At 39.2% G+C, this 144,179-nt stretch overlaps 1 protein-coding gene and 1 long non-coding RNA gene across 3 annotated transcripts; both read left to right on the forward strand.

Moving 5' to 3' along the window:
* The first annotated feature begins 28,575 nt into the window (after window positions 1-28,575).
* On the forward strand, window positions 28,576-53,111 carry LOC127117923 (uncharacterized). Of its 2 annotated transcripts, XR_007802061.1 has the most exons (3): window positions 28,576-28,791; window positions 52,658-52,816; window positions 52,910-53,111. It is a non-coding gene; the product is annotated as an uncharacterized LOC127117923 (long non-coding RNA). The 2 variants fall into 2 exon arrangements; XR_007802060.1 differs by having other exon boundaries at window positions 52,658-53,111.
* A 25,920-nt stretch (window positions 53,112-79,031) lies between these two features.
* LOC127121815 (54S ribosomal protein L22, mitochondrial) lies at window positions 79,032-83,094 on the forward strand. Its single transcript, XM_051052249.1, has 8 exons — window positions 79,032-79,046; window positions 79,180-79,294; window positions 79,456-79,512; window positions 80,040-80,104; window positions 81,472-81,639; window positions 82,321-82,431; window positions 82,729-82,795; window positions 82,889-83,094. The coding sequence occupies exons 1-8, from the start codon at window positions 79,032-79,034 to the stop codon at window positions 83,092-83,094; spliced, it is 804 nt and encodes a 267-aa protein (XP_050908206.1).
* The last annotated feature ends 61,085 nt before the right edge of the window (window positions 83,095-144,179 follow it).

Raw genomic sequence — 144,179 nt, forward strand, 5'->3', positions numbered from 1 at the left:
TCTCATACCGGGTCAATCCGGTATAAATATTACTCTTAATATTCATACCTATGTTTAAGACTTGATAACTCTTTATCCATGATCCATGAGATGTGATCATCAGTCTACAAACATAATAGTCTTAATGCTTTAATCTTATCCCACTTCACAATAAAGCTCGACTACAGATACTTTAAGAATAATGTCCTTATGTTTAATGTGATCTCATGATTAAGTCATACTTGATACATTAAACGGACTAGCTATTCTAGGGACTTTATTAATCAAACATAATAAAGAAAAAGCCTTTTATTAATTAATAAATAATTCGATACAAGTACCAAAAGTATTGGCCTCTAGGGCTTACACCAACACTTTTCATCTCCACCTCCTTCTTATTTAATTTCAAAATCTCCTTCTCATTTTCAAAACTTCTTTACTTGTTGTTTTTCAACTTAGACTTGTTTTAATGAGTAGAAACCTTGGCCTTATGTCATTGATTTTCTAACTATATTCTTAATCAAACTTGTAAGAAGACTTAATCATATTGACTTTATTTTCAAAAAGACCAACTGAACTAATAACCTCATCTTATCATTTTGGCCACTTGGTGCCTTTTTCCTTTTAAGCTTTTAAAAAAGAAAGCATTTAGATTTGTGTTATCCTTGGTTGGGTTGTAATTCTCCCATTCCATGATATGTTGAGTGTAAGACTTTCCATTTACTAGGGGTTAGAGACATACTTGTTGATTTAATCCAGGTTGGAACCCTCCCTCTTAAATGTTGTAAATCCCTCATTATCGGTGGATGTTTGATTGAGTATTTTTCCATTGATAACAAAAGATCATTAAGCTTTTGTTAAAATTAATCCACCCATATTTGAAATTTTTACCACGAACTACGAGTTTTTGATCCCTCATTTATGTTGGTATGTAGGCATAAGACCAAAAGTCTAATCAAACACAAAATGTAAATAATGAATTCTTTTCTCATACCCTCATTCTATTTTTAAAACAAATATCTTTTCAACCAAAACAAGTACACACAAAAAGGGCTCCCTAGGAGTACCTAGGACACTTTGGGTGTTAATACCTTCCCTTTGTGTAACCAACCCCCTTACCTGTAATCTTTGACATTTTATTAGTTTTGATTTGAAAACTTCTTATCTTTGGGTTTTGTTCGTACTTTCTCCCTTTTACTTTGGAAATGATAAAAGTGCGGCAGCGACTCTGGCTTTATTGACGTTGAGTTAACCAATAGCTCAGTGGTCATGAATTTACCGCTACAGAAAAAAAATGGTGACTCTACTGGGGAGTAGTCCTCAATGGGTTTAGCCTAATTTTTGTGTGTATTATATTTGTTGATTATTGATGTTTTTATGTTTGTATATATGGTATGTATGATATTTTCTGTCTATTGTGCTTGTGATCTCTGTGTGGTGAGATAAGTCCTAACCCAGACTTGAGAGAAATTATGATTACGATGGTGGGTATAGTCAATGTTGGTTTTGATGAAGTCATTCTTGAAAAAGTTAACTTGAGATCCCCCGCTCAGTGGAGCCCCCTTTGATCGTAGTATTTGTCCAATGAGCCAATCGTGAAGACATTACTACTTTTGACCTCGTTGTCAAATAAGCTGAGGACATTTAGAAACCCATTTCCCCACTTGGCCTTATTAGGATGTAATGTGGTGGCTAACTAGGAGCTATCCTAATTTAGTTGATACGCGATACTACAATTAGATAAGATTCTCTTGAGAATATTATTAGCCCCCGAGCAAGTCATAAGGCCGACAATATCCGAAAGATAGATTGCTGACTCTTGGAACTTTTGTAGAACCCAGTTCTTGTTCAGGTGTTGGAAACCTTAGTACTCACCTTTGGGATGGTTCTTAACCCGACTCCATGCTCGTGACTCGCGACAAACCCATTCATTCTTGGTTTATCCGATAAGTTACCATCAATATCAATGGATTTTGGGTGTTGACGGGGTGAAAATCCTAATCCACCAAAATGGATGATTGATCTTGACGATGACTTGATCCATCCCTTGACCTTTATTTATGTTTGCCTTGTGTGAGATCCCTTGTGTGTGATTGTTGCATTCATGCATCCATGCATTCATGAATATGCTTTTTGACCAAGTTTTCAAGGACCTTAAGAATTATTTTTGAAAACATTACAGATACTTCGACCATGGATTTTGGAGGAGAAGCACTCAGAAGTACACTTTCAGGACTCCTAAGTTAGAGGACTTGAGAAAGTTAGCATCTTTAGTTACTAGTACTGAGAACTACCAAGAACGTTATGGAAAGCTTTTGTCTATTCTGGGCACTAAGATGGAAGATGGGATCCTCAACACTTTGATCCAGTCTTATGATTCTATGTATCATTTCTTCACTTTCCCGAATTATCAGCTTTTGCCCACTTTGGAGGAGTATTCTTATTTGGCTGATTTGTTTATTTCTAATCAGGTTCCATTTTCTGGTTTAGAAGAAGATCCAAATCCTCTTGATATTGCCAAAGCTCTTCATTTGAAGAAATCCGAGATTGAAGCTCATATGACTTCTAAGAGTGGTATTCAAGGGATCCCTGCCAGGTTCTTGATAGGAAGAGCTCACTATTTTGCTGGTATGAGGAGTGTGGACGCATTTGAGGCTATCTTCGCTATGCTCATTTATGGATTGGTTTTGATCCCCAATGTTGATAACTTCGTTGACATTAATGCCATAAAGATATTCTTGATTGGAAATCCAGTTCTAACCCTTCTTTGATACACTTATTATTCTATTCACCATAGGACTTCGAAGAGTGGGGGAATGATTGTTTGTTGCATGCTGTTTACTGTGGAAATTGGTAAACAACCGCTGGTCCTCCCTGGTCTTAAAACGAAGGGTTACTTTCAGGATCGACCAGTTGATCCTAGGACATGTGCTAGTGCAAGTGAGACTTGTTCAAACTTCGACGCAATGACTCTGTGAGGAACGGCTCCCAACAAAGTGTCGAACAAGCGTAGGGTTTTTCCACACAAACGGTTTTAGACAATGTTATCGCCTATAGGTGACTTGTGACCGACATCACTATAACATTCAAAAGATGTATACTACGAACACACTTTTGGTAAACTCTATGATCGTGATAGAGTCAGTGTCAACAGCGTAAACGACAACGTAAAATGATAACTCAAAAGCAAAAGAAATTAAAATAAAATGTTCAACGGAAACAATTGAAAAGTAGGGAAGTTGCATTGAAATAAATGTGGTGATTCACGTACATAGCACTCTCATAGAAACTCTTGCTTCCTCGCACTGGGAATGGGAAGTTTTCTTACAAGTGATTTCGTAGTACAAAGTGAACACCTCTTATCCCCTTGTGGGATACTCCTATTTATACTAAACTAGAGGAAACTACTCCTAAGCTAACTTCTTAGAAACTATCAGATGTTATGACCCACGATCTGTATAACCGCCGCACCCATGTCTTGCTAACTGCTCCATGTTATGGCGCTCTTATTTCTTTTGGAACTGCTATTTTGTTTTAAATTTCACATTTCTCCCGCCCAGACGTTAGGGCGAAGCTATCTTCTGCACATTTGATTCGAATTCTTTAAGTCCCAAACCTCGTGTTGGCCGACATAATGGCCTGTCGACGGCGCCAGCTTTCCCTGTCGGCCTCGTCCTTTGGTTTGTTTTTCTTTCTTGCTTGCTTTCAACATCTTTTTACCCTTTTGGTAGGGTATGGTCCCCATATTCACATGACTCTTTCATTACTTGTGCTTTCAACCTGCCTTAGGAATATTTCATGGTCACAAAATGCCCCCCAAAGATGCCATTTTCGACTGTCGATGTTGATGAGATGATGGCATCTCTGAAACTGTCGGCTTACCCTTTACTGTTCCCGCTTCTACTTAGTGGGACCTCTGTGTACCCCACGTGGGTGACGTCAGACAATCATGGCGAGCGTTTCTTCTTCTCCTCGAGACGCATAAAATCACGTCTACGTCACTTCACGTCTCCAACACTGAACGTGTTTGCCTTTTCGTTTGCCTTCTCTCCTCCACGTGTCTGTAGGCGTGGGAACGTGAGTATACGTGTCGGCAATGGAAGTGTAATCGTTCCCTTTTCTTTGCTCAGGGTTTAAGGGCTATAAAATCCTCATTCTTCTTTCTTCTTCTCTTTTTTTGGCTTTCTTGCTTTAGCATTCACTTGTCTTCTGCTTTTTCTGTGAAAAAATCTTCTACTCCACAACGAAGAAACCATATGTTCTTTCCATGGCCACCTCTAACAAACCTTCAGCTGCTGAACTCACGCGCCCCATCAACATTGATGGCAGGGAGTATGTCCCTAAGCCTCCATTGGTAGAAGAAAAGGAGAAAATCTGGCGTTCTCAGGTATTGATTCCTTTCTCTCTGGCTAATGAACCCTTAGCGTTTCTAGGTCCTCTCCCAGAAAACCGACACCCAGAGATTACCAAAAATGACTCTTCCCTTTTTCCCGCCAGTCACATTTCTGAACCTGTGATATCTGCTCAACAACCCTTCTCCCTTCGATACGTCGATAGGAACTTCAGAACCGCTCCTCCCAGGAATTATCCTAAGTTTTGTGCTTGGATGGACCGGTTGGAAACGGAGAAAATCGACCACTGGAGAAGGACAGGCATCTATACCCTTTTACAGATTGCCCGCTGTGGCCCTCCCCAGTCTTGTGGCATGTTATTAGCTGCCCTTCAATTCTGGGAGAGTTCGACCAACTCTTTCCATACTAGATGTGACATGATCACGCCGACACTCCTAGACATTGCTGCGATCACTGGATTGAGACCGACTGGCGAAGTTTTTGACTGTGAAGCCGTAGCACCAGTCTCCTTGAGGTTCGACGTTGGTGATTCTCGCAAACCAACATACAACAATTTTATTGATCATCACGCCACTTCTGCAGGCCCCGTGATCGACGAGGAACATGTGGCGTTCTTGACCCTTTGGTTGTCCCGCTTTGTTTTCTGCTCAAGGTCTATGCAGGTAGCCAAACACTTTGCTCTCTTGGCAACCCAATTGCACCAAGAGCATGACGTTGCCTTGGGCCAGCTGATACTAGCCTCTCTCTATGAGTCTCTATCTGAGGTTGTCTGCTAGATTAGACTCTTCGACCCTGAGAACTCCAGGAAGAAGAATGTATTGGTTCATGGCCCTTTCTGGTTTCTGCAATTGTGGCTCAATGCCACCTTCTCCAAAGATGTAGCCCCCTATGGGATGAGGAGGGTTGTGTGTCCCCCAAAGGAACGACATGTTGTCTGGAAACGGCTGATCCCCTTGACACCCATCGACAAGAACTTTCCAGACCTTCGAGTGTTCCGCCTCATCTTCGACATCATGTTGACTTGTGTCGATTTCCTACCCTCTATGGCCCCTTTTTACCGTCGAACTGAGGGTCCTGAGTGGCTTACCAGACCTTTCCCTCCGGCTGACGGGGAACTAAGGGCTGAATCCTTCCTTATTTGGAGGCGGTTTTTGGTCCCTCGCTTCTTGTCGGCGGAGACTGCCAGCAGCAATCCTGGTCTAGTAGCTTATCAACCTAACCTTGTGGCCAGGCAATTTGGTCTTTGCCAATTTATCCCCAAACCTCTATTTTCTTCTCAAGAGTTACTTGTCAATATCCTTTGCGGCCAACCTTGGAGCGAGGTCGAAGAGGAACTCGAAAACATTTGGAAAAACCGACCGCGTCTTCCCTCTCTCTCTTTCCGACCAGCCCACTACTGTACCAAGGAATCCCATGATTGGTGGTAGTCCTATTTTACCCTTTATGTTGGAGATCCTGATGCAAAACTTTCTGAATTAACTGAGGCTTTTGTTTGTTTGCAGGCGAAGTCAACTAAATGTAAGGCTCTTCATGTCAAACAAATTCGCGCTTTCCAGAATTATTTCCAAGTTGTGTATCGACCAGATAATCTTCGTGGGACCGTCTGGGAAGCTGCGGTCGAACTAAAAGCGAAAGTAACCAACCAACTTTCGAAACTCAAAATCCCTGCTTACGTGAAAGACAAATATCTTTACGCTCTTCACTCCGGAAAACTCAAATTCCCTCCTCTGCCATCTAGTCCACTGGCTTTGGCCTTTGGTCATTTGGTTCCAGTATGGTTCTATTGTCCCATTTCATACATACAGAATGCCTCTAAAAAGAGAAAAGCCGGCAGAGTGGTCCCAACGAAGTATTATCTGCCTGAGTACTCAGGACCGCTTCATATTGATCCTCAATATGTTAGCGTGTTTGAAACCATGCAACTTGGTAACATTTCTCTGGAAATTTTAGCACTCCCGTTTAGCTGAATCTTGCCACTTACTTGCGTTTCCTTTATTTATTTGCAGCGCTCCCACTAAATCCTGCAGGTTCTGTATCTGCTGACCAGACTGCTCCCTCGACACAAAAGGCTCAGGTTCGACTCTGGCTGCCTCACTATCTCCTTTGATTTTTTTTCTTTTATTCTTAGCCATCCTTTCCTTTCCTGCAGGTTGCTGTTGAGCAATCTTCTGACGATGATAGGCGCCCCATATCTCAAGTCTTAAAGAAACCCAGCTCTTTCGTATGCTCCTCTTTGAAGCATCTCCATTCTCTTTTATTTTCTAAAGGGGAACATTATGTGGTTGCTAATGTTTCCCTTATGTGCAGGGTCAACCACGTTCGACAGAACCTACTGGCTCTTCCGTCTCCAAAAAATCCAAAAAACACAAACACTCTGCTCTCACGGGCACTGAGGTATTTCTTGTCGGCTCGTCTGCTCTTTTGGCTAGACTAATTGCTTATAACTTCTCTTCGTGTCTCCAACACACCTCCCACCATAAATCTAAAAGCCATCATGGCCACAAAAGGAAGAAGCATGACTCTCCTTCCAAGAGTGGTGACAATAAAAGGAAGAGGCATCATACAACGCCTTCTTCAGAGGTTCATGTCACAGATGCCGACACTCATACAGTCGATGCTCCCACCCTTGGTGCGGTCCCTGCTCCAGTCGTGGGAGTTTCGCCGTCGATTGGTCCCTCCCCCGCTATTGCTTTGGGGGACACACATCAGGATGCGGTTTCCCCTGCATCTACACAGGTATTTACCCGTATTCCTATTTATTTCTTTGGATTTTTTGTTGCACCTCTCTTACACAATTTTCTTTTTGCAGGCTGATGCTTCTACTGAGCCGACTCAACCTGTTGCTGACTATACTCCTGCGTCGCCGGTTTCTTCCCTAGCTCGCCCCTTTCAATCTGTCGACACCGCTGGTGAGTCCATTGAATTTCCACTCCAGATCAGTGACAGTGACTCTGATTCGGTCACTAGTCCTGCGACGTATCTGGACTCCATTTCGACTAGTTCTGACTCGAGTCTCTCTTCAGCTTCCTTGTAGGATCCACAGGAGCCATTCGTGTCGACACCAACAAACAACAATCCTCCCAGGCTACTCCATTGTCGACTGCTTCTCCTCAGGTCAATTCTCCGTCGGCAGCTTCTCCTTCGACCTTCCCGGGGCTGGCGATTAAGCCTTCTGCTTTAGAGGCAATTTCCAGACTCCGCAATCTGGTGAAATCGCATGATGTTTCGTCCAACTCTGAGCAACTCCATTCTAGCAAAATGGGCCCTGAGGCGACGAAAACTAAGGCTCTCATGTGCAAAATCCGCGTGCACGCCTTGAACTCTGACCTTCCTTTCGTGCTCATGCATGAACCTGCTGTCGGTCCAGAGCTTCTGGGCGCAATTGCCCAGCTGAAGGATCTCCAACTCTCTGATTACGCCAAACGTGCGATGGCGGCTTTAGAACAACTCCTAGTGCCTATGTTGCGTCATATTGACAGCGTTCGGGACACTGAGTGTCAAATTGCTGATACTGAGGCCTATGTGAAAGAGAAATGGGAGTTGGTGACGCATGCAGACGCGAAAGTCGCCAGTATGTTGAAGGTTATAGAGGAGCGGAAGACAGAGTTGACCTCCAAACAAACACGGGCCGCTGAGATACGTCAATAAATTGACGCCCTTCGGCGTCAAATTGCCATTTTGGACGGTGAATTGGAGTCCATTACCCAGGAGGAGTCACGTTTCGTCGATGAAGTGTTAAAACCTGCCCAGGCTACCATGGAGCAGACCACCAGTGATGCTTTGGAGGTTGCTGACGAGCTTTTGAACGTCGAAGGAACGCTTGAAAAACTCAAAGCCCATGCCGACACTTTGGAGCCTATGTCTTTGCACTATAATTTTGAACTTAAATCTTTCCAATCCAAATTTGGCCAGCTTTGACCGCTTCTATCGATTGTACTAGTTCATTTTTTTGTAATATTTAAACAATGGCTTCTTGCCACATTAATGTTATCTTGACTTTAGCATTGTATACTTACTTTCTGTGCCTTTGCCGTTGGTATCTAACATAATTATCTCCAACTTTATTTTTTGACATTTTATTTTAGTCTGCCAAAATTTTGACCACTTGAAGGAGAGGCCTATATTTTTTCAAGTACTTTCCATTCACTCTTAAAATTCGCCTGTTTGGTGCCAACTCTTCGACCTTGTAGGCATTATTAGAAAAGGCCTGCAAAACCTTAAACGGTCCTTCCCAATTTGGGGACCATTTGCCCAACATTTTATCATTTCTGTCCATAGGCAGGATCACCCTCCAAACCAAATCGTCGACAACGAACACTTTCCCTTTTACCCTTTTGTTGTAGGCTCGGGCGACTTTCTCTTTTTATCTTTGTAGAGAGTCTAATGCTAGCATTCTTTCTTCGTCTACGTCGACTAATTCGTTTGTCATCATGCTCCAATAATCTTTAGAAGGTATTTCATACTGCCTTTGGGTCCTGACAGCCTGGACCTGAATTTCTACTGGCAATACTGCGTCATGCCCATAAGTCAGTCGAAATGGGGTTGTTCCAATCGCTTCTTTTGGTGACGTTCGACATGCCCACAAGGCTTGGTCTAACGTCTTGTGCAAATTCCTTGGCTTCTTTCCTATGTGTTTCTTTATTAGGCTGATAATCACCTTATTAGTAGCTTCGACTTGGCCATTCGCCTGTGCCTAATAGGGGGTAGATGTCAGTAACTTGATTCCCATTTCTTTTGCAAACTCTTGCACTTTTCGCCCAGTGAAGACTAACCCCTGGTCGGTTGTAATAGTTTCTAGGATGCCAAATCTGCAAATGATGTAACTCTGGACAAAGTCTATCACAGTTTCTTGGTTTACATTTGGTAATGCTATGGCTTCGACCCATTTTGTGAAATAGTCGATCCCGACTAACACATACTTTTGTTGTTTCGACGAGGCTGGCTTTATTTCTCCTATAACATCCAACGCCCATCCTCGAAATGGCCAGGGTTTCACAATTGTGTGTAGCTCGCTTGCAGGCACATGCTGTATGCCCCCATGCAATTGGCATTCCTGACAACCTTTGGCAAATTCAATGCAATCTTTCAACATTGAAGGCCAATAAACTCCTGAACGCATCTAGAGCCACTTCATCTTCAAACCTGCTTGATGTGCCCCACACGCCCCGCTATGTATGCTCGATACATCCACGTATGCTTCACTTTCCCCCAGGCATTTTAATAACACTCTTTCGACTGTCTTTTTGAATAATTCATCATTCACCAAGACGTAGCTAAGGGCCCTATATTTTATCTTTAGATCTGTCGACCCCAAGAGGTTACGTAAGTAATCGACTAGCGGTTTACGCCAATCACTCCCTCCCTCGTCATTGACAGCCAAAATCTCAAAATGATTTTTATCTACTGCCCCCAACTTCATGATCGCCAGATCTGACGGTGACAACACTGTCGCCCGTACTTTCTCTCTTACTTGGATCTCTTCGGTCTTTCGCCGTTTTATACCCTGAAGCTTCCTGTGCCAAATCATTTGCTCTTTGGTTTTCTTGCCGTGGTATGTGTTGGAGATTAACTTGCTCAAACCTCTTGAGCAGTCTGATGGTAACCACGAAGTACATGATTAGATTTTGTTTAGCACACCTATACTCTTTTGATACTTGTTTAATCACTAACTCCGAATCTCCCATAATTTCGACATTCCTTGCCCTCAATTCCAGCAGTAGTTCAAGTCTGGTGATCAATGACTCGTATTCTGCTTCATTATTGGTGCATATCCCTTCGATTTTGTATTTGAACTCTGCTGGAATTCCATCTGGAGAAATTACGACTCCTCATATCCCAGCTCCATGCTTATGTCTTGATCCGCCGAAGCATAGCCTCCATGGTGCTAAATCTACGTAATTCTGTGCCATTTCGACCATTGAATGGTCGACCAGAAAGTCTGCTACTACCTGCCCTTTCATCGCTTTCAAGGGTACGTATGTCAGGGAGTATTCTGTTAACGCTAAAGCCCATTTCCCAATTCGACTATGCAAAATTGGTTTAGATAGCATATGTTTAATAATATCAAAATGAGAAGATACATAAACATCAACAAGCTTGATATATTGCTTTAATTTCGTACAAGAGAAATACAGGCATAGACAGAGTTTTTCAATGTCACTATACCTAGTTTCAGGATCATTAAGCATTCGACTAAGGTAATACACAGGTCTTTCGACACAATTTTCATCCTCTTGGACTAACATACTTCCTATAGTCGATTCTGAGGCTGCAATATACAATCTCATTGTCCTATGCCTAACATGAGGGGCCAATACTGGAGGCTTAGTCAAGTATTCTTTGATTTTGTCGAAAGCCTCTTGGTGTGCATCCAGCCATTTGAACTCTTCGTTCTTCAGTCGAAGTAGTGGGGAGAACGCTTTTGTTTTGCCACTTAGATTTGATATGAATCTTCTAAGGAAATTTATTTTTCCCAAAAAAGATTGCAGCTCCTTTTTGGTCGACGGAGGCTTGACGTCCATAATGGCTTTTGTTTTGCTTTGGTTTACTTCAATGCCTTTTTTGTGCACCACACCAAGGAAGTCGCCTGCCTGCACATAAAAAGCGCATTTTAATGGATTCATTTTTAATCCACATTTCCTCATCCTCAGGAAGGCTTTTCGGAGATGGTCGACGTGAGTATGTTGTCCATTTGATTTTATCACGATGTCATTAATATAGACTTGCATGAAATCTTCAATGAAGTCATGGAACATTGAGTTCATTACCCTCTGGTATGTTGCTCCGGCATTTTTCAGGCTGAATGGCATGACCACCCACTCATATGTCCCTAAGGCTCCTGGACATCGAAACGCCGTCTTCGGCACGTCTTCTTCTGCAATAAAAATTTGGTTATATCCAGCATAACCATTCAACATGCTTAAATATTCAAAACCAGCGGCCGAATCGACCAGCATCTCAGCCACGTGCATGGCATATTCATCTTTTGGGGTGGCAGCATTTAGATCTCTAAAATCAATGCACACTCTTAAAGACCCATTTTTCTTTATGACTGGCACAATATTTTCCAACCATTCGACATACCTTGCAGTTTGGATAAACTTGCTTTTCAGGAGTCTTTCTACTTCCGTTTTTATCTTTGCCATGATCTCTGGAGCGAAACGCCTAGGTGTTTGTTTCACTGGCTTTCTTCCAGCTTTTATAGGCAGCTTTAACTCGACCATGTCTCTACTTAAACCAGACCTTTCATTATAATCCCAAGCAAAATAATCTCTGAATTCTTTAAGTATGGATATTACCTCAGATTTTAGTTTGTTGTCGATGTTGGCGCTTATATATGTTGGCCTTCTCTCGCCATTCTCGCCAAGGTCGACTTCTTCCAAGGGGTCTTTCGGTCGTATTCTCTTCGGTGCCTTTGGGTCCTTTTCGAACCCTAAAGGTTCACTATCGTAAATGCAATCCAGATGCTGCATGTCGAAATCCCCTTTGGCCAAAGTTGGTTTGTCTGGGGTTTTTGGCCCAAAAGCCAGATGCCCTCCTTTATTCAATGCATAGGCCTCAACAACCATGTTATCCTCAGTTTCTATGGCCGACTTTATTTTGTTCTCGGCAACGTATGCCGAAATCTTTCTTAAAGCTTCAAACTTAGACATCATCACTGGCGTCCCTCCAGCCTATCGGCCGGATACCTGTATATGGTGGATCATCCAGGCGTTCCACATCCCAAATAAAGCCGCGAGTCTCATGTAGAGTTAGAGAGACAAAAGCTTCAGTTAGATTGGCGTATACATCCTCAGTTGGGAAGCAAGGAGAGATGTTGGCCAGCTTTCTTTCAAACTCCTTCTTGCCGACATTATTCACATCGGCCATAAAGTATCCTTGGTCGGCCTCGATATTTTCGGCCACCCCATCATCTCTCCAAATCACTAGTCTTTGGTGTGCTGAAGAGGGTACACCTCAGATGCCATGTAGTCACTCTCTGCTAAGTAGCAAGTTGTAACTTGGCCTTGCGTCTATCACGATGAATAGTGTCGGTCTGGTGACGGAACCTACTGTAACATTCACCATAATTACTCCCATGGTGCTTTTCGTCTTTCCTCCATAATCTGATAAAACCACCTTATTAGACCTGATGTCGGTGTCGTACTTGCCAATCTTCCTCAGAATATGTGTGGCATAATGTTGACCGTGGCACCACAGTCGACCAAAATTTTGTTGACGGTTACGCCCTCCACCTTTGCCCTGATCAGCAGTGGTTTCAAATGGTTTTTCATGTTCATCGTTGGTCTTTTGAACACTGCCTCTTGGCTTTTAGCCGCACCATCATTCAGCACAAAATAGCATCTTGGTTGGTGCAAAGCCATTTCTTCAGCATCATCATTGTCCACCGACTCGTTGAATTCAGTCACACACTTGTATTCTTGTGGTAGGATTGATACCATGTTGACCAGGATGTCGAGGCTTGCTTCAGATTCTGAGTTGAAGTCATCAGTCACTTCATCAGAACATTTTTCAGCTTGTCGATGGACGTACTTTCTTATCCGTTCTTTTGCCACCGTGTCGACCTTCATAACAATTTTCTTCCCAGTACTCGCCTCGCTGGTCATGCCTCTGGCAGCGTCTCTTTCGGCCTGTTTACGCCTTTGAAATCGTCTCCATTGAGTCCTTGTCATGGGGTTCTTTCCCAAATAGTTTTCAGAGATATGAGTCCTCTTTTCAGACTTGAACTCACGCTTGTAGTTTACTGCTAGACCTCCTATAGTATCAGCAACAACCCCTTGTGGGGTGTCTTGTCTTTGCTGAGGCTTGATCCAAGTACCTTTAGGAGCATTAGCCGACGACACGTAGCTTTTGGGCCTTGTTGGGTTATTTCCCACAGCCCTTTTTGAGCCTCTCTCATTCTGGTAACCCCTGGTTGGCACATTCCTTTTGCTCTTACCCAACTGCAGCTTCTGGAAGTTCTCTGCTGCTATTTTGTCGGTGGCAACACCAAACCTTGGGCACAGGAACACCTGTGAACCCTTGTTTTTGCAGCGATACAGAAAATCCACCAAGTCTTCATCAGCCCTTGGGTAAACTTCAGCTATATCGACATCTGGGCTTTCCCTAGTTTGTTCTAGCATGTTGGACTCATAGGCGGATCCTGGCTTTAGTTCAGCCACGTCGATTTCTAATTCGGTCGATGAAGCATAATCAGCCTCACGTATTGGGTCGGTCGCGTCGTATTCGACAAACGCTACCTTTTCTTTCTTAGACTTATTGTGCCTAATTTTTTCTAACCTCAATCGTTCTAGATGTCGGACTCTGTCAGCCAGTTGTGACATATTTTTCACAAAAGTTGGATCTATCTTCTTCCTAATGGAATAATCTAAACCTCCTGCGGCCATTTGAACTAGTTCATGTTCTGGAACTTGTGTGAAGCACCTAGCCTTTAAAGACCTAAAACGATTCAGATAATCATCTATGCTCTCAGCGAACCTTCTCTTAATACTAGACATATCCGCCAAACTAATTTTGGAGTGTCCTTCATAAAACTGTTCATGGAACTTCTTTTCTAGTTTGGCCCATGAGTCGATGGAACTTGGGGCCAACGAAGTAAACCATGTGAAGGCAACCTTGGTCAGAGAGGAAGGGAAGTTTTTTACTCTTAAGCATTCATTATGAGCTAGATCCCCTGACTCTGTTAAGTATCTGGCGACGTGCTCTATTGTCGATTCGCCATACTCTCCCCTAAATTTAGTGTACTTAGGCACTTTCATCCCCCTGGGCGCCTCGGCTTGGAGAATAAACTCAGCTAACGGGGAAATGTACAATGGCCTTTGTAATGTGGCACCAATGCCAATTCTAGCCATAATCCTTTCGACAATAGTTGTCAAATTATTTTCCATCGCCAAGTCTTCTTGTCGGTGTTGGTCGACGATTTGATCAGCATCCTGCTGTCGGTTGACCATTACCGTCTGGTTACGTCCCACGACTCCTGATTCGACGCCTTGATGTTGGAGGGGTCTAACGATTTGTCCTTCATGGACTATCTCCTCCTCTGCTGCCCCTATCTCTATCTGCACAGGAACAATCGGTCTAATCGTTGGCGTTATCTGTCGGGTCGGTGCCCCCAGAAAATTGCATAAACGCGTCAATTGGTTCGCCACCTGCCTGTTTGTTTCAGCAGATTCTTGTATTAGTGGATTGAAGACTGTGCCCATCTGGTTGGTCAACATGTTAACCAATTCATGGTTACTATCGTCCATTTGCTGTCTTTACACCGCTACTGACGTGTTTGACAACGACATTGCTCTGTTCTGAGTAGTGTTCCTTATGTTGCCCCCTTGCGCTGATCCTTGCAAGGGAGGGTTTGTTTCTGAAAACAGTGCTGAAAACGGTTTTAGACAATGTTATCGCCTATAGGTGACTCGTGACCGACAACGCTATAACATTCAAAAGATGTATACTACGAACACGCTTTTGGTAAACTCTATGATCATGATAGAGTCAGTGTCGACAGCGTAAACGACAACGTAAAATGATAACTCAAAAGCAAAAGAAATTAAAATAAAATGTTCAACGGGAACAATTGAAAAGTAGGGAAGTTGCATTGAAATGAATGTGGTGATTCACGTACATAGCACTCTCAGAGAAACTCTTGCTTCCTCGCGCTGGGAATGGGAAGTTTTCTTACAAGTAATTTCGTAGTACAAAGTGAACACCTCTTATCCCCTTGTGGGACACTCCTATTTATACTAAACTAGAGGAAACTACTCCTAAGCTAACTTCTTAGAAACTATCAGATGTTATGACCCACGATCTGTATAAGCGCCGCACCCATGTCTTGCTAACTGCTCCACGTTATGGCGCTCTTATTTCTTTCTGAACTGCTATTTTGTTTTAAATTTCACATTTCTCCCGCCCAGACGTTAGGGCGAAGCTGTCTTCTGCATATTTGATTCGAATTCTTTAAGTCCCAAACCTCGCGTTGGCCGACATAATGGCCTGTCGGTGGAGCCAGCTTTCCCTGTCGTCCTCGTCCTTTGGTTTGTTTTTATTTCTTGATTGCTTTCAACATCTTTTTTCCCTTTTGGTAGGGTATGATCCCCACATTCACATGACTCTTTCATTACTTGTGCTTTCAACCTGCCTTAGGAATATTTCATGGTAACACATGCCTTTGTTGTACAATTGGTTTATTTCTCACTTGCCGCAATCTGTTTCCTTTTGGGATCTCTATAATGGATTAAGGTGGTCACATAAAATCATGTTTTGGCGCTTAGTCAGTTTTGGCGCCTTCTTGGTACAAAGGGAGGCATTAACTACAACCAAGTTTTGGCGCGCCGTCAGGTTGGGTATGCTATGAGGGGTAAACCAAACAACATTTGGTTGAGTAGTTTCTATCTCAAGGAAAATGAGGATAATAGAGATTTCAAGGAGAAGATTGTTAGTGTTTGGTATAATATCCATAGGAAGGGAAGGGAAGAACTAGGAAAGAAAGATTGTGTCTCCTTGGAACCCTATCTTCAATGGGTCCAAGCTAGAGCTCTTGATCTTAAGATGTCATATCCTCACCAAGAGTCTTTTCCTATGATTGATAGATGTCCTACTCTTGTTTTTTTGGCTGATGCTGAGAAACTTCAGATTGCTTTGACCCATATGCAACAAGAGAGAGATGTTTGGAAGAACAAGTATCAAATTGTTGAGTTCGAGAATTCAGAGAATCAAAAGCTGCTGAAGCAAAGGGATGAAGAAGACTTTGCCAACAAGAAGAGGAAGATGCAAGTGGATTTATTTTCCTCTAGCCCTATTCTACCTGCTGATTATTCTAATGTTCCTATTACCTCTAGTGTTTGGAAGAGTGTTGTAGACAACATAGTGTTGGAAAAAAGGAAGATGAAGGAAGAGTATGAAGAAATGATCGGAAAGTTAGAAAATATGTTACAATCTACTTTTGGTTCCTCCTATGATGCAGTTGCTAGGGATCCTTAGGATACTATTTTCCTTTTCTCTTGTATTTGTATTTTAGTTTATGAAATTGTACTCAATGTAATCCTTCAAAATATTATGAATAAAAATGAGATTTTATGGCCAATTCAAATTGTTATTATTAGTTATTATTGTTGAAATATTTGCAAATAAGACTTTGTATGTTCATTGAAAATAATAAAATGAAAAAAATTGCATTCATGCATCATTTGCATCGCAAGTTTCTTGCATTCTAGCCCTTCGGCCAGGTATATCATGATTTTCATCTTTGTATCAGTCAAGCTGACGTATCAGTACAATACTCGTGCTAATCATCCATACAAGATTGATCAATTGAAGCAATAAAATTATGAACTCAAAGAGGAGGTTGCTATACTTAAGACTCTTATGAAGTCTCTCATCATAGCTCAGAGTCAGGCGGCTCAAGCTCCTGTAACTCCACAACAACAGGCAGTTATTGTAGGTGCTTGATTGTCTGCATTATATGGTAAAACACTAGTTGGATTCTAATGTCTTGACTGATGTCATGACATGGTGTGTATGTGTGACTGCATTGTAGGTTAGAATATCTAACTGTACTCTGATGTCTTGACCGATGTCATGACACACTTGAGTAGCTACTGCAGGATTAGCTAATACAAGATTTATTGAATGTCAAACTGGATGCTGTGACATTTATACCTGTCAGCAGATACTAAGGAATAGAACAGTTGGTGTTCTGTTAGAACTTAGTATTTATTTCCAGTCTGGTTATCAAGGAAAGACCAGACCTGGCATAAGGCCTACTGACTGAATGTCAAACTGGATGTTATGACATTCATCATATACTGAACAGTAGACAGAGTGGTGTTCTGCTATACTTCAGCATGTTACTTAGTCTGTTCTTCAAGAGGATAACAGAACTGACTTAAGGCCAGATGTGTAAATGTCAAATTGGATACTTTGACATCTATTAATGTAAGTTGTTACTGTAGTATGGTCATTTTGGTCATATACAGGTCAGCAAAATTGTACAGTCTGTTTTCTGGAAAAACAGACTCATCATATGATCCTTGATGTCAAGCTGAATGTCGTGACATTCATTCCTGACAGCATATGCTATATTGTAGGTTGTTCAGTTTTCTGTTTCAGCTTTTTCTCAGGCTATTCTTCAGGGATTCAATAGCTTAGAGAAAATCCAGGAAATCAACAACCAAGCTACATTTAATGAACCTAACAAATAGCCTATATGTTAGTAACCTAGATGTTGAATTTATGGGAACTCGCGTGACCTTAAATTCAGGAGAATACAAGTGCAAAGGCCCAAGTGCTGCAATATAAAAGGAAGTCGTTCCTTCATTCAGAACTGGGGATTTTGAGGCGTGAAGATTTAGTGTGTCCATCATACTTCACTGCTGTAATTTTTGTGAGTCTTGTATTAGACATATCTTGTAAGCCAAGCCTTTATCACGTTGATGATTGCTTTGGCATAGGGTGTTCATTGAGTTGTAAGTGTTGTGTCGCTCAAAGCTTTTAAGCGTGAGTGTTGTGTATCTTGATTAAAGTTGTTAAGCACAATCAAGAGTTGTTTGAAGTGTGACTTCAAAGTTGTCTTTAATATTGATTAAAGGTAGTAATCACTGAGGTGATTGAGGGGGAGTGAGTAGGAACTCTGATCTTAGAGTAAGATTGAAATTGCATTGGGTAGGGATTAAGTGACAAGTTGTAAACGGGTGAGTTTAGCTTTGAATTAATACTACTGATAGTGGATTTCCTCCCTGGCTTGGTAGCCCCCAGATGTAGGTCATGTTGGACTGAACTGGGTAAACAATTACTTGTGTTATTTACTGCACTTACTTTTAAGTTCTGCATAATTCTTGTCTGTGCAGAATTGGATGTCATAACAACCCGTGTGACATCTAAAGTCTGATAACTAGAATTTCAATTGGCATCAGAGCAGGCACCCTGCCTGTGAATTTCTGGGTGAGATCTAGGGAAGTTACTTTCTAGTACCATGGACAAGGATATAGGACACTCAAATAGACCACCCATGTTGGATGGATCTAATTATGATGACTGGAAGCCTCGTATGATAGCCTTCTTAAGGTCTCTAGATAGCAAAGTCTGAAGAGCTGTCAACAAAGGATGGGAACATCCAACGAAGACATGTGAAGATGGAGTCAGTGTGCAGATTCCTGAAGAAGAGTGGGACAAGGAGCAAGAGGCATTAGCTCTTGGAAATTCCAAGGCCTTGAATGCATTGTTCAATGGAATCAGTAAGAACATCTTCAGGCTGGTGCACCACTGTGAACTAGCTAAGGAAGTTTGGGATACCCTCAAGGTAACTCATGAAGGTACTTCCAAGGTAAAGATGTCCAAACTTCAGATGCTGACCACCAAGTTCGAAAATCTGAGGATGAAGGAGGATGAGACTATTCATGACTTTCACATGAATATTCTTGAAATTGCAAACACCTCTGGTGGACTAGGTGAGAAAATGGCTGAAGAGAAACTTGTAAGAAGGATTCTCAGGTCCTTGCCTAAGAGATTTGCTATGAAGGTCACAACCATAGAGGAGGCGCAGGACATCTGCAATATGAAGGTGGATGAGCTCATTGGTTCTCTCCAAACCTTTGAAATGGGCTTGTGTGAGAATGCTGAAAAGAAGAACAAAAGCGTAGCTTTTGTATCTAATGCTGAAGAAGAGTCAGAAGCAGGATATATTGAAGGTGATGAAAGTATATCAGAAGCCTTAGCTATGCTTGGGAGGCAGTTCAACAAGTTCGTGAAGAAGATTGATCAAAGAGCGAGACCTAATGTCAAGAACATCCCGTCTGACATCAGGAAAAGATCAACTTCTGAAGAAAAGTTCAACCAAGGCAAGGGAATCTAGTGTCATGGTTGTGAAGGGTATGGACACGTCAGAGCTGAATGTCCTACTTATCTCAAGATGCAAAAGAAGGGGCTAACTATCACATGGTTTGAAGGGGATTCTGAAAGTGAATCTGAATGAGAATCTGCCAAACATGTCACTGCACTAACCAGTGTTTGTGTCTCTGATGATGACTCAAGTGCAGATGAACTGACCTTTGATGAACTTGCTGTAGCCTATAAGAAGTTGTGTACCACCAGTGCAGAAGTCCGTGCACAAGGAGAAAAGCAGAAGAAACTCATCAACGAACTGGAAGATGAGAGACAGAAGCATCTGACAGCCATAGAGGGTCTAAATGGTGAGATAGCCTTGCTGACCTCCAAGCTGAATCAGATGACTAAATCCATCAAAATGATGAACAAGGGAACTGACACCTTGGAAGAGATTCTAAAGGTGGGACAAAAGTCTGGAACCAAATCTGGCCTAGGATTTGGGAAAAGATCCTCAACTGAACACAAACTCCCAAAGGCTAAAGTTCAGAAGTTCAAGCGGAAGTCAAAGCCAATGTCTCAACATCGGGGAACTAAGATGAATAATCATCAGAAGAGGAAATACCAGGAGTGGAGATGTCACCACTGTGGTAGGCTTGGACATATAAAAGCCTTCTGCTACTGGCTTCATGGTTTCCCTAACCAAGCCTCGCATGTCAGGCCTAAGCATAAGACATATAAGCGCTATGCCCCCATCAAGAAGCAACAATGGTATGCTAGGTTAGCGCACACAGCTCTAAGGGCTTCTACCAGAGAAGACTGGTACTTTGACAGTGGATGCTCAAGACATATGACTGGTATGGAAAATCTACTGGTGGATATTCAACCTCACACTACCAGCTATGTGACCTTTGGTGATGGTGCCAAAGGAAAAATAAAAGGTGTGGGTAAGCTGGACTGCTCTGGAGTTCCAAAACTGAATAATGTGCTGTTAGTAAGAGGACTGACTGCAAACCTCATCAGCATAAGCCAGCTGTGTGATCAAGGATTCTATGTTCAGTTCACTAAGGAGCTATGCATTGTGACAGATGATGACAATCGGGAAGTTATGAGAGGAACCAGGTCTAAAGATAACTGTTATCTGTGGGAACCTAAAGTCTCTAACTTTTCCACAATATGCTCCTCAGCCAAGGAAGAACAGGAGGTGAAGCTGTGGCATAGACGTCTTGGACATCTCCACTTACGGGGAATGAAGAAGATTATATCCAAGGAAGCAGTCAGAGGAATTCCAAAGCTGCTTATTGATGAAGGAAGAGTCTGTGGAGAATGCCAGGTGGGCAAGCAAACCAAGATGTCACATCCGAAGCTGGGACATCCTACAACTTCCAGAGTTCTGGAACTATTGCACATGGACTTAATGGGACCTATGCAGGTTGAAAGTCTTGGTGGGAAGAGATATGCTTACGTGGTGGTTGATGACCATTCCAGATACACGTGGATAAGCTTCATCAGAGAGAAGTCAGATACATTTGATGTCTTCAAAGACCTGTGCATCAGACTTCAAAGGGAAAAGGACAGTTGTGTGGTCCGGATTAGGAGTGATCATGGTACGGAGTTCAAGAATTCCAAGTTTGATGAGTTTTGCTCGTCTGAAGGAATAAGTCATGAGTTCTCCTCCCCTATAACTCCCCAGCAGAATGGGATAGTTGAAAGAAAAAATAGAACTATTCAAGAATCTGCCAGAGCAATGATTCATGCAAAGAAGCTCCCCATGCACTTTTGGGCTGAAGCGATGAATACCGCGTGCTACGTTCACAACAGAGTCACCTTGAGAAAAGGAACCTCCTCCACTCTATATGAAATATGGAAAGGCAGAAAACCCACAGTGAAGTACTTTCATATCTTTGGAAGTAAATGCTACATTCTCACAGATTGTGAACAGAGAAGGAAGTTGGATCCCAAAAGTGATGAGGGTATATTTCTAGGATACTCCACTAACAGCAGAGCCTACAGAGTGTTCAACTACAGGACCAATGTCCTGATGGAATCCATAAATGTTATTGTGGATGATAAAGAGGAAGGGATCGATGTCATAGAGGATGTTGAAACATTCCTTGACAGTTCAGCTGACTTTCCAGTCAAGTCTGAAGAAGTACAGGAACCTCCTCCTGAATGTGAAGTAGATGCAACCGCCAAAGTGCCATCTATCAGAATTCAGAAAGACCACCCGAAGGATCTTATCATAGGGGATCCTAATAGTGGTGTGACCACCAGGTCATGGGGAATAAGCTCAAATTCCTGTTTTGTATCCAAGGTTGAACCAAAGAATGTGAAAGAAGCCCTGACTGACGAATACTGGATCAATGCCATGCAAGAGGAACTTGAGCAGTTCAAAAGGAATGAAGTATGGGAGCTAGTTCCAAGACCTGAAGGGACCAACATCATTGGTACCAAGTGGATCTACAAAAACAAATCTGATGAGAAAGGAGTAATTACTAGGAATAAAGCAAGACTAGTAGCTCAAGGATACACTCAAGTTGAAGGGGTTGATTTTGATGAGACATTTGCTCCTGTGGCTAGGCTTGAGTCCATCAGATTGTTGTTAGGGGTAGCATGCATTTTGAAGTTTAAACTATTCCAAATGGATGTGAAGAGTGCATTCTTGAATGGCTACTTGAATGAAGAAGTCTATGTGGAACAACCTAAAGGGTTTTGTGATCCTAACCAACCTAAGCATGTATACAAGTTGAGGAAAGCCTTGTATGGGTTGAAACAAGCACCTAGAGCATGGTATGACAGGTTGACCGAATTTCTGACCTCAAATGGATACAGAAAAGGTGGAATAGATAAAACCTTGTTTGTGAAGGATGAGGACGGCAAAATCATGATTGCTCAAATCTATGTGGATGATATAGTCTTTGGTGGTATGTCAGAACAAATGGTAACACATTTTGTTCAACAAATGCAATCTGAGTTTGAAATGAGTCTGGTTGGGGAACTAACCTACTTTCTTGGAATGCAAGTCAACCAAATGGAGGACTCTATGTTTCTCTCCCAAAGCAAGTATGCCCAAAACATCGTTAAGAAGTTTGGTATGGATAATGCTAGGCACAAAAGGACTCCTGCTCCTACTCATCTGAAGTTAACCAAAGATGATGGAGGGCCTAGTGTTGATCAATGCTTGTATAGAAGCATGATAGGCAGTCTACTATATCTAACAGCAAGTAGACCTGACATTTCTTATGCAGTTGGAGTGTGTGCGAGATATCAAGCAGAGCCTAAGGTGAGCCACTTAAATCAAGTCAAAAGGATTCTCAAGTACATCAATGGGACTTGTGACTATGGGATGCTGTACTCACATGGGTCTGAGCCTGTCCTATCTGGGTACTGTGATGCTGACTGGGCTGGAAGTGCTGATGACAGAAAAAGCACATCAGGAGGATGTTTCTTCTTGGGAGACAATCTCATATCTTGGTTCAGCAAGAAGCAAAACTGTGTATCCCTGTCCACTGCAGAGGCTGAATACATAACTACTGGAAGTAGTTGTTCCCAACTGGTGTGGATGAAACAGATGCTCACTGAGTACAATGTCACTCAAAATGTCATGACATTATTCTGTGATAATCTCAGTGCCATCAATATTTCCAAGAATCCCATCCAACACAGCAGGACCAAACATATTGACATTAGACATCACTTCATCAGAGATCTGGTGGAAGACAAGGTGATTACTTTGGAACATATAGCCACTGAACTGCAACTGGCTGACATATTTACAAAGGCTCTGGATGCTACTCAGTTTGAAAATTTAAGGGGGAAACTGGGAATATGTCTCTCTGAGACCTTATAGCAACCAATGATGTTTGGAATGTATTTATTGGAACTATGTTCTGATTGGTCAACAGATCATAGCTATTCCACGTGCAACAAGTGTGGCAACAAGAGGGTAAGGAGACACCCTAACGTGAGAAGGCCTATGCACCTGCAGGAATTCAAGGACGCTGTTCACGCAGGAGTGGTTCTGGATGTCAGAAACAAAGTCATGGCATCTGATATGGTTGTACCTACTGTGAAGCATGATCAAGTGGGTGCTAACTTGGTTGAAACTGTGAAGTAAAACCAAGTTGGTTATTCTGTCACTTTTTTTGTTGATATTGTTGACTTTGGCAACATTTTTGACAAAAAGGGGGAGTAACAGTAACAGGATCCCAGACAACAGATTGGTCTGTTACAACAGTCTCGTGAAAGATTCGAAGATTTTCCTTCCCCTGCAGCTGATGTGTGATGAAGTTTGTAATTAACTTCTGTCTGTGTGCTGTTTTGTGAAGTTTTTATTTAACTTCCATGTGTGTGAGTGTGCTGCCACTCTGAGTGTATTAGCTAGGTTTATTTCCTGCTAGATGTGTGATTCCGCTGCTATGAACTCTGTTATGGGGATCAAAGTGTTTTAGCCAAAAATTTGCCAGAGGGGGAGTTTGTAGTTGCTTTATTGGCTGCATTATATGGTAAAACACTAGCTGGATTCTAATATCTTGACTGATGTCATGACATGGTGTGTATGTGTGACTGCATTGTAGGTTAGAATATCTAACTGTACTCTGATGTCCTGACCGATGTCATGACACACTTGAGTAGCTACTGCAGGATTAGCTAATACAGGATTTATTGAATGTCAAACTGGATGCTGTGACATTTATACCTGTCAGCAGATACTAAGGAATAGAACAGCTGGTGTTCTGTTAGAACTTAGTATTTATTTCCAGTCTGGTTATCAAGGAAAGACCAGACCTGGCATAAGGCCTACTGACTGAATGTCAAACTGGATGTTATGACATTCATCATATACTGAACAGTAGACAGAGTGGTGTTCTGCTATACTTCAGCATGTTACTTAGTCTGTTCTTCAAGAGGATAACAGAACTGACTTAAGGCCAGATGTGTAAATGTCAAATTGGATACTTTGACATCTATTAATGTAAGTTGTTACTGTAGTATGGTCATTTTGGTCATATACAGGTCAGCAAAATTGTACAGTCTGTTTTCTGGAAAAACAGACTCAGCATATGATCCTTGATGTCAAGCTGAATGTCGTGACATTCATTCCTGACAGCATATGCTATATTGTAGGTTGTTCAGTTTTCTGTTTCAGCTTTTTCTCAGGCTATTCTTCAGGGATTCAACAACTTAGAGAAAATCCAGGAAATCAACAACCAAGCTACATTTAATGAACCTAACAAATAGCCTATTTGTTAGTAACCTAGATGTTGAATTTATGGGAACTCGCGTGACCTTAAATTCAGGAGAATACAAGTGCAAAGGCCCAAGTGCTGCAATATAAAAGGAAGTCGTTCCTTCATTCAGAACTGGGGATTTTGAGGCGTGAAGATTTAGTGTGTCCATCATACTTCACTACTATAATTTTTGTGAGTCTTGTATTAGACATATCTTGTAAGCCAAGCCTTTATCATGTTGATGATTGCTTTGGCATAGGGTGTTCATTGAGTTGTAAGTGTTGTGTCGCTCAAAGCTTTTAAGCGTGAGTGCTGTGTATCTTGATTAAAGCTGTTAAGCACAATCAAGAGTTGTTTGAAGTGTGACTTCAAAGTTGTCTTTAATATTGATTAAAGGTAGTAATCACTGAGGTGATTGAAGGGGAGTGAGTAGGAACTCTGATCTTAGAGTAAGATTGAAATTGCATTGGGTAGGGATTAAGTGACAAGTTGTAAACGGGTGAGTTTAGCTTTGAATTAATACTACTGATAGTGGATTTCCTCACTGGCTTGGTAGCCCCCAGATGTAGGTCATGTTGGACTGAACTGGGTAAACAATTACTTGTGTTATTTACTGCACTTACTTTTAAGTTCTGCATAATTCTTGTCTGTGCAGAATTGGATGTCATAATAACCCGTGTGACATATAAAGTCTGATAACTAGAATTTCAGTTATCTCCGAGATTACCTCAATGCCCGTGTCTGTGGCTCCAGTCAACCAGCCAACACACTTTATACCCTCCGGATTCCCTTGGGGAATGCCTTAAAACTATGTGCCTGAGGGTTATGTTCCTACCATTGCTCCTATGCTGGCATCTCGCCCGATCATGTCTACTCCTTCTCCTGTTATGCATGTCATGCCTCGTGTTGAAGAGACTATTTACCATTTAGAGTCATCTGAAGGCCCAGATATGTATGAAAAGATGGATGAAATGAAGGACCAGTTTCAAGAACTGAGGAAGGAAATGAAGACCCTGAGGGGAGAAGATGTGTTTGGGAAGAGCGCTTCTGAGCTCTGCTTGGTGCCCAATGTGAAGATCCCTGTTAAGTTCAAGGTCCCTGACTTTGAGAAATACAAGGGGAACACTTTACCTATAAGCTATCTTGTGATGTATGCCCGCAAGATGTCAACCCTAGCAGACAACCACCATTTGTTCATTCATTATTTCTAGGATAGCTTGACCGGTGCCTCTCTTCGTTGATACATGGGTCTGAACAGTGGTAGCATTCGTACTTTCAATGACTTAGGCGAGGCCTTTGTCAAGAAGTACAAGTACAATATGGATATGGAACCTAATCATGACCAACTTTGGTCTATGTCTCAGAGACACAAAGAGACATTTAAAGAATGTGCGCAAAGATGGACTTATCTAGCCGCTCAGATAAGTCCTCCATTGGAAAGAAAAAGAAATGACAAAGATATTTCTCAAGACTTTGAGTTCATTTTACTATAAGCGTATGATTGCTAGTGCTCCCAATGATTTCACCGAGATGGTGAACATGGGGATGCGTCTAGAGGAAGGTGTCTATGAGGGCAGATTGTCTAGAGAAGAAGCGTAAACCAGTAAAAAGTATGGGAGTGGTTCCTCAAAAAAGAAGGATGGGGAAACTAATTCAGTTACTATGGAGAGGCGAAGGAAGCCTTATGTGAAGAAGAGTTCCATATCTCATCAACAATATCATCAAGTCTCTTATGTTATTCCAATGTTTGCCAACAACTCTGCCGTTCAATCAGCAACATACCAACCTTAACAATAATAACAACATCGTACTCATAGCAACAGTCATCATAATAATAATCATCATAACAAAAATCACAACAATAATCAACACAACAACTATGAGACGAAGAAGGTCACTTTTGGCCCTACTTCGATGTCCTATGCCAAATTATATCCGTCTCTTATTGTCAAAAATCTGGTTCAGCCAAGAAGTCCTCTGCCTATGCCTGAACCTCTGTCATGGTGGTATAATCCTGATCAACATTGTGCCTATCATCAAGGGGCACCAGACCATGATATTGAGAACTGTTATCCGTTGAAATACGAGGTTCAACGGTTGGTAAGAAGTGGGATAGTGTCTGTCGCTACGCGAAAAATACAGAGTCACCATCGGTTTTTATTTATTCCAAAGGAAAGGGAAAATATCGAGAAAACCCCAAAGTATGGTCGTCGCAACCATGAACAGGTTCGGAAGTCGGTTATACAAGGGGAAGGTATTAGCACCCCTCACATCCATGGTATTCCATGGGAACCATCTAGGATGTTTGCGCTTACGTGTGTATTGTTTATCGAATGTTTTCTTGCCATGGTTTGTGGAATGGAGGTAGATTTTAAATTAGTGTGCTCGCCAAGGAATGGATCCTCGTGCCTACGTATGCCCACTTGTTGAAGTGAAAAATCAGAGCTTTCGTAGTTCGTGGTTTTGAAATTGTTTAGTTTGTTTTGTTGATTTTATTTACTTTGAAGAAGGATTTTCGATGGTGTCGCCCTAAGGCTCAAACAAAAGGTTTGACTGAGTTGAATTGTTTTCAGGTTTTGAGAAAGTGTTATTGATTTCGGATTGCACTAAAGACTATGGATAAAGGTGAGTACCTCAAACGGTCAAGCCAAACGTCTTGTGTTCGAAGCATTCAGAATGAGTGTAGGAAAGCTCCAGTCTCATCCCTTCTTTATCTCTTAAGGCTTGTGACGTACAATCCTAATCGCCATTTATGGTATTTTTGAATTTGATTTGGAAATTGACCGCTTGACGTTGGATCAATGGTTTGTTTATGTTTTTGATTTGAAAAGGAGACCGCTTGACGTTGGATCAAGGGTTTGATTATTGATTTTGAATGATGCACGTTCCTAATGCCTAAGGAGTATCTAATCAAGCAATAAAAGAAAGCGAGTAAATGCGTACATGAGAAAGGGGAGGGGGTACATGTAAAGTACAACGGATTGCAGGAAGTAAAAGGTCTCATTGTCAGGTAGCCCAAGAGAAAGCCATGTGTGTGCAATTGTGTTCTAAATTAAAAAGCATGCAAAATTATCCTATTTCTAACACTAGGGGTACAATCGTCATTTCACCATTTATGGATTAATATTGAACTAAATTTCTACTTATGCAAAATCCTAATTAAAATCAATTAAATCCTAAACTCATTTTAATATTTTTAAAATTCCTAATATATCCTAAAATTCATCTAATTAACCTAAATCTAAAAACTTAATAAACCTAATTAAACTCTAGAGTTCTAAAATTATTTAATTCTAATAGTTTTTTAATATTTTCCAATTAACTCCTAATCCTAAAATTAAGCTAATTAATCTAACTAATAACCTTCAAGTGTTTCTAATTACTAATTAAAATTCTAAAATTATTTCTAATTGTTCTAAATAAACTCTAATCCTAATTTTCCTAATTGATCCTAATCATAACTAATTTAATCTAATTAATACCTAATCGTCTAATTAAGCTAATTAACCTACATTAACTAAACTTAATCAACTAGTAACCAAAAATAAAGAAATAAGCCCAAAGAAATTGAGAATGGGCTCAACAAAGGATAGCAGAGCCCAATCGGATGGGGTGCAGTAGCATTGAGGGAGTGTGAACGGGGAAATCCGCTTGGGTCTAGGGCCCAAACCGGATCTTCAACAAGCTGAAACAGGGGACGCACATACTGAAAGAAAAGAGGATACAATAAAACGCAAATGGACCAAAAGCCAAACTCATCGTCCCACATCACCGTCGTGTTCTCCATCATATCCCCGTGCTCGCATCTCCGTCGTGGCCCTAGGAAGAAGAAGATGACTTCGATGATGCACACGTCTTTCAGTTTCCGCGTTCATCAGCCGCGACGGTTCAAAGATCTGACGGTTCATGACGTTATGCAATCGAATGTGGTTCGTGTTTTTTCGATCATCAGATCAAGGATTCAAAGGTTCGTATTGCCACATTCAATGTGTTATGTTATTGTATGCGCGAACGGAAGGAAAAACGGTATCTAAGACAAATCCGAGGACTTACCAGATCGAACACGTATCGAATTTCCTAACTGATTTCCAATTTCCTCTCCTTACTCTCCCTCTGTTTGAGTTTAGTTTGTGAATTCTTGCATGCACTACGTCTGCAAATTCACTGTGATTTGATCTTCTGTTGAGCTCGTCTGTTTATCCTCTGAGCATCGTTGAGACGAAGGCGAGTATTGCAAGCGATTGAGGCGGTTGAATTGGATGCGGTGGTGAATAACCGGAATCGTGGCAGTGTGTTGAACTGTGAGATTATGGTGTACCGGTGAGGGTGAGGGTTCGGTGAAGGGATACGAAGGGAGATTGAAGGTAAGGTTGAAGGTTCGGTGAAGGGATTCTTGGATGGATTCGCAATGGTTGAAGGTTTGGCGAAGGTGGAGATTACGGTTTTGGAGGTTGTAAGAAAATGTAGATTGGAAAAGTTTGTTAGAGTTTGGAGGGAGGGAAGTGTGGAGACATGACTTCTCAGATATTTTGATGACCACAAACCTTGCTACATAGCTAAAGTCAGATTAACAAAAAGATTGATCAAGGTTTAAAGCTCGTGTATGAAGTTTCCAACAAATGATCAAGTCTTGGTGAATCACATGAAGATTCGGCTTTCACATGGATTAAGGTAACACTTGAACTCTAGATAGTTATACAAGTGTTCACAACATGTTGCATTCATATCATAATCATTGAAAATAGTTTTATGCATCAACAAACCACCACACTTCATTTTTTAAGTTATTTTTCAAAACTGTGTCAGAGTAACCGGTTATCAGTTTTAGAGTAACCGATTACTCTGAGTAATTTTCAAACATTTTTGTAACGTTGGAACCATGTAACCGGTTATCCATTTTAAGGTAACCGATTACCTCAAACAAATTTCAAATTATTTTGTAACGTTGAATGCATGTAATCGGTTACCCTATTTAAGGTAACTGATTACTACTGATCCAGAATGAAAAATATTTGCATATTTTCATGAAAACTCTTATGGTCTCTTCATCATGAAACATGGCAACCTTTGGATTATTGCATTCATCTGAGGAGGTGTTTTAGACATTATATAAACATCATTTTTCAGATTTCAAAATACCTCCTTGCAAAATTTTTAAATCATTTACACACATTTTCTCAATCTTTCTAAGTGTTCATCCGTATTTTCTTAAGAGTGAAACTTTGCATAAACCTTCATTTTTCAGCATCATAGTTTCATTCCAATTCAAGAACACTTGTATAATTATTGTGAGATTTGAGTGTTACAAAGGAGAAGATCAATTATTTAATTGATATACTTCAATTTTCATCTATCTCATCTTATAAAAATTATTCAGAATTATATTCTTTGATTACAACTTATTCTTAGGATTGTTAATGATAGGTTTGTAAGGTATTATCCTTGTTATCCGGTGTGTGGATACAAGAGGTCCATTTGTGAGAAATTGAGTCTCGATTGGACTTTAAACATTGTAAATCCAAGAGGATTGTTCTTGGTGTGTTAGAATAGATAGAAAGACCTTAAGGTGTCTTGTCTAGGAATCTAACATTATAATGAAATTCTCTTTTGTGTTGAAAGGGGAGTGGAGTACTCTCAATCTGTGAGGGGAACCACTATACATCGCTGTGTCATTTACTTTCCGCACTTTACCGCTTTTCATCACTTAAGCATTTCAGAAAGTAAAAGTCATAAACCGTCAAAAATCCGGAAAATACTCTAAGTGCCTCATTCACCCCCCTCTAAAGCACTCCTTAAACTTACAGGAAGAAGAAGAAGAATTTGGAAAAAACGAGAGAGAGCCAAGATGACTGTGAAGCTATGTATTTATACTTTGAAGCTAGGTGAGTCTTTAATTTTTGTTTTGGTTATGTATCAATTTTCTGCGTTTTGACGCTTGGCTTTGCCGTTTTCCTCTTCTGTTGTTCATGGCTTAGCCTGGAATGCGTTTGTTTTGCACGGCTTCGCGTTTGGGACTGTGTTGAGTTGGTTTTGGTAGCTTTAGTAGCTTGCCAATGCGGTTTTCCGACTTGGAAGCATTATTAGCTTGTGTTAGCCGCTGGTTTGGCGTTTCGCTTTGTATTTGCCGTGTACAGGTTTGTAGCTTTGGCTCATGCACCTTGGATGCGTTTTTGCATCGACGTTGTTTTCCCGTTTGGCTTAACAGCGTTAGCTAGCTTGCTTTGCACTTGGACCTACGTTTCGATTTCCAACTGCATCACCTTTTGACCTGCTGCGTTGCGCGCTTGGACCTGCGTTTTTCCAACTACATTTGGTGCTTCCTCATGCTGATATGGATTGTGACTTAGACATGGATTATTGGATTAAAGTGGACCTGAATTGGATATTTGGTTTGATAACATTGGTTAATGAGAAAAAGTTGGATATTGGATTCATATGGATATGGTTAATTGGATATGAAGTGGTTAGTGGTGGGTATTTGGATAATGGGCTTTTTAGAATGGATTGGTTGGTTTTTGTTGGGTTTAATAAAATGTAATGGGCTTTAGCAAAAAAGATGGTGAATGGGCCAAATTGCAAATGAACAAGCCTAACCCAATTTGATATGAAATGAAAATGAATTTCTAAAATCAAGTTGAAACTCCTAAAATTAATTCGAAATAAAATGATGAAATGATTTCTACAATCGAATTTAAATTCCACCAATTAAAATCTGACCTAAAAAAATCAATTTAAACTTCAAAATTGAATTTGAACCAAAAATCAAATTGAAGCTAAAATCGATTTGAAAAAATAAATTGACACAATGCTGACTGTAATGATAACATGCAATAGACTGATGAATCCAACCGACACGACTTGTAAATCGAATTGAATCATAATCAAATGAATGAAAAATCAAACCATTCATGCACCAGAACCATATGAATCCAAGTCATGTGTCAAACCATGCTTATTCAGATGGAATGGATGGATGGAGATGATATATGAATGCTTGGGGTTAGTGATCTATATGATTATGTGAAGGGTATGGCGAATTTTGGGGTATGACAGCTGCCCCTATTTAATCTTCTCGGACCTGGATGTATGGATAACAACGACTTCCAAACAATCAAGGTAGGAGATGATTAAATACTTGAATAACGGGAAATTTTCCCGCATGAACAAATGGAAAGCAATGTGAAGATAGGTCACAAGGAGGTCTTCTTCACTGGGATATATGGGAGAACAAACATGTCTTTGTGCAGGGCAGCTTCCGGGAATAGGAATGTCATTTGGTAAATGGATATGTGAGGGGTTAGATATGCATGACGTATGCAGTATGCTAATGCAATATGATTGATTATTTTTTATTTTATCTCTATTAACAAGTTTTTTTTGAAGGAACCGAGAAAGAATTTTCCGCTGGGGGATATCTTCTTGGTAATTGTTCTTTTTTTGGATGGTTTGCTAGGCAAATCCTAGGATTCGGGATGGCGGATGACCTCACTGAGACGACAGTTGGCGAATTAGGAGGAAGGTAGTGGGTTGACAACTTTGAGGTTGGGGACAGTACCAAGAACAACACTGATTGTTGGGGATCGAAACATCCTGACCTCAATACTGCGACTAGGGTAAAGTTGGACCTTCTCAACTCTGTGGTTGGAAACAAATTGTGATTAGCATCAGTTTTGAGACTGGAGAAAGGGTAGGTGTCAACTCTATGGTTGGGTGTAGTAGGATATCGACCCTAAGGTCGGGAACAAAGGTAGTAGGCGTCATTTCGGAGGTTGGGTTTGCAGTTGAACATCGACTCTAAGGTCGGGAACAAAGGTAGGCGTCAACTCGGAGGTTGGGTTTGCAGTTGAACATCGACTCTAAGGTCAGGAACAAAGGTAGGCGTCAACTATGAGTTTGGGTTTGCAATTATCAACTATGAGGTTGGAGAATAAGAAAATTATACACCAACTCGAAAGTTGGGAAAAAGGTAGCCATTCCGCTCTGAGGCTGGGGATAAAAGGTAGTCGTCAACTCTAAGGTTGGAAAAAGGAAGTCGTTCAACTCTGAGGCTGAAGAAAGATAACTATTCAGCTCTAAGATCGGGGAATAAGGAGACACACAACTCTAAGGTTGGGGGTAACACGGTACTTTCACTCTGAAGTCTAAAAGGGTAGGTGTAACACCCCAAAATTTGCCCTCCTTATTCACGCATTCATTTTTAGGTCATTTAACATTAGATACATTGCATTTCATCATGTCAATCGGGATTAGCTCCAAGAAGCTTGAACATCATCCAGGACACTTTGTGGGTTCTATTTAGACGATCAGTCAACACAAGGGAAAGACTTGAGTTACTTCCAACAAGGGTCTATTCGTCAGTCAAAACGTTAATCTTGAAGGAGTAAAGGTTTGTTCATGAGCTGTCATTCTCGCTAGGCGAAGCCCACGTGTTTTGAAAAAAAAAGAAAAAAAAAAGAAAAAAAAATATTAATTAATTAATTAATTAAATAAATAAATAAATAGAAGAAAAAATATCAGACTTGGACCTCTCTCAAAAGCCCACTAAGCTACCAATATCAGGTTATAAATTCAGAGTTTCAGTGAAACAAAAGGTCATTCTATTCCTATTACCCTGGGGGAAAAAGATACTGAGAGAAGAGCTAACAAAGTTCAAACCCTGGACAAAACCTGGAGAGAAACCTAGACAGAGAAAGTGAGAATTAATCTGCAGCAACCTCCAGGGAACTCTGAAAGGTTCATTCTGACTCACACACTTTTAGCTCAAGCAAACCCTAACATTGGTTCGCAAAACCAGCCGTGCCATTTGATTTCAACCGATCTCTCCAATCAGGTTTTCCCTATATCCATCATCTTTATGCCTTTAATTTGAATGCTCTAAATGTATGAGGTATTATGGGTGAATTTGATACCCTTTTGATGCATGTGTTTGACAAGAGGTTTAGGTCTCCTACCCTTGGTTGCTTTTTGTGAGCTTTTTGTGAATTTTAATGGCATGATTCATGTGGTTACATTTTGATTTGGGGGCAACTCTTGGTTACCCTATTTTGTTTCTCTAACCTGTTTGTTGAGTTTTGTTTTGTGAGGGCTCACATACTCTTGCAGGGATAGCTTGCCTGGTGTTCCACTTTATTTGTGGGATACCACCTGGAGGTTTATTCCGATTACCTGTACTGACTCACTTTCTTTGATGGTGTTTAGCTTGGGAGGATCTCAGGGTTTCCTTGTTCCGTTAATTACTGTTACTTCGGATCTTTATCCGTGTGGTACTTTTACATTTTCCCGTATTTTTACCGTTTTCTTAGCTGGAAGACCTCGATAGGAGGCAATGTTTTGTGTGTTTACTTTATGCAGGTTCCTTCGTCTAGGATTTCCCTTTTGCCTGAGCGTTCCTAAAACGCAAAAGAATTCATTGATTTTTCTTCTCCTAAGAACACGTTAACTCCTTCTACTACAGGCGAGTAAGTCTCCAAAGGTCGAGCATCCGGTAGATTGCGTAGTAACGTCGTTCGTCCAAAACCCAATCCATAACCCCGTAGTTAGCCGAACTACGGCTTGCTCTGATTCTCATTCCAGATGAGATACATAGGCATTATACGCGATGTCTTAGCGAGCACAATTACCCTTAACCCCTAGGTAGCCGAGCTACGAAGACTCTGATTCTCAGATTCAGATGAGATACGTATGCAGTGGATGCGACATCCGTGCGAGTCATTTCCTTTTGACCCTTTTTTTAGTAAATAACACATTAGATAAACCCACACCCTTTAGATAAGAACTACAAGAGTGGATCCCGTAGAGTACTACGGATGCGTAGGAGTGCTAATACCTTCCCTTCGCATAACCGACTCCCGAACCCAAGATTTGGTTGCGAGACCCTGTCTTGTCCTTTCCTTTTTCCAGGTTTACTTCGAGCGTTTCCTTTCCCTCCTTTGGGATAAATAACGCATGGTGGCGACTCTCCTGTCTTTCTTCGCCGGTTGTTGTTTTTCGCATTCCATTTTTCAGGTTGCGACAGCTGGCGACTCTGCTGGGGACCCGGTTTCCCTAAGCGAGTCCCTCCTAGCTTTTGTAGGTTGTTTGTTTATTGGGTGTTTATTCTTTTGTACAGTTATTTATCTTTCAGCATTTACCTGCTTTATTGCATTGTGTACATATGACTGCCGTATCTGCTGGTTCTGTCTGTGAGATGAGTTCTATACCCGGACTCGAGTGCAATTAAGATAGGAGAATGGCATAGTCTTGTTGACTTGTGTGGAGTTATTCCTTAGCAAGTTGACTTGCAACTTGGTGGAGGTCATGTTGAGATCAATAATGTCACACAAGTAAGTTGTGGTTAGACATTACTTTTTCCAATATAGACCTTAGAAGCCAAGGACCTTAGTTTACGAAACCCATCTTGGCCTATTTGTAGGATGTAGTGCAAAAGTCGTTCAAGTGTAAGATTTGATACGATTGTTACGCGATACTACACTCATAAGAGTCTCTCTTGAGAATATTTTTGGAATACGAGTAGTCGTTCCTCCGATGATATCCGAAAGATGGGATTATGACTATGGGAATCTTTTTGTAGAACATGTTTGACAAGTTTAAACCTTAGTACACTCCCTTTGGGAGGTTCTTAACCTAAACTCCATGCTCGTGACTTACAACAAACCCTTGATTCATGGTCGATCTGTTCAGGTATCCTTAATATGAATGAAACTTGGGTGTTGATAAGGTGTAAACCATAATCCACCAAAATGGATGGTTGATCCATCCCATGACCTTTGTTTGGTGTGCTTTGCTTGATCCTCTTAATTTCTCTCCAGGCAGTGCAACATGACAGATGTTCAAGCGGATCTAGCCATCCTGATTGACATGCCATTGCACTGCATAACATCATTCGCATATTTGCATCCAACATCTCATGCTTATTCATTTGCAGGGTATTCCCTTTTTAAGGGGGGGCCTTAAAATTTAATAAGCAGTGCATCACATACCATGCATACTAACCCTTGTTTATTTTGCAGGTGTCACCGCAGTGTCTAATGTTTGTTCCCTGTTTCAAGCAGTTATTGGTCCCAAGCGAGTTCACAGGTACCCGACAAAGGAAAACCGTCCACGACTAGCAATGGACCAGATACAGAAAGAACTGGCTGATATGCGTGAAAGGATGGATCAGTTCATGACATTGATGACTGGTATGGCAGAAGGCCTGGCGAAGCTGAAGGAATTGGTTGAGCAACCGAGGCCCGATCCAGATTTGGAGATACCAAGTGCTGAGGGGAACCCTGGTAACCGTGGGAACCCTGGTAATCGTGGGAACGCTGATAACCCTGTGAACACTGGAAACGCGGGTAACGCAAATGCTGATGGAAACCCGGGTGATGTTGGCAACACGGGGAATGTTGGGAATGGTATTGGCGGAAGATACAATGTGAATCAAGGAATTCGGATTAACGGGCGCCCCGTTACTGAAGATTGTCAGTATGATCAATTTTCTTTGCACGACGAGGCCCTCGAGACCACTCGCCGTATGGATGAGCTTGCTGAGAAGCTCAAATCTTTGGAGTCTCAAAATTCCTTAGGTTTTGATGTCACCAATCTTGGTCTGGTTCAGGGAGTAAGGATCCCTCACAAGTTCAAACCCCCTACTTTTGAGAAATACAACTGGGCTTCTTGCCCATGCACTCATCTCCAATCTTATTTGGGAAGGTTGGGAGCTCACACGGAAGATGAAAAGCTGTGGATGTATTATTTTGAAGACAGTCTAACTAGAGCTTCTCGTGAATGGTATTCTCATTTGTCTCGCACTACCATCAAGAGGTGGAAAGACTTGGCAGAGGATTTTATCAAGCAAAATCAATACAACTTGGACATGGCTCCAAATCGGACCTTGTTGCAAGGAATGTCTCAGACTGCCAAGGAAACCTTTAGAGAATATGCTCAGCGTTGGAGACAGATTGCTGCATCCGTCCAACCCCCTATGTCTGAAAGGGAGATGGCGGACATGTTCATGAACACTCTTCAAGGCAATTATGTCGAGAGATTAGCTGCTTTCCCGTCAATCAGCTTTGCAGAGATAGTGATTGCTGGAGAAAGGATCAAGAGTCCGTTGAAGATGGGCCGAATTCAAGACAACAGTGCTTCCAACTCATTAGGTCCCAAGAAACCGTTTGCTGGTAACGGTCAGCGAAGAAGAGAATGTGAGACGAGCGTTGTATATGCCGGCAGAGGCAGGGGCAGAGGACTCCCTAGTTATTATCAAGATCAAGTGGCCGCAGTCACTATCCCAACACCTGTTCCTCAACCGCAGTATCATCCGCAACAGCAACCCAGGTACAACAATCAACAACAAGGAGGTAATCTGGGTTAGCAAAGACACTATCAACAACGTCCAAGGCAGGCGGACCGAGTCATTGAGCCAATCCCAATGCCTTATTCTGTATTACTTCCTAAGCTGATTGACATGAATCTGGTTACGTTGAGAACTCTGGCCCCACCGGTCGATCCCAACGCCAGATGTGCTTTTCACTCCAACGCACCTGGCCATACTACAGATAATTGCAAGGCTCTCCAGCTAAAGGTACAAGATTTGAGAGATGCCCAGGCCATCAATTTTTCTCCGGTGCCTAATGTTATCCAAAACCCGATGCCAGCTCACGGCGGGCAGAGGATTAATGTGGTTGATAGAGGGGAAACTTTGAATTTGGTTTCTGATGTGACTAAAGTGAAGACTTCGCTATCGGTGGTCAAAGACCGACTCTTGAAAGGACGGATTTTCCCGGGCTGTGGGGAAGAGTGCAGAAATTGTCAAGACACCGAGAACGGATGTGATAGTTTGAGAAGGGGTATTCAGCAACTGATAGATGAAGGTTGTCTTCAGTTTGATCAGACTTGTCCAGTGAAGAATGATGTGTCGACAATAACGTTTTATTTCACTCCTGAAGAAATATATGTTCCCGACAGACCCGCTCCGATGAAAATATATTTCCCAGAAAGTCCAGCACCAATTTACTCTGACAACCCTCAACCGACTTTGAGTTGCCAGTTAAGATTGGACCGCAGGTGTTCAAGAGCACCTTTTATGTGATGGATATCCAGCCTGCCTATAGCTGTTTGCTAGGTCGGCCCTGGATTCACGCTGTCGGTGCTGTTACTTCTACTCTCCACCAGAAGCTCAAATATGGACTAGAAGGTCAGATCGTCACTGTCTATGGTGAAGAAGATATTTTTGTTAGCCACCTGTCTACATTTAAGTATGTGGAGATGGATGGCGAGATGCATGAGATGCTGTGTCAGGGCTTCGAAACTATAAACATCAGTGAGGTCGTGCCCGAAACTGTCTTTTCACCTGAGTCTGAGAAGGTCGGGACTTCTATCTCTTTATACAAGCAAGCTGTTGAAGTGGTTAAGGCTGGTAATGCCCAAGGCTGGGGCAAACTTGTGGAGCCAATCATAAAAGAAGACAAGTTTGGATTGGGGTATACTCCGGGGTCTCAGAAGAATGAAGCCGATACTTTCTCCAGCGGGGGTTTGGTTTCTCCCCACAATGTCAATGCTGCAGATGAAGACAAGGCTGACAATGACTGTGACTTAGATAGCTGGATTCGCCCGTGTGTCCCAGGAGAAAAGCTCAACAATTGGTCGTTTGAAAAAGTCGTCCGGTTTACTCTACTGAAGGAGTAATTTTTATTGTTTTCCTTTTATCACATGCATAATAAAGTCTTACACTTTGACCAAGGTGTAATGACTCATCTGTAGGGTCATCCATTTAGTTACATTTCGCAATTATTTTCATCATCAATAAAGGACAACTTTTGCAAACAATTTTGTGTTCTCTTTCTTTCAATTATTTTTACTTTTACAAAAACGACAATGTTTCTTTTTCATGTTTCTTTTTCGTTTTTCTTTCCAAAAAACACCTCGTAAAACTGATCACCCGGATCTAACTGCTAACGACACTGCTATGGCCAAGTATGACTTCGACAATCCTATCTATCAAGCCGAAGAAGGGGCTGAGGAAGATTGTGAATTGCCTGAGGAGTTAGTCAGGTTGTTGAAACAGGAGGACCGAGCTATTACACCTTATCAGGAAGTGATTGAGACCGTCAACATTGGTACCGAGGACGACGAGAAAGAGATCAAGATCGGGGCCAGTCTACAGGCCGAGAGGAAAAGACCGTTGATCATGTACTTGATTGTGTTAGAAAGGTCAATGGGTTGTGTGCTCGGTCAGCATGACGAGTCAGGTCGAAAAGAGCATGCAATATACTACCTTAGCAAAAAGTTTATCGACTGTGAACAAAGATACTCACTGCTCGAGAAAACTTGCCGCACTTTGGCATGGGTTGCTCGCCGACTAAGACAGTATATGTTGACTCACACGACTCTATTGATATCAAAGATGGATCAAGTCAAGTATATTTTTGAAAAGCCAGCAGGGTTGCTAGGTGGCAAATGATGCTGACAGAGTATGACATCCAATATACTTCACAAAAAGCCATCAAAGGAAGTGTCTTGTCAGACTATCTTGCCGCGCAACCGATTGATGATTACCAGCCTATGAGGTTCGACTTTCCTAATGAGGACATCATGTTTCTCAAATCGAAAGATTGCGAGGAACCACTCCCGGAGGAGGGTCCTGACCCTGAATCCAAATGGATTATGATGTTTGATGGGGCGGTCAACGTCAATGGTCGCGGAGTTGGTGCAGTGTTGATCACACCGGAGGGGGTTCATATGCCATTTTGTGCCAGAATAACTTTTCCTTGCACCAACAATGAAGCCAGACGAAGCAGAATGGGTCCGTTCTCGATACAATCAGCTGAGCCTAGTTGAGGAAAAGAGACTAGCAGCTATATGCCATGGCCAACTATATCGGAGACGGATGAAGAGAGCATTTGATCAGAAAGTGCGCCCTCGGGAGTATCAAGTCGGTGAATTGGTACTCAAAAGAATTCTTCCTCCCAACACAGATCATAGGGGCAAATAGACACCGAACTATGAGGGTCCATACATGGTTAAAAGGGTTTCTCTGGCAGAGCTCTGATGCTAACAACCATGGATGGCTAAGACTTCCCATCCCCTATCAACTCAGACGCAGTTAAAAAATACTTCGCATAAAATAGACCCGCTGGACATTAAAAAGAAGAGTCCAGGCAAAAAAGGGCATCCCGACGAACCAAAAAAAAGGAGAACAAAGAGGTTCGGGCAAAAATTAGGGATATAAAAAATAAAAAAAATGTACACCCGGTGAGTTGAAAACCCGAAAGGGCGGCTCAGGCAAAAAAGGGTATCCCGGTGGATTGAAAACCCAAAAGGGCGATCCACCTAAAAGTTAGGGAATAAGCAAATGACTGCAGTCTGAGTTCATCCGTGTTATATCACCGTTTCATTCAATCCGGAAATCTTCGAAGGTAAAAGATCGACTAATCATCCACTTCAGAAAGCAAGATGAGCAGAGCGTCTTGAGGACATACGAGCCATAGCAGAGTTGAAACTCAGTGGGACCCCGTTTCCACATTGCCATTAGGATAGTTTCTCTTGTTCAATTTATAGCGATCGCCTCTTTCCAGGGATCAGCTTCCTGATGTACTCGCCTATTCCTGGCACAAATTTTTCAACCAACAAAAGTCGAATAATTCAGTTAAAAAGCCTCTTTATTTTTCATTTATCAGTTTATTTGCAAAAGATGTCTGAATTCTTGAGGAAACATATTGCATCTGAATATAATGGTGGCTTTTGCAGATGATTTGCACAGGAAAACATTTAAAATTGCTTTGAATGTGATTAATCCCGGACGGTGAATTCAAATCGAGTAATCCCCCGGGGCATACGTGTATTTTTTGGTTACAGGTCACAGGAACCGGATGCCAAGCCGTGAATCCCCATCCCCAAGCGGTTGACAAAGTCTCTCCTCAGCAGAGCAGGTTCCCCAGTAGAGTTGACAGTATCCAGACTGTATATCCCCAGTAGAGTTGACAGTATCCAGACTGTATATCCCCAGCGGAGTCGACAGTGTCAGACTGTATCTTCCCAGCAACAGCGGAGTAGTCGCATACCCAACAGACAAGAGGGTGGTGTTCCCAGTGTTCATCTCGTCCCCAGCAGATTATTTCTAACAGATTTGTTTTAATCCCCAGCCTGAGGACGATTAGCAAGTTCATATCCCCAACAAAGGTCGATTCCTATGACATTTCCCCAGGAAGTGCTTTCCTCACAGACTCTCCTCGCAGAGCCTCGCCAAGCAAAGTTTCCATAGTTGATACTCCCCCAGCAAGGTCAACTTTTCAAAAAAGGCCGATTTATTTTCGGTGGCTCCCCGGTCCCGACAGACGGATCGTTCCCCACAGAGCATTCAAGGATTGATACAGCGATCCGCTCCCTACCAGAGTTGCTTCCCCAAGCAGATTTCTTTTTTCTTTTGCACCATGCATAATATTTGCATTTGCATTTGCATGCATATCAAACATACACATAAGCTGATAAACAGGTCCTTCAAAGCAGACTGAAGAATTGCTTTACAACCAGAGTCATGAGATCCAGCCAGAGGATCAAGTGTGAGTGATCCAGCCTGAGGGTCATTTTGAAGATTCAGCCTGAGAATCGTTTTCCAGTGATCCAGCCTGAGGGTCATTTTTGAAGATTCAGCCTGAGAATCGTGTTCCAGTGATCCAGCCTGAGGGTCATTTTTGAAGATTCAGCCTGAGAATCGTTTTCCAGTGATTCAGCCTGAGGGTCATTTTGAAGATTCAGCCTGAGATCGTTTTCCAGTGATCCAGCCTGAGGGTCATTTTTGAAGATTCAGCCTGAGAATCGTTGTTCCAGTGATCCAGCCTGAGGGTCATTTTTGAAGATTCAGCCTGAGAATCGTTTTCCCAAGAGTCAGCCTAAGGTTCGTTTTGAGGATTCAGCCAGAGAGTCGACTACGAGCGTTATTTCCCCAGCAAGCCAGCTGGAGGAATACACTGACAGCTCAACAGAAAATCAACTTACAAGAGGATCCAGCCCACGGATCGCATTTTAAAAACAAAGTCTAATCGAAGAGTCGTTACAACATGTTCTAGCCTGAAGAATATGTACGAAGCCCAAAAAGTGGAATATTCTCGAAGCTGCATATCTAACATGAAGATTGGGCGCAGATTTCGAAATGCCTCAGATGCGAGATCCTGATGATGGGAATTTATCATCAAAACAATCCAGATCTAGCCAGAAGATCAAAGTCAGGTCTAGCCCGAAGACCGAAAAATAGATAGATTCAGCCAGAGAATCAAAGAAAATAGATTCAGCCAGAGAATCGAAACAATTCAGATCTAGCCAGAAGATCAAAGAAGATCTATCCAGAAGATCGAAGTCAGGTCTAGCCCGAAGACCGGAAATAGATTCAGCCAGAGAATCGAAACAATTCAGATCTAGCCAGAAGATCGAAGTAGATTCAACCAGAGAATCAAAGAAAATAGATTCAGCCAGAGAATCGAAACAAAGGAGATCTAGTCAGAAGATCGAAGAAGATTCAGCCAGAGAATCAAAGAAAACAGATTCAGCCAGAGAATCGAAACGATTCAGATCTAGCCAGAAGATCGAAGTAGATTCAGCCAGAGAATCAAAGGAAATAGATTCAACCAGAGAATTGAAACAAAGGAGATCTAGCCAGAAGATCGAAGAAGATCTAGCCAGAAGATCGAAGAAGACCTATCCAGAAGATCGAAGAAGATCTAGCCAGAAGATTGAAACCGTATCCAGTCCGAGGATCAAAATTAACATCCAACCAGAGGACTAAATTGAGTATAGATTCAGCCAGAGGATCGAAACTCCAGATTAAGTCAGAAGACTGATTCAGATTCAGCCAGAGGATCAGAAGAGAAATAAATAGCGCGGTGTATTTCAGCATTTTTGTGGTGTTCTCGGAGCGCAAATTTTCGGTCTGTCTTTGGTATTCAATCACAGCTCACCCTGTTTGTCTGATAAGCTGTTTGCTTTCATCCTGCTCGGGTTAGCTGATGACTGAATAGGGGCAGCTGTAACACCCTAAAATTTGCCCTCCTTATTCACACATTCATTTTAGGTCATTTAACATTAGATACATTGCATTTCATTATGTCAATCGGGATTAGCTCAAAGAAGCTTGAACATCATCAATGACACTTTGTGGGTTCTATTTAGATGATCAGTCAACACAAGGGAAAGACTTGAGTTACTTCCAACAGGGGTCTATTCGTCAGTCAAAACGTTAATCTTGAAGGAGCAAAGGTTTGTTCATGAGCTGTCATTCTCGCTAGGCGAAGCCCACGTGTTTTGAAAAAAAAAACGAAAAAACGATTTTTTTTTAATTAAATAAATAAATAAATAAATAAAAGAAAAAATCTCAGACTTGGACCTCTCTCAAAAGCCCACTAAGCTACCAATATCAGGTTATAAATTCAGAGTTTCAGTGAAACAAAAGGTCATTCTATTCCTATTACCCTGGGGGAAAAAGATAGTGAGAGAAGAGCTAACAGAGTTCAAACCCTGGACAAAACCTGGAGAGAAACCTAGACAGAGAAAGTGAGAATTAATCTGTAGCAACCTCCAGGCAACTCTGAAAGGTTCATTCTGACTCACACACTTTCAGCTCAAGCAAACCCTAACATTGGTTCGCAAATCCAGCCGTGCCATTTGATTTCAACCGATCTCTCCAATCAGGTTACCCTATTTTGTTTCTCTAACCTGTTTGTTGAGTTTTGTTTTGTGAGGGCTCACATACTCTTGCAGGGATAGCTTGCCTGGTGTTCCACTTTATTTGTGGGATACCACCTGGAGGTTTATTCCGATTACCTGTACTGACTCACTTTCTTTGATGGTGTTTAGCTTGGGAGGATCTCAGGGTTTCCTTGTTCCGTTAATTACTGTTACTTCGGATCTTTATCCGTGTGGTACTTTTACATTTTCCCGTATTTTTACCGCTTTCTTAGCTGGAAGACCTCGATAGGAGGCAATGTTTTGTGTGTTTACTTTATGCAGGTTCCTTCGTCTAGGATTTCCCTTTTTCCTGAGCGTTCCTAAAACGCAAACAAATTCATTGATTTTTCTTCTCCTAAGAACACGTTAACTCCTTCTACTACATGCGAGTAAGTCTCCAAAGGTCGAGCATCCGGTAGATTGCGTAGTAACGTCGTTCGTCCAAAACCCAATCCATAACCCCGTAGTTATCCGAACTATGGCTTGCTCTGATTCTCATTCCAGATGAGATACGTAGGAATAAGACGCGATGTCTTAGCGAGCTAAATTTCTCTTAACCCCTAGGTAGCCGAGCTACGAAGACTCTGATTCTCAGATTCAGATGAGATACGTATGCAGTGGATGCGACATCCGTGCGAGTCATTTCCTTTTGACCCTTTTTTTAGTAAATAACACATTAGATATACCCACACCCTTTAGATAAGAACTACAAGAGTGGATCCCGTAGAGTACTACGGATGCGTAGGAGTGCTAATACCTTCCCTTCGCATAACCGACTCCCGAACCCAAGATTTGGTTGCGAAACCCTGTCTTGTCCTTTCCTTTTTCCAGGTTTACTTCGAGCGTTTCCTTTCACTCCTTTGGGATAAATAACGCACGGTGGCGACTCTCTTGTCTTTCTTCGTCGGTTGTTGTTTTTCGCATTCCATTTTTCAGGTTGCGATAGTAGGTACTCAACTCTGAGGTCGAAAAAAGGTGATCGTTAACCCTAAGGTTGGAAAAAAAAAGTAGGTCCTAAGCTCTGAGGCTTGAAAGAGATACACCATCTTTGAAGTTGAAAAAATGTAACTGCTCAACTCTGAGGCCGGGAGCGAAAAATGGTAAATGTCAACTTCGAGGTTGGAAACAAGCAGATACTCAACTCTGAGATTGGGAGAATAACCGGTAAACAACAATTTTGATAACAACTCTGAGGCTGAAAAGGAATGACAACTCTGAGGTCGGGATAAGAAAAGGCAACATAAACTCTGAGGTTGGGGTAATACGATAAGCGACGACAACTCTGAGGTTGAAAAGGGCGACAACACTGAGGTTGGAAAAGGGACGACAACACCGTGGTTGGCAACACTGCGGTTGGAAAAAAGGGACGACAACACTGTGGTTGGAAAAGGGGCTACAACACTGCAGTTGGAAAATGGGATGACAACACTGCGGTTGGAAAGAGGGGCGACAACAATGCGGTAGGAAAAAGGGCGACAACATTGTGGTTGGAAAAGGGACGACAACACTGCGGTTGGAAAAAGGGACGACAACACTGTGGTTGAAAAAGGGGCTACAACATTGCGGTTGGAAAAAAGGACGACAACACTGTGGCTGGAAAAAGGGACTGCAACACTGGGGTTGGAAAAAGGAAATATACAACTCTGAGGTCGGATATGAAAGGGATAGACAACAACCCTGAGGTTGGGAATAAGAGAAATAGACAACAACTTTGAGGCTGGAAAGAAGGAAGAAGTAACAACTCTGAGGTTGGAGTGGGAACTGACATCGACTCTGATATTGGGTATAGGATAGTCTCTCAACTCTTGGGTTAGAGGTAATGGCATCTAAAACTGAGTAAAGGGTGATTATCTGCAACTCTGCGGTTGGGGAAAATATATCAACACCGACGAGTATCGAAAAAAGTGATAGACACTGACGAGCGAAGGGAGATCAATACTGACGGGTATTGAAAAAAGTGATAGACACTGACGATTACTGCTTGATCGCTCTTTAGAATTTGAGAGGTAGGGGCTTTGCCAATGAGAATTGGACTTTGCAAGATGTTTTCCAAACAAGGTCTGGGCTTTGGCAGGCTATGTCAATTGGGCACTTTGCTGTAGATACGAAAACCTCAGGGGGTCCCATAGGCACAACGACGGGGATGAAGTTTTTGACATATGGCTACCCTTCCCGGGACTCACCAAACCTACATTGGGTATTTTGAAACAAATCAAAAGGCAAAGTCTTGACAGAGACAACCCTTCTCGTGCGAAAGGCGACGAGGGGGGACGTGATTTCGTGCACCAAGCAACGAAATAAACTCACGAAAGGAGAGTTATCTCAATGAAATCATCTCCATGAAGGAGGCAATAGGCTTACGAAAGGTAAGCGAAAAAGGAATGACTTCGAACAATCCTGTCGGGGTTGTCGACTGGGTGCTTTACAAGAGTAAAAAAGGTCATTTATTCGCTATTGTGTAATGCCAACGGGGTGGATTATGGAAAGATGCCAACGAAAATGGGCCGTTGAATAGTGCCAAGAGAGCTTTGGGCTTGTTTTCTCCCTTGTTAGAGAGATTTGTGATCTGCTGGATGATATGTATGAATGAAATGATATGAATTATGCATGACGGATTGATGCAATGATATGAGGATCTACGGATGCCCCAATCTTGGGTACGATACAATGAATGCTGAGGGAAATTTGCTTGGGTTGCAAGGCTTCTGATTTATGGAGGGTGGGTTCCGTCTCGCATGACTTTCCGACATCTAACTTCTTGATGTTGCTGGAGGATGGGTCTGATGTAGACCTGCAGATGCCCCAGGCTGGATCTGGAAATGCCTTCCCAGGTAGGGAGAGAACCTTCATTTCTTGGACATCTTGCCCCAAGTTATTGGGTATCTGCAAGGATTGCCCTAATCGCAGGTTAAGAAGCAACTTCATCGTGGATTATCTCAATCGGATCTGCCCCAGTGTCTCAGAATTGCATTCCTTTGATTAACCATTTCAAGGAGATTGACTTCTTGTGCTCTTGGGGTGGTCTGCCCCTAGTACGAGCCTTGAAGTAACTTTGCCTCTGGTCGGACGATTCACTGATCTTCGGAGAGATTGATTGAATCTCGCCTTAACTACCTCAGATTGAAAGAATCTTGTAGAGATTTCTCGACGTGACCTCTTCTGATCGACGGGATCTCAAGGCGGTTTTCCTTTCTGCTCGATAGAGTCTTCAGACTTTCTGGCTGATGTGATCAAGAGAGAAGTGGCTTGCCTCTGCTCAACAGAGGTCTCAGGCGTTCTACACTTTGGAACCATCAAGTTCTTTCATTGTGGTAGATCTCTTTATGTCAGGTGCTTACTCACGAGTAAGACAAGTCCATTCTTGAAATGATAATGCAATGTCATTTTTATGCAGTTTTGAAATCCAAACATACTCAATAAAATTATGACATTTAATGAATGCATCATTGATAACGGATGTCACATATCAATATCAACACATATGAGTAAATTGATGAGAAGTCAGTTTTAACACGATCGTTCTGACTATAGTACGCCTTCGAAATAAACCTTTGCTTCAATTAGGTCTTTTGAGGGTTGTAACGTGGTCTGGTTCACGGTTTAAGAAAGAAAGGATATAAGGCTCGAACCTATCCTAACCCACCCGCTCTTCGTGATGTTCTCCAGTCCTACGTTCAACTAGTTTGAAACAAGCGCTCTTCTCTCAAAAGGGATTTGAGAGTGATGGTTAATGAACCCAAGAGGTTTTTGGTGTGGCGGTCATGCACCTTATGTTGTTTGATTTGTAGCCACACGAATTTGTTCTTGCTGGGGATTTTCTTTTGATTCCTCTTTTGCAGATTCATTTTTTTGTTTCCCTATTTTTGCTGGATTGGTTCATATTTACAATCCACAGGGATGCCCTAATTTTTGCCTAAGTCACTCGCTTTCGAGTTTTCGACTTAGCAGGCTTTCCTTCTTTTTTGTTTTTGTTTTCTGTCTTTGTTTCTTTTTTGCTGAAACAAATCGCGTGACATCTGTCCATTGATTTGAATAGGTTGTGACCACCTCGTGCCTCTGTGGGTGAGGAACAACCGTTTGGGATTTGTGGTTTTCGACCTCTTGTGAGGGATAAGGTATTGGTTGATCCTCGGATAGGACACTCCTCTTTTGAAATTTGAACGCTTGGTCAAACTGACTGACGACTACCCTGCCCTGGTTTGAGATTGAGGGTTTTACTTTTAAGAAAGAAACTCCTACTCCTCGGCTCGAAGGGGTTAACTAGGGATTATCTTCCTTATATCTCCGGTGTTTGGGATTTGAAACAATGCCTTACATCATCAGCAAGGTTTTATTCAAAAGCGTACAATCAATGAATTCGTTTCGTGTTTTTAATTACATCATCCTCCTCCAAAAACCAACATTTGAATATTGACAAGATAAAGTATGAGTGGACACGAATGGGTTTATTCAAAACACGCATATTCATTTCAATGTCATTATTATTAAAAAAAGCGAGTTCATTACAAATGAATGTTACAAATGACAATCAAGAAAATCACACATGAACATGTTTTAACCAAAAATTGCTGGACTGATCCGCTTTATTCTCCCATTGCTTTGGGGCTTGGTTCTGGAGGAAGCTGACGAGACGGTTCCACAGATACCAATCCTTTAGACCTACCACTTCTCTGACTACGACGCTGCAGATGTACTTCCCTGCACGGGGTTGTTTGGAACAATTGGCTTGAACGATATTGCTTTTGAGTCAATCAAGTCTTGTACTACGTGCTTGAAGATATTGCAATTCTCGATCGAGTGCCCCCGCGTCCCAGAGTGATACTCGCAACTGACATTCATGTCATACCCGGGAGGAAGAGGTACTGGCGGAGCCTTAGCTTCTCTCAGTTGGACCTGTGAATCCTTGAGCAAATTAGCTAGCAGAAGTCCATACGGCATGGGAATTGGATCAAACCTTCTGGGAGGCCTCCTTGGTCCTTGTCTACTCTGCTGATAGTAGTCTTGTTGTTGCGGAGCAACAGGTTATTGAGGAGCATAGGGTTGTTGATATTGCATCGTTGGAGAACCAGTTGGAATGCCATACGCTGGCTGCGGATACGGGTTAGGTGTTACTGCTACCACCGGATAGTATGGCATTTGGTAACCTCCATCTCCCCCTTGAGCGATAGCATTGGTCTCTCCTTCCTTCTTCTTTGAGAATCCGGAATAAGGCTTCTTTGCTCCATTAGCCACAACGGTTGTATCTTGTATTTTACCGATCTTCAAGCCATTCTCAATTCCCTCACCAACAATGACCAAGTCTGAGAATTCCGAGGTAATACTCCCAATCATTTTTTCAAAATACGGACCTTGAAGGGTATCCGCGAACATGTTTATCAACTCTCTTTCAAGAAGAGGGGGTTGAACCCTGGCAGCCAAGTCTCTCCATCGTTGAGCGTACTCTTTGAACGATTCATCCGGCTTCTGAGAAAGGCTTTGGAGCTGAGTCCGATTGGGAGCCATGCCTGAGTTATACTGATAATGCTTCATGAAAGCTTCAGCAAGTTTCCTCCAGGTTCGTATATGCGTGCGCTCGAGCTGCATATACCATTCCAGAGAAGCTCCACTAAGACTGTTCTGGAAAAAGTGAATTAAGAGTTTCTCGTCACTAGAATGAGCGGCCATCTTTCTGCAGAAAGCTCGGATGTGGGTCTTTGGACAAGTGACCCCTTGATACTTTTCAAAGCCCGGGACTTTGAACTTGGGAGGAATTTTCACGTCTGGCACTAGGCACATGTCGGCAGCATCCAACCCAAAGGTATCAGGACCTTGCATCGCCTTGAATCTCTCCTCCACCATTTGAAATCTCCTTTCGATGTTAGCAGGAGAAGGACCAAAAGCTTCATAAACCGAGTCAGCCTTTGTAGTGAAGAAAGCGTCCTATTGTTCGTCAATCTTAGGTGGGAATCTCTCATTGGCGGGGACATTGAATGTCTGATTGGCATTTGGATATACCGGACCTCTTTCTGGAGGTGGCTGAGCTACAGCAGGCGTACCAGCTCCTCCTGGTGGATTCAGTGGTATAGTCACAACAGTAGGGTTGGAAGTAGAGGCTCTTAGATTAGCCTGACGCATTTCCTCTTGTCCCCTAGCCAGAGCTTGTAGGGCTTCAACGAGCTGACCCATCTGAGCCTTCACGGTGGTCATATCCTCCCTCATAGCCGCTTGGTTCTGCTCCAACTGATCCATGAGCAATTTCTGATTATTGCGCGTGTAGTATGAATGTCAGGAAGTCAGCTTGACTGTGGATGATTCTGGATAGAAGGGTAGAATGGTAAGTTTTCTGGCTTTTGTTTGATGATATGCAGAATGATGCATGAATATTGTATTTGAATTTTTTTTATGATGCATGAATGCATGACTGAGTGAATGAATGATACACAAGCATGGTTCCCACGAGTCGAACACACAAGTTGGCATGGTATCACAAGTTCGAGATACAGATGGAGGATAGCTCTGATTGCTTTCCATAATGGGGATCTCACCGGTCGTAGTCTAGGGTTAGATAGGGACCCTAGAGTCATCGATTCATTTGGTTGTTTTCCGCTTACGTCAAAAGCTTGCCGATCGTCAACTCCCTCAAATGAGCCTCTTCTGGGTGAGATCTTCGTACCGACCCACACGAGAAATGCTTCTCTGGGGCCCGAACTACGCGACCATCGACATCGGGTTCTAGACAAGGGTCTCAAAGTCATGGACTTCCTTGACTATTTACCGCTTACGGCAAAAGCTTGCCGGTCGTCAACTCCATCAAGAAAATCTCTTTTGAGTGAGATCTTCGTACCGACCCACACGAGAAAAGCTTCTCTAGGACCCGCACTACGCGACCATCAATCTTAATAGGTCATAGGTTTAATGTTCTACAAAGGTCCTTAGAGTCATGGATCCTAATGAAGACATTGATCGCTTACACCAAAAGCTTGACGGTCGTCAACGTCTTTAAAAGAATCTACTCTAAGCGAGGTTCTCATATCGACCCTTACGAGAAAAGCTTCTCGGTGGCCCATACTACTCAACCTCTCCTATCTCAAGTTTGCACTCTAGACTCGGGTGGAGAGTCTTTCCCACAAGGTTACTTGCAATCGGAGTACCATCCATCGATACCGTAGAACCAATGGAACCAAAATTTAAAGCAAAAGGCGATAAATAAAACAAGCAATATCAAAAGGATAAGCATACACACATGCGAGGAAACAACCTAGATTAGGCTTGACTTGCTCAGGGAGGTGTCCCCAACAGAGTCGCCAGCTGTCGCCACGCGAAAAATATAGAGTCGCCATCGGTTTTTATTTATTCCAAAGGAAAGGGAAAATATCGAGAAAACCCCAAAGTATGGTCGCCGCAACCACGAACAGGTTCTGAAGTCGGTTATGCAAGGGGAAGGTATTAGCACACCTCACATCCATGGTATTCCATGGGAACCATCTAGGATGTTTGCGCTTGCGTGTGTATTGTTTATCGAATGTTTGCTTGCCAAGGTTTGCGGAGTGGAGGTAGATTTTAAATTAGTGTGCTCTCCAAGGAATGGATCCTCGTGCCTACGTATGCCCACTTGTTGAAGTGAGAAATCAGAGCTTTCGTAGTTCATGGTTTTGAAATTATTTAGTTTGTTTGTTGATTTTATTTACCTTGAAGAAGGATTTTCGATGGTGTCTCCCTAAAGCTCAAACAAAAGGTTTGACTAAGTTGAATTGTTTTTAGGTTTTAAGAAAGTGTTATTAATTTCGGATTGCACTAAAGACTATGGATAAAGGTGAGTACCTCAAACGATCAAGCCAAACGTCTTGTGTTCGAAGCATTCAGAATGAGTGTAGGAAAGCTCCAGTCTCATCCCTTCTTTATCGCTTAAGGCTTATGACGTACAATCCTAATCGCCATTTATGGTGTTTTTGAATTTGATTTGGAAAATGACTGCTTGACGTTGGATCAAGGGTTTGTTTATGTTTTTGATTTGAAAAAGAGACCGCTTGACGTTTGATCAAGGGTTTGATTATTTATTTTGAATGATCCGCGTTCCTAATGCCTAAGGAGTATCTAATCAAGCAATAAAAGAAAGCGAGTAAATGCGTACATGAGAAAGGGGAGGGGGTACATGTAAAGTACAAGAGATTGCAGGAAATAAAAGGTCTCATTGTCCGGTAGCCCAAGAGAAAGCCATGTGTGTGCAATTGTGTTCTAAATTAGAAAACATGCAAAATTATCCTATTTCTAACACTAGGGGTACAATCGTTATTTCACCATTTATGGATTAATATTGAACTAAATTTCTACTTATGCAAAATCCTAATTAAAATCAATTAAATCCTAAACTCATTTTAACATTTCTAAAATTCCTAATATATCCTAAAATTCATCTAATTAACCTAAATCTAAAAACTTAATAAACCTAATTAAACTCTAGAGTTCTAAAATTATTTAATTCTAATAGTTTTTAAATATTTTCCAATTAACTCCTAATCCTAAAGTTAAGCTAATTAATCTAACTAATAACCTTCAAGTGTTTCTAATTACTAATTAAAATTCTAAAATTATTTCTAATTGTTCTAAATAAACTCTAATCCTAATTTTCCTAATTAATCCTAATCATAATTAATTTAATCTAATTAATACCTGATAGTCTAATTAAGCTAATTAACCTACATTAACTAAACTTAATCAACTAGTAACCAAAAATAAAGAAATAAGCCCAAAGAAATTGAGAATGGGCTCAACAAAGGATAGCAGAGCCCAATCGGAAGGGATGCAGTAGCATTGAGGGATTGTGAACGGGGAATTCCGCTTGGGTCTAGGGCCCAAACCAGATCTTCAACAAGCTGAAACAGGGGACGCACATACTGAAAGAAAAGAGGATACAGCAAAACGCAAATGGACCAAAAGCCAAACTCATCGTCCCACATCACTGTCGTGTTCTCCATCATATCCCCGTGCTCGCATCGCCGTCGCGGCCCTGGGAAGAAGAAGATGACTCTGATGATGCACACGTCTTTCAGTTTCCGCGTTCATCAACCGTGACGGTTCAAAGATCTGACGGTTCATGACGTTATGCAATCGAATGTGGTTCGTGTTTTTCCGTTCATCAGATCAAGGATTCGAAGGTTCGCATTGCCACATTTAACTCGTTATGTTATTGTATGCGCGAACGGAAGGAAAAACGGTATCGAAGACGAATCCGAGGACTTACGAGATCGAACACGTATCAATTTTCCTAACTGATTTCCAATTTCCTCTCCTTACTCTCCCTCTGTTTGAGTTTAATTTGTGAATTCTTTCGTGCACTGCGTCTGCAAATTCACTGTGATTTGATCTTCTGTTGATCTCGTCTGTTTATCCTCTGAGCATCGTTGAGACGAAGGCGAGTATTGCAAGCGATTGAGGCGGTTGAATTGGATGCGGTGGTGAATAACCGGAATCATGGCAGTGTGTTGAACTGTGAGATTATGGTGTACCAGTGAGGGTGAGGGTTCGATGAAGGGATAGGAAGGGAGATTGAAGGTAAGGTTGAAGGTTCGGTGAAGGGATTCTTGGATGGATTCACAATGGTTGAAGGTTTGGCGAAGGTGGAGATTACGGTTATGGAGGTTGTAAGAAAATGTAGATTGGAAAAGTTTGTTAGAGTTTGGAGGGAGGGAAGAAGAAGAAGAATTTGGAAAAAACGAGAGAGAGCCAAGATGACTGTGAAGCTATGTATTTATACTTTGAAGCTAGGTGAGTCTTTAATTTTCGTTTTGGTTATGTATCAATTTTCTGCGATTTGACGCTTGGCTTTGTCGTTTTCCCCTTTTGTTGTTCATGGCTTAGCTTGGAATGCGTTTGTTTTGCACGACTTTGCATTTGGGACTGCGTTGAGTTGGTTTTGGTAGCTTTAGCAGCTTGCCAATGCGGTTTGCCGGCTTGGAAGCATTATTGGCTTGTGTTAGCCGCTGGTTTGGCGTTTCGCTTTGTATTTGCCGTGTATAGGTTTGTAGCTTTGGCTCATGCACCTTGGATGCATTTTTGCATTAACGTTGTTTTCCCGTTTGGCTTAACAGCGTTAGCTAGCTTGCTTTGCACTTGGACCTGCGTTTCGATTTCCAACTGCATCACATTTTGACCTGCTGCGTTGCGCGCTTGGACCTGCGTTTTTCCAACTACATTTGGTGCTTCCTCATGCTGATATGGATTGTGACTTAGACATGGATTATTGGATTAAAGTGGACCTGAATTGGATATTTGGTTTGATAACATTGGTTAATGAGCAAAAGTTGGATATTGGATTCATATGGATATGGTTAATTGGATATGAAATGGTTAGTGGTGGATCTTTGGATAATGGGCTTTCTAGAATGGATTGGTTGGTTTTTGTTGGGTTTAATAAAATGTAATGGGCTTTAACAAAAAAGATGGGGAATGGGCCAAATTGCAAATGAACAAGCCTAACCCAATTTGATATGAAATGAAAATGAATTTCTAAAATCAAGTTGAAACTCCTAAAATTAATTCGAAATAAAATGATGAAATGATTTCTACAATCGAATTTAAATTCCACCAATTAAAATCTGACCTCAAAAAAATCAATTTAAACTTCAAAACTGAATTTGAACCAAAAATCAAATTGAAGCTAAAATCGATTTGAAAAAATAAATTGACACAATGCTGACTGTAATGATAACATGCAATAGACTGATGAATCCAACCGACGCGACTTGTAAATCGAATTGAATCATAATCAAATGAATGAAATTGAACCATTCATGCACCAGAACCATATGAATCCAAGTCATGTGTCAAACCATGCTTATTCAGATGTAATGGATGGATGAAGATGATATATGAATGCTTGGGGTTAGTGGTCTATATGATTATGTGAAGGGTATGGCAAATTTTGGGGTATGACTGTTGCCCCTATTTAATCTTCTCGGACATGGAGATATTAGTGAATGTGAGCATGATCATGACAGTTCTATCATTTGTAGTGTCAATCCACGTGGGTGCGTGATTGTAAAGAGGGATATTCAAAGGTTAATGGGTGAAGGAATGATTCACATCTACCAAGCTAGAAATCCGGATGACGACGTGAATGTGATTGTTCCGGTTTTCAAAACTCCTAAACGAGTGGTGATTCAATATGATAGTAGTAAGAGAAGTAATACATCGGTATCATCATTAGTGATACGGTTGATGGGCCCAGTCTCGTACGCATCTGATAAGGTTGTGCCTTACAAGTATGGTGCTACTATGATCAAAGATAGGCAAGAGGTTCCTCTTCCCACAACTACTCCAGAAGTAAGCATTAATGACGTTGTCAAGGTGACCCGAAGCAGTCGAGTGTTCATTCTGGTATTCCTGAAGGTTGTTGAGAACATCGTAGTTAGAAATAAGGCCGAGGTGGTTGTTCCTTTGTTTGATCCTATTAACACTCTAATTTGTCAGTCTGGTGAGTCCAATGGTTTGAAGAATAAGGATGATAAAGAAGAGCGAGTTTAACGTCGTGGAGAAGCTACTCTAGAAGCTCTCCAAGATTTATGGTTTATCTCTATTAATGAATTCTAAAGCACACCGTGAGGCTTTGCAAAAATTACTTGAGCAAGCCTACGTTGAGCATGATGTTACGGTTCATCAATTTGATCACATCGTTGCTAACATGACTGCGTGCAACAATCTGAGTTTTTGTGACGAGGAGCTTCCAGAAGAAGGTAGGAAGCATAATTTGGCTCTCCATGTATCCATGAAATGTAAGGAGGATGCCTTGTCCAACGTCTTGGTAGACATTGGTTCATCTTTGAACGTTCTACCCAAGTCTACCTTGGCTAGGCTATCTTATCAAGGAGCACCCATGAGATATAGTGGTGTGATTGTGAAGGCGTTTGACGATTCTCATAAAACCTTCATTGGAGAAATTGACCTCCCAATTAAGATTGGTCCGAGCGATTTCCAAATTACTTTCCAGGTAATGGATATCCACCCGACCTATATTTGCTTATTGGGTAGGCCATGGATTCATGAAGCAGGTGTTGTCACGTCAACTCTACACCAAAAGCTCAAATTTGTCAAGAATGGGAAGCTTGTTATTGTTAGAGGTGAGAAGGCACTGTTGGTGAGCCACTTATCAACTTTCACGTATGTTGAAGCCGAGGAAGCTGTTGGAACTCCGTTCCAAGATTTGTTTGTAGATAATGTGATCCAGAAGACTGGGGCATCCATATCTTCTTTGAAAGATGCACAAGAGATTGTTCAGGCTAGTGACACAGACAATTGGGGCTGTGTCGTGGAAGTGGTTGAGAATATGAATCGGGCCAGTTTGGGATTTGAGCAAGGGCCGTTCAAGAAGGAAGTCAAAGGATATGCAACACATTTTCCATAGTAGAGGGTTCATCCACAAGGAAGAACAACACTCAGTTGTGATCCTTCATGGAGATGAAGATGAAGAAGAAGACAGTGCCAACTTTGTAACGCATGGACAAATTTTCAACAATTGGGTTGTTGTTGATGTTCCTGTTATAATTCATTGTTCAAAGTAGTGTACCTTATTGTTTAAATAAAAACCATTCTCCTATGCCTAAGGGAGAAGTGAAAACATTGTCAGGCATTTTCAATTATCATCAATAAAATGCGATTTTATTCATCCACATTTATGTTGTTTTTTCTTTTTTTCTTTTTTCTGAAAATGGTAATCACAAAAAACATAAATAGACAATAATTTTTCCCATATCTGCATAATATTTGTTTGCACTTCATATTTCTAAAATCAAAATATCAAATCATTATGCATGTTGCTTCTCAAACCCATTGAAAATAGTGACTTACTCCCTCTCCGAACTTTGATTTCCCTATTTTCGAAGCCGAGGAGGAGAATGATGATGAAGACGTTTCTGATGAGTTATCCCGTTTGCTTGAGCACAAGGAAAGAACCACTTAGCCGTTTGAAGAACAAATTGAGTTGGTCAACTTGGGTTCCGAAGATGATATCAAGGAGGTCAAGATTGGGTCAGAGCTTCATCCAAAGGTTAAGAAGGGGTTGATTGAGCTTCTCTGAGAGTACTCTGATGTGTTTGCTTGATCTTATCAAGACATGCCAGGTCTTGATATCGATATTGTGGAGCATAGATTTCTGTTGAAGCCAGAATGTCCGCCAGTCAAGCAAAAGTTAAGAAGAACTCATCCTGACATGTCGGTGAAGATCAAGGAAGAAGTCCAAAAGCAGATTGATGTCGGTTTCCTTGTTACCTACGAATATCCTCAGTGGATGGCCAATATTGTGCTTGTTCCAAAGAAGGATGGAAAAGTCCGCATGTGCGTCGACTATAGAGACTTGAACAAAGCCAGTCCTAAAGATGATTTCCTCTGCCACACATCGATATGTTGGTAAATAATATGGCTAAGTTCAATGTCTTCTCTTTTATGGACGGATTTTCCAGTTATAATCCGATAAAAATGGCACTCGTAGATATGGAGAAAACCACATTCATTACGCCTTTCGGTTTGAAGAATACTGGTGCAACATACCAAAGAGCCATTGTCGCAACCTGAAAAATGGAATGCGAAAAAAACAACCGGCGAAGAAAGACAGGAGAGTCGCCACCGTGCGTTATTTATCCCAAAGGAGGGAAAGGAAACGCTTGAAGTAAACCTGGAAAAAGGAAAGGACAAGACATGGTCTCGCAACCAAATCTTGGGTTCGGGTGTCGATTATGCAAAGGGAAGGTATTAGCACCCCTACGCATAAGTAGTACTCTACGGGATCCACTTTTGTAGTTCTTGTCTAGAGGGTGTGGGTTTATCTAATGTGTTATTTACTAAAAAAAGGGGTCAAAAGAAAATGACTCGCACGGATGTCGCATCCACTGCATACGTATCTCATCTGAGTATGAGAATTAGAGTCTTCGTAGCTCGGCTACCTAGGGGTTAAGGGTAATTGTGCTCGCTAAGACATCGCGTCTTATGCCTACGTATCTCATCTGGAATAAGAATCAGAGCAAGTCGTAGATCGGCTAACTACGGGGTTATGGATTGGGTTTTGGATGAACGACGTTACTACGCAATCTACCGGATGCTCGACCTTTGGAGACTTACTCGCCTGTAGTAGAAGGAGTTAACGTGTTCTTAGAAGAAGAAAAATCAATGAGTTGGTAGGGTTAGGGATGCTCAGGCAAAAGGGAAATCCTAGACGAAGGAACCTGCATAAAGTAAACACACAAAACATTGCCTCCTATCGAGGTCTTCCAGCTAAGAAAGCGGTAAAAATACGGGAAAATGTAAAAGTACCACACGGATAAAGATCCGAAGTAACAGTAATTAACGGAACAAGGAAACCCTGAGATCCTTCCAAGCTAACACCATCAAAGAAAGTGAGTCAGTACAGGTAATCGGAATGAAACCTCCAGGTGGTATCCCACAAATAAAGTGGAACACCAGGCAAACCATCTCTGCAAGAGTCATATGAGCCCTCACAAAACAAAACTCAACAAACAGGTTAGAGAAACAAAATAGGGTAACCAAGAGTTGCCCCCAAATCAAAATGTAACCACATGAATCATGCCATTAAAATTCACAAAAAGCTCACAAAAAGCAACCAAGGGTAGGAGGCCTAAACCTCTTGTCAAACACATGCATCAAAAGGGTGTCAAATTCACCCATAATATCTCATACACTCAGATGATTCAAATTAAGAGCATAAAATTATGGGAATAAGGCAAACCTGATTGGAGAGCTTGATTGAAATTGAGTTGCACCCGTGAGGTTTACAAAACAATCTTTAGGGTTTATGTGAGGCAGAGGTGATTCTGTGCAGTTGAGTTCCCTTCAGGGTTTGGAGGCTGCTCTGAGTTCTCTGTTAGCTCTTCTCTCACTATCTTTTTCCTCCAGCCAAGGTAATAGGAATAGAATGAAATTTTGTTTCACTGAAACTCTGAATTTATAACCTGATATTGGTAGCTTAGTGGGCTTTTGAGAGAGGTCCAAGTCTGAGATTTTTCTTTTATTTATTTAATTAAATTTTTTTTTTCATTTTCTGTTTTTTTTTTCGTTTTACGTTTTTTGTTTTTTTTTCGTTTTTTTTAAATAATCCCGATTGACATGATGAAATGCAATGTATCTAATGTTAAATGACCTAAAAATGAATGCGTGAATAAGGAGGGCAAATTTTGGGGTGTTACAGCCATGACCACTCTTTTCCATGATATGGTGCATAAAGAGATTGAGGTCTATGTTGATGATATGATTTCCAAATCAAGGTTTGAAGATGAGCATGTTGAGCACTTATTGAAGCTATTCAATAGTTTGAGGAAGTACAAACTCCACTTGAATCCCAATAAGTGTACGTTTGGTGTCCGCTCTGGTAAGTTGTTAGGATTTATTGTCAGTGAGAAAGGTATTGAAGTTGATCCTGCCAAGGTCAAAGCAATACAAGAAATGCATGCACCCAAAACTGAGAAGCAAGTTAGAGGTTTTCTCGGTTGCTTGAATTATATTTCAAGGTTTATATTGCATATGACTACCACATGTTATCCTATATTCAAGCTCCTTCGGAAAGATCAGTCTTGTGATTGGATCGAGGACTGCTATAAAGCTTTTGAAAGTATTAAAGAATATCTGCTTAAGCCTCTGATTTTGTCTCCGCCTGTTGAAGGAAGACCATTGATCATGTATTTGTTTGTGCTTGAAGAGAGTATGGGTTGTGTTCTTGGTCAGCAAGACGAATCTGGTAATAAAGAATGTGCTATTTACTACCTCAGTAAGAATTTTACCGATTGTGAGTCTCGGTATTCTATGCTTGAGAAGACGTGTTGTGCTTTGGCTTGGGTTGCTAAGCGTTTGCGCTAGTATATGTTGAATCATACTACTTGGTTGATATCCAAGATGGATCCAATCAAGTACATATTTGAAAAGCCTGCTTTAACTGGGAGGATTTCCTGTTGGCAGATGTTGTTATCTGCATATGATATTGAATACCGAGCTCAAAAAGTGATTAAAGGTAGTGTCTTGGCTGACCATTTGGAACACCAACCTATTGATGATTATCCGTCAGTATAATTTGATTTCCCTGATGAAGAGATATTGTATTTAAAGATGAAAGACTGTGATGAATAATTGCTTGAAGAAGGGCCTGAACTTGGTTCCCGTTGGGGCATGGTATTTGTTGCAGTTGTTAATTCATATGGTAATGGGATTGGGGAAGTGATTATTACTCCTCAAGGCACTCATTTTTCGTTTACAACTAGATTAACCTTCAAATGTACAAATAATATGGTTGAGTATGAAGCCTGCATTATGGGGCTCGAAGAAGCCATTGATCTTAGAATCAAATATCTCAACGTCTATGGAGATTCAACTTTGGTTGTTAACCATATTAAAGGTGAATAGAAGACGAATCAACCCGGTTTGATACCATATAGAGATTATGCAAGGAGGATATCAACTTTCTTTACAAAGGTTGAGTTTCATCATATTCCTCGAGATGAAAACTAAATGGTAGACGCTCTTGCAATGTTAGCTTCCATTATTGTTGTGAATTATTAGAATGAAGTTCCTAAGATGAATGTGATGCGCCTTGATAGGCCATATCATGTATTTGCTATTGAAGAGATCAAAGATGATAAGCCATGGTACCATGATATTAGGTGTTTCCTCCAAAGTCAGCTTTACCCGCTTGGGACATCTTTGAAAGACAAGAAGACTTTGAGAAGACTAGTTGGAATCTTCCACCTGAATGGTGATGTGCTTTACAAGAGAAATTTTAATATGGTTTTGATGATTGAATTTCATGAAGGTTCCTTTGGTACTCACTCTAATGGACATGCTATGGCAAAGAGGATGTTTAGAGAAGGTTAGTATTGGCTGACAATGGAATCTGACTGTTGCAAACATGAAGAAATGCCACAAGTGTCAAATCTATAGAAATAAGATTCATGTTCCTCCGACACTTTTGAGTGTCATTTCCTCTCCATGAACCTTCTCCATGTGAGGAATTGATATGATTGGCATGATAGAGCCCAAGGCATCAAATGGACATCGATTCATTTTAGTGGCTATTGACTACTTCACGAAGTGGGTTGAAGAGGAGTCGTATGCAAATGTTGTTAGAATAAGATTTTGTGTCTACAATTCATCTCTAAAGTTTTTATGATAACAAAGGATGAAACAAATTGGTACCCTAACAAATTTATCTAAGTATGCAGGACTCTAACAGAAAAAGGATCAGATAGACAACATCTAACATCACGCAAGTTCAGAATAGATAACTTAGAATCAATTGAAGCAGTCACTCTGAATCTGAAGAAAAGAAAGCTCACAGAGTCTGACTATAGAAGACTCAAACACTCTGAATCTGAAGATTTCTACACAGCAACTCTGATAGTTTGTACTCTGAATAAGGCTCTACAGAAAAACATGTCAAGAACTTCTGAAGAAAATTTACTCTCAGCAACTATCTGAAGTATACATGCTGAACAAGAAAATCTGAATTCCGTGCACTTTGACTCAAGATCAACCACAAGACTTAGCTACGAATTATTCCACTTTTGGTATGAATCTTTATTTGGAAAAGAATAAACACTCTCCAAAAATTGCTATGGAAAGGACAACGAAATTAATGCCAATTAAAGTCCATCATTTCCAAGATATTCATTAATGCCTCAGTTAACGGTCTCATGTTCAAAACACTATATAAAGGCAGGATCATCATCATACCAGGCACGAAGCACTCACACAAGAATACTGAAAACTCAATTCCATATTCTCATTCATTCTTGTTCAAAATTTGTTCACACGGGTTGTTGCTCTAAGTGTGAAATCCTAAAGTTCTCATTGTGTTAATATTGCTTACCTAGAAGCACTAAACACTTCATTGTAATTCCAAAATAGTTGTTGAATATATCCTCAAGTGACTTGTGAAGCATGTAAACTTTAGAGGGCTAAGAGATTTTACTCTCTTAGACGCTTTTGTTGTAATCTTTCTAGATTATTGAATTAAGTCCTTGTTGAAGGCGAAAGCACCTTGGCCGGGTGGACTGGAGTAGCTTTGAATTTCAAGCGAACCAGGATAAACTTCGGTGTTGATTGCTTTATCTTTCGTGTGTGTTTTATTTGCAAAAGTTTTTATTACCTATGAAAACAATTCAAACCCCCATTTCTTGTTTTTCTTTACCTTCAATTGGTATCAGAGCTTCGGATCTGTTATTGATTTTCAAATCAAACACTTAACAGTGTAGAGAGATCCTGCATGAGAAAAAAACTATGGCTAACACCAATGAAAGAGACAGCTACAATGCCAAACCTCCAGTGTTTGATGGAGAAAAGTTTGATTATTGGAAAGATAGAATCGAAAGTTTTTCCTGGGCTGTGACACTGACCTATGGGACATAGTTACAATTGGCTATGTACCACCAGTATCTGATGTTGGTATTGCTATTGCCAGAAATTAAATGACTGATGATCAGAAGCGTGATTTCAAAAATCACCACAAAGCAAGAACAATATTGTTGAATGCCATATCCTACAATGAATATGAAAAGATCACGAACTGCTAAAGAAATACTTGACTCCCTAAAGATGACCCACGAAGGCAACTGTCAAGTCAAAAGACAAAGGCTCTGGCTCTTATTCAAAAATATGAAGCGTTCAAGATGGAGGACAATGAAGCTGTAGATGTAATGTTTTCTAGATTTCAAACTTTAATTGCAGGACTCAAGGTTCTGGACAAGGGCTACACAACTGCAGATTATGTCAAAAATATTGTCATAAGCTTGCCAAAGAAGTGGAGACCTATGGTCACTACATTAAAACTATCAAAAGATTTGAACAATATAAGCCCAGAAGAACTCGTCAGCTCTCTTAGAAGTCATGAGATAGAACTAGAGGAAGACGAGCCCCAAAAGAAAAGAAAATTTGTGGCTCTAAAGTCTAGATCTGAGAGACGCAAGCCAGAAAGAAATAAAGCTCTCTAAGATGAAGAAGAAGACAATGATGACTCTGAAAAGGATGATTCTGACGATGAAGAAGAGCTATCCCTCTTAACCAGAAGAGTTAAACAACTTTAGAGAAGAAGAAATAATAACTTCAGAAGACCAAGACATAAGGGAGATCACTCAGAATCAACATCCAGAAGCAAACCAAATAAAGAGGCAACATGCTATGAATGTAAAGAATCAGGACACTATAGAAACGAATGCCCAAAGCTCAAGAAAGACAGATCCAGAAAAGAAGGATTCAAGAAAAAATCCTTTAAAACTAAAAAGGGACTCATGGCCACCTGGGATGACTCTGAATCTGATGCCTCAGAATCAAACTCTAAATCTGATGCCTCAGAATCAGACTTTGAAGAAGAACAGGCAAATATGACATTCATGGCTACCACATCTGGAAGCTCATCAGAAAGAGAATTTGATCCTGAAGAGGTATTTTCTGATCTTTCTCTCTCTGACCTTGAATCTTGCTTATCTGAATCTCTAAGCTCATATCATAAACTTCGATAAAAATTCAAGGCTTTAAAGAAAGTCCTTGAAGGAACTGTTGAAGAATGTGATAAGCTTGAGATGGAAGTTTCTGAATTAAAAGGCAACATTTTTGTTTCTGAAAGAGAAAAGGAATTTTCAACTAAAAAATGTTTAAAACTTGAAGAAGCTTTATCTCAAGCCCCACAAACTTTTAACACAATCATATACAAATATGAAAAAGCATTTCAAAAATTTCTAAAAAATGGACTAGAAAGAAGTAGAATGGCTTCTATGATTTATGGAGTAAGTCAGAATAAGAAAAGAGGATTAGGATATGACTCTGATGAAGACGAGCAAATACCTTATGCAGATGATAAACCTAAATCACCTTTTTCTTATCACTACACACATGCACAAACACAAAATTTTACTAATGCTAAGAAACCCAAAGTTTCCAGAAACTCTGGGAGAAATAATCACAAAGGACCTAAAAGATTCTGGGTACTAAAGGATAAAATAGTCTAAGTTGCAGATATCATATGCAGCAGAGTTAAGACACCAACCATGGTACCTGGACTCTGGATGCTCGTGACACATGATGACAAGAAAGCATATGTTCCAAAGCCTGGAACTTAAAGATGCTGGCTTCGTAGGTTTCAGGGGAAATCAGAAAGGAAGAATCAGAGGCTCCGGAATAATTGGTAATGGATCTGTTCCCTCTATCTCTGATGTTCTTTACGTAGAAGGATTAATGCATAACCTATTATCCATAAGTCAATTAAGTGATAAAGGTTATGATATAATCTTCAATCAAAAAACATGCAAAGCAATTGATCAAAACAATGGAACAATTCTTTTCATTGGGAAAAGGAGAAACAACATTTACAAAATTAATCTTTCAATGGGTATGGCATAGACGCTTGGGTCACATTAGTATGAGGAAGATTTCTCAGATAAATAAACTCGAGTTAGTAAGAGGTCTACCTAAACTGAAGTTTTCTTCATATGCTCTTTGTGAGGCATGCTAGAAAGGAAAATTTTCTAAAACTTCTTTCAAAAATAAAAATTTTGTTTCTACCTCTAAGCCTATGGAACTCCTTCACATTGACTTGTTTGGACCTGTTAAAACAACTTTAGTCAATGGTAAGAAGTATGGACTGGTCATTGTTGGTAATTATAGTTGCTGGACATGGGTAAAATTTCTAAGACACAAGAATGAGTCACACTCTGTATTCACTAGTTTCTATTTAAAAGTGCAAAATGAATTTGACTCTTAAATCATCAGAGTCATAAGTGATCATGGTGGCGAATTTCAAAATAAACCTTTTGAAGAACTTTTTGATTCAAATGGAATATCCCATGATTTCTCCTATCCTAGAACTCTACAGCAAAATGGGGTTGTAGAAAGGAAGAATAGGACTCTCCAAGAAATGGCCAGAACCATGATCAATGAAACAAATATGGCTAAGCACTTTTGGGCTGAAGCAGTAAATACATCTTGTTATATTCAGAGTAGAATCTCTATAAAACCTATTCTGGAGAAGACTCCTTATGAACCGTGTAAGGGAAGAAAACCCAACATTTCTTATTTTCATCCTTTTGGATGCTCCTGTTTTATCCTTAACACTAAAGAACATCTGAACAAGTTTGATTTAAAAGCACAAAAAAGTATTATGTTAGGATACTCAGAGAGCTCTAAGAGCTACAGAGTATACAATACATAAACTAAAATTGTGGAAGAATCAATACATGTCAGATTTGATGATAAGATTGACTCTGAAAAGTCAAAGCTAGTTGAAAGGAAAAACCCAGAAACAACTGAAATCTCAATTATACAAAGAAGATCAAGAAATAGACTAAACGTCTCTGAAGAATTGATTCTGGGAAACAAGGATGAGCCTGTTAGAACAAGGTCTACATTCAAAGTATCCTAGAATACCCCTCTGGGATTAGTGTCTCTAACAGAGCCAACATCCTGTGATAAGGCACTTCAAGACAAAGAATGGATTCTGGCAATGGAAGAAGAACTTGATCAATTTGCAAAGAATGAAGTGTGGGATCTTGTACCAAAGCCAAAAGGTACCCACATCATTGGAACAAAGTGGGTATACATAAACAAACTAAATGAAAAGGGAGAAGTGGTCAGAAATAAAGCACGACTGGTAGCACAAGGGTATAGTCAACAAGAAGGCATTGACTACAACGAAACCTTTGCTCTAGTCGCCAGGTTAGAATCTATTCGCTTACCTGTATCATTCATTGTAAATCATTCCATAAAATTATATCAAATGGATGTCAAGAGTGCAATTTTGAATGGATATATTTCTAAAGAAGTGTATGTTCACCAACCTCTGGGTTTTGAAAACTCAAAGTGTCAAGTACACATTTTTAAACTGAAAAAATCTATGTATGGTCTAAAACAAGCTCATAGAGCTTGGTATGAAAACCTAAGCACCTTTCTTCTGGAACATGATTTTATTAGAGGCAAAGCTGACTCTACACTCTTCTCTAAAAACATCAGAAATGATCTCATGATATGTCAGATATACGTTGATGATATAATTTTTGGTTCAGCTAACCCTTCCGTTTGTCAAGAGTTCTCTGAGTTAATGCAGGAAGAATTTGAAATGAGTTTGATGCAAGAAGTAAAATTCTTTCTGGGAATTCAAATCAACCAAGCTTCAGATGCCACATATGTATATCAAAGAAAATACATAAAAGACATTCTGAAGAAATTTGAAATGTCAGAAAGCAAACCATCAAAGACTCCCATGCATCCTACCTGCATTCTAGAAAAAGAAGAAGTAAGTCAAAAGGTTTGTCAGAAGCTCTATCGTGGTATGGTAGGCTCTCTTCTCCATCTGACAGCTACACGGCCATAGATTCTCTTCAGCGTTTTTCTCTGTGCCAGATTTCAATCAGATCCAAGGGAATCTCATCTAACAGCTGTTAAGAGAGTCCTAGGGTATCTTAAAGGAACACCTAACCTTGGCCTGATGTATGAGAAAACATCAGAGTAGAGGCTCTTTGGATATTGTAATGCAGATTATGCCGGAGACAAATTGGAAGGAAAAAGCACATTTGGAAACTGTCAATTTCTGGGAAGCGATCTTATATCTTGGGCTAGCAAAAGACAGTCAACCATAGCACTCTCTATTGCAGAAGCAGAATATATCTCAACGTCACTATGCACTACTCAGATGCTCTAGATGAAGAATCAACTAGAAGATCTTCAGATATATGAGAGTAATGTTCCTATCTTTTATGACAATATTGATTCCAAATGCTTAAGTAAGAACCCTATTCTGCATTCCAGAGCAAAGCACATAGAAATAAAATATCATTTCATCAGAGACTATGTTCAGAAAGGGGTAATTTCATTAAAATTCATAGATACAGACCACCAATGGGCTGATATCTTCATAAAACCCCTTGGTGAAGATATATTCTCATTCATTCTGAAACATTTAAACATGGAAAATTGTCCAGAATGAGTTAGATATGTGCTTCTCTGAAATGGAAAAATAGGCTCTAACTTAAAACTTTTGGTGTCTGAATCTGACTCTGATATTTCTACCAGTTAGAAGTTATATGAATCAGAAATCCTCAGGTCCCAATCTCTTGGTATTCCTGAAGATCATATATATCAACATGTGGCCTCTCTTGCGTCTGACCTTGGATCTTCTAGACAACTGTCTAGCACAAAACTCAAGAGACAGACTATTAAGATCTCCTTGAGCAGTGTGTAGATTTTTGGGATAAGTTGTAATTAATTTTACTTCTAGCGTGTCAAATCATTTTTTGTGCCATTAATTAAGTGCTGTTTAATATTCCCATAAAATGATATCGTTTTGCATGCTAACTTTGTATACATATACTTGCCACAACTCTCACTCTCACACTTTTCACTCATATCCAACACAAACCCTCGCTCTCAACTTTCTCTCAGTCCTTCAAGTGTTCTTCAAGCATACTTCATCTTCTACATGGATTCTCAACAACATCAAGTATACAACTTTTCTCAACAGATGGAATCAACAGAACAACATTCAACCTCCTCCTAGCAAACCACCATTGTAACTGCTGCCATATCTACTCCTATCTACAAGCTCACATTTTGGATCGTCCACCTCACATTCATCTTGCAACTCTATTCGACAAACTGGAAGTTCTCTATGAATCCTTGGTATATTTTGATAATATGAAGAGAAATGGTGTGGACCTCACAGAGGAATTAAGAAAGCAAGGCTGGAAAAACTACTTCCAGCGTCTCTATGGCCCCATCTAGACTTTTCTGGTCAAGAAATTCTGGAGATTTGCAGATTCAGATGATCAATGCATCCTCTCACACATTATGGGGGTGAAGATTGTTATCACTGAAAAGTCCATAGCCAAACTTCTGAATATGGAGAAGACAAGGGGAAGAAGAATCCACAACATCAACCCTAGGGAAAAATATATGTCCCAGGAGATTATCCCAACGATCTTCAAGCAGAACGCATAAGGAAATTCCTCTAAGAACAACGAACTTCACTAGAATCTGAGGGTCTGGTTGAAGATCATTATGGGGACTATTCATCATCACCCAACATCCAATTCGTCAAATTACATAAATACTAACCAGAAATGCATCCTCTATTGCCTCCACAAAGGACCCAAGCTGAATCTGCCAGCTCTTTTGTTCAAATATCTGAGGGACTCCGTTAGGGAGACCAGAAACAACATGAAGCCCAGAACATACATTCCTCTAGGAAGGCTGATCTCTGACTTTCTGATAGAAAGCGGGTTGGTGGATCATCTGATTCACCATAATCTGATGAAGGATGTGACAGTAGACACCGGTAAGCCTCTGAACTTAAGGAATCTAAAAAGCATGACAATCATAGAGAGTTATGGTCAAGCCCTCTCTGGACACCTCCTGGGAAGCTCTGAAGGATTAGAGGAAGATACCCAATGGTCTATATCTCTTCTCAAAGATAGATCCCCAGAGGTTATCGCCCACTATCTATAGGATCTGGCTAATCAAGGGGTAGACATCTCAGATTTTTCAGTGGATTGGCTACCTGAACATCCACCAAACTTCATGAAGAGGCAAAGAGAGCCCTTTGAGAAGATGAATAAAGCTAAGAGATCAAAGCTGAGAGAACCTTCTATGTCCATACCACTTGTGGCTCTGGTCTCATCTTCAAGTAAGTCTCCACCCTCTGTATCTCCCTCACTACATTTAAGGCAATTGCCCTCTTCCTTACCTCAACCTTCCCCTGTATATACACACTCTGAACCCACAACCTCCACCATAATTCCTTCTGAAACTCCCACCTCTAACCCACCATCACCCCCATACAAAAATTCAATCTCACCACCACAACCCTAAATTCTAAGTCCATTTGTCCAAGATCAAGCCAACAATCCACACAAAATGTTTTTTAGGGTTTTTGTTGTTATTATGTACATTAATGGTCAAAGACCACACAAACAAGCAAAGTATATACAAACAAGATATATCACACAATATAGTCCATGTGGACAAAGTGAAAATTGCATTAACATAAACAATTAGAATGATATGAACAATGGGAAATGAATAAAGGCTAGAATTAAATGACATTAAAGTAAATGGCTTGAAATTAAAAGTTAGTTGTTAATGAGTTAGAAGTTAGTATTGTTTTGCTTTTGCTTTTCATTTCAAGACATTCTTTGGAGAACACTCAACACACTTATCACAAGCATGGATCCTTGAGCCAAGACATCTTCCAAAGGAAGGAAAAAAGACCATGTTTCCACACAATACCATGAAAGAGGAGAGACTTACAATCTCACTAACTAGAATGCTATGCCTTTTATGTCACAAATTTAGCGCTATGTTAAACAATCGTAATTGGACTTATGTAGAAGTCACAACTATTTGAGGCCGAGCAATAGAATTTTGATGTTAATGCATGTTTGAGACTTAGTATAATGGAATATGCTCATGAAACATACCACACACAAAAAGAATATGCAAAAGAGGTGGCCTAATCTCATCCATACTCATGTTAATTTTTCAATCAACTAGCTGTAGGACTTTGAGATATCATAGACCAAATTAGATGAACACATAAAGAAGGGGAATGAGATGAAGAGGGAAGGGAATGAATCAAAACTCAAATTGGTCAAAGGAGGACTTTTACCAAATTAATATCATCCATTCATTTTGGGAGATGGAATGTACATTCCATCAATCCCCTAACTCCAATGATATTAACTTGACAAGGTCAAATCAACCTTGACCAAGGCCCAACAACAAGAGTCAAACACAAACAAGTCATCACAATTGGCTAACAAAATTATTTGGAATTTATTCAAATTAAAAATATTAAAATAATGCATTTAAATTAAATATGGTTTGTCAAATTCCTAAAACCTCATCAAAACACCAAAGAAATGGCCATGAGATTTATCATAGGTCAATCAAGGTCAAAGGACCTTGGAGAAAATTTTTCAGAATTTTTAAAGACTTAAAGGTATTTTTAAACAATAAAAAACAAATGCAAAGTCAATTAAATCATGAAAAATATTAATAATGATCCAAAAAATAATTTTAATTTAGAATCTGAAAGAGGAAAGTATTTGAAATTTTTTGGTGAAACTCTCATATTTTTTGGATCATTATTAAAATTAATATGAATTAATGAAAATAAAACAATTAAAATGAAATTCAAATAATAAAAAAAAAACGTGGACCACTTGATCTCCCTCATTAATTGAGGTGGCAGATCAAGTGGCCAGAAGCGCGCGTTCCATGGTGCACTGGAGTCTACGCGGCATAGGCTTGGTATTTAAAAGCAATGCACGAGATTAAAACAATTCGAACCAGATCAATGGCTTTGAACACTTCCAGCACATCACCGACATCCAAAGGCCGGTCATCTTCTTCGGTGAACCTGGCCGGACTGGTTCACTCATCACCATCAATAAAATGAAAAAGGAGGACATGATCTGAAAGAAAAAATGGCGTAGAGCACGAATCTGACATCAATTTTAACTAACTCCACATATATAGAAAGATATGAGGAGTTGAATTTTAAGGTGTGCCAATTGAGTTGCTTCGATTTGGCTCGTGCTTGATCTTGTTAAGTATGCTTGCAGAAGTAGATTAGAATGCACAAAAGGTCTTGGATTCCTGGAGTTTTGAATCTCAAAACAATGAGATTCAAACTCAATTTCCAAAGGAAATTATCAGGATTATCCTCTCAAATGGAAGGTTTAGGTGTTTGCGATCAAAGCTGGCGTGAAGGGGTCTCTAATTCTGAGCATATGGAGCTCTATTTATAGCTGAATGATGCGATATTTGCACCTTCAAAATGAGTTTCCAAAATTGGCAATGAGCGTGTACAGGCCCATGATATCATTCCATTTGGTCCATAATTGAGTGTGAACAAGTCTGAAATCAAATTGGAGTTCTAGGCAATTGTACATGGAAGCTTGAAGTTTGATTCTTTCCAAATGATGATGCAATGTTCAAGCCATGCGCAGCCCTAGCAAATCTTGTCCAAAATGGATAAAATTGGACTTTTTGGAAAGGTTAGATCAAGAGGAAAAACTTTCATGTTCAACACTATTCCATTTGGAGCTTGGAACATGAATAATTTTGAGGTGGAACTTTGGAAATTTCAACATGTTGAAATTTTTTCTAAGTGTTAAGCCATATATCTCAATATTCCACCTTGCTTAACTTTTTATGTGAGCTTCAAATGAGAAACGTGTCTTCATCAAAGTTGTAGCACTTTCAACGACCTTCAAAATGGTCACAAATTTCACGTCATTTGGATTTGGAATGATAGAGTTATGCATTTTTGAAGTTTGGTAAAATCACATGCTCAATGGTATAGGTAAAAAATGACCTATAATGTAACCTCATATCACATGCTCATAAAAGTTGAATTAGCTCTCACTCCAAACATCAAAGTTGAAGTAGACATCTTGAATTTGATTATACAACTTTAAAATCTTCCATCTTATAAAAATTGAGGAAGTTATGGCCTTGGGAAGTTGAGTTTCAAATTAGGGTTTAGACAAAATGACCTATAATGTTTCAACATAGAAAATGATTTTCCAAGCAAAACTAGCTCTAGGTATCAACATTAAAGTTGTTTTGAATGTCATTTAGAGTAACTTTTATATTGTAATCATTTTCATATGGTGAAAAATGTAGGAGATAGGGTCTAGGGAGACCCAGTTTTGATCAGATGAATTCATCTGGCCAACCACCATCAACCAACTTGCTAACCTTCAATTCTTTGACTTTCTTGGCTCATGGTAGATCATATATGCATAATATGATGAATTTTGAAGTGTCCCTTGAGAAATTTGATCAATTGGTGAGATAGCTTGTTGGAGAAGTTACTCAAGATACCTAGTCAAACTAGGGTTTCCAAGGCAAATCACCCTTAAACTCTTGAAGAAAACTTGATCAATATGACATGTAGGAATCAATGGAACTCATATATGATGCTCATAACCATTCTTGGATCAATTCATGGTTGTGCTCTTTGTCATGAGGGTCTCAAACCCTAGATATGAACTTGGTAGATCAATGGAGATCATGCCCTACCTACAAAAGAGTTAGGCAAATGCAAAGACATATTTTTGGTATTTTGGTTAGTAAAATGATAATATACAAGTATGATACAATCACATAGTGCTTGGTGATCTCTCTCAAGACAAACCCAATGAAAGAGAGGTATTGAGGATGCGAAGGTATGATTGCAATGCTAATGCTTATGATGATATTGCATGAGGGATCTTAGGGTCAAAATTAGGGTCTGACTGAAGGCGAATTGCCATCCAAGGCGCAGCGGAATTTAAAAATTTCTCCATTTAATGATCCTTACAAATGGGCATGATCAGTGATAGAATCGTTACCTCTTGTGGCGATTCAAACCTTTGGTGCAGATCTCTTGTAACGATCAAAACCTTGGATACAAATCCACAGAGCGATCACGAACGTTGAACGATGACAACGTCTCTACTCAGTCCACACGAACGGGTTCCTTCAATCTCAGTGCTAGCTGGGACGAATGAAGGCTTTGAGTGAGAGATAGAGGGAAATGAAATTCCAAGTCTTCACTTGAGTTTTAGTCTGAGTGACAATGCTTCTACCAAAGGGTTCTATTTATAGAACCACTTGTGTGGGTTTCAAGCTAAAAAGCCCACTTAAGTGTATTTTGGCCCATATCTCATAATATGCCAAAATCACTTAAGTATTTGGTACCTTACCATATTTCGTATTCTACTTAAGTACACCGTACCTTACGATGTTCCTTAGTTACTCTATCTCTCATCAATCCATCCTTTGTGTGTGACCCTGTAGGTTTTCGCGACGTTGACAATTATATTAAATCACGCATTTAACATAATAAACAGTGAGCGGTATCTAGCAACACATCACTGCTACCCAAGTCACGAAAATGTCATGTGATCTAACAAAACCTCCTGTGATAATAATTATGTGTATAATTACCCCTTTGCCCTTATGTCTATATTGAACACAAGGTATAGACCGTGTCATCCTTGTCCAGTTCAATATTGGGCCCATAGACATTTATCCTGTTACGCAGGATGGGCAAATTCTATCTAGGTCACTCATGTCCCTCAGCATGCTTTGTGGAGTACCCATCAACTGTCTTTATGGTTATCCAGTTACGGACAACGTTGGATCAGCAATAAAGCACTCGACTCTACATCTAGGATCCATAGTGGTTTCAGGTCGAAGAGTGGTATACACCATTATCACCATGAGAATAACTTATGACACTTTGCATAACTTTCTATATAGTATTCTCATAGCGGGTCAATCCGGTATAAAATTACTCTTAATATTCATACCTATGTTTAAGACTTGATAACTCTTTATCCATGATCCATGAGATGTGATCATCAGTCTACAAACATAATAGTCTTAATGCTTTAATGTTATCCCACTTCACACTAAAGCTCGACTACGGATACTTTAAGAATAGTGTCCTTATGTTTAATGTGATGTCATGATTAAGTCACACTTAATACATTAAACGGACTATCTATTCCAGGGACTTTATTAATCAACCATAATAAAGAAAAAGTCTTTTTATTAATTAATAAATAATTCGATACAAGTACCAAAAGTATTGGCCTCTAGGGCTTACACCAACAATCTCCCACTAGCACTAGAGCCAATCAGGCATACCCCTAATGCCCATTGATCTAGTATGGCCATCATGCTTCTGCTGCGCAAGAGGCTTTGTCAGTGGGTCAGCAATATTGTCAAGTGTAGGTACTCTACATATTTTCACATCTCCTCTATCTATTATCTCTCGAATGAGATGATAATGCCTAAGTATGTGTTTGGATCGTTGGTGAGATTTAGGCTCCTTAGCTTGTGCGATAACCATTGTTATCACAATAGAGACCAATGGGATCCAGAATGCTAGGGACTATGCCAAGTTCACTAATGAAATTTTTGATCCAAACAACTTCCTTTGCTGCACTTGAGGCAGCAATATACTCGGCCTAGGTTGTAGAATCAGAAACTGTATCTTGCTTTGAACTTTTCCAGCTCACAGCGCCACCGTTTAAGCAAAACACATAACCAGATTGCGATCTAAAGTCATCCTTATCTGTCTGGTAGCTAGCGTCGGTGTATCCAATTACAACCAACTCTTCCTGACCTCCATATATCAAGAATGAGTCCTTAGTCCTTCTCAAGTACTTAAGGATATTCTTGACAGCTACCCAATGGGCATCACCAGGATCAGATTGGTACCTACTCGTTGCACTTAAAGCATACGAGACATCTGGTCGAGTATATAACATGGCATACATGATAGATCCTATTGTAGATGCATATGGAATCTTATTCATGCGATCCCTTTCTTCCTTAGTTGAAGGGGATTGTGCTTTTGATAGACACAGGCCATGTTGCATAGGTATGAATCCTTTCTTGGAATCATGCATATTAAAGCGTCTCAACACTTTGTCTATGTATGTACTCTGACTTAGACCAAGCAGTTTTTGTGATCTATCTCTATAGATTCTGATTCCTAATATATAGGCTGCTTCACCTAGGTCCTTCATAGAAAAGCATTTCCCCAACCAAGACTTTACTTGTTGCAGGGTAGGGATATCGTTTCCAATGAGTAATATGTCATCTACATATAACACCAGGACCACGATCATGCTCCCACTAACCTTCTTGTAGACACAAGACTCATCTTCGTTCTTGATGAATCCATATTGTTTTACCGTTTCATCAAAACGAAGATTCCAGCTTCTGGAAGCTTGCTTCAATCCATAGATTGATCTTTGTAGCTTACATATCTTTTGGGCTTCTTCTGGTATGTCAAATCCTTCAGGCTGTGTCATGTACACATCCTCAAGAAGATTCCCATTAAGGAAAGCAATTTTGACATCCATCTTCCATATTTCATAATCATGATATGCAGCGATAGCAAGTAAAATCCGAACAGATTTAAGCATTGCAACTGGTGAAAAGGTTTCATCATAGTCAACCCCATGAATTTGTTTATATCCTTTTGCAACCAGTCTTGCCTTATAGGTATGTACCTTACCATCCATGTCAGTCTTCTTTTTAAAGACCCACTTGCATCCTATAGGATTAACTCCTACAGGAGGCTCTACCAAGGTCCAAACTTGGTTTGTGTACATGGAATCCATTTCAGATTTCATGGCTTCTAGCCACTTCTCAGACTTGGGACCAGTTATGGCCTCTTGGTAGGTCACAGGCTCATCTTGATCCATGAGTAATACATCACCTTGATCTGTTATGAGATATCCATATCTCTCAAGTAGGTGACGTATCCTGCTTGACCTACGCTGGTCTTGTTCTACTTGAGCAGGTTGCTCTTCCACAACCACTTGTGTTTCCTGCTCTAATTCCTCCATAGGTGTATCGATGCTTTATGATTCTTGAATTTCTTCAAGCTCTACTTTCCTCCCACTGGTTCCTTTAGAAATAAAATCCTTTTCTAGGAAAACTCCAGTTCGAGCGACAAACACTTTGCCCTCAGAAGGATTGTAGAAGTAATACCCTCTTGTTTCTTTAGGATACCCCACAAATAAGCATTTTTCAGATTTGGGCTCAAGCTTAGTTGAAATTTGTCGTTTCACATAAACTTCGTAACCCCAAATCTTCATGTAAGACATATGTGGTTTCTTACCACTCCATATCTCATATGGTGTCTTCTCAACCTTTTTGGATGGAACACGGTTAAGTGTGAAGGCTGCTGTCAATAGTGCATGTCACCAAAAGGAGTTTGGAAGATCGGCATGACTCATCATGGATCGGACCATGTCCAACAGGGTTCTATTTCTTCTCTCAGATACACCATTCCATTGGGGTGTTCCAGGAGGAGTGAGTTGGGATAGGATCCCACACTCTTTCAGATGGTCATCAAACTCTAGGCTTAAATACTCACCACCTCGATCTGATCGAAGAGTTTTAATATTCTTACCTAGTTGGTTTTGTACTTCATTCTTGAATTCCTTGAACTTTTCAAAGGACTCTGATTTGTGTTTCATTAAATACACATAACCATATCTACTGAAATCATCAGTGAATGTGATGAAGTACTGAAAACCTCCTCTGGCTGGTATGTTCAGTGGTCCACATACATCAGTATGTATGAGGGCCAAAAGATCATTAGCTCTTTCACCTTTTCCTGTGAATGGAGACTTTGTCATCTTTCCAATTAAAAAAGATCTGCATGTCTCATATGATTCATAATCAAAAGAGTCCAACAGTCCATCTTTATGGAGTTTGGAAATGCGTTTCTCATTTATGTGGCCTAATCGACAATGCCAAAGGTAAGTTGGATTTAACTCATTGGGTTTCATCCTTTTAGTATTAATGTTATAAACTGGCATTTCAAGATCAAGGACATATAATCCATTGTTCATTTGAGCAGTAGCATAGAATATATCATTCTAATAAATTAAACAACAATTGTTTTTTATTATGAATGAAAAACCAAACTTGTCCAAACAAGAAACGGAAATAATATTCCTGCTAATTGCAGGTACATAATAACAGTTCTCTAACTGAATTATTAAACCACTAGGTAAAGTCAATTCATAAGTTCCTACGGCTAAGGCAGCAACCTTTGCTCCATTGCCAACTCGTAGGTCGACTTCACCTTTTGCCAAATCTCTACTCCTTTTTAGTCCATGCACATTTGTACAAATGTGAGAACCGCATCCAGTATCTAATACCCATGATGCAGAAGTAGATAAATTAATTTCAATAACAAAAATACCTGAAGTTGGAGTCTCTACTCCATTCTTCCTATCTTCCAGGTACTTTGAGCAGTTCTTCTTCCAGTGTCCGGTCTTACCGCAATGGAAGCAGGTTCCTTCTTTTGCTATGCCTCCACTAGGCTTCAAAGCAACAATAGTGGGTTTGGGTTTGACAACTTCCTTGCCTTTCCCTTTTTCATGTTTGAGGATAATCCTCATGTTTCGGTACCAATCTAGAAAATTTGTCGCAGACAATTTTTCCTTCTTAAGGATTGATCGCAAAGTGTTGTTAGAGGTGTTTGTTGTCATGGTAATCTACATAAGGATTAATGAAAATATAAGTATCATTGACATATTTAATTAGGCCTTTAATTAAATATGCTCCCACTATTTTACTCAAAACAAATGACCCTCATCATTTGATTCGGAAAATCCCGTTGGATGATTTTCTAGTGGGTCGAGATCCATATTTCACTTCGTTCTAAGTCCGCGTAGGCGGATTACACAAAACTAGGTTATTTAGGTAGGAACTCCTTCCAGTTGTATCTTATACAACTCTCAAAAATTTCAGTTGGGTGAATAACTCCTTATTCCAATCCATCATATGGATCATTCCCAACTCTTGCTTCTAAACATATATAATATTATTATAATTAAGTTTGATCCATCGTTTTAGCAGTTGGATATTACAATTATCTCATCGCACCTTACCAATATAGAAAATGCACCTCGCGTAGGCGAAACCTACATTGTCCGATACTAGTCTTGATGAGTGCTAAAACTTGGAAAGCAAACACATATAATATTATTATAATTTGTTTAGTTAAGTTTGACCCATTGTTTTAACAGTTGGATATTACAATTATCCCATCGCACCATACTAATATAGAACATGCACCTCGCGTAGGCGAAACCTACATTATCCGATACTAGTCTTGATGAGTGTTAAAACTTGGAAAGCATAAACTTAATATTTAATTTTGAGGGAATTGCAATTTTTCTGATCTCACAGACTTATTTATCATATAAATCGCCTCTCACATGTATCAACATACATTCATATGCATCAACATACATACATACATACATAATGAAACAGTTATGGCCCCTAGCGCAATTGTTCTCCCAAGCCAATGAGAGAACCTAAGCTAACCTAATAACGATCTAAGCTTCTCCAAGCAAGATCTTCAAGGTTGTCCTCTTTTGGCACTGACTCCTTTGCTTTCTTCATAACATTATATTACATAAAGAAACTCGTTTTACATACGAGGGAGTGAGATGAGAAAAGAAGTTACATTTGGGAGATTAAGAGACAGGCACGACACGCAGGTCGTATTTTAAAACCCAAAGCAAAATAAAGGAAAACTAAGGCCATAACCGATCACCACAAGACAATAATAAACACTTTATTATTATTATTATTAATTCCTTTAATTAATTAAAATCAAATAAAATCTCGACGACCGATCACACTACGCAAAGCCAGAATTTTAATGAACAATTCATTTAAAATCGACGTCATTTTTCGCATCAACACTTGATACTTTTAAAACATTGAGTTAGCCGAACGGGTGAATTTTGCCTTGCGTTAACCGGTTAACCATATGCGTTAACCGGTTAACACTGTTTAAAATCTGTTCAAAAACTGTTTTCTGCCTTGCGTTAACCGATTAACACTGTTTGAAAATCTCTTGGAAAACTGTTTTCCGTCTTGCGTTAACCGGTTAACCAAATGCGTTAACCGGTTAACACTGTTTGAAAACCTTAAAAAATTTATTTCGTATTGTGTTAACCGGTTAACCATATGCGTTAACCGGTTAACACTGTTCCAAAAAGTGTTTAGAAAGCACAACTCTCGTGCAGTCATAACCCCAATCACATAACTCTCTGACAACACAACCCTTGTGCCGTCACTAACCCTGATGCACCAATTTCAGACCGTCAAACACATCTCGATTGTTGATTCAGTATGATTGATCAACACGTCATTGCTTCACCATACTAATGTCGGATCAAGAAGCAATTGACCATTGATCGCTCAAAGGAAAACAATCATTAAGTGTTTGAATGAACGAAACGAGAACACTATATCATATATAATGTATTTTGCATCAAGATTACATATATCATATATATGACTTGATCGATCTCAATTTAATCTTTGATTCATTCTGTCTTTAATCATATTAATACAGAACAAAAACAATTATCAGATTCATGGTTTCGTAAATGGCTTTGATACCACTGAAGGAGAATTGCCATCCAAGGCGCAGCGGAATTTAAAAATTTCTCCATTTAATGATCCTTACGAATGGGCATGATCAGTGATAGAATCGTTACCTCTTGTGGCGATTCAAACCTTTGGTGCAGATCTCTTGTAACGGTCAAAACCTTGGATACAAATCCACAGAGCGATCACGAACGTTGAATGATGACAACGTCTCTACTCAGTCCACACGAACGGGTTCCTTCAATCTCAGTGCTAGCTGGTCTGAATGAAGGCTTTGAGTGAGAGATAGAGGGAAACGAAATTCCAAGTCTTCACTTGAGTTTTAGTCTGAGTGACAATGCTTCTACCCAAGGGTTCTATTTATAGAACCACTTGTGTGGGTTTCAAGCTAAAAAGCCCACTTAAGTGTATTTTGGCCCATATCTCATAATATGCCAAAATCACTGAAGTATTTGGTACCTTACCATATTTCGTATTCTACTTAAGTACACCGTACCTTACGATGTTCCTTAGTTACTCTATCTCTCATCAATCCGTCCTTTGTGTGTGACCCTGTAGGTTTTCGCGACGTTGGCAATTATATTAAATCATGCATTTAACATAATAAACAGTGAGCGGTATCTAGCAACACATCACTGCTACCCAAGTCACGAAAATGTCATGTGATCTAACAAAACCTCCTGTGATAATAATTATGTGTATAATTACCCCTTTACCCTCACTACGCCAAAAATGACTTTTAACAGCGCATCTTAGACAGCGCTTTTAAAAGAAAGCGCTGTCTAAGGTTAAAATTAAAATAAAACACGGAAAATGTTCCAAAAAAATAATGAAAGCGCTGTCTAAGGGGGGGTCTTAGACAGCGCTTTCTAAAAGCGCTGTCTAAGACCCCCCTTAGACAGCGCTTTTAGAAAGCGCTTTTAAATATAGACCTTAGTCAGCGCTTTTGATAAAGCGCTGTCTAAAGTCTTTAAATTAACACTACAACAAAACTGCCATATAGCTACGGATGGCTTTAGTTACAGTAGTAAAAAACACGTATGCTACTTTTTTATTAAAGATGTTTTAATTAAAAAATAAACTTTTTATTAAAAAAATAAAGTTCGACTTTCTCTTCCAAATGCCTCACGAAATATTCTCTCCCTCACGAACCCTAGGCTTGCTGCTCTCTGTTTCTTATTCCATTGTCTCCAGTTTCTCAACAATTCCTCATATCCAACAAGCTTCTGGTGTGGTTATTCTGTTCGGAAGGAGGCAACACCATAGTCGAAGGTATTGTTTTCACGATTTATAGGGATTTCTTACAATGACGTCTCATGTTCTGATTCTGGCGGCGATGTTATGATTTCGACGACGTTGTTATTCTTCACATCACAAAGTTAGGGTCACGAAATTAATTCCTAATAACAAATTACGATCCATTATTTCACAAGGTTTCATCACAAACTTAAAGCCTCAAATCAGATATCTTCCTTCTTCGCCTCTATCAGGTATCCATCTCATATGCACCTTTATGGTATGCTCTCAATTTCACCTTGTCACAATTTCTGAAATAATTGATGAGGTTTTAAAAGAACAAAATTATTTTAATTTTAAAACTATAAATCAATTCTATCAATGATTGATCAGTACCTTTTGGGTTTTTAGGTACTTGTTAGTGGCTCTGATGCCTTTTCCTGGGTTTTTAGGTACTTGATAGGGGCTCTGATGCATTTTCCAGGGCACGACTTATTTATTGATAGTAAAATTGAAGCATTTTTGGCCATCTAGATCATTACCTTATTCATCAACAATTGTACATTTCTCACACATTTATAAAATATAAACCATTGAAACATTAGCTAACGTGACAAAATATTTTGAACATTAGATGAATGTATTATAAATAAACTTTATCAAATACTCTGACATATCTTAGTAGCAAGATTAATTGATTAAAATTAACTGGTTGAGGTGGTTTAAAATTAACATATCATGTCTCTGTCCTGATATTATAATTATCTATTGTATTTCACAGGATTAGCTCGTGAAGCACTTGCTGGAGTGATTTCACTTGCATCTTCTGAAATTGATCAGAATAAGGTATAGTTCTGAAACTTTTTAGTGGTTGCTTTGCTATTATAAAGCTCCTATAGTTGAATAATAATTCAATACACTGTCTAGAAATTCGTGTACAGAATTGTATTATTTGCTGTATGTTATGGGCTATATTGTGAAATGTGAATCTACAGTTAAACTAAATGGTGTTGTTGCTGCATGTAGTTGTGACATACTTATCTAGCTTTTAAATACATCTTGCCAAAATACCTTTATATCGACACTTATATCAGTATAGTGAAAAATCGTTTAGTAAAGCTTTTTGACAGCATCGAGACATATGGTATGTGAAGTCGTTTTCTTTTAAGTCATTCTAAGTAACCTTGCATGGATTGAGTAGCCATAATGTCATGTATTTTGCATTTTAATTCATCACATTTTGTTTGTTATTTGGTTTATTTTGGGAGGAGGAGGGCTTAAAAGTTAATTAAGTTCCAATCACCTCCTTAAGATCTAAGGTGATAGTGTGGGACTGTAGGTGCAAGCTTCCCTAAGGGAAGCTACTAGGATTGATGGTTTCTCTTGGATTAACTGCATCGGTCAGTTGCATGTAATGTAACAGGACCTTATTATTATTGAAAAACATAGACCATGCTGTAAGAATTAAGTATCCTGAGTTGAAATTTTTGCATGTTTTCAATTCTACAGTGTATTTTGGTCCTGCATGGTTCCAATTGACATCAAGTGACATATTTTTCTTAAAGCTCTTCGAGCATTAGGAACACTTTTTTTCCCTATTCTACCTAAATAGATTTGTTTCCCTGAAATCAGTGTATTGCTTAGACTGTCCTGCCACTCATTATACCTTATCTTATCAGTTTTCATGCTCAAGTATGTTAAGACATCATTATGTTTAAAGCTCAAATTCTATTAATGTAATAAAGGTGTACAATAGCATGCAGATAATATAATTTAGTAACCAGTACAAGATTGATTAATGATATCTAGAAGACAAATTGTTCAAGGAGGAGTTTGGAAGGATCTGTTTTTCTGATTCTTTGTATTTTTTTGCTTTTCTTTTTTTGCGGAGGATATCATAATCTCCAATTCTTGTATATCTCTAGTTGACATCCTTAATCATCTTTTCATATAAAAAAATTACTATCATAATGATTCTTGCTGCTTTCTAAACCGTACTAACCTGTTTTAATGGACTTCATGATCATACTTGTTTTTCAGAATTAGGTAGCCAGGTTTGTTCAAATTTATCTTCCAACTAACCAAATCACATTCTTGGGGCACACCGAGCCTGTGTTATAGTTACATTATATCTCTGTAAAGATTTATTTTGCTATCGAAGATATGCTCTTCTTAATTTCATGTATTTTATTATTTGTGTATTTCAATTTCAGGGAATTTCAAGTTCTACCCAGTTGCTCAAAAATTCATCTGAGGAAGCACCTGTTTCGTCGCCTTTAGTTCCAGTTTCATTATTAGGCAGTTCAAAAGGTGAAGAACAGAATCAGAAACCTATTACTAAGGCAGAAAAAGTTCAAGCAGTACTAAAGAAAATAAAGCAGGTTTGAGATGCCTTATCTTCTTATGCTCTTGATGTTGATATAAGTGTTTTACTTTCACTTTTGTACTATGGGGTTATTGGATAGATCTTAAAAGAAATAACGTGATGATGAAAGTATAATAGTTTATATAGTATCCAGATGAAAAATCCAAAAATGGAAGCTTGACTGATAAGCTGAACTTCTAGGATCTGCACTGCAGACCCTTCTGCATATCTCAGCTCTTTCCTAGCCTCATTTCTTCGTAGAACTAGCTTATTCTTGGCAACCTAGCCCTTCCCTGCCATGTGTGCCGGTTGGTCTGCACAAATTTCCTACTAATTTCACACTTTTCAGCCTCAGTATCTGGTGCAATTCCCTCTTCTACTGCTACCCTCCCTGCTCTGCGTCCCATCCCCCACTGTTGACGCCTATCTCATCCGTCACTGGCAATTCCCTCTGCCTTCTTTGCTCTAAGCTTTACATTGGTCCTTCTCATTTGAACGCGTCAATATCACATTTACTTCTTAAGAAACTGCTATTTTAATCAGTTTAGTTTGCAACAATTTTTTGCAGACAATTTGACATCTAATTTTCTTGCCATTGAAATGCCGCCCCTATATATCTCAATTTTTCGAAACTGTCATAATTTATGATTTATGTTTCCATGTTTAATTTATGTTCATTTTTAAAACTGTATTTTAGAGTCCAAAGAAGCTCAACTTGGTTGCTGCTTTGGTACGTGGTATGCTTGTTAAAGATGCTTTGCTGCAGTTGCAAGTGACAGTAAAGCGGGCTTCAAAAACTGTATATCAGGTAGTAAACATTAATTGTTGTTCTGTCACTTAGTTTTACAAGACTTTAAAAACTATGTATTAAAATTGGTTTCTAAGTTCCTATTTGACATGCATCAGATTTTATTCATCTTTTCCATTTTTCCTTTTGATTTTGAGTTGGGACTATGTTATATGACACTTAGTTTGAAGGAATTGAAATATATACATTTTATTGTTTGATTTCATTCGAGGTCTTTTCAATTTGAATCAAAGAAGGTTCTTCTATTTCTCTTTATAAGAAAAGAAAAATTGAAAACAAGTTTAATACAAATTGCAGGTTATTCATTCAGCCCGAGCAAACGCATCCCACAATCATGGGTTGGATCCAGAACGCCTCATTGTTGGTAATTTTATTTGCTATAAACTGTTAGTGGTTAAGTTGTTTTGTCACTTTGCTTTTCTCTTTACTGATGATGCGGCATTCATGTTTCTTACAGCCGAAGCATTTGTTGGAAAGGGAGATTTTAAGAGGAGAATTTCCTACCATGGCAAAGGAAGATCTGGAGTCATGCACAGACCAGAATTTCCTACCATGGCAAAGGAAGATCTGGATCTGGTAAAGGAAGATTTTAAGAGGAGAATTTCCTACCATGGCAAAATAGTTAAGAAATATGTAAAACTAAGGTTTCACGCCAGAGACTAGTTATAAATGGCTAGGTTATATGCATTCGAATTTTGTTTGCTCTTTGTTGCAAATAATAAAATTTTGTACCGAACCATGATTGGTATTATTATCATTTATTAGCTTTTGTTCCTACAACATTGTCATGTTTAACTGAAGGGATCTGATTTCATTGATATTGGTGTCTGAAGTGGTAAACTTGAAATATAGTCTAATGTGTACATTTGTAGTATATGTTATGACTTGTAAATGTGTACATAAATTTGTATATATTTTGATACATTTAAGGCAAAATTGGTTTGAATTGGTATATATATATATTTGTTAGCCAAAAATTGGTAGAAAAAAGGCCAAAATGGCATATATAAAATGTGATAATTGTCTGTCAAAATCTGGTTGAAAACAGGTAGAAATTCTGGTTTATAAACCTGGAAAAAATGTGGTTTAAAACAAAAGCTTCAAAAATTTTCGTTTACCTTAGACAGCGCTTTTTACAAAAGCGCTGTCTAAGGGGGGGCTTAGACAGCGCTTTTTGAAAAGCGCTGTCTAAGGTATACCTAAAAAAATTAAAATAGGAGGGTCTTAGAAAGCGCTTTTGGCCAAAGCGCTGTCTAAGGGGGTGGGGCTTAGACAGCGCTTTTCAAAAGCGCTGTCTAAGGTATACCTAAAAAATTTAAAATAAGAGGGTCTTATAAAGCGCTTTTGGCCAAAGCGCTGTCTAAGGGGGGGGCTTAGACAGCGCTTTTAAGATTTAAAAAAGCGCTGTCTAAACCTTTAGCAGCGGAGGTTTAGACAGCGCTTTAAAGCGCTGTCTAAGGCTAAAAAAAGCGCTGTCTAAGGTCTTGTTTGTTGTAGTGCCTTATGTCTATATTGAACACAAGGTATAGACCGTGTCATCCTTGTCCAGTTCAATATTGGGCCCATAGACATTTATCCTGTTACGCAGGATGGGCAAATTCTATCTAGGTCACTCATGTCCCTCAGCATGCTTTGTGGAGTACCCATCAACTGTCTTTATGGTTATCCAGTTACGGACAACGTTGGATCAGCAATAAAGCACTCGACTCTACATCTAGGATCCATAGTGGTTTCAGGTCGAAGAGTGGTATACACCATTATCACCATGAGAATAACTTATGACACTTTGCATAACTTTCTATATAGTATTCTCATAGCGGGTCAATCCGGTATAAATATTACTCTTAATATTCATACCTATGTTTAAGACTTGATAACTCTTTATCCATGATCCATGAGATGTGATCATCAGTCTACAAACATAATAGTCTTAATGCTTTAATGTTATCCCACTTCACACTAAAGCTCGACTACGAATACTTTAAGAATAGTGTCCTTATGTTTAATGTGCTCTCATGATTAAGTCACACTTAATACATTAAACGGACTATCTATTCCAGGTACTTTATTAATCAACCATAATAAAGAAAAAGCCTGTTTATTAATTAATAAATAATCCGATACAAGTACCAAAAGTATTGGCCTCTAGGGCTTACACCAACACTGACAGCTATCCCTATTTAAGGACATTCTAACTGAGGAGGCGAAGGTTAAAAAATTCATGTCGACTCAGTAGAATAGGCTTAAATAATAACATATAGAAACAAAATTTGGTCCCTAAGAGACCTCATGATGCATATGATATGAATGTAAAAGTTAATGCTCTGTGGGGAAATATTGCCACAAAGGAAAAGAAATCAGAGAGACCGAAAGTCCACAGGAGTATAATGCATTCCGTAAGGAAAACTCGTTGGGGAGACAAAGACTCTTGGGGGGGGGATGAGTTATGCGTAGGCCAGACTACAACTTAAAACTACTATGGGACTTAAGGAAGTCCATACAAACATGGAAAGACTCAGCAGGGGAAACAACCAACATCTGCAGGGGATACGAGTAAGTCAGGATAAAACTAAAGTACTTGAATCATGCAGGAAAAAAGATTTTACTAAGGAAATTCACATTCAACTCGACTGGGGAAGAAACAAACTTCAACACAGGAGGAGCAAAAATATATTATCTACTACCTGTTATTGGGTAAGGAGATAATAGAGATCTGACAGAGAGGGCATTTGTCATCGGTTAGGATGAACATATCAAGGATGACTTGCCGAGGACCATCAGGAGGGAGTATTCATTACCGGTTACTGGGTAAGAAAAGCCTTGCTGGGGAAAACTGCAGAAATTAGGATTTATAACTACCAATTACTGGGCAAAAGACCAAGGGTGAGAGTATCCATCATCGGTTAGGATGAACATATCAAGGATAAACACAATAGGGAAGAAAATCCATTATCGGTTAAGATGAACATATCAAGGATAGACTTGCTTGGGAAATGTCAAGGAGGATACCCGTCATCGATTAAGATGAACATATCAAGGATACACCAACTGAACAACAAGTAGGAATTATATCTATCGAATGCTTGATAGAAGACCATCAAAGAGAAAATCTGTCACCGGTTAGGATGAACATATCAAGGATAGACTCTGAGAGGGGAGAAAATAGGAATTGCATCTATCGGTTACTGGATAGAATACCATCAAAGAGAAAATCCATCACCGGTTAAGATGAACATATCAAGGATTAACTCTGCGAAGGGGACAAAAAGTAGGATTTACAACTACCGGTTACTGGATAGAAAACCGTAAAGAGAAAGAAACCTGTCATCGGTTAGGATGAACATATCAAGGATTAACTCTCTGGGGAACAAAATAGGGATTACATCTACCTTTTAACTGGGTAGAATACCAAAGGTGACAATATCCGTCATCGGTTAGGATGAACATATCAAGGATAAACTCAGGCAGCGGAGAGAAAGATATCCGTCACCAGTGAGGGTGAACATATCAAGGATATACTTTCTGGGGAACAGATCCACCGGGGACTCTACTGAGGAGAAAACAAGGATACTTTTGCCGGGTATTGGGCAAGTAGTAAGAAACTGCAAACTAAGAAGAATATTACCAGTTACTGGGCAATAAACTCTTAGGAGACTCGAAGCATCTGTCTAGGTAAGAGCTAGACAGAAACAGTCAATCAAGACTCAACCCAATGAGGATATGACTCAAGGGGAGTGATTCCCTCCAGATAAACAACTGGAAAGGGAACTTAAGTAATAATCATCCACGAGGAAACAAACTCAGTGGGGAAGAGGAGAAAGGTTAAGGTCTTTCTGCCTAAGGGGATGATGTTCTACAATTGAGGGAGGACAGACAACCGAAATTTGTATGGGGATAAAGTACCACCATACAGAGAATGAGAATCTCAAACCAACAAGTTAATCAAATATGACGATGCCAATATGCAAATTATGAAATTATATGAATGTATATGTATATGATGATTATGCTGACAAAACGATCACAAAGGATACAAAGGTGTCGCAAAGAAATTAAATCATCGGTACAATCCCCAGTGAATCCACAAAAATAGGGAGACAACTGCTGGAGAACAGAGAAATCAACAAATCAAAGGCTTCAAACCTAGCCGAGGGAGGAGATCTGCTGAGGAGAGGTGAAGTTATCGAGCTTGCAAGGAATTTTAGGTCAACACCATATCAAATGGGAGACAACCATGCAGAAGATAAACACAAATAGCTGCTAAAAAACCAGGAGGAAACTCTAACTGGGAGCGAGTCGGATGGCGACTGGTGGGGGAACCAATGCGATCTACTGGGGAAAAGATCTTACTCTCTTGAAGATCAACCCTGTCGGGGAATACAGAAACACTGTCGGGGAAATATCACGCCGCAAGGTACTAAATCAACCAACTTAGCTGGGGAAAAGGATCGGAACTCCGTTAGGGAACTAACACTCCGCGGGGGGACCGGAACAACACAAACAACTAGGAACACCCGAAGGGTTAACTTCTTGGGGAACCTTTGATGCTTAATACTTAAGGGCTTGCTGCTCTTGAAGTGCTGTTGATAATTCCTTTTTAATTGCTTTGAAAAATTCTTGCTTTTATATGTTTTTGAGAAAAAAAAGATTTTGATTAAAAATTTAAATTTTCAAAATGATCATAATATAATTTAAACTATTGGATGAAGTAAATAAGAACGGAAACAATTGGATAAAAGCTCAACTTTATTTAATGGGATGGTAGTCTTTAAATGACAAGACTCCATGGATTTTTACAAAGTTGAAAATGGTAATTTACATGGAAAAGGGTTACATTGAATACAAATGATCCTTAATCCTTCTACCAACTCTTGATATCCACTGTGCTCTTGACCGCTACCGGGATGATGAATTGACTTCAACCCTTGTGCTCAACAAAATCTTTCCAAAATTGGACGGTCAGCAGACTGCAGTTACTTGCCATAATCCCTAATTTTTGCATAAGTTGCCCCAAGGTGGGGTACTCAACTTATCGGGATTTTTTTTCTGTTTTATGTCTCTAACTTTTCCCTGGACCGCCTTTTTGGGTTTTCAATCCACCGAGACGCTCATTTTTTGCCTAAGCCGCCCTTTCGGGTTTTCAAATTAGCGAGCTGTTCTTTTCTTTTTTAGGCGAAGTATTTCTTGACTGCATCCGCGTTCACAGGACGATTGAACTCTTCACCATCCATAGTTGTAAGAATCAGAGCACCACCTGAAAAGGCTCTCTTAACAACATATGGGCCTTCATAATTAGGAGTCCATTTTCCCCTAGAATCTGGTTTGAACGACAAGATCTTCTTGAGCACAAGGTCACCTTCTCTAAACACACGAGGTCTGACCTTCTTATCAAAAGCTTTCTTCATCCTCTATTGATATAACTGACCATGACACATGGCAGTCAATATCTTCTCTTCAATCAAATTCAGCTGATCAAACCTGGTTTGACACCATTCAACCTCAGTCAACTTGGCTTCCATGAGCACTCGCAATGAAGGAATATTAACCTCTACGGGGAGCACTGCTTCCATACCATACACAAGAGAAAAAGGGGTTGCCCCTGTTGAAGTGCGGACGGATGTACGATACCCATGCAAAACAAACGGGAGCATGTCATGCCAATCCTTGTATGTTACAACCATCTTCTGAATAATCTTCTTGATGTTTTTGTTCGCAACTTCAACAACCCCATTCATCTTGGGTCTGTAGGGAGAAGAATTATGATGTGCAATCTTGAAGTCTTTGCAAAGAGCTTCCACCATATTGTTATTCAAGTTTGATCCATTATTAGTAATGATCTTACTTGGCACACCATAACGGCATATGATCCGATTCTTGATAAACCTTACAATAACTTGCTTGGTTACATTTGCGTACGATGCTGCTTCAACCCACTTCGTGAAGTAGTCAATTGCAACCAAAATAAAATGATGTCCATTCAAAGCTTTGGGCTCAATCCTCCCAATCATATCAATTCCCCACATGGAGAAGGGCCATGGGGAAGAGATAACATTCAATAGTGTCAGAGGAACATGAATCTTATCAGCATAAATTTGACACTTGTGACATTTCTTCACAAACTTGAAACAGTCAGATTCCATTGTCATCCAATAGTAACCTGCTCGCAACATCTTCTTTGCCATTGCATGTCCATTGGTATGAGTACCAAAGGAACCTTCACACACTTTAGTCATCAACAAGTCTACTTTGTGTCTATCCATGCATCTGAGCAAAACCATGTTGAAGTTTCTCTTGTACAGTATATCACCATTCAAGTAGAAATTACCGGCTAATCTTCTCAAAGTGTTCTTATCTTTCAAAGATGCCCCAGGTGGGTAAATCTGACTTTGGAGGAAACATTTGATGTCGTAATACCACGGCTTCTCATCTTTGATCTCTTCAAGAACAAACACATGAGCTAGCCTATCAAGACGCATCACAGACAAATTGGGAACTTCATTCCAATACTTCACTACAATCATTGATGCCAACGTTGCAAGAGCATCTGCCATCCAGTTTTCATCTCGAGGGATATGATGAAACTCAACCTTTGTAAAGAAAGTTGAAATCCTTCTCGCATAATCTCTATATGGTATTAAACCGGGTCAATTTTTCTCTCGTTCACCTTTGATCTGATTCACAACCAAAGCTGAATCTCCAAAGACATCCAAATACTTGATTCTGAGATTCATGGCCTCTTCAAGCCCCATTATGCAAGCTTCATATTTTTCCATGTTGTTTGTACATTTGAAAGTCAATCTAGCTGTAAATGGTAGATACGTGCCTTGAGGAGTAATAATCCTTGTCCAATGCCATTTCCATACTGATTAACAGCTCCATCAAATACCATGCCCCAACGGGAACCAGGTTTTGGTCCTTCTTCAAGCAATGGTTCATCACAATCTTTCATTTTAAAGTACAAAATCTCTTCATCCGGAAAGTCATACTGCACTGACTAGTAATCTTCAATTGATTGGTGAGCCAAATGGTCATCCAAGATACTACCTTTGATTTCTTTTTGAGATCAGTATTTGATATCATACTCTGATAACAACATCTGTCAACGGGAAATCCTCCTAGTTAAAGCAGGCTTCTCAAATATATACTTGATCGGATCCATTTTGGATATCAACCAAGTGGTATGACTCAACATATATTGATGCAGACGCTTAGTAGCCCAAGCCAATGCACAACAATTTTTCTCAAGCATAGAATACCGAGTCTCACAGTCGGTGAACTTCTTACTGAGGTAGTAAATTGCAAATTCTTTCTTTCCAGTCTCATCTTGCTGACCAAGAACACAACCCATACTATCTTCAAGCACAGTCAAATACATGATCAACGATCTTCCTTCAACAGGTGGAGATAAAATCGGGGGTTCAAGCAAATACTCTTTGATACTGTCAAAAGCTTTCTGGCAGTATTTGGTCCAATCACAAGACTAATCTTTCCGAAGAAGCTTGAATATAGGCGCACATGTGGCAGTCATGTGGGAAATGAATCTGGAAATATAATTCAAGCGGCCGAGAAAACCTCTGACTTGCTTCTCAATTTTGGGCGCAGGCATCTCTTGTATTGCTTTAACCTTGGCAGGATCAACTTCAATACCCTTCTCGCTGACAATAAAGCCCAACAACTTACCAGAACGAACACCAAAAGTACACTTATTGGGATTCAAGCGGAGTTTATATTTCCTCAAATACTGGAATAGCTTTAACAAATGCTCAGCATGTTCCTCTTCATCAATTGATTTAGCAATCATATCATTGACATATACTTCAATCTCTTTATGCATCATATCATGAAAAAGAGTAGTCATTGCTCTTTGATAAGTCGCACCAACATTCTTTAAACCGAAAGGCATCACTCTATAACGGAATGTTCCCTAAGGTTTAATGAATGTGGTCTTCTCCATATCTTCGAGTGCCATCTTGATTTGATTATATCCGGAAAATCCATCCATAAACGAAAAGACTTTGAATTTAGCAGTATTATCTACCACCATATCAATGTGTGGTAGAGGGAAATCATCTTTCGGACTGGATTTATTCAAATCTCTATAGTCAACACACATGCGTAATTTTCCATCTTTCTTCGGCACAAGCACAATATTGGTCACCCATTACGGATACTCAGCGGTCACAAGGAAACCGGCATCGATATACTTCTGCACTTCCTCTTTGATCTTCACAGCCATATCAGGATGCATTCTTCTCAATTTCTGCTTGACTGGCGGGCATTCTGGCTTCAACGACAATCTATGCTCCACAATCTCAGAATTCAAACCAGGCATGTCTTGATAGGACCAAGCAAACACATCTAAATACTCTCGAAGAAGATCAATCAACCCCTTCTTGACATCTGAACACAGGCGAGACCCAATCTTGACTTCCTTCACATTATCCTCGAAACCCAAGTTGACTAGCTCAATATGCTCTTCGAACGGCTGAATGATCTTCTCATCTTGATCAAGAAGACGAGATAATTCATCACTCACTTCTACATCACTTTCCTCCTCGACCTCAAACACAGGGAATTCAAAATTTGGAGAAGGAGAAAGATCATTGTATTCAATGGGGTTTGAAACTAACCTGCATAATGATTTGATATTTTGATTTTAGAGAAGTGAATTTGTGACCAAATATTATGCAGATGGACAATTATATTGTTTATTTATGTTTTTTGTGATTACCATTTTCAGAATAAAGCAAAAAGTAAAAACAAAACATCATAGATGTGGATGAATAAAATTAATTTTATTAATGATCAATTTGAAAATGCCCAAATAATGTTCACTTCTCCCTTAGGCATATGAGAAGGATTTTGAAAACATATAAAAGCAATTACTTAGATCGATGCAAAATAACAGGAACATCAATATAAGTGCAATTGTCGCAAGCCTTTCCATGCGTAACAAAATTGGTGCAGTCTTCCCCTTCGTCATCCTCTAGCACATCAGCTAAGTGTTGTTCATTGCCATGAATGAAACCTCCGCTATGGAAGCTAAGTTGCATATCTTCAGACCTTGCAGTTGATGAACCTTTCTGGAACCCCAAACCGGTTCTGCCTTTATTGTCGGAGACCTCTACCATGCGCCCCCACTGATCAACATTGCCTTCTTTCACAATCTTCTTAGCATCTTTCAACGAGGACATAGGTGCCCCAACTCTCTTTTCAACAATAATAGATAAGGCTTGGAACGGAGTTCCAACCTTATCCTCAGCTTCAACGTAAGATAAAGATGACAGGTGGCTAACTAACAATGCTTTCTCCCCACCAACGATCACAAGCTTCCCATTCTTCACAAATTTAAGTTTCTGATGCAAAGTTGAAGTAATAGCTCCTGCCTCATGGATCCATGGCCTTCCCAACAAGAAACTGTAGGCCGGCTGGATATCTATTACTTGAAAAATAATTTGAAAATCACTCGGACCTATCTTAACCGGAAGGTCCACTTCACCAATGACTATTTTGCATGAACCGTCAAAGGCATTGACAATTACACCAATATACCTCATAGGCGCTCCTTGGTATGATAGCTTTGAAAAAATTGACTTCGGAAGCACATTCAATGATGACCCGGTGTTAACAAGCACATTGACAAAGCATCCTCTTTGGAATTCATAGAAATGTGCAAAGCCAGATTATGATTTCTTCCTTCCTCGGGGAGTTCTTCATCACAAAAGCTAAGATTATTGCAAGAAGTGATGTTAGCCACGATATGATCGAATTCATCCACTGTAACATCATGTTCTACAAAAGCTTGATCCAGAACTCTCTGCAGTGCTTCTCTACGCGCTTCAGAAATCATGAGCAGAGACAACACTGATATCTTTGAGGGGGTTTAGAGCAGCTGCCCCACCATATTAAACTCACTTCTCTTGATCAAACGAAGTACCTCATAATCATACATAAACCACACATATGCATGCATATTTATAACATTCAGATATTCATGTTGCATTATTTGCCATATATCTTTGCTTGTTATCTCCTGCTAGTGGTGAAATGTTCTTCCCCAAGCAAATGTTTGTGTCTGATCTCTCCATATAGAGTCATCCCCGTAGGCAGAAAATGTCTATCTTTCCTTCATCATTCCCCTGAGTTATATCCTCATTGGGTTAACTCTTGTTTCATTGTGTCTTTCTGGTTTGTTCCTAGATTGACTCCTCTTGTTATTTCCCCTATAGCTCCTTGTGGTCCAGGTGATCAATTGCTCAGTAACCAGTAATTGTTCACTCTTCTCCCTAGTGGATATTTATGTGGTTTTCTACCCAGTAACCGGTAGTTGTAAACCCCATTTTGTCCCCTTGCAGAGTGAACCTTTGGTTTTGTTCATCCTAACCGATGACGAATACTCATTTATGTGGTTTTCTACCCAATAACCGGTAGATGTAATCCCCTCTTTGTTGGTTATCTTTATCCAATATTCGGTATTGATATTCCTTCAGTTTGAGTATATCTCCCAGTAACCAGTGATATATCTCTTGGATAATTGCTCTGATCAAGCAATCTATCCCCAACGAGTCATCTTTCATTTACCCTTCATTTGGTGATGATTGTTTCTCCCCTTGATTAGTCATCATTTTATACCCAATGGCAGGTATCCCGATGTCCCTTCTTTTCGGTCGATTTATCCTTTATTAACCCAGTAACCAGTTATGGATAATCTTCCATGCGAGTATGTTATCTACGTTCTGACGGTAATAGATAATATATCTCATGCGCTCTTCAGTCGAAGTCTTTTTCTTCCCTAGTCGAGTAAGATTCGTATTTCCTTATGGAATCGAATGTCCATCCTATAATTGAGTTTGCTTTTGCAGCCCTCCTTTCAGATGATGAGTGTCTGGGAAATATTCCCCAATTCACGCCTGGTTGGTCACCTATGATATGCCCAGTAATCGGTATCCCTGGTGTTCCTTCCTTCTGCTCCCTATTTTGACTTTTTGTCCCCTATGGAGTTAGATTTTCCTGAGTTGAAATATACCTCTTAGGTTTTCCTTAGATGTTTTGGACGATTGATATCTCTCACCCTTATACCGGTCTTAGATATTCATTCTTCCTGAGCGTGTTGTTCTTTCACCCTTATACTGATGTTTTGGATCACATGTCTCTTTGAGTTTATTACGCATTAACCGGTAATACCCCATTTTTTGTTTCCTCAGCCGAGTCCTTAATGGACTTCCCCGCTTGAGTCCGAATTTTTATCCGAAGTATCCTTTGTGGATAGTTCTGTTGTATTGGCATATTCCCCAATACATGCATCTTTGCGTCAGCTCGAGTCTTTCCGTTGATTTATTTTCACGGAATTCCTTCGTGTCTCCCAGCAAGTCTTAAGTCGTGACCTGCTCACGCATTTTACCCTTATTTCTCCCCCAGAGTCTCTGTCTCCCTAATGAGTATGTTACTCTTATGGATTTCCAGTTTCTCCTGATTTCTTTTTCCTTTGTGGACATATATCCCCACAGAGTATTTACTTTTGCATACATACATCTGCATCATGAGGTCTCTTAGGAACCAAAATTCGTCTCTTTGTTATTATTTAAGCCCATTCTACCTCGTCGAGGAGAAGATTTTAACCTTCACATCTCCGGCTAGAATGACCTTAAATAGGGGCATCCTAAGACCCTAATTTTGACCCTAAGATCCCTTATGGCATCATAGCATTGCTCATTTGCATTTGCCTCAAGGATCATATCATCTTGGCTCCTTTACCCTTGGGTTGGGAATTGTTGTGAATTGGTTTGGGACCACCAAGCATGCTTGAATTGTACATTATTGCTTTTCTTATTTTGTTTACTAACCAAAAGCACAAAAATATGTCACCAACATCTTTTGTTTTGAAGCTTAAGCAGTCATGTGATCCAAGGCTCCTAGGAGGCCCCTATGCTCATTGATATGGCCAGATGAAGATGAAAGCAAGCATGACAATGGTTCACAAAGCTCTCAATAATCATATATTCCTCCCAAGTGTCTCAATTTGTCAATTTGATCAATATAACCCAAAGGGCTTGAGGATTGTTTCCCAAGGAAACCCTAATCCAACTGTGCATTGACTATGCCTTGCTCATGAAGCAACCTCAACCTATGATCAAATAAAATCAAGGGAAGTTCTTTCATTCATCATTTTATGCATATATGAGCCTATGTAAGTGTCCTCAATCATTCATTCATCAAGATTTGAAGGTTGTACTTGAGAAGTTGATCAATCAATTCATCTAACTATTTTTGAAATCCACTGAGACCTAACTTTTGATGTGTTTGTCAAATGAAGATGATCCCAAGAGAAAACATGTTCTTAAGAACCATATGCACAAATTTCATGTTAATAAAAAATCCATTTGAAACTTGGAAGGTCATCATTCATTTCAAAACATTATAGGTCATTTTGACTGAAACCCTAATTTTGGATCAACTTCCCAAGGACCTAACTCCTTCATTTTTTATGATTTTGAGGTGATACCAGGTGCATTGGAAATTTTAAGATGTCTAATTCAAATTTTATGTTGGACAAAATTTCATAATCCTAAAAGAAACACATGTGATAATACAAAACATTATAGGTCACTTTGGACCAAAGCCATTGAATCTTGAAAATGTCCAACTTCAAGTGCCCATAACTTTCTCATCAAAAATCCAAATGATGCAAAATTTAAGTCCAAATTGATTGTCTTGAAAATATATACAACTTTAATGTTTAAGGTTTTGTGATTGGAGGCTTGCATCAATGAAACAGAAGGGCTTGAAGTTGGTCCATCTTGGCAAAATTTTCAAATACATGTTTTGTACCTTGAACTTCATGGCCAGTTTTCAATAATTTCCAAACTCCAAATGGATTTTTGTTCAACATAACATTTGTTCCTTATGTCAAGACCTTTCCAACCATTACCCACATGCTTATGTTTCAATTTTCCAATTGGCATTTTCTAAGAGGTGAAGTTTTGTGACCAATTATGCATAACATGTTAAATCTTCTTGCACACTCCATTGCCTTGCCATCTGCATGTCCAAACTTCATTCATTAGTGTTCAGCATTCATTTGCAAGTGGTTTTGGGCCTCACATGCGCCTGTGCAGGCCCATGCATGGAGGATCCAACTTCACATGCACACGAGTTCTTCACATCTTTGCATCAGTTGTGCCTATAAATAGAAGCTTCATTCCATTCAATTGGCAACCTGAAGGCGCCTGAAACTCTGCTGAACTGATTCCCTAACCTCTCACCAAAGGAATTTGCAATTTCACTTTCATTTTTCAATTTTCAAGTGTGATTTTCAACAACATCAGTTGATTATCATCACTAATTCCTAGGCCTAGCTCTCATACCAAGCATCCAGATCAAGCTGCAAGCAAAGGATTGGTTGGATTGTACTCTTGAAAGCTGCTCTACAAAGGTTTATTCTCCAACTATTTTCCTTCGAATCTCTTTGAATATTGTGCATTGCTTGGTTTGATTGGAATTTCTGAAGTCCTCATTTGAGAGGCAAGCCCATGGGGGTTTTTGTAGGTGTTTAATTGGCTGCATTATATGGTAAAACACTAATGTCTTGACTGATGTCATGACATGTATGTGTGACTACATTGTAGTTACTGCAGGACTAGCTAACACAGGATTTATTGAATGTCAAACTGGATGCTGTGACATTCATACCTGTCAACAGATACTAAGGAATAGAACAACAGGAGTTCTGTTAGAACTTAGTATTCATTTGCAGTCTGGTTATCAAGGAAGAACCAGACCTGGCATAAGGCCTACTGACTGAATGTCAAACTGGATGTTGTGACATTCATCATTGATAGCAGCTACTGAAGATTAGGCAGAGTGGTGTTCTGCTATACTTCAGCATATTACTTAGTTTGTTCTTCAAGAGAATAACAGAACTAACTTAAGGCCAATTGTGTAAATGTTAAGTTGGACACTTTGACATTTATTAATGTAAGCTGTTACTGTAGTATGGTCATTTTGATCATGTACAGGTCAGCAAAATTGTACAGTCTGTTTTCTGGAAAAACAGACTCAGCATATGGACCTTGATGTCAAGCTGAATGTCGTGACATTCATTCCTGACAGCATATGATAAATTGTAGGTTGTTCAGTTTTTTGTTTCAGCTTTTTCTCAGGCTATTCTTTAGGGATTCAACAGCTGAGAGAAAATCCAGGAAATCAACAACCAAGCTACATTCAATGAACCTAACAAATAGCCTATTTATTAGCAACCTAAATGTTGAATTTGAGGGAACTTGTGTGACCTAAAATTCAGGAGAATACAGGTGCAAAAGCCCAGGTGCTGCAATATAAAAAGGAAGGCGTTCCTTCATTCAGCTTCGGGGATTTTGAGGCGTGAAGATTTTGTGTGTCCATCATACTTCACTGCTGTATTTTTGTGAGTCTAGTATTAGACGTATCTTGTAAGCCAAGCCATTATCAAGTAGATGATTGCTGTGGCATAGGGTGTTCATTGAGTTGTAAGTGTTGTGTCACTCAAAGCTTTTAAGCGTGAGTGCTGTGTATCTTGATTTAAGCTGTGAAGCATAATCAAGAGTTGTCTTTGAAGTGCGACTTCAAAGTGTCTTTAATTTGATTAAAGGTAGTTATCACTGAGGTGATTGAGGGGGAGTGAGTAGGAACTCTGATCTTAGTGTAAGATTGAAATTGCATTGGGTAGGGATTAAGTGAGACGTTGTAAACGGGTGAGTTTAGCTTTGAATTGATACTACTAATAGTGGATTTCCTCCCTGGCTTGGTAGCCCCCAGATGTAGGTCATGTTGGACTGAACTGGGTTAACAATTACTTGTGTTATTTACTGCACTTACATTTAAGTTCTGCATAATTCCTGTCTGTGCAGAATTGGATGTCATAACAACCCGTGTGACATCCAAAGTCTGATAACTAGAATTTCAATTGGCATCAGAGCAGGCACCCTGCCTGTGAATTTCTGGGTGAGATCTAGGGAAGTTACTTTCTAGTACCATGGACAAGGATTTAGGACACTCAAACAGACCACCCATGTTGGATGCCTCTAATTATGATGACTGGAAGCCTCGTATGATAACCTTCTTAAGGTCTCTAGACAGCAAAGTCTGGAGAGCTGTCAACAAAGGATGGGAACATCCAATGAGGACAGGTGAAGATGGAGTCAGTGTGCAGATTCCTGAAGAAGAGTGGGACAAGGAGCAAGAGGCACTAGCTCTTGGAAATTCCAAGGCCTTGAATGCATTGTTCAATGGAATCAGCAAGAACATCTTCAGGCTGGTACACCACTGTGAACTAGCTAAGGAAGTTTGGGATACCCTCAAGGTAACTCATGAAGGTACTTCCAAGGTGAAGATGTCCAAACTTCAGATGTTGACAACCAAATTTGAAAATCTGAGGATGAAAGAGGACGAGACTATTCATGACTTTCACATGAATATTCTTGAAATTGCAAACACCTCTGGTGGACTAGGTGAGAAAATGGCTGAAGAGAAACTTGTGAGAAAGATTCTCAGGTCCTTGCCTAAGAGGTTTGCTATGAAGGTCACAGCCATAGAGGAGGCGCAGGACATCTGCAGCATGAAGGTGGATGAGCTCATTGGTTCTCTCCAAACCTTTGAAATGGGCTTAGGTGAGTATGCTGAGAAGAAGAACAAAAGCATAGCTTTTGTATCCAATACTGAAGAGGAGTCAGAAGCAGGATATACTGGAGGTGATGAAAGTATATCAGAAGCCTTAGCCATGCTTGGAAGGCAGTTCAACAAGTTCGTGAAGAAGATTGATCAAAGAGGTAGACCTAATGTCAAGAACATCCCGTCTGACATTAAGAAAAGATCAACTTCTGATGAGAAGTTCAACCACGGCAAGGGAATCCAGTGTCATGGTTGTGAAGGGTATGGACACGTCAGAGCTGAATGCCCTACTTACCTCAAATTGCAAAATAAGGGGCTAGCTATCACATGGTCTGAAGGAGATTCTGAAAGTGAATCTGAAGGAGAATCTGTCAAACATGTCACTGCACTAACCAGTGTTTGTGCCTCTGATGATGACTCAAGTGCAGATGAACTGTCCTTTGATGAACTTGCTGCAGCCTATAAGAAGCTGTGTTCCACCAGTGCAGAAGTGCGTGCACAAGGAGAAAAGCAGAAGAAACTCATCAAGGAACTGGAAGATGAGAGACAAAAGCAACTGTCTGTCATAGAGGGTCTAAATGGTGAAATAGCCCTGTTGACCTCCAAGCTGAACCAGATGACAAAATCCATCAGAATGATGAATAAGGGAACTGACACCTTGGAAGAGATCCTAAAGGTGGGACAGCAGTCTGGAACCAGATCTGGCCTAGGATTTGGGAAAAGATCCTCAACTGAACACAAACGCCCAAAGGCTAAAGTTCAGAAGTACCAGCGGAAGTCAACTCCAATGTCACAACATCGAGGAACTAGGATGAATGATCATCAGAAGAGGAAATACCAGGGTTGGAGGTGTCACCACTGTGGTAGGCTTGGTCATATAAAAGCCCTCTGCTACTGGATTCATGGTTTTCCTAACCAAGCCTCGCATGTCAGACCTAAGCATAAAACACATAAGCGATGTGTTCCCATTAAGAAGCAACAATGGTATGCTAAGATAGCACACACTGCCCTAAGGGCATCTTCCAGAGAAGACTGGTACTTTGACAGTGGATGCTCAAGACATATGACTGGTATGGAAAATCTACTGGTAGATATTCAACCTCACACTACCAGCTATGTGACCTTTGGTGATGGTGCCAAAGGAAAAATAAGAGGTGTGGGCAAACTGGACTGTTCTGGAGTGCCAAAACTGAATAATGTGTTGTTAGTAAGAGGACTAACTGCAAACCTCATCAGCATAAGTCAGCTGTGTGATCAAGGTTTTCATGTTCAGTTTACTAAGGAGCTGTGCATTGTGACAAATGGTGACAATCAGGAAGTTATGAGAGGAACCAGGTCCAAGGACAACTGTTACCTGTGGGAACCTGAAGTCTCTAACTTTTCCACAACATGCTCCTCAGCCAAGGAAGAACAGGAGGTGAAGCTGTGGCATAGACGTCTTGGACATCTCCACTTACGGGGAATGAAGAAGATTATATCCAAGGAAGCAGTCAGAGGAATTCCAAAGCTGCTGATTGATGAAGGAAGAGTCTGTGGAGAATGCCAGGTGGGCAAGCAAACCAAGATGTCACATCCGAAGCTGGGACATTCCACAACCTCCAGAGTTCTGGAACTATTGCACATGGACCTAATGGGACCCATGCAAGTTGAAAGTCTTGGTGGGAAGAAATATGCCTACGTGGTGGTGGATGACCATTCCAGATACACGTGGATAAGCTTCATCAGAGAGAAGTCAGATACATTTGATGTCTTCAAAGACCTATGCATAAGACTTCAAAGGGAAAAGGACAGTTGTGTGGTCCGGATTAGAAGTGATCATGGTACGGAGTTCAAGAATTCCAAGTTTGATGAGTTCTGCTCGGCTGAAGGAATAAGTCATGAGTTCTCCTCCCCTATAACTCCTCAGCAGAATGGAATAGTTGAAAGAAAAAATAGAACTATTCAAGAATCTGCCAGAGCAATGATTCATGCAAAGAAGCTCCCCATGCACTTTTGGGCTGAAGCAATGAATACCGCGTGCTATGTTCACAACAGAGTCACCTTGAGAAAAGGAACCTCCTCCACTCTGTATGAAATATGGAAGGGCAGAAAACCCAATGTGAAGTACTTTCATATTTTTGGAAGTAAATGCTACATTCTCACAGATCGTGAACAGAGAAGGAAGCTAGATCCCAAAAGTGACGAAGGTGTATTTCTGGGATACTCCACTAACAGCAGAGCCTACAGAGTGTTCAACTACAGGACCAATGTCCTGATGGAATCCATAAATGTTATTGTGGATGATAAAGAGGAAGGAACCGATGTCATGGAGGATGTTGAAACATTCCCTGACAGTCCAACTGACAGTCCAGTCAAGTCTGAAGAAGTACAGGAACCTCCTCCCGAATGTGAAGTAGAGGCAACCACCAAAGTGCCATCTATCAGAATTCAGAAAGACCACCCTAAGGATCTTATCATAGGGGATCCCACCAGTGGTGTAACTACCAGGTCAAGAGGAATAAGCTCAAATTCCTGCTTTGTTTCCAAGGTTGAACCAAAGAATGTGAAAGAAGCCCTGACTGATGAATACTGGATCATTGCCATGTAAGAGGAACTCGAGCAGTTCACAAGGCATGAAGTATGGGAGCTAGTTCCAAGACCTGAAGGGTCCAACATCATTGGTACCAAGTGGATCTACAAAAACAAATCTGATGAGAAAGGAGTGATTACTAGAAATAAAGCAAGACTAGTAGCTCAAGGATACACTCAAGTTGAAGGGGTAGACTTTGATGAGACATTTGCTCCTGTGGCTAGACTTGAGTCCATCAGATTGCTGTTGGGGGTAGCATGCATCCTGAAGTTTAAACTATTCCAAATGGATGTGAAGAGTGCATTCTTGAATGGCTACCTGAATGAAGAAGTCTATGTGGAACAACCTAAAGGGTTCTGTGACCCTAACCAACCTGAGCATGTATACAAGTTGAAGAAAGCCTTGTATGGGTTGAAGCAAGCACCCAGAGCTTGGTATGAAAGGTTAACCGAATTTCTGACCTCAAATGGATACAGAAAAGGTGGCATAGATAAAACCTTGTTTGTGAAGGATGAAGAAGGCAAAATCATGATAGCTCAAATCTATGTTGATGATATAGTCTTTGGTGGAATGTCAGAACAAATGGTTAAAAAATTTGTTCACCAGATGCAGTCTGAGTTTGAAATGAGTCTAGTGGGAGAACTGACCTATTTCCTTGGAATGCAAGTAAACCAAATGGAGGACTCTATGTTTCTCTCCCAAAGCAAGTATGCCAAGAACATAGTTAAGAAGTTTGGTATGGATAATGCTAGGCACAAGAGGACTCCTGCTCCCACTCATCTGAAGTTGACCAAAGATGATGGAGGGCCTAATGTTGATCAATGCCTGTATAGAAGCATGATAGATAGTCTGTTGTACCTAACTGCAAGTAGACCTGACATTTCGTATGCAGTTGGAGTGTGTGCCAGATACCAAGCAGAGCCCAAGGTGAGCCACTTGAATCAAGTCAAAAGGATTCTCAAGTACATAAATGGGACTTGTGACTATGGGATGCTGTATTCACATGGGTCTGAGCCTGTCCTATCTGGGTACTGTGATGCTGACTGGGCTGGAAGTGCTGATGACAGAAAAAGCACATCAGGTGGATGTTTCTTCTTAGGAGAAAACCTCATATCTTGGTTCAGCAAGAAGCAGAATTGTGTTTCTCTGTCCACTGCAGAGGCTGAATACATAGCTGCTGGAAGCAGTTGCTCCCAACTGGTTTGGATGAAACAGATGCTCACTGAGTACAATGTCACTCAAAATGTCATGACATTGTTCTGTGATAATCTCAGTGCCATCAACATCTCCAAGAATCCCATCCAACACAGCAGGACCAAACATATTGACATTAGGCACCACTTCATCAGAGATCTGGTGGAAGACAAGGTGATCACTTTGGAACATGTAGCCACGGAGCTTCAACTGGCTGACATATTTACAAAGGCGCTGGATGCTACTCAGTTTGAAAATTTAAGGAGCAAACTGGGAATATGTCTCTCTAAGACCTTATAGCAACCACTGATGTTTGGGATAAATTGTTTAATATCTCTGCCTATTAAACAATTTGTACTAGGCTATGATTGGTCACCAGATCATAGCTATGCTACTTGCAACAAGGGTGGATACAAGAGGGTAAGGAGACACCCTACTGTGAGAAGGCCAATGTACCTGCAGGAGTTCAAGGATGCTGTTCATGCAGGAGTGGTTCTGGATGTCAGAAACAAAATCATGGCATCTGATATGGTGGTACCTACTGTAAAGCAAAAGTGGGTGATTACTTGATCGAAGCTGTGAAGCAAGATCAAGTGGATGTTAACTTGGTTGAAACTGTGAAGTAAAACCAAGTCTGGAACTCTGTCATTGTACTCTGGCTATGTTGTTGGCTTTGGCAACATTTTTGACAAAAAGGGGGAGTAATAACCACCACTACCCCTGACAAACAGAGTGGGTCTCTACACAACAGACTCTCATGACAGATCTGAAGATTCCCTCCCCTGCAGCAGCTGTGTGTTGAAGTTTATATTTAACTTCTGTTTTTGTGCTGCTTTGTGAAGTTTTTATTTTACTTCCATGTGTGTGAGTGTGCTGCCACTCTAAGTGTATTAGCTAGTATTATTTCCGCTGCTATGAACTCTGTTATGGGGATCAAAGTGTTTTAGCCAAAAATTTGCCAAAGGGGGAGTTTGTAGGTGTTTAATTGGCTGCATTATATGGTAAAACACTAATGTCTTGACTGATGTCATGACATGTATGTGTGACTACATTGTAGTTACTGCAGGACTAGCTAACACAGGATTTATTGAATGTCAAACTGGATGCTGTGACATTCATACCTGTCAACAGATACTAAGGAATAGAACAACAGGAGTTCTGTTAGAACTTAGTATTCATTTGCAGTCTGGTTATCAAGGAAGAACCAGACCTGGCATAAGGCCTACTGACTGAATGTCAAACTGGATGTTGTGACATTCATCATTGATAGCAGCTACTGAAGATTAGGCAGAGTGGTGTTCTGCTATACTTCAGCATATTACTTAGTTTGTTCTTCAAGAGAATAACAGAACTAACTTAAGGCCAATTGTGTAAATGTTAAGTTGGACACTTTGACATTTATTAATGTAAGTTGTTACTGTAGTATGGTCATTTTGATCATGTACAGGTCAGCAAAATTGTACAGTCTGTTTTCTGGAAAAACAGACTCAGCATATGGACCTTGATGTCAAGCTGAATGTCGTGACATTCATTCCTGACATCATATGCTAAATTGTAGGTTGTTCAGTTTTCTGTTTCAGCTTTTTCTCAGGCTATTCTTTAGGGATTCAACAGCTGAGAGAAAATCCAGGAAATCAACAACCAAGCTACATTCAATGAACCTAACAAATAGCCTATTTGTTAGCAACCTAAATGTTGAATTTGAGGGAACTTGTGTGACCTAAAATTCAGGAGAATACAGGTGCAAAAGCCCAGGTGCTGCAATATAAAAAGGAAGGCGTTCCTTCATTCAGCTTCGGGGATTTTGAGGCGTGAAGATTTTGTGTGTCCATCATACTTCACTGTTGTATTTTTGTGAGTCTAGTATTAGACGTATCTTGTAAGCCAAGCCATTATCAAGTAGATGATTGTTGTGGCATAGGGTGTTCATTGAGTTGTAAGTGTTGTGTCACTCAAAGCTTTTAAGCGTGAGTGCCGTGTATCTTGATTTAAGCTGTGAAGCATAATCAAGAGTTGTCTTTGAAGTGCGACTTCAAAGTGTCTTTAATTTGATTAAAGGTAGTTATCACTGAGGTGATTGAGGGGGAGTGAGTAGGAACTCTGATCTTAGTGTAAGATTGAAATTGCATTGGGTAGGGATTAAGTGAGAAGTTGTAAACGGGTGAGTTTAGCTTTGAATTGATACTACTAATAGTGGATTTCCTCCCTGGCTTGGTAGCCCCCAGATGTAGGTCATGTTGGACTGAACTGGGTTAACAATTACTTGTGTTATTTACTGCACTTACATTTAAGTTCTGCATAATTCCTGTCTGTGCAGAATTGGATGTCATAACAACCCGTGTGACATCCAAAGTCTGATAACTAGAATTTCAGTTTTAATTTTGTGATTTTGTTAACTTCAGATTGAGTACCTTGTTTTTCAACCTCAGATTTCTTCTTCTTTAAGAGTCTTGAGCAAAAACTAAGGTCACAGGGGTGATGTACATCACCCCAGCTTTTGATTGGTATATGGATCGCGTGTTATAGTTGAGGTTTCAAAACCTGTAACTGGTGGCCGGAAGAGGCCTTCTCACCGGAGAAGACGGTGGTTTCCACCACCGTCCCCATACGTCCAAACCCTGGCCATTGGATGATGAGTCTCAGATCTAATCTTGGCTGTTGTTTGTTATGACTTATTTTAATACTGAATGCCACGCTGTTGACCAAGGTGTACCATACGCGCGCGCTTCTTGTTCCTTGGATCAACCACGTCAATTAATGAGTGTTGATCCAAGTGCTGTGGATTTTTCTAATTTTCTGATTTTAAAAAATCATAACTTCTTTATTTGGAATCACAAAAATATGGGACCAATTGCAAAAATTTTCTCATAAATTCTAATTTCTTAAAAATGATTTTTAATTATTTTTGTGATTCCATTTAATATTTTTTGTGAATTATTTCTTTTCTGATTGTTTTTAATTCATTTAAAATACCATTTGATATTCAAAAATGCCAAATATATTTTCTTAACATCCTTGGATGATGATGAATCTATGAAAAATATTCTCATCAATTTCTTAATTAATTTGAGATTTATTTGAGATTTTAGTCCAATTATGTTATTTTTCTTCATTTTTAATTGTTTAAAATTAGTTTCTGTTTTCAAAAAATATTGAGAAAATTTGTCAAACCTTGTTTTACCATGTTAGACTTATGATGATCCAATTGGACTTACCCAAGTTGATTTGAATTGGATTTGAAGTTTGACCTTTATTTGTTCATTTTATTTTATGTTTTATTTTAATTCCAAAAATACCAAAAAATATGTTTGACCTTTCTTGACTTCTCATCTTCATTTCACTTCTGTTTACCATTGATTGATGTTGATTCCATTCATGTTTTATCAATGTGTTTTGGTTATCTCTTTTGATTTCTCATTTTGTTTTATTCCATTTCCATCTTCATCTTCTCCTTTTTCTTTTGACCAATGAGTTAATGATTGGTGGTTAGCCTTGATGTAACACCCTTCTAAAATACCCCAAATATTTAATTAAATAACAATATATCAATCAGAGTAAATATGCAATTAAGGGTGTCACACAATCATTTCACACCATTCACCATAATAACTGTCATGCTCTTTTATTAAAACAAAGTAAACACTTGCATAATACGCAGCGGATAGAGACCAATTCAATCATGCAAAACATGTAACACATTACATGTAAAATGGTTCACAACCAACAATAAAACATTTAAAACATCCCATCCCGATGTTACATCTACCAGAGCATGACCCACTAAGGACTACACTAGCCTCCAAGCACTAGCTCCTACTCAATCACTGCTCGTTACCTGAAAAATAGTTATAAGGGTGAGTTCCTCAATCGATATAATAAGCATTATAAAATATCATGCAATGTTAAGTAATTTAACACATTTCATCACCCAAATCAGATTACACATTCAGCAACGACAATATCAACTCAATCATACTCAACATCAACACAACACACAACACACAACACACGTATAATACTGGAATACATCCATTCATATCATACGCCATACATACATTATGCAATGAGACTCCATGCATACGGTACCGACTATTCGTGAACATATAGTTCAACCTCACCGATCAAATCCAGATACGGCTACCAAGCCCACTAGTCCCACTCATTTGAGACCTAGTGACTCACTCACTAATTCCTCACCATGGGAATTAGCTACCACCCCAAGGGCCATGCTATGCACGCTAATTCACCTAGCATGCAAACATCAACAATAGTCCATAATGACTAACTCACTAATTCCTCACCATGGGAATTAGCTACCACCATAAAGGCCACAATATGCATGCTAAATCACCTAGCAATGCAAAATCATCAACAATAATCCACAATGGACATATGCTCATACTCTAAGCCATAAACAGTCCATTCACAATAACATACATAACATATACATTCACAACATTATGCATACTATCATACATCATCAACACATGTATCAAAATATCATATCATATCAAATAATTAATCACAGTATTAGCACACTCTACTAATACCTATACTGCTCAAAACAACGGGAAATGATCCCTATTACATCATACGCCAATATAGGCCAACCATCAAATAAGTACACAACATTTAAATACCAATTTTTCCACTTTTCAACAGTGTTAACCGGTTAACGCCCTGGGTTAACCGGTTAACGCAACACAGAACACGCTTTCTGGCAAAACTCAACAGTGTTAACCGGTTAACGCCCTGGGTTAACCGGTTAACACAGACAGAACAACAATTTTTCACAATTCATAACAGTGTTAACCGGTTAACGCCCTGGGTTAACCGGTTAACGCAAGCAAAACAGCAATACTTCACAATTCCTAACAGTGTTAACCGGTTAACACCCTGGGTTAACCGGTTAACGCAAGACAGAAAGCTGTTCCTGCGCTAACACGAAGCAGAATGCAGAATTCTCCGCATTTTCCGCCGTTGGAGGACTTCCGGACCTCCGATTTCAATTCCGTAAAAAGCTACACTTTCGGGGAGTCAAGACTCATCCAATTAAAGAGTCAATTTCAGTTTCAACACGACTTATCCATCACAATTTTTCAGCATTCAACATCCCAATTAGGGTCAAATCAATGGTTCATCACTACCCATTACATGTTAACCCATAATACCCATTAAACGACGATAAACCCCCCTTACCTGAGTTAATCCGGCGAATCTTTAAGCTTCAAGCTTTTCTCTTCTCCAACCTTCTTCCTCTTGCTCTGTCTCTTTGCCCTTTTCCTCTTTTCAGCCGCTTCTCTGCTTTTCACGTGAAAACCCTCTTTACCAAAATGAAACTCTTTTTCTTATTTCCCACTTATATACTTTCCAATAATTATTATTCCAATAATAATAATAATAATAATCCAATAATTCCAATTACTTAATTAAATTAATAAATATAATATTAACTTAAATTAAATAATTATCTTATTTTTATCGGGGTGTTACAACTCTCCCCCACTAAAAGAGTTTTCGTCCTCGAAAACATACCTCAAGCGAATAACTCCGGATAAGACTCCTTCATCTGACTCTCAAGTTCCCAAGTCACATTGCCACCTGCTGGTCCTCCCCAAGCTACCTTTACCAAAGCAATCTCTTTACCCCGCAACTGCTTCAACTCTCGATCCTCTATCCTCATAGGTGATGTTTCAACAGTCAGGTTATCTCTCACCTGTACATCATCTACTTAGACAACATGCGACGGATCAGGAATGTACCTCCTCAACTGAGACACATGAAAAACCTCATGCAAATTCGCAAGTGACGACGGTAAAGCGATACGATAGGCCACCTCCCCTATCCTCTCCAAAATCTGATAAGGACCAATAAATCGAGGTGTCAACTTCTTCGACTTCAAAGCTCGACCAACTCCAGTTATCGGAGTAACACGAAGAAACACATGATCTCCCTCTTGGAACTCAAGTGACTTCCTCCTCTTGTCGTGATAACTCTTCTGACGACTCTGAGCAATTCTCATCTTCTCCTGAATCATCTTAATCTTTTCCGTAGTTTGTTGAACAATCTCCGGTCCAACCACAACACTCTCACCGGACTCATACCAACATAAAGGTGTCCGACATCTCCTACCATACAAAGCTTCAAACGGTGCCATACCAATGCTCGAATGAAAACTATTGTTGTAGGTAAACTCAATCAAAGGCAAATAACAATCCCAAGCACCTCCCTTCTCCAAAACACAAGCTCTCAAAAGATCCTCTAATGACTGAATCGTCCTCTCAGTCTGACCATCAGTCTGCGGATGATATGCAGAACTCAATCTCAGCTTAGTTCCCAAAGCCCTCTGCAAACCTTCCCAGAACTTCGATGTAAATCTAGGATCTCTGTCCGAAACAATACTCGACGGAATACCATGCAAACTTACAATTTTCTCAATATACAACTCGGCTAATCTCTCTAACGGATAATCCATTCTGATCGGAATGAAATGAGCCGATTTTGTCAATCTGTCAACAATCACCCAAATAGCTTCAAAATTCTTAATTGTCCTCGGTAAACCAGAAACAAAATCCATACTGATACTATCCCACTTCCACTCTGGAATAGCCAACGGTTGCATTAGCCCAGACGGCTTCTGATGCTCAATCTTTAACTTCTGACAAGTCAAACAAGAATAAACAAAACTTGCAATTTCTCTTTTCATTCCCGGCCACCAAAATAACTTTTTCAAATCATGATACATCTTCGTAGCTCCAGGATGAATACTCAGGCCACTACGATGTCCTTCCTCAAGAATACTCTTCTTAAGTTCGGTAACATCCGGAATACACACCCGATTACCAAATTTCAAAACGCCATTCTCATCAACTCTGAATTCACCACCTTGACCTTGATTCACTAGAGTCAACTTATCAACCAAAAGCACATCGAATTTCTGACCCTCTCTAATCTCATCCAGAATACCACTCGTTAACTTCAACATTCCCAATTTAACACTATTGTGAGTACTCTCACACACCAAACTCAAGTCTCTAAACTGCTCAATTAAATCCAATTCCTTAACCATTAACATAGACATATGCAATGATTTCCGACTCAATGCATCAGCCACTACGTTTGCTTTACCCGGATGGTAATTCAAACCAAAGTCATAATCCTTCAGAAACTCTAACCATCTCCTCTGTCTCATATTCAGCTCTTTCTGATCAAACAAATACTTTAAACTTTTATGGTCACTGAAAACCTCAAATCTTGACCCATACAAGTAATGCCTCCATAACTTCAGAACAAATACCACGGCTGCCAACTCTAAATCGTGTGTCAGATAGTTCCTCTCATGAACCCTCAGTTGTCTCGAAGCATAAGCTATAACCTGCTTATTCTGCATCAAAACACCACCCAAACCCAACAATGAAGCATCACAGTAAACCTCAAATGATTCCGACGAACTCGGTAATATCAGAATAGGAGCAGTAGTTAACCTTCTCTTTAACTCTTGGAAACTTTCTTCACATTTTGAGTCCCAAACAAACGCTTGCCCCTTTCTAGTCAACATCGTTAACGGTAACGCCAACTTAGAAAATCCCTCAATGAATTTCCTATAATAACCTGCAAGTCCAAGAAAACTCCTTATCTCAGAAACTGACTTCGGAGCTTCCCACTTAGATACCGCTTCTATCTTAGAAGGATCAACAGCAACACCACCTCTTGAAATCACATGACCAAGAAAACTAACCTCTTGTAACCAAATTTCACACTTGGACAGTTTAGCAAATAACTTCTTTTCTCGCAGAACTCCTAGAACCACTCTCAAATGTTCAGCATGCTCTTCTTCAGATTTCGAATACACCAAAATATCGTCAATAAACACCACAACAAACTTGTCTAGGTACGGATGGAAAATCCTATTCATATACTCCATAAATACTCCAGGCGCATTAGTCACACCAAAAGGCATTACAGAATACTCATAATGTCCATACCTTGTTCTGAAAGCAGTCTTCTGAATATCCTCAGTTTCCACACGTATCTGATGATACCCCGATCTCAAATCTATCTTACTGAACACGCTCGCACCAACCAACTGATCCATCAAATCATCAATCCTCGGCAAAGGATACCGATTCTTGATCGTCACTTTATTCAGTTGCCTGTAGTCCACACACAACCTCATAGTACCTTCTTTCTTCTTAACCAATAACACTGGTGCACCCCACGGTGACACACTCGGACGAATAAATTTCTTATCCAACAGATCTTCCAGCTGACTTTTCAATTCAGTTAACTCAACAGCAGACATACGGTACGGAGCCATCGACATCGGCCTAGTACCAGGTACCAAATCAATCGAGAACTCAACTTCATGCTCTGGCGGTAATTCGTTCACTTCTTCAGGAAACACATCAGGAAAATCACACACCACGGCTAGATCGCAAATCACCAGTTTATCTTTAGCCTCCAAGGTTGCTAACAGCATAAACAACTCTGCCCCATCTGCTACTGCCTCATTCACCTGCCTGGCTGACAGAAACAAACTCTTTCCCTCCTCAATCTCAGGAAAGATCACAGTCTTATCAAAACAGTTGATAGAAACTCGGTTAAACACCAACCAGTTCATACCCAAGATAACGTCAATCTGCACTAGTGGAAGACACACAAGGTCCATCCCAAAGTCTCTACCAAAAATACTCAAAGGACAATTTAAACAAACTGAAGTAGTAGTCACTGAACCCTTCGCAGGAGTATCAATCACCATACTACCATGCATCTCAGATATCTCTAATTTAAGTTTCACAGCACAATCCAAAGATATAAAGGAATGAGTCGCACCTGTGTCAATAATAGCTACAAGAGGAAAGCCATTAATATAACACGTACCTCGAATCAAACGATCATCTGCAGAAGTCTCAGAACCCGATAAAGCAAAGACCTTGCCTCCCGACTGGTTCTCTTTCTTCGGCTTAGGACACTGTGGACTGATATGACCCACCTCTCCACAGTTGAAACAAGTCACAGTCTTCGACCGGCACTCTGCAGCCAAATGACCACCCTTGCCACACTTTAAACACTTCCTCTCAGCACTGGTACACTCATGGACACGATGTCCAGCCTGACCACATCTGTAACACTTAGCAGGGGCACTAGAGTATCCCCCACTAGGCCTCTTCATCCCACTCTGTCTCTGGAAACCTTTGCCAGCTGCATACGGTTTCCCACGATCATTCTGATTCTTGCCCTTCCTATCAACCCTCTGCTGATAGCTCTCCGCTCTGGCCTTGGTATCCTGTTCAAAAATCCTGCAACAATCAACCAAATCAGAAAACACTCTAATCCGCTGATACCCAATAGCCTGATTGATCTCGGGACGTAACCCGTTCTCAAACTTCACACATTTTGAAAATTCCCCAGTAGCCTCATCATAGGGAGTGTAATACTTTGACAGCTCTGTGAATTTAGCAGCATACTCAGTAACAGACCGGTTGCCCTGCTTCAATTCCAAGAACTCTATCTCTTTCTTTCCTCTGACATCCTCTGGAAAGTACTTCCTCAGGAATCTCTCTCTGAACACAACCCAAGTTATCTCAGCATTCCCAGCAGATTCCAACTCAGTGCGGGTAGCAACCCACCAATCATCTGCTTCCTCTGACAGCATATGCGTACCGAACCTGACCTTCTGGTTATCGGCACACTCAGTCACTCGGAAGATCCTCTCGATCTCCTTCAACCACTTCTGAGCACCATCTGGATCGTATGCTCCCTTGAACATTGGAGGATTGTTCTTCTGGAACTCACTCAGTTGACGAGCAGCTCCCATTCCCACAACATTCGGATTCCCTCCAAGTACTCCAGCTAGCATACCCAGAGCCTCAGCAATCGCAGCATCGTCTCTACCTCTTCCAGCCATCTCTATTCTGAAAACCCAACAAGCTAAAACAATAAGTACTGATAGGGTTACACAACACCTATCACGTACAGGGGAAACAGAATAATTACGACTCGACTCGACCGACTATGCTCTGATACCACTAATGTAACACCCTTCTAAAATACCCCAAATATTTAATTAAATAACAATATATCAATCAGAGTAAATATGCAATTAAGGGTGTCACACAATCATTTCACACCATTCACCATAATAACTGTCATGCTCTTTTATTAAAACAAAGTAAACACTTGCATAATACGCAGCGGATAGAGACCAATTCAATCATGCAAAACATGTAACACATTACATGTAAAATGGTTCACAACCAACAATAAAACATTTAAAACATCCCATCCCGATGTTACATCTACCAGAGCATGACCCACTAAGGACTACACTAGACTCCAAGCACTAGCTCCTACTCAATCACTGCTCGTTACCTGAAAAATAGTTATAAGGGTGAGTTCCTCAATCGATATAATAAGCATTATAAAATATCATGCAATGTTAAGTAATTTAACACATTTCATCACCCAAATCAGATTACACATTCAGCAACGGCAATATCAACTCAATCATACTCAACATCAACACAACACACAACACACAACACACGTATAATACTGGAATACATCCATTCATATCATACGCCATACATACATTATGCAATGAGACTCCATGCATGCGGTACCGACTATTCGTGAACATATAGTTCAACCTCACCGATCAAATCCAGATACGGCTACCAAGCCCACTAGTCCCACTCATTTGAGACCTAGTGACTCACTCACTAATTCCTCACCATGGGAATTAGCTACCACCCCAAGGGCCATGCTATGCACGCTAATTCACCTAGCATGCAAACATCAACAATAGTCCATAATGACTAACTCACTAATTCCTCACCATGGGAATTAGCTACCACCATAAAGGCCACAATATGCATGCTAAATCACCTAGCAATGCAAAATCATCAACAATAATCCACAATGGACATATGCTCATACTCTAAGCCATAAACAGTCCATTCACAATAGCATACATAACATATACATTCACAGCATTATGCATACCATCATACATCATCAACACATGTATCAAAACATCATATCATGTCAAATAATTAATCACAGTATTAGCACACTCTACTAATACCTATACTGCTCAAAACAACGGGAAATGATCCCTATTACATCATACGCCAATATAGGCCAACCATCAAATAAGTACACAACATTTAAATACCAATTTTTCCACTTTTCAACAGTGTTAACCGGTTAACGCCCTGGGTTAACCGGTTAACGCAACACAGAACACGCTTTCTGGCAAAACTCAACAGTGTTAACCGGTTAACGCCCTGGGTTAACCGGTTAACGCAGACAGAACAGCAATTTTTCACAATTCATAACAGTTTTAACCGGTTAACGCCCTGGGTTAACCGGTTAACGCAAGCAAAACAGCAATACTTCACAATTCCTAACAGTGTTAACCGGTTAACACCCTGGGTTAACCGGTTAACGCAAGACAGAAAGCTGTTCCTGCGCTAACACGAAGCAGAATGCAGAATTCTCCGCATTTTCCGCCGTTGGAGGACTTCCGGACCTCCGATTTCAATTCCGTAAAAAGCTACACTTTCGGGGAGTCAAGACTCATCCAATTACAGAGTCAATTTCAATTTCAACACGACTTATCCATCACAATTTTTCAGCATTCAACATCCCAATTAGGGTCAAATCAATGGTTCATCACTACCCATTACATGTTAACCCATAATACCCATTAAACGACGATAAACCCCCCTTACCTGAGTTAATCCGGCGAATCTTTAAGCTTCAAGCTTTTCTCTTCTCCAACCTTCTTCCTCTTGCTCTGTCTCTTTGCCCTTTTCCTCTTTTCAGCCGCTTCTCTGCTTTTCACGTGAAAACCCTCTTTACCAAAATGAAACTCTTTTTCTTATTTCCCACTTATATACTTTCCAATAATTATTATTCCAATAATAATAATAATAATAATCCAATAATTCCAATTACTTAATTAAATTAATAAATATAATATTAACTTAAATTAAATAATTATCTTATTTTTATCGGGGTGTTACACTTGACATATGAGAGGCTTAACCTTCTTTGATCCAAATCAAATTCATCTTGATCAAAGATCAAGTGAATTTCTTTGTGTCCAAGATAGATTGCTTCTTGGTCAAGCAAAAAACCTAAATCCATACAAGGTCATTCTTCCTTTCTTTTGGCATGGTAAGTTGTAGGAGCTTGGCTTACTAGTCATGGTATCTAACTTGTGTTTATTTGCCTGTAGTTCTATTGACCGGCCTCAGATAGGTGTGACTACTACATTAGTCCACTTACGATTGCTTAACATAGCGCTAAATTGCCTTATGGCACACTAACACTAACTACTAATGACTAACTTTTAATTCAAGCATTTAATTCTTGAAATTTAATTTAATGCAATTTAATTTGCTTGCTCATTAATTCATTTGTCTTTGCCCTTTGCTCACTTGAGCTCATGTTTATGTTTATGCCATTTGCCTTTTGCTCACTTGAGCACATTATTGTGTATATACTATTGCCTTGTGTTTGCTTTGTTTTGTTTGTGTGAACCAATGCAAAAGGAGAAAGGACTTAGAATTAGGACCTTACCTATGCTAAATGGAGTTTCAAGAGCAACTAGGCCTCATGCCTTTAGAATGCTAAAATTCTTGAAGAGCAACTAGGCCTCATGCCTTTAGAATGCTGAAACTTGAAGATTGAATTTAAAGGACCCCTATTCTAAACTCTCCCTTGTCCATTCTTTCTATTGCATTGGAACTTTTTGATTTGTTTGTTCTTGTGTGGTAGGGATCCCAACTTGAGCCAATTAGAATGACCATTGTCATGAGCATCCAAGATAATAGAGACAAATCCAAATTGGAGGATCCTAGGAGCTTGATTGATTATTTGCTTGATTGCTTGAGTTAATTGCTTTTGCTTGCTAAGTCCAAAGGAAAGGAGCAACTTGGATCATCTTTATGATCTCAAGGAAGGAATTCCAAGGGTTTTATTTCTCTTCCCTCACCTTTGCATGTTTAGGACCTAACCCTTCTCTTCTTCTCTCCACTCTAACCCAAGCCAAACTTATTTTGTGCAAATATTGACATTGTTTTCAAAATTAGAAACATAGGCACTATGCCTTTGATTTTTCAAACTCTTTTCATAATACTTATTTTGAATTGAAGTTTAAGTCAACTTTGACTTTATTTTGTGAATACTTTTCATTTGTAAATACAACTCACTCAAATTGTTTTTGTGGTTCCAATGGCCATTTTTGCCAAAGCTTTTCATAAACATTAGATATTAGGTTTGAGTTATCATAGTGGTTGAAATAAACCTCACCTATATCCTTAGTGATTGGACTATAAGTCTTCCATACTTATTATAGGGTGGATCCCTCACTAGTATGTTGAAGCTCTCCTCACATGGTGGATTTGGGGTTTAGGTTGAGTTTTCTCCCTTTGATAACAAAAGACCTTAAGGCTTTTGACCAATCAATTCACCAACTTATTTTGAGATTTTTACCCCGAACTACGAGGTTTTTATCCTACCTTTGTGATGGTACATAGGCAATGGATTTATCCATTCAAACACAAAAATTGTAAATAACTTGTATATTCTCTTCTCATATCCCAAATCATGTTTGCACAAATATTTTCACAAATACCAACCTGCCATACAACATTTGCAAAAAGGGCTCCCTTAGAGTACTAAGGACGTTTTTAATGCTTAAAACCTTCCCATTGCATAACCAACCCCCTTACCCAGATCTCTGACATTTTTATTGGTTTTTGATTTGATAAAACTTCTTAGTTTTTGTTCGCTTTCTAACCTTTCCTTTGGATAAATAAAAGTGCGGTGGCGACTCGAATTGTATGATTTACTTTTGATTTAGTCAATAAATCTAAAGGTAACAAATACCCCGCTACAAAATGCAATGCTTGTTTATTTATTTTTATTTTCAAGGAACTTACTATATCATTTGCAAACATATATATCAACAATTGCAATAATTTTTATATGACCGAAAAATATCTTTTCATTTATATAATTGGAAGGATTGCACTGAGTACAATTTCAGAAACCAAATGAGAAATACAAGAGAAAAGGAGACTAGTCATCTTAAGGATCCCTAACAGCGTCAGAAGATCTGGCTGAAGGCGCATACTTCCTTCGAATGCGTCGAATCTCGGCCTCAAAAGAAGCCTTCATCTGAGCCTTCTCAAGAACAAGCTGATCAATAATCTCCTTCCAAGCAACAGAAGGCTGAGGCCTACTAGAAGATGAAACCTATGGCTCTCTCTATCTCTTCGTCACATGGTCTTCAAGTAGCTCAAAAGTGCATCTTTGTCCTTAGACTCCAACTACAACTCTTCATGCTTCTTGCTTAAAGCATGGAAACATTCTTCCCACATCTCTCTCTCTTGCTTCATCTTGATGAGCACGTCTTCCAACTCCTCTACATCCTGGTTAGGGAGAGTTAATGGCTCAACCACAACCTTAGACATAGGTCTTTCACAAGGATAAGGCATCTTCAACTCTAAAGCTCTCTTCTTCACCCAAAGAGTGTAAGCTTCCAAAGCTACACAATTGCACGGACCAAGATCGGATCTTCCTTTCCTATGCACATTATGCCAAGCATGCACAATCTTCCGCTTCAAATGTTGGGGATATTTACCCTCTTGATAGAAAAGACCTTCTAACAAAGTGTTATTAGGTTTGTCTCTCAAGGGGAACCCAAGTTGACGACGAGCCAAAGCAGGGTTGTAATTAATTCCTCCTTGTGTACCAATAAGAGGCACATTAGAGAATTCACCACAACTATCAATAATCTCCAAACTGCTCAAATACGGATCATACCAAACTATATCATCATTAATGAGAGACATAAGTCTCTGAGACCACCGTAGACATTGTTTGTTATCCATAAAAGCAGGTGTCTGAGGCAAGTGCGAAATAAACCACTTGTACAGAAGAGGAATGCCACAGACAATGGTTCCACCACCCTTAGAATTCCTTAGATGCAAAGATAAATACATATCACCCAACAAAGTAGGCACAGGATTCCCAATCAAGAAAAGTCTAATGGCGTTAACAGCAACAAAAACTTCAATGTTAGGGAACAAATCTAATCCATAAATGAGCAACACAAAGATAGCTTCAAAAGCATCCACACTACCGACTTGAGCAAAAGCAGTAGCTTCCTTGATGAGGAAATCAGATGGAAATCCAAACAATCCTCCTTTCTTCACCCAATGGGCCTCTACTAGAAACAAGTATCCCCAAGAGATGAGAATACTACTCCAATGTAGGCACAAGCTGAAAATCTGGGAAAGTGAGACAACGGTAGAGAGGTGTAACACCCCAAAATTTGCCCTCCTCACTCATGCATTCATCTTTAGGTCATTTAGCATTTCATATTGCATTTCATCATGTCAATCAGGATCAGATCCAAGAAGCTTGAACATCATCCAAGGCACTTTGTGGATTCTATCCAGGTGATCAGTCAACACAAGGGAAAGACTTGAGTTACTTCCAACAGGTTCAAATGGGGTCTATTCATCAGTCAAAACGCTAATCTTGAAGGAGCAAAAATCTGTGCCTGAGCTGTCGTGCTCGCTAGGCGAGCAGCGTGGTTCGCTTAGCGAAAGGAACTGTCATGCTCGCTAGGCGAAACTCACGCGTTTTCAGAAAATAACAGAAGGTCATGGGCTTGAGTTGCCTTCATTTTGAGCCCACAAAGTCACAAAAATCAGGTTATAAATTCTAGACTTCCACCTCCCAAAAAAGGCTGGAAAGAAAACAGAGAGAAAGAACAGAGCTGACAGGATTCAGAGCAACCTCTGGACATTGAAGGGAACTCATCTGTAAAGAACCTATTCTGCCTCATACAAACCCTGAGATTGCTTTGCAAACCCAGCCGTGCCATTCGATTTTAATCGATCTCTCCAATCAGGTTTGCCTCATTCCTATCACTTTGTGCTTCTAATTTGAATACTCTGAATGTATCAGGTATTATCGTGAGGTTTTACGGGTTTAGATATGCTTGAATATGTAAAATAATACTTCGAATGTTTGATCACTTGATTTCTGAAAGGGATACCATAGGGTTTGGAGTCCCTAAAATCGTACTGTTAACAATGGGAAATCCAGAACCCGCAGGCGTTCGCTAGCACCATCGCTAGGCGAGCCTGTAGCGAGGCTTCGCTAAGCCTTCTCTAAGCGAAGCAGCGGCGATCGCGACAGCAGTTGCTTCTATGATTGCCCTAATCTGTTTTGTGTTTGTCATGGCATTGTTTTCTCCTGATTCCATCCTGTTACTCTAATCTGTTTGTTGAGTTTTTGTGAGGGCTCACATACTCTTTTAGGGATAGCTTGCTTGGTGTTCCACTTTATTTGTGGGATACCACCTGGAGGTTTATTCTGATTACCTGTTGTAAGACCCCAATTTTGTCCCTAAGATCCCTCATGGCATCATATCATATTATTTCATTGCCTCAAGGATCATTGTGCACCTTGCCTCCTTCCCTGTGGGTTGGTTATCTTTTTGAGAGTGGTTCTTGATCACCAAGCATATTTTGCATTTGTATATCATTGCTTTTCTTTTTACCACTAACCAAAAGTACAAAAATATGTCATCTAACCTTTGTTACTTGTAGATGAAGCAATCACAGGTCAAGGCAATTCAGGCAGTCATTGAGCAATAGATGGTGGCCATTCTGGAGAATTTGGACCCCATAATAATTATCAAGAGTTCATATGAGCCATGATGTTATTTTGAAGCAAAATCTCAAGTGATAGAGGCTTGAATCTCATCAAGGCATTCTTCAGTCAACTGAAACCCTAGAAAGTCAACTGTGGATTTGGAGGTGAGAAGTGATTAGAAATACTTCATTCATGTTCAAACAAGTCTCATTTGACATTTCAAACATCAACATTGAAGAATTTAAAGTCAGGTCAAAACTTTCCAAAAATAGAAAGTGACCTGTAATTTGAATTTGCCAAAAATGGAAAGGTTTTGATCCAACTTCAACTCAATATTACATGATCAAAAATGCTTCAAATGAAATTTTGTTGAACATGAAAGTTATAGATATTTCTCTCCCATTTCCAAAATGTCCAAGATCATGGATTTCTCATGTGTGGTTAAGGAGATATGATCAAATCATGGCAAGGTGCACTTGAAAATTCAAATGGACATAACTTCTCAACCAAAGCTCCAAATTGGATGGCTCTTTTTGCTACATTCTCATCATGACCTCTAATTTCAAAATCTTGCATTACATGACATGCATTATCATCATATGAACATTTGCCATTTCACTTGATTTTTGGAGGGAAATTATGAAGTTTAAATTTGGTGCATTGTTTAAGCATTCTACCATTGCTTTTAGCTCCAAAACAGATTTTTGAGTGAAAATGAATCACAATTCGTGCACTGTTCACCATGCATTTCATGCATAGGGTGAAAATCACAATTGGCACTTACACCTTATTTTGTTAATTACCATTACCATTGGCCAAAGCATGATTAAAAGGGTGATTAGCATGACATATATATACCAAAACCCTAACTGTTTTTCATAACAACAATCACAATTTCAGATCTAGATCAAAACACCAAAAAATTTCTCTCACTTTTTTCTTGCAATTTCTTCACATTCAATCCTTTCTTCTTGCTTAATTCTTGTTGCTGAGTTGTTCTTGAGCAGGTTTACACGTGGAGTTGAAGCAAACAGTGCAAGGTTGAAGCATATGCAAGCTTGAACTCAACAATGGTGAATCCAAACTCTGGCAAAATCGTGCACAATTGAGCTGCAATTTCTCATTCAATCACTCATACAAGTATCCTGGAGGAACATTGAAGCCTCACAAGGCCTTGAATCCATCTAATTCCAGATCTGCTCTACAAGAGGTTACAAATCGCATCTCATAATTTTGAATTTCCTTGCCATCTTATGATAGATCTAAGTATGCTGAGTAGTTTAAGCTTTGAATTGTGCAAATCCATGCTGTTTTGAGTGAGATATGGCTGTTTGAATTTTTGTTGATGAATCTTCTTCACTTCGATCCATGCATGTTTGGTTGTTTCTTGTTGATTTGTTTGTGGATTCATGATCTATGATGAAGGCACTACACAATGATATGCTCAGTTTTGATTTCTGGATGCTTTGATTTTTTCTGGAAATGTATGGATGAAGATCTTCATGTGTTCATAGCATTTCCAGGTTTCCTGCGAATTTAGCTAGGAAACGCATAGGCTTTGTTGCGGATTCTGTTGTGAGTTCATCATGTTTACCTGCGGATTCTTAAAATGCCATGCAGCGCGCGTTTAGGGTTTGTATGGTCAAACGGTGTCGTTTGGTTGTAGGCGCGCATATTCAAATTTGTACCTACTTCGATCCTCAACCATGCCATAATTTCAAATGTTCATTCATATTTTCTTTTTCCCTCCATGTATTCATACCATGCTTCATATGTCATTTTTTTAATTCTTCATCATCTTTCAAAATTCATATATAATTGAAAAATCATCCAAAAATTATGAGGTTTTTTGCATTGCATTCCTTATTCTGTCTATTATTTTTTGATCATTTTTCCATAAATTGTGCTTGGCTGAATTTCAAATTGTGCTAGGGTATGTGAACATGTATGCATTTTGACCTTGCCTTGCTTATTCATTTGTGAAATGCTGGTCTTTAATCCAATGATTCTGAAAATTTGCATGATTAAACTAGACACTTTTCTTGACATTTTGGTGTTGATTTGGTATTTTTACCATTTATCATTTCTGTTTTATGATCATGTTAACTTGGTGTGACAATTTGTGTCACACCTTTTGATGTTCAACTTGTGCTATGTGTTTACCCTATCAAATGATCTCCAATTGTCCTGATTTTTTGTGTGATGCATACTATGAATGTCCTGATTTATCATGAATTTTATTGGATTTATTTGAATCATTTCTGATTTAATTGAGATTTTTCATTCTGGTTGATCACATTTGAGCTTTAAAATTGTCTTGAACTTCATTTGATCATGAAATGCTTTTGGTGATTGATATTGATGTGAGAACTTTTGGATTGTTTCAAGATGTGTTTGAAGTTGATTCATGTTAATTTTCAGCTTTTGTTTTGAATTTTTTCCCCATCTTTGACCCTAGGCTTTGACCTAGTGGTTTGCCTCTCACATTTGAGCTTTGATTTCAGGTTGAACATCCAAGTTCCATAGTTGTTGATGCTCCATCATTTGAGCATTGATGTTTGCCTTTGATTACTAATCTTTGTGTGTTTTGTAGGTTGATGTTGACTCATTTGAGTTTGACTTTTGGCTTACACATTGTGTACATTGGGATTGTTTGTTGCTTATTGACTGTTGTTTGATTGTTTGAACTTTGTACTGATTTGTTTGATGTTTCCACAGGTACATAAGTTGCTTTAAGTTCACTTTGAACTTGCTTTTGCTTGGTTGCTTAACCACTTAGGTATAACTTCTAATCTTCATGTAGTCTGGAAGACCTACTGTTATTGGTAGGCACCTGTCTGAAGTCCTCCTTAAGAGGCAATGCTTGTGTTTGTTTATCTTTTGTGCCAAGCAGGAAAAGTCCTCTTATGAGGCAATTGGCAGATAAAAGAGATGTGTAGTCCATCTCCTGCGATTCAGTGTGTCATTCACTTTGCTCACACAACGTGTTGATGCATTGTGGATAATATCCCAAGATCTTATAGAGTCAATCATTTCTGGAGAAGAGTTCCTACTTTCTAAACTCCCACACTTTCTATTATTCAATGCTCTCTCTGACTAGAGATAAGAGCAATAAGGCACACCCCTCATCTCCTTTTCATCTGCTTCACCCTAACTCTCAATGTTAGGATTAAGAGCACAACATTACCCCATTCCAGTTGACTGTAAAGTCTAACCTTGTTTGAGCCTAATTGATTGTATATAGTGTGTGCTAATTGACTTGTTTGATTGCTTACTTGATTCATCTGTGCATATCTGCTTATGTGTGCCTTTGTGCATTTATCATCATTAATTTTACATCATTTCATGATCATTGTTCATATCTTTGTGACACCTTTGTTTTTCCTTTGAGGAGTCAATTGTAAGTCCAGCTATTGGCAATTGTTTCCTATGACCATTGAGGAGTCAATTGTAAGCCCAGCTATTGGCAGTTGTTTCCTATGATCTGGTAGGAGTCAAGTATAATACCATTTATTGGCAACTTGTTTCCTCTTTGCTTATTGCATTTGTCTGTTTTTGTGAGGAGTCAATTGTAAGTCCATTTATTGGCATTTGTTTCCTATGATCAGTCTTTGTGAGACTAGTATAAGTCCATTGATTGGCATCTGGTATCCATCTTTTGTTTCTTTGTGAGACTAGTATAAGTCCACAGATTGGCATCTGGTATCCATGTTTCATTTTGTTTTAGGAGATTGGTATAAGTCCATTGATTGGCATCCGATATCCATTTTTATTTTAGGAGATTGGTATAAGTCCAGTGATTGGCATCCGGTATCCACCTTTGTTGGCTTTGCCTGATACTTTGTTTATCTGTTATTTGCATTGTGGCCTATTCCAAAGGAATCACTTGGATCATCTACATATGATCTCAAGAGGTGAACATCTAAGAAGTTTTACTTCCTCACCCTCCCACCTTTTGTTTCTTTAAACCTCCATTTGCATGTTAACCCAAACTTGAAAACTATTGTGCAAACATTTTCACTTTTTTTTCAAAATAGAAACCTAGGCTTTAGGACTTTGATTTTCAAACTTCACTTTTGACAATACTTCTTTGAATTGAATTCTAATCATACTTTGACCATCTTTTTGTGAATACTCCAAACTGGTAAATTTCACTCACTCAATTGCTTTTGTGGCTTTGCCCACTTCTTAATCAAGTTTTCATACATTAGCCATAGATCTCAATTATCTTAGTGGTTGATGTTAATCTCACCTGTTGTCCTTAGTGATTGAATTGTAAGACTTCCTTGCTTATTATAGGGTTAACCCCTCACTAGCAAGTTGAAGCTTTTCTCACATGGTGGACTTGTTGTTTGTATAAGGTTGAGTTTTCTCCCGTGGATAATGAAAGACCTTAGGGCTTTTGTTTTAAAATGAACCCACTCGTATTTTGGAAATCTTTTAGCCGAACTACGGTGTTTTGATCCTTACCTTCCATAGAAAGGTACGTAGGCAACGGGTTCATCCGTTCAAACACAAAAACAATAAAAATTGTATATTCTTTTCTCATCCTTTCAATCCATGTTTGCACAATAAATATTTCATAAACAAATAAACATTTTGTATAACAAGTGTGAAAAGAGGTTCCCTAGGAGTACCTAGGACGTTTTGGGTGCCTAACACCGTCCCATTGCGTAATTAACCCCTTACCCAGATCTCTGACCTTTTCATTAGTTTTCCATGTGTAAAACTTCTTAGGCTTTTGTTCGCTTTTTAGCCATTGCATTGGATAAATAAAAGTGCGGTGGCGACTCTACCTTTGTATGCTTTTCTTTTGATTTAATCAATAAATCATAAAGTAACGAATACACCGCTACACTTGTACTGACTGGCTTTCTTTGATGGTGCCAGCTTGAAAGATCTCTGGGTTTCTTATTTCCTTAGTTGCTGTTACTTTGGATCTTTATCCGTGCGGTAGATCTCTTGATCCCTTTATTTTTCCCTCATTTTTACCGCTTTCTTAGCTGGAAGACCTCAATAGGAGGCACTGTTTTCTTTTGTTTGTTTACTTTTGTGCCTAAAGACCTCCAAGGAGAGGCATCAGTGCTAAAGACCTCCATGAAGAGGCAATTGACGGATAAAAGGGATTAGTAGTCAATCCCCCGTTATTCAGTGTGTCGTTCTTTAAGATCACACTACGTGTCGATTCTTCAGAACAAAAGCCCCAGATCTTTTGTCCGGTCAGTCAGTGGAGAGGGTTCCACCTTTCTGAACCCCCGCGCTATGTCATGAGCTCACCCTATCCAGAGTTAAGAGCTATGAGGTCTTATCCTCATCACCCTTTTGATCTGCTCACCCTGACATTCAATGTCAGTGGTTAAGAGCCCGTTAGATTACCCTTCCATGGCTTGTTTGTCGAGGTTGATATGACCCCTCTTGACTAAAGCCCTACCCATGTATATTTAAGCCCCCTTGTTGGTATGTTTACTTTAAGCTACATGTTTTGTGTGGTGTGATCGTCTCCCCATAGGATTGCTAGGCTTCGTATAGTCACCCGTTTGCATGACAATTAAGGTAGCGCGGTTCCTTCGTCTAGGACTGCCTTTTTGCATGAGCATCCCTAAAACACCAACAACTCATTGATTTTTCTTCTCCTAAGAACATGTTAACTCCTTCTACTACAGGCGAGTAAGTCTTCAAAGGTCGAGCACCCGGTAGATTGCGTAGTAACGTCGTTCACCCAAAAACCCAACCCTTACCCCGTAGTTAGCCGAACTACGACTTGCTCTGATTCTCATTCCAGATGAGATACGTAGGCATAAGACGCGATGTCTTAGCGAGCACATTTCCCCTTAACCCATAGGTAGCCGAGCTACGAAGACTCTGATTCTCATATTCAGATGAGATACGTATGCAGTGGATGCCACATCCGTGCGAGTCATTTTCTTTTGACCCCTCTTTTAGTAAATAGTACATTAGATAAACCCACACCCTTTAGACAAGAACAACAAGAGTGGATCCCGTAGAGTACTACGGATGCGTAGGGGTGCTAATACCTTCCCTTCGCATAATCGACTCCCAAACCCAAGATTTGGTTGCGAGACCTTGTCTTTTCCTTTCCTTTTTCCAGGTTTACTTCGAGCATTTCCTTTCCCTCCTTTGGGATGAATAACGCACGGTGGCGACTCTCCTGTCATTTCTTTCTCGCCGGTTGTTTTTTCGCATCTCCTTTTTCAGGTTGCGACAAGAGGATCATAGAACTGCACCAATACACTCAAGAGTCCTTCAACCACATCAGCAGACAAGATGGACAAAAGCTTCCCATGGCGTTGTTTGAAGTCCAAGGGATCTAATACAAAAGATGTTAGCTTCCTTAATTCTTTCAAATATAGACATTTGAAACTGTACTTCTTAGTGTTCATTTGTCTATAATCCATGGTCTAAAAATATTTGCAAATGATACCTTAGTTCCTTGAAATTTTCGTGTGATGAATGGTATGATGTGCATGAATGCATGAATGCAACAATCACAAATAAGGGATCACACACAAGGCAAGCAAAGGTCAAGGGATGAATCAAGTCATTGTCAAGATCAATCATCCATTTTGGTGGATTATGGTTTACACCTTATCAACACACAAGTTCCATTGATATTAACATGACTTGATTGGATAAACCAAGAATCAAGGGTTTGTTGTAAGTCACGAGCATGGAGTCTGGGTAAGAACCATCCCAAAGGAGTGAACTAAGGATAAAACCTGTAGATCATGTTCTAAAAAGTTCCCAGAGTCTTAATTCCATCTATTGGATATTACAGGTTAAGATGATTGACTCATCGACCCATAATATTCTCAAGAGAAACTCGTCTGAGTGTAGTATCGAGTAACAACTGTTATCAAGTCTACACTTGAACAGTTTCCGTACTACGTCCTAAATAGGCCAAGAAGGGGTAAATGTTCTACGATCCTCAGCTTCTCAGACCCAAATTAGAGATAGTAATGCCTAACCACAAATACTTGTGTGACATTTCAAAATCCAAAAGAGTCTCCACTAAGAAGATGGATCTCAAGCCAACTTGTTAAGGACTACTCCACACAAGTCGAACATGACTATACCATCCTCCTATCTTAATTGCACTCAAGTTCGGATTATAACTTATCTCACCACTCAGAGATCACTAAGCACAACAAACAGATTATAGCACACATACATATATACAAACATCACATATATACAAATATTTACACACAAAAAGTAGGCTAAACCCACTGGAGACTACTTCCCCAGAAGAGTCGCCACTTAATTTCTGTAGAGGTAAATTCATGATCATCAAGCTATGGATAAGCTAGAGATCAAATAACAAGAGTCGCCATCGCGCTTTTATTATTTCCAAGGGAAAAGGGAAAAAGTACGAACAAAACCCAATAGTAAGAAGTTTTCAAATCAAAACTAATAAAATGTCAGAGATTACAGTTAAGGGGGTTGGTTACACAGAGGGAAGGTGTTAGCACCCAAAGTGTCCTAGGTACTCCTAGGGAGCCCTTTTTGTGTGCATATGTATTTGGTACAAAAATGATGTTTACAAACAAATAGAATGGGGGGATGAGAAAAGAATTCATTAATTATATTTTTGTGTTTGGCAAGACCTTCGGTTTTGTGCCTACGTACCAACATAAAAATGAGGGATCAAAACCTCGTAGTTCGTGATACAAATTTCAAAGTGGATGCATTGCTTTTAACAAAAATTAAGTTTGAAAGGCACAAAGGCCTAAAAATGGTTTGAATGAGTTAGTTCTTTTTGGCTTTTTTGAAGGTTTAAGTCAAGTATAGTTAAGTTTATTTACAAGTTTGATTTAAGAAAAGAAGTTTGAAAATGCAATGGCATAAGACCAAAGTTTCTATCTTTTTGCAAAGTGGTCAAAATTTAGAACAAAATAAGTTCAATCAAAGAAGATTTTAAAAAAGGGGGGAAGAGATTTTGAAATTAAATAAATGGGGAAAAGATGAAGAGACTAATCTTATGTACAAAATTAAAACTTGAGAGTTGAAAAGATCTGACCAAATGGGTAGCAATCCAAAAGACAAGAATGTCAATAGAAACCCAGAATTCCCTTGGACATTTAGAAATAAGCAACACACAAATGCACAATTATATTATCTTGAAGAGCAAGGCATCAAATAAAGATAGCCAAATCCAAGCTTTTGCCACTCCATGATCTTCTTCAAATTAGCTCATGTAACAGATGAATTCCATAAGTCACAGGCTCAAAATAACAGCTTCACAATGATCATGTTGCAGATGAACTCAGAGGGATCTTGAATGATGTATCAGATGAAGTTTCAAATTGCAAGCACTTGTTTTCACAGAAAGTTGGCATTGGCCAAGTCCTTTAGCATATGAATGTTGCCTAAATTCTAAGTCCATTTGTCCAAGATCATGCCAACAGTCTACACAAAATGTTTTTTAGGGTTTTTGTTGTTATTATGTACATTAATGGTCAAAGACCACACAAACAAGCAAAGTATATACAAATAAGATGTATCACACAATATAGTCCAAGTGCACAAAGTGAAAATTGCATTAACATAAACAATTAGAATGATATGAACAATGACAAATTAATAAAGGCTAGAATTAAATGACATTAAAGTAAATGGCATGAAATTAAAAGTTAGTTGTTAATGAGTTAGAAGTTAGTATTGTTTTGCTTTTGCTTTTCATTTCAAGACATTCTTTGGAGAACACTCAACCCACTTATCACAAGCATGGATCCTTGAGCCAAGACATCTTCCAAAGGAAGGAAAAAAGGCCATGTTTCCACACAATACCATGAAAGAGGGGAGACTTACAATCTCACTAACTAGAATTCTATGCCTTTTATGTCACAAATTTAGCGCTATGTTAAGCAATCGTAATTGGACTTATGTAGAAGTGACAACTATTTGAGGTCGGGCAATAGAATTTTGGTCTTAATGCATGTTTGAGACATAGTATAATGGAATATGCTTATGAAACATACCACACACAAAAAGAATATGCAAAAGAGGTGGCCTAATCTCATCCATACTCATGTTAATTTTTCAATCAACTAACTTTAGGACTTTGAGATATCATGACCAAATGAGATGAATGCATAAATAAGGGGAATGAGATGAAGAGGGAAGGGAATGGATCAAAACTCAAATTGGTCAAATGAGGACTTTTACCAAATTAATATCATCCATTCATTTTGGGAGATGGAATATGCATTCCATCAATCCCCTAAATCCAATGATATTAACTTGACAAAGTTAAATCAACCTTGACCAAGGCCCAACAATAAGAGTCAAACAGAAACAAGTCATCACAATTGATTAAAAAAATTATTTGGAATTTATTCAAATTAAAAATATTAAAATAAGGCATTTAAATTAAATATGGTTTGTCAAATTCCTAAAACCTCATCAAAACACCAAAGAAATGGCCATGAGATTTATCATAGGTCAATCAAGGTCAAAGGACCTTGGAAAAAAATTTCAGAATTTTTAAAGACTTAAAAGTATTTTTAAACAATTAAAAACAAATGCAAAGTCAATTAAATCATGAAAAATATTAATAATGATCCAAAAAATAATTTTAATTCAGAATATGAAAGAGGAAATTTTTTGAAATTTTTTGGTGAAACTCTCATATTTTTTAGATCAATATTAAAATTAATATGAATTAATGAAAATAAAACAATTAAAATGAAATTCAAATAATCAGAAAAAATGTGGACCACTTGATCTCCCTCATTAATTGAGGTGGCAGATCAAGTGGCCAGAAGCGCGCGTTCCATGGTGCGCTGCAGTCAATGCGGCATAGGCTTGGTATTTAAAAGCAACGCATGAGATTAAAACAATTTGAACTAGATCAATGGCTCTGAACACTTCCAGCGCATCGTTGGCGTCCAAAGGCCGATCATCTTCTCCGGTGACCCTGGCCGGACTGGTTCACTCATCACCATCAAGAAAATGAAAAAGGAGGACATGATATGAAAGAAAAAATGGCGTAGAGCACAAATCTGACATCAATTTTAACTAACTTCACATATATAGAAAGATATGAGGAGTTGAATTTTGAGGTGTGCCAACTGAGTTGCTTCGATTTGACCTCTAAGCAACTCAATCTTCTTGCCTACATTGGTAGGACTTCAGACAACCAAAGATCCAAGAGAATTGAGTGGAATTGAGAGAGAATCGAAGAGATGAAATTTTCTGGAAAATACCTTCAATGCAGGTCTGGATTCACTTGTTCTTGCTTTGGCTTGTGCTTGATCTTGTTCAGTATGCTTGCAGAAGTAGATTAGAATTCACAAAAGGTCTTGGACCCCTGGAGTTTTGAATCTCAAAACATTGAGATTCAAACTCAATTTCCAAAGGAAATTCTCAGGATTATCCTCTCAAATGGAAGGGTTAGGTGTTTGGGATCAAAGTTGGCGCGAAGGGGTCTCTAATTCTAAGCATATGGAGCTCTATTTATAGCTGAATCATGTGATATTTCGCACCTTCCAAATGAGTTTCCAAAATTGGCAATGAGTGATGCATGTGTGCATGGGCGTGTACAGGCCTATGAGATCATTCCATTTGGTCCATAATTGAGTATGAACAAGTCTGAAATCAAATTGGAGTGCTAGGCAATTGTACATGGAAGCTTGAAGTTTGATTCTTGCCAAATGATGATGCAATGTTCAAGCCATGCACAGCCCTAGCAAATCTTGTCCAAAATGGATGAAATTAGACTTTTTGGAAAGTTTAGATCAAGAGCAACAACTTTAATGTTCAATACGTTTCCATTTGGAGCTTGGAACATGAAGAATTTTGAGGTGGAAGTTTGGAAATTTCAACATGTTGAAATTTTTTCCAAGTGTCAAGCCATATATCTCAATATTCCACCTTGCTTAACTTTTTATGTGAGATTCAAATGAGAAAAGTGTCTTCATCAAAGTTGTATCTCTTTCAAATACATTCAAAATTGTCACCAATTTCATGTCATTTGGATTTGGAATGATAGAGTTATGCATTTTTGAAGTTTGGTAAAATCACTTGCTCAATGCTATAGTTCAAAAATGACCTATAATGTAACCTCATATCACATGCTCATAAAAGTTGAATCAGCTCTCACTCCAAACATAAAGGTTGAAGTAGACATCCTGAATTTGATTTTTCTACTTGTAAATCTTTCATATCATAAAAATTGAGAAAGTTATGGCCTTGGGAATTTGACTTTCAAATTAGGGTTTAGACAAAATGACCTATAATGTTTCAACATAGAAAATGATTTTCCAAGCAAAACTAGCTCTAGGTCTCAACATGAAAGTTGTTTGGAATCGTATTTAGAGTAACTTTCATCTTGGAATCATTTTCATATGGTGAAAATTGTAAGAGATAGGGTCTAGGGAGACCCAGTTTTGATCAGATGAATTCATCTAGCCAACCACCATCAACCAACTTGCTAACCTTCAATTCGTTGGACTTTCTTGGCTCATGGTAGATCATATATGTATAAGATGATGAATTTTTAAGTGTCCCTTGAGAAGTTTGATCAATTGGTGAGATAGCTTATTGGAGAAGTTACTCAAGATACCTAGTCAAACTAGGGTTTCCAAGGCAAATCACCGTTAAACTCTTGAAGAAAAATTGGTCAATATGAAATGTAGGAATCAATGGAACTCATATATGATGCTCATAACCATTCTTGGATCAATTCATGGTTGTGCTCTTTGTCATGAGGGTCTTAAACCCTAGATATGAACTTGGTAGATCAATGGAGATCATGCCCTGCCTACAAAAGAGTTAGGCAAATGCAAAGACATATTTTTGGTGTTTTGGTTAGTAAAATGATAATATACAAGTATGATACAATCACATAGTGCTTGGTGATCTCTCCCAAGATAAACCCAATGAAAGAGGGGTAAGGAGGATACCAAGGTATGATCCCAATGCTAATGCTTATGATGAAATTGCATGAGGGATCTTAGGGTCAAAATTGGGGTCTTACACAATGAATAACCATTTTTTTAAATATTAAGGAATTTATTTTAAGAACATTGAATTCGAAAAAGGAATGTCAGCAGCAAACTGAGAACGGTAAGTATTGACGTGTGAAGCATTGTTGCCTTCCCCAAGCAGTGTTTGGAGGTGTTTACTACCTAAACAATTTGTTGTTTATCCCCAGTAGAGATGATGTGTTGTTCTCCTTGTAGTTCAACATATTTCTCTAACTGAGAGGCTTTGTGGATTTTCATCCTCGGTTTGCATATTTTGTGATTGAACCCTGGATCTCTAGTAAAACCTTTATTTGGTTTTCAGATCCCCGACACACCTTTATTTGGTTATTACATAGATGTGTCATTATTTCTCCCTTAGTGAGTTCCTGCAAGTCTGGTTCATATTTGGTACCTCGGAATTGGTTTATTTCTCAATCCCCCAAGAAGAGTCTTATGAATGATTATTTTCCTTTTGAGAAATATGTTTGCATTTTGCATCCCCATGCGGCGTTTATTTCTTTGTTAGAGATAATCCCCATACATAATTTGTCATGACGGATTTTAATCCCTAGTGAAGTTGCCAGAGTTGATCTTGATTGATGAAATATCCAGTTGGAATTTGTCTTCTCACTGATTCCCCACTCAAAGTTTTACATCTTGTTGTGACGTGGATTCCCCGTAGAGTTTCTTCTTCTGGTGAAAGATCTCCCTATTTGATTTGGTTATTACATAGATGTGTCAATATTTGATTCTGAGCAGTATTGATGTAGTCGTCCCCTGTAGGGTTGTCTCCCATTTGATATGGTATTGACCTAAAATCCCCCGCAATGTTAACTTATTGCTATGAAGTATATATATATATATATATATATATATATATATATATATATATATATATATATATATATATATATATATATATATATATATATATTTGATTCTGAGCAGTATTGATGTAGTCGTCCCCTGTAGGGTTGTCTCCCATTTGATATGGCATTGACCTAAAATCCCCCGCAATGTTGACTTATTGCTATGAAGTATATATATATATATATATATATATATATATATATATATATATATATATATATATATATATATATATATATATATATATATCCCTCGGCTTAATATGTGGATCCTCAACAAATCTCTCTTATCCTTAGCATGTTGGTTGATATCCTCAGTAGTGTTTTCTTCTCATGCGAACTCCCAAGCTATATTTTCTCCTCTCCCAAAGAGTTTGAGCTTTAAGCAAGATATTTGTCAATCATTTCTTATCCCTTAGCAGTTATTCTTCCTCTCCTGAGAGTCGAATATTGATGTTTGATTTGTTTTAATCCCCATGACTGCTAATGATATATATGTATTCTTCATTTCCTCTAAGCACTAAGTCTTTAGCAGTTTTTGGTCGGATGCATGTTCTCCATGTCTTTCCCTAACCATAGTTGAGGATTGAATTTGGATTATAATATCCCCAGCCTTCCTTGAGTACATGGTTATGTACTATCCCCAGGGAATTGAATCCTTGAAGATAGGATTTTTATCCTCGAGGATTTATATTCATCTCTAGCAGGTTCTCCAGTTGGTGTTCCCATCTTGGTGAGATTAGCCGAGTATCTAGTTGTGATGATTGGATCCTCATGTTTGTATCCTTTGTGCTCGTTTGTTAGCATAATCATATACATACTCATTCATATACATGCATAAGCATAACATCCGATATTTCATTGTGCATTTTTATGCATTGACCTGATTTTTATGATCCCATGCTTTGGTGATATCAATTCCCCATGCAGTTGTGGTGTGTCTGTCCTCCTTCAATATAGAGTGTTAGTCCCTTAAGAAGAAAAAGTTTATCCTTTCTTCTTCGCTACTGAGTTATTTCCCTGTGGTATTGAAAAGTCATGTACCATGAGGAAACATTATAGGTCCATTTTGGTCCTCATCATTGAACAAGCAAATTTCCTCAACTTCGAAAATCCATAATTCCATTATCCAAACTTAAATTGGTGCCAAATTTGTGGTAAAATTTAAGGTAATTTAAATATATACAACATTGTAGAAGGATCCAAGTTCATTTGAAGCTCACATCAAAAGTTATTCAAAGTAGAAAGAGAGGTCATTTGGCTTATAACTTAGAAAACATTTATAAGTATGTTTGATACCTCCACCTTAAAGGCCATCTTTCTCCATTTTCCAATATTCAAATTGAAAAAGTCACAATATTGAAGTTGTTCCTAATGATGAGAGTTTTCCAAAAGGTTCAAGATCGCATCATTTGGATGAGAAATGAGGGACTTGCACATGAGGTCCTTCCATGGCTTGTTTTGGTAAGTTTTGAGCTCCAAACAATGCATAAATTTGCATGGCTTTGTGTGATGATTTCAGCAACCTCCTTGCATGATTTAGAGTGGATTATAATCATTAATTTGGCATGTACTATAACCCATGCACCCATGTACCAAGAATTGCTCATTTTCAGTCAAAATTGGAAAGGTGCACATATCAATTGCTTGGCGTATAAATCAAACACCATTTGCTTAGAAATAAAGGAGGAGACTACCCAAGCTCTGCTAGCCATTTCCATAACATCACACCATAGAATTCTTTGAATATTTCATGAGAAATTGAGTTTTTATTCAACTCAAGTTTCTGAACAAAAACTCCAAAGATTCATTCCCTTTTCCACTTCATTGAGATTCTGCAAGCAAGAGGAAGAGAAAGCATGAAGAACTACATCAAGAACAAAGCTCAGAAGTACCTCAGAGAAGGTGAATTTCAAAAAACATCATCTCTTCGATTCTCCCTCCCTACTCTGGATCTAAGCTGAATTTTGTGATGGCTGAAGTCCTACCAATGTAGGCAACATGACTGAGTTGTTTTGGGCTTGATTCGAAGCAACTCATGTTGAACACCTCTGGTTTGATATTCACTTTTCTAATTATAGAGTGAAAGATGGAACAAACAGAGGTCATATTCGTGATCCTTGTAATTTTTCCTTTCAAATGATGTTAGATCCATCAATTTCTGGGCAAGTTGGTTCTTCACAGTCCGATGACCCTCACTAGAGAAGACAACGGGAGCTAAGCCTTTATTTGTGTTTACCATGTGTGTGGTGCGTTGGATGAAGGAATACATGGAACACGTGTTTTGGATCATTAGATCTGCCAGCTCAATTAATGAGGAGTGATCTAATGACTCCGGTTTTTCCATTTTATTTTATTTTTTCTAATTTGATTTTTAAATAGCCATTTCTTTTAAAATTCACTATAAATTCATTTTTGATCCAAAGATTATGGGATCAACATCAAAAATTGAAAAATATTTTCTTTGTCCCATTTATGATTTAAAATTAATTATTGGATTAAGTTTGATATTTTTGTTGAATTTTGTGATTTTTAACTTGTTTTAATTAGATTTTAATTACTTATGACTTTTGAAAAATACCAAAAAAAATAGTCAATGGTCCTTTGACCTTACTGGACCTATGATAAATCCTTGGCCATTTCTTGGGTGTTTTGAAGGGGTTTTAGGTTTTTAATTTTTGAAAACTTATTTTTCTTCATTCTTAAAAATGTTTTATAAATAGTTTAATTGATTTAATGCTTTGGTGAGCTTTTGTATTGACTTTATGTTGACCTTACTTCTGTTTGGCCTCGGTCTTGGTTGGATTGGACCATGACTTTGTCAATACCATTAGATTTAGGAGGTTGATGAAGTTTAAAACTTCATCCCTCAGATAAATGAATGGTATTGATCAAGTGAGGTTCATCCCTTAACCAATTTGGGATCCCCTTAATTTCATATCTCCATTTTCATCTCATTTCTTCCTCAATCATCTCCTGGCCAATGACTTCACATGGATCATTAGCTAGTTGATTCATTAATGACCTTGTGTCAGATGAATCAATATAGGCTTGATTGAGATAGGCACATCCTCTCCTGTTTTTTTTGTGTGGTATGCTTTAGGAGCTTGGTCTTGGATACCTTGTCTCTAACATGCATTAACACAGACATTATTATTGATCGGCCTTAGATAGGTATGGCTTCTACATAATCCTACTTATGATTGCTTAACATAGCACTAAATTTTACTAAAGGCACAAATTAACATACTAACTTGACAACTAACATTTACTTTTCTTGTCATTTACTTTAATGAAATTTAAATTCTTGCACTTTATCATTCTTTATCATTTACATTTATGCAAATTGTTTATGCTTTAGTCATTTTCTCTTTGCCCACTTGGGCATATGTTTATGCTTTAGTTATTTTCATTTTTTCTCACTTTAGCCATTATATTTTGTGCTTGTGATATATTTGTTCTTGTGATCATATTTTGTTTGTGGTCTTAGGACCTTAAAACACTTAATAAAAACAAAAACACTAAAAAACACATTGGTGGACTGTTGGATCTTTGTCTGTGACTTGATTTGGACCTGTGGACTTAGATTAGGCAACATTCCTGAGCTATGGAAAAAAAAAACTTGGCCAATGCCATTAATTTTAGACCAAAAACATGGCCAATGCCATTCATCTGACACAAGCTTGAGAGATTCCCTTGGGTTTCTCTGATACACTCTTTCTCTTTGTCTAAATTGTTATTTTGATCTTATTGTTATTATTTGATGTTTTCTCTTTGATTATGTTTCAAGGGATTTTTCATCTGATACACATAAAGGACATTGAAGATTGCTTGCTTTAGAGTGCTAGCTTGGATGACTGGTTATCTTTATTTGATACCATTGAGTTTCTTATTAATTGCTTGGATGATTATGGCTTTATTATTTGCTTGACAATCCAAAGGAGATGGGTTTAGATCTGACATTATTGTCTTGTGGATGCTTCTGATGGGTTAGATGTTTTCAGCTTAGAACTCTTAATCTTGTCTAAGATAACCTATTCATCTCCACCTCCTTCTTCTTTAATTTCAAAATCTCCTTCTCATTTTCAAAACTCTGTTGCTTGTTATTTTTCAACTTAGACTTGTTTAATGAGTAGAAACCTTGGCCTTATGCCATTGATTTTCCAACTATTTTCTTAATCAAACTTGTAAGAAGACTTAATCATATTCACTTTATTTAAAAAAAACAAAAAGAACTAATAATCTCATCTAATCATTTTTGCCACTTGGTGCCTTTTTCCTTTTAAAATTCTCAAAAAGAAAGCATTTAGATTTGAGTTATCCTTGGTTGAGATGTAATTCTCACATTCCATGATATGTTGAGTTTAAGACTTTCCATTTACTCGGGGTTAGAGGCATACTTGTTGATTTAATATGAGTTGGAGCCATCCCTCTTATATGTTGTAAATCCCTCATTATCGATGAATGTTTGATTGAGTATTCTCCCATTGATAACAAAAGATCTTTAAGCTTTTGTCAAAATCAATCCACCCATCTTTGAAATTTTTACCATGAACTACAAGATCTTGCTCCCTCATTTATGTTAGTACGTAGGCATAAGACCAAAAGTCTTATCAAACCCAAAATGTAAATAATGAATTCTTTTCTCATCCCCTCATTCTATTTTTTAAAACAAACAACTTCCCAACCAAAACAAGTACATATAAAAAGGGCTCCCTAGGAGTATGTAGGACACTTTGGGTGCTAATACCTTCCCTCTGTGTAACCAACCCCCTTACCTGTAATCTCTGACATTTTATTAGTTTTTATTTGAGAACTTCTTATCTTTGGGTTTTGTTCGTACTTTCTCCCTTTTCCTTTAGAAATAATAAAAGCGCAGTGGCGACTCTGGTTTTATTGTCGTTGAGTTAACCAATAGCTCAGTGGTCATGAATTTACCGCTACAACGTGTTTCATGTGTCTCAGCTTTGGAAGTATATTCATGATTTGTCTCATGTGATCCAGTTGGATGATGTACAAATTAAAGAGAACTTGACAGTTAAGACCATGTCGGTTGTCATTTGAAGCAAGCAGAAATATACCCGGATGCATCCCACGCTCAGATCATACAACAGAGTCACCATCAAACTTTATTTATTTCGAAGGAAAGGTAAAACATCGATAAAACCCGGGGAAAGAGAAATCTGGGTAAGGAAGTCGGTTATGCAAGGGGAATGTATTAGCAAACTTCACATTCATTGTACTCAACAAGAACTATTTTGATTGTTCTTGCTCGAATGGGTGTTACATCTAAGGATTACTCGCAAAAGAATAAGGGGAAAAGAAAATAATAGATATAGTGCTGCTGCCTACGTATCCTCATAGTGCAATAAGGAATTCAGAGCTTCGTAGTTCATAGAACTAGTGGTGGGAGGTGAAAGATAGTTGTGATAAAGGTATGGTCTAAACCAAAGAATCACCCGATTTGAACTCCAAAAAGGGATGAAATCTGAACCCAAGAGTAAAACTGGTATTAACCAATATGTGGGTAGTCTGAACACTCTCCACTATATATGGTACAATAAAAAACAAAGAGAATTAAGTGTTTGGTTTCATAGCACAAACAAGTCTTGGTTCACAAGCTGCATCAGATAGGGCTTAAAGAGATAGTGTATTTGGATTAAAGATAACAATATATCACATGAAGTGAGTGATCCAATGATTTAAGGTAGATGATGGTTCATGAAATATATGGATGGTTCCCTAAGGAAGAAGAATAATTAGGATTGTGCTTGCCAAGGGTTCGAAGCCTTGTGCCTACATATTCTCATCGTGCAATGAGAAAGTCAGAGCACTCGTAGCTCGTGGAACAACGAGAACAAATAGAGAGATTGAAAGTGATGAAAAGTATAACTTGTACCAACATAATGGTGGAAACAAAAGGTTTTTACCTAAGCAACAAGGACTGATAAGACAAACACAACTTCAAGGGTTATCTGTAGTGGAAACAAAGAGGTGTTTTCCTAAGCAACATGGACTGATAAGACAAACACAACTTCAAGGGTTGGTTGTAGTGTTCTTTGGTACATGGAATAGTATGTCACTATAGGGAACAAACAGTTTGAAATCAAATTATATTGGATCCATAAAGGAATAAACTCTGAACTAGAGAGTAAACATGAGTCTTAGCCAAAAAAGAAGGAATGAAGTGTTTGGTTTCGTAGCGAAACATATCTTGGTCCACAAGGTGAACTACCACTATATCGTCCTAAAAGGATATGCATGGAATCCAAGGAAAAATAATTATTTGATCTACAAAAGATGGTACTAATTAATGAATGATAACAACTGAGGTAGAAATAAATAAGGTAGGATTAATAAATAAAGTAGCTCGCGGCGAATCTAAATCCTCGTCGTGCCTATGTATTCTCACCGTACAATGAGAAAGTCAGAGCTTTCGTAGTTCAGCCTACTAGGGCTGGCAACAAGAGACCGAGGCAAGAGAAATGATATATTAAATGCCAGGGTACACAACCTTCGAGGCAGAGAAAGGAGTGTCAGGGTTCACAACCTATTAGGCCAGGAATCACTATCAGAGTCTATAACTTCTAATGTCAAGGAACTGAACTGCTAAGGTCTATATCCCAAAAGGCAAAGAGAATAAGGTGCTAGATTCCATAACTCTCAAGGCAAAGGAAAGTAATTCCAAGGTCCATGACCTGATAGGAAAGGGTATTTCCAAGAATCAATAACTTTACAAGGCTATTCAAAGGGATTGTCAAGGTCCATAACCAAGTGCTAAAGTCTATAAATCCATGGGCACAGAAAGAGCTTGCCAAGGCCCACCACCTCATGGGGAATGAAAAGGTTTCCAATGTCTAAAACCTAATAGGAAAGAAAGATTGCTAAGGTCCACAACCTAACAGGCAGAATCAGGGTGCCAAGGTACAAAACCTAACAGGCAAGAAAGGTTGACAGGGTCCAAAACCTAACAGGAAATATCAGGTTGCCAAGGTCCAAAACCTAATAGGAAAGAGAGGTTGCCAAGGTCCAAAACCTAATAGGCAAGAAATAGGTTGAATTGATTGAAAGAGAGTGTACAACCATAAGGTGCTAATAACAAAAGTGCTTCATTATTGAAGTGTTAAATGATGGATGCTTGCTTGAAGAAGACTTGTTAATTGTATGATTCAAACTGAACTAAAGTCTATGAACAAAGGTGAATACCTTGAGCAACTGGGTCATTAGTCCCATACCCAAAGATACCCTAGACAAGGATATGAATTCTCTACTCTCATCATTCTTTATTTCTTAAGGCTCATGGCATACAACTTGAATCAGAATTGACAAGTTGCTGACAAGAGGTCCTGATTATTGATCTTGATGTAGACGAAGACTTGACAATCACATAATTTGATTTATGCTAAAGTATATGAATAGAGGTGAATACGATGAGCAACTGGGTCATTCGTCCCGTACCCAAAGATATTTAGAATGAGTTAATGGAATTTTCCACTCTCATCCAGTGTCTATTTCTTAAGGCTCGTCCCACACAATATGAATTATGATTGACAAGTGTTGATAAATTTATTGTGCTTGAGAAGTATCCCACTTTCTCAACTATGCTTGATTGGAAATGACTTTGGATTCTTGATTTTACATTTGAACCTTGAGGTCTTCAACTCATGAGATTCATCATATCCAATATATCTTGAGCACCATGGACTTGCCCCATCAAGCGATCAAGGGTATTTTGATCACTTGAATAAGCTTGGGGATTACATCACAATGTAAAGGATTTAGTTTACCAAAGTGACCTTTAGTCAACACTAATCAGTGGGATTCAGAAAAATTAGCTAGGATATGTAAAACCCTAAATGAATTAATCAATGAAACTGAAATCATGATATTTCTAAGTGGAACCCTAGGCTAAGGGATCATGCAAAAAAATAGAATTTCTACCTAGGGGAAAATGATCATTATGCCAAAAATGAATTAATTAGGACCATAGTTTCTAAAAATAATATTTAATCAAGAACTAATTAAGCCTAATTATATATAATAATGTGAAAATCTAGTTAGTCTACAACCTAATTATCCTAATCAAATCTAAACATAACCTAATCAAGATTTAAAACCTAATTAAATTCTAAAATTTATTAATTTGACAATTCTACTTATCTCCTAAATTTATAATTAACGAGAAACTAAAATCAAGGATTCTAATTAACCTAATTAAGATTCTAAAACCTTAATCAAATCTAATAAATTATTGAATTCCTAATATCAAAAATAAAAAATTCTAATTAATCTAATCAAGTTCTAAAACCTAATTAGTCTAATTCTAAATCCTAACTTCTATAGAAACTCTACTAATAACCTAAAAAACAAAAAGGAAATAATTAAGTGAAATAAATAAGGATTGGATAGGGATGCATTCCCAATGATGGATTGCAGACAGGAGAGGATTCGTTTGAGCCTTGGGCCCAAACCGGATCCAAGTTGAAATACACACAAACGATTTCCATGTTCAACGTGTAATCTGAAATGGCCATGAAGCGCTCAAGTGAAGTCCAAACGGGAACGATCTCCCCTCACAAAAAGCGCTTATCTAAAAAGCTTGTACCCACAACATGATTTGCTTCTTCGCTTCATCATCATCATCATCAATCCGTCGTGGAATCGTGTTTCATAGTTCAGGAAATGTATTCACATTTTCATCAATTCTTTTGAAAGTTAGCATCACATTTTCCATATTCCTTGTAATCATAGATCCAAGTCGTAAAACTTCAAATTGTAGAACAAGTTCCTGAGTGTGTCACATATTGAAGATTGCACACACCATGAAGAATCCGCGCCATCATCAACTAAAAATAAAATGTGAGTAGGAGTTAGGTTCAATAAGGTTAAAATGACCAAAAAGTCAACTATTGACTAACAAGTCAACCTTACCAAAATCTTTATATTTATTTGTGTTTTTTAAATTTCTATGAACAATATAAAATGTCTTATATGAATGTAATGGACAATTGTTTCAAGAAAATGGCCTTTGATCTTAATGGAACATGCTTTATTTTTCAAATTAAATCCCTTCCCTCCAAAGTCCATATTTATAGTGCCTCGTTTGAAATATGTATTATGGATTTGAATGAATCATACAACCTGAACAATTGGCTAGAAATGCAATAAATGAACTATGAATCAATGGATCATAATGTGAATGAAATCATGAATCATGAATCTATGGATCATAAATGTATCATGAAACATGAACCAATGAATCCACAATAAGATAGGAATCAATGCACTATGAATGTGAATGAGAACATGTGTAACAGTGTATGGAACAAAATATTTTATCCAATGGATCTTTAAACCAATAACTATGTAATGAACCCTAATCAACAATACTTGATGGGAAATGATATGCTGCAAGACCAAGTGATCTAATACCCCCTCAATGAATTAGGGTTTTAGACAAACACAAGATCAATGTATAAGACACATGGTCACCAAACGTTAAACACCCACAATTAGGATTTCATATGAAAATAAGGATCAACAAATAAGCCACAATGATGAGCTTCCCCAATTAGGGTTTGATGTTCAATCCAATGCCACTAGAGAGTCCATATGAACAAGGATGATCAGACAAGCAACAATGCTTCACAAATGAACGAACCAAGAAACTAGGGTTTATCCATAATGAATATCATGATGCAATTCCATACCAAGGCTTCAAACATCAAGAATTAGGGGTTCATACCTTGAATGCCACATTATAATACCTAGGGCTTGATTCTCAAGCAAACCCTAGCTTTTATTAGGTATAAATAGCCACAAACTTTGAATTTGTGATATATGTTTAAGATGAATGCATGATACATATGTACTTAGCCTAAACGTGTGCAGATGAACCATAATCCAAAAGTCAGATGAAAATTTAAAAAGGGAGGGGAAATTTTAGGGTATGACAGCTGCCCTTATTTAATCTTCTTGAACCTGAATTGCAATAACTTTTCGTGCATTCAAGGTAGAAGAGGATTAAATACAATAATTTGAAAATTTTCCCATTGAGAATGGAGGTAATGTGAGAAAGGTAAGTGTGTATGGGATATATAATGGAAGGTAGACTTTTATAGGTTTATCTGCTGGGGGTTTTGATTGAAATATTTTGTGGGGAAATATATCAATCGCAAAGGAGAATCCTGATATGTATGCTTTTGTAAGACCCCAATTTTGACCCTAAGATCCCTCATGCTATCTCATCATATGCATTGGCATTGGGATTACAACTTGACATCCTCCTTACCCCTCATCCATTGGGTTGTATTGGGAGAGATCACCAAGCACCATGTGTTTGTATCATAATTGTTATTTTATTATCTCCACTAACCAAAATACCAAAAATATGTCTTTGCATTTGTATAACTCTTTTGTAGGTGGGGCACATGATCACCTTTGATTTATCAAAATTCACATCTAGGGTTTAAGACCCTCATTTCCAAGAGCTCAACCATGAAATATTCCACAATGGCTCTAGGTATTATATATGAGTCCCTATGATCTTTACATGGTATTATGATCAAGAATCCTTCAAGAGTTTGGAATTGGTTTGCCTTGGAAACCCTAGTGCATTTGGGTACCTTGTGTAACTTCTTCACCAAGTTTCTTTAACAATTGATCAAATATTTCAAGGGGTATTTCAAATCTCATCATAGTTTGCATATATGATCTCCCATGAGTCCCAAAAGTCAAGAGAATTGCAAGTTAGCAAGTTGGTTGGTGGTAGTTGACTAAAGGAATTCATCTGATCAAAACTGGGGTCCCCTAGACCCTATCTCCTACAACTTTTATCATATGAAAATGATTCCAAGAGCAACGTTAGTCTAAATGACATTACACACAACTTTCATGTTGAGTTATAGAGATAGTTTTTCTTGGAAAGTCATTTGTTATGGTGAAAGATTATAGGTCATTTTGTCTAAACCCTAATTTGGAGGTCAACTTCCCAAGGTCATAACTTGCTCAATGTTTATGAGATGAAGGATTTCCAAGTTGAAAAATCAAATTCAATGTGCCTACTTCAACTTTTATTTTTTGAGTAAGAGCTAATTCAACTTTTATGAGCATGTGATATGAGGATACATTATAGGTCATTTTGGACCAAGGCCATTGAACAAGTGATTTTCCTCAACTTCAGAAAATGCATAACTCATTCATACCAAATCCAAATGAGGTCAATTTGGTAACCATTTTGAATTCTTTTGAAAGAGCTACAACTTTTATGAAGACATGTTTCTCATTTGAAGCCTACATAAAAAGTTATCCAAGGTGGAATAAGTGAACATATTGCTTGACACTTAGAAATTTTTTTGATATGTTAAAATTTCCAAACTTCCACTTCAAATTTCATCATGATACGAGCTTCAAATGGAAAAGTGTTCAACATAAGAGTTATTCCTCTTGATCTAACCTTACAAAGAGCTCAATTTCATCCATTTTGGACAAGGTTTGAGTAGTCTGCCCATGGCTTGAACAGGGCACCACCATTTGGCAAAGATCAAACTTCAAACAGCTGTACACATTTTCATTGCATTCCAATTCACATTCAGACTCATTCACACTTGATTATGGACCTAATTGAGTGACTTCATGGGCCTGTACATGCCCATGCAAGCATGCATCATCCATTGCCAAATTTGGAAATTGAATTTGAAGGTGCAAATATCACAAGCTGCAGCTATAAATAGAGACCTCTAGCATCAGAATTAAGGACCCTGACGCGCCAGCTTTGCTCTCATACCCCAAACCCTCACATTTAAAAGGAGAAACCTGATAATTTTCTTTGAAAATTAAGTTTGAATCTAACTGTTTGGAGATTCAAAACTCCAGGGATCCAAAGTTTTTGTTCAATTCTAAACCACTTCTGCAAGCTTCTTGAGTGAGATCAAGCAAGAGCAATCGAGTTTTGCACAACATTGAAGGTATTTTCCAGATTGTTTTTCTTCTCTTTGATTCTCTCACAATTCTCATCAATTCTCTTGGATCCTTGGTTGTCTGAAGTCCTACCAATGTAGGAAAGAAGATTGAGTTGCTTTGAGGTCAAATCGAAGCAACTCAGTTCATGTACCTCAAATTTCAACTCCATGTATCTCTCAATATACTTGGAGTTAGGATGAATTGAGGTCAGATTCGTGATCAGAGCCATTTTTACTTTAAGATCATGTCCTTCTTTTTCATTTTTGTGATGGTGATGAGTGGACCAGTCTGGCTAAGGTCACCTGAGAAGATGGTCGGTGTTTTGCTCTAGTGATGTGCTGGACTGTCCAGAGTCACACGATCATTCCATTTTGTTTTAATCACGAGCGTTAGTTTTAAATACCATATGTGTGACGCGCTGACTCGTGTATTTGGTGGAACACGCGTTTGGATCCACTTGATCTGCCACCTCAATTAATGACGGAGATCAAGTGGTCCACGTTTTTTCTGATTAATTGATTTTCATTTTAATTGTGTTATTTTCATTAATTCATATTAATTTTAATATTGATCCAAAAAATATGAGAGTTTCACCAAAAAAATTTAAATAAATTCCTCTTTCATTTTCTGAATTAAAATTATTTTTTGGATCATTATTAATATTTTTCATGATTTAATAGATTTTGTGAATATTTTTAATTGCTTAAAAATACTTTTAAGTTTCCAAAAATTATAAAAAAAGTTCTCCAAGGTCCTTTGACCTTGTTTGACCTATGATAAATCTCATGGCCATTTCTTTGGTGTTTTGATGAGGTTTTAGGAAATTGACCAACCATAATT

Source organism: Lathyrus oleraceus, chromosome 2 (assembly GCF_024323335.1).
Source record: "Lathyrus oleraceus cultivar Zhongwan6 chromosome 2, CAAS_Psat_ZW6_1.0, whole genome shotgun sequence".
In the NCBI taxonomy this organism is placed as follows: domain Eukaryota; kingdom Viridiplantae; phylum Streptophyta; class Magnoliopsida; order Fabales; family Fabaceae; genus Lathyrus; species Lathyrus oleraceus.

Excerpts from the sequence above, each read along its gene's own strand:
- LOC127121815 (XM_051052249.1), top strand. Across the intron at positions 80,105-81,471 it reads CTGAAATTGATCAGAATAAG|GGAATTTCAAGTTCTACCCA; the intron begins GTATAGTTCTGA and ends TTTCAATTTCAG. Across the intron at positions 82,432-82,728 it reads CTTCAAAAACTGTATATCAG|GTTATTCATTCAGCCCGAGC; the intron begins GTAGTAAACATT and ends TACAAATTGCAG.